General features: G+C 38.4%; 2 protein-coding genes and 2 pseudogenes across 3 annotated transcripts in view; 2 read left to right on the top strand and 2 right to left on the bottom strand.

Annotated features, from left to right (window-relative positions):
* MAP3K13 (mitogen-activated protein kinase kinase kinase 13) overlaps positions 1–64921 on the bottom strand; it is a 165136-nt gene extending 100215 nt beyond the window's left edge. The window contains exons 1-2 of one of the 2 annotated variants that reach the window (XM_032631229.1): positions 64612–64921; positions 62535–62661 (exon numbers count right to left, since the gene is read on the bottom strand). The gene's annotated coding sequence lies outside the window, so the exon portion shown is untranslated. Of the gene's footprint in view, positions 1–62534; positions 62662–64461; positions 64542–64611 lie in introns of those variants that run through there. The other variant, XM_032631228.1, reaches the window with a different exon arrangement.
* Positions 22361–24303, bottom strand: LOC116753453 (annotated as a pseudogene).
* A 9646-nt stretch (positions 64922–74567) lies between the features above and the next one.
* Positions 74568–124471, top strand: EHHADH (enoyl-CoA hydratase and 3-hydroxyacyl CoA dehydrogenase). The gene is made up of 7 exons (XM_032631088.1): positions 74568–74739; positions 79206–79309; positions 84037–84209; positions 88367–88478; positions 97040–97144; positions 110207–110548; positions 121970–124471. The coding sequence occupies exons 1-7, from the start codon at positions 74666–74668 to the stop codon at positions 123229–123231; spliced, it is 2172 nt and encodes a 723-aa protein (XP_032486979.1). The 5' UTR covers positions 74568–74665; the 3' UTR covers positions 123232–124471.
* Positions 110555–115139, top strand: LOC116753375 (annotated as a pseudogene).
* Positions 124472–144179: the final 19708 nt, after the last annotated feature.

The following is a 144179-nucleotide window of genomic DNA, read 5'->3' as shown; positions in this document are numbered from 1 at the left end:
TCCCAAGAAGATATTCAAAACTCATTATTAGGAAAAAATTTAAGAATAGAAGTTATGGTACAATTATTCTGGCATAAAAATATGAGCTATTCTAGAGTTGGTTTTTTCTTGAGAAAAAAAATGTTTTTTTTTAAAGGAAAATGACTCAGTTAAGCCAGAACCTAAGAGAAGTTAAAGTATTATGATCCAGTGACAATTTTTGTCATAAACACCAAGAAAAAGAAAGAGTATGATGACCTCAGTGCTAATGCATGAATATTCAGATTTCCTTCACAGGCACCAATGTGGTTAGAAACTAGTAAAGAGATCTGGGTTCAAATCCTGACTCTGTTATTTATTAGTTATGTAAGTTCAGGTAAACCTGAGTGTCAGTTTCTCATTATTAGAGGGAGGATGAAATGTACAGTGTGGGTAATATAGTCATTAATAATGTAACATCTTCATATGGTGACAAAGATGGTCAAAAGGTACGAACTTCCAGTTATACGATAAATAGGTACTAAGGATGTAATGTACAACATGATTAATATAATTAACACTGTGGTATGTTACATATGAAAGTTAAGAGAGTAAATCCTAAGAGATCTCATCACAGGGGAAAAATGTTTTTTCTTTTTTTTCTTTTGTATGTATATAAGATGATAGATATTTACTAAACTTATGTGGTAGTCATTTCATAATGTATGTAAGTCAAATCATTATGTTGTACACCTTAAATTCAAACAGTGTTGTATGTCAATTATATCTCAATAAAACTGGAAGAGGAAAAGTAAAGTGGGGATAATAGGCTATGCCTATTACGTGAAAGTTAAGTAAAATAGCACATGTAAAGACTTCAGTACAGGAACTTCCCTGGTGGCGCAGTGGTTAAGAATCTGCCTGCCAATGCAGGAGACATGGGTTCGATCCCTGGTCCGGGAAGATCGCACACGCCGCGAAGCAACTAAGCCCCTGCGCCAAAACTACTGAGCCTGCGCTCTAGAGCCTGCGAGCCACAACTAGTGAAGCCCGCGCACCTAGAGCCTGTGCTCCACAATAAGAGAAGCCACCGTGATGAGAAGCCCGCGCACCGCAATGAAGAGTAGCCCCTGCTCAGCTCACCGCAACTAGAGAAAGCCCACGCACAGCAACGAAGACCCAGCACAGCCAAAAAAAAGAAAAAGACTTAAGCACAGTACCTGCATATAGAAGATACTCAGAAAATGATAGCTGTTTTTGTTTCATTGTTGTTGTTAGAATAAACAAAATAAAGATTCTTTATTATGCTTATGATAAAGCTTGAACAGATCTTTGCAGGAAATTTTAAAAATATGTATTAGTGACACGTCTTCCAAAGAAAAACTCACCCAAATCATTTTCCTTTGGGAAGCTGAGGAATACTTTCTGAGGTTCTGAAGGTGAGTGGGGGAAAACCCTGAAGAAGTTAAGTGAGGTGACCAGAAATTCTCTTTATCAAAAAAAAGCTAAATTTTCCTACATAAAGATGTATTTTCATGAACTAATATAAAAAACAATCTGTCTAATAAGTGAGAATACTAGTCAGAATTCTCCACCTCCGTATCAGAACATTAACCCTAATTTTCCCTGTTTCCAAAGTATACGGTTCCTCAAATAACAATTCTTTTTTTTTTTTTTTTTTCCCTTCACTTAAACTATGATAGATTGTGACTAAGGCTCTGAGTGGGTCTTTCTAATCCGGCGAGTCCCAGGTCACATCCCCTACCTCCTCATTCTTTTTATTTTTTTAATTTTTAAAATTTATTTTTATTTTTTATTCAGACAACAATTTCAATATGCACATTTCAATATTCAAAGGCCTCGGCAGACTATTACTTGAACTTTGTTGTTGTTGTTGCCGTCCAGCTCCCAGGAAATGTGTATACGAGAAAGTGATTTTTAAGAACCATCTAAGGAAAAACATTCTCATAAATATTACTAAAATCTGTCCTTGCATCAAAGGAGATAGAGAGATAATCAGAAAGCTACATGCCACCTAAATATCATTAGCTTAGTACTACTTAGCAGAATAACTATCATTGAGCTACACTTCTAAGTTATGGTTTTCCTTTTATTATAAGGGACAGCCATATTGCTTTTATGTTGTCCATTATCTTGCAATGATGTCTCACATGTAATAATTCACACGAGGAGTTCGTTTTAGAACTCAATACCAGGGACTTCCCTGGTGGTGCTGGGGTTAAGAATCCGCCTGCCAATGCAGAGGACATGGGTTTGAGCCCTGGTCCGGGAAGATCCCACATGCCGCGGAGCAACTAAGCCCGTGTGCCACAACTACTGAGCCTGCGCTCTAGAGCCTGCAAGCCACAACTACTGAGCCTGCGTGCCACAACTACTGAAGCCCACACGCCTAGAGCCCGTGCTCTGCAACAAGAGAAGCCACCACAATGAGAAGCCTACACACCACAACAACAAAGACCCAACGCAGCCAAAAAAAAAAATAATAAATTTATTTTAAAATAAAGATTATCATACTAAGTGAAGTAAGCCAGACAAAGACAAATATATGATATCGCTTATATGTAGAATCTAAAAAAAAACATATAAATGAACTTATACGTAAAACAGAAACAGACCTCACAGACAGAAAACAAACTTATGGTTAGCAAAGGGAAAAGGGTGGGGGGGGGACCTGAAACTAACACAACATTGTAAATCAACTATACTTCAATAAAAATAAATTTAAAAAAAAGTCAGTGACTTTTATCAATTTGTACTATATATCAACTATTATGCTAAGGGTCCCATATAAATACCTCAATTAATACAATGATTTGAGTAGGTATTTTGATCCCCGTTTTAAGATTTGGAATGTGAGACACAGAAAAGCTAAATAATTTGAAATCACAAAGCCAGTTTAAAAAAAAGAGGGGCAGCAGTTTCCAGAACCTATGCTCTCATTATACTAGTCTGTTTGTAAGAGAAAAATAACTTGACTGGGAGTCTCAAACAAAAAGCATCCAAACAACTGGATATGTTTTCAGAGGAATATGTATAATCAACCATTTTAAAAGTTATGCTACAGTAATTATTGAAGAAGTCCATTTTAAGGGTATGATCCACAGGCCTGTGAATAATCCATGGCCTGGCAGCCTGATCTGTGATAGTAATAATAGGCAAACGAAAAGTAAGCTGTTAGAATTTATTTCATGAAATGAATTGTTCAGGACCACCCAGGCAGACTATATGCACAGAGGCCTAGGAAACGAGGCACCTGAAATATTTATTTATTTATTTATTTATTTATTTATTTTTTCCGGTACGCGGGCCTCTCACTCCTGTGGCCTCTCCCGTTGCGGAGCACAGGCTCCAGACGCGCAGGCTCAGCGGCCATGGCTCACGGGCCTAGCCGCTCCGCGGCATGTGGGATCTTCCCGGACCGGTGCACGTGTCCCCTGCATCGGCCGGCGGACTCTCAACCACTGCGCTACCCAGGAAGCCCCGAAATATTTATTTTTGATGGACTCAGATATTTGACATATTTGTTTTAAAGAATCAAAGTTGTTGTTGTTGGGAAAATAAGAATTTAACAGATCTCATATATACATATATATATGTATATGACACAAATAAACCTACCTACAAAACAGAACAGACTCACAGACATAGAGAACAGACCTATGGCTGCCAAGGGGGAGGGGATGGGAGAGAGATGGATTGGGAGGTTGGGGTCAGCAGATGCAAACTATTATATACAGGATGGATAAACAACGAGGTCCTACTGGATAGCACAGGGAACGATATTCAACATCCTGTGATAAGTCATAATGGAAAAGAATATGAAAAAGAATATATATAATATAACATATATATACCCAAATCACTTTGCTGTACAGCAGAAATTAATGCAACTTTGTAAATCAACTATACTTCAATAAAAAATTAATTTAGTAGGCCATGACTATCATTTTAAAAATTAGATGAAATAGAACAGAAAATAGTATATCCCATGTGGTGAAGTTAAGTATATTGTTTCAAGAAACTTGTTATACATGTGTAATGGGACACTATAAAAGCTATGCTTCCCACTGTGAGTTGTGGTACAAAAACTTTAAAAATCACTATTCAATGATATATACATATAATACGTATCTGTTTCTTGTTATTTTTTTATGTCCCATATTATACACCATGCCTTTTGTGCTAAAATATCTTCTTTATATAGTTGTGCTCTTTCAGAGGTTTGGATATCTAATTTCCAAAATAATCATTGGGAACGAATCTGGTCCTAGACATTCTTTGTAAAAAATTTTGTCCTTCACTTTACAATTTACAGAGTACTTTAAAATAGGGTATATGTTAGTCTCATTTTATATGTGAGAAAATTAAGGTTCAAGAAGATGGGCTCATCTAATCCAGCTCTATCTAAACTCTGTAACCTACTGACATACTTTTAAATTCTATCCATTACCTCTTGTCCCTCCCTTATTAAAGATCTGTCTATGATCATTCAATGACTAAAATTTAAAATGAGTTTAAAAAGTGAAAATGCAAAGATGAAAAGGCCAGTTTGTAGTATCAAGGAGCTTTGCTAAGATGAATAACAACACAAAATGGTGAAAGTGCTAAGTTAGGCAGGAATGCTTTACTTGAGGTTGGAGAACAATACCAGAAGGAAGTTAACTAACATTTGGGGGTGGGAATATTCTTCCATGCATGGGACTTTTCTACATACTGCAAAATGTTTAGCAACCCACCCCCCCTCCCCCATGACTAGGCTAAGCCCTAGTCTTAGCCATAGCTAAAAAAATCACCCAAGTTATTTGTCTCTGTAGGCACTAGGGGATTGGGCTTCACCCAGTTTGAGGCCTACAGGTTAGGCTACAGAGTGGTGTTCTCTGCTGCCCTCTGTTGACATAGAAAGGTAAGATCAAGCCCTTAGCTGAAAAAAATGTGTCCTGTCCCTCGGAGAAAAATGTCCCAAGAACAGCCTGGCGTTGAGGCTCAGTGAGAGCTCTGGGAATGTGGGGTGAGGCTGAGTAAAGGCTGGGAGCCACTCTTCTTGGTCCAGACTATAGCCAGTATTTGCTATTTTCTTGTCTTTGGCAAGTTGGCATGTTTGTAAAGGGAATAAAGGCTTGTCTTATACAAACACACCTTGTCCTTATGCTGCAGTTTGCCCAGGACTTGAACCAAGCCTTCTTCTCTTTCTGATAGAATGATCATTTTGAGCTGGGTGGTTACAGTCAGTTATAAAAGTAGGTAAACTTGAAGGGGGAAGATTTGAGGAAACTGGATATGAGCAAATAGGACAATTCTTCCAAGGTAGTTCTTATCAAATGTAAAAGTGGTAAGGCACACACCAGCACTTTTCATTCCCTTATTGGATTACAGGGTACAAATTCACAGAGAAAAAACTGGAAGTCAGAGTGGAGAAGATGTTAACACAGAGTCAGTAAAGTGTGGCCTGCTTTTAAAATGAGCTTTATATGGCTACTCATAAACAGGCTCACTCTGTGTAGACCCACACTCAGCACTGCAGTCAGCTCTTTATTATTCACACTAATGAAGGGAACAGAGAAGACAGAACCCAAAAATCTTTCAGAGAAAGATCTGTTTTAAAGTTTCTCATAAATAGAGGAGGACCTTCAAGATGGTGGAGGAGTAAGACATGGAGATCACCTTCCTCCCCACAAATACATCAAAAATACATCTACATGTGGAACAGCTCCTACAGAACGCCTACTGAATGCTGGCAGAAGACCTCAGACTTCCCAAAAGGCAAGAAACTCCCCACGTACCTGGGTAGGGCAAAAGAAAAAAGAAAAATCAGAGACAAAAGAATAGGGACGGGGCCTGTACCTCTAGGAGGGAGCTTGTGAAGGGGGAAACATTTCTACACACTAGGAAGCCCCTTCACTGGTGGGGATGGGGTGGGGGGAGGCTTCGGAGCCACGGAGGAGAGCCCAGCAACAGAGGTGCAGAGGGCAAAGCAGAGAGATTCCCACACAGAGGATTGGTGCTGACCAGCACTCACCAGCCCGAGAAGCTTGTCTGCTCACCCACCAGGACAGGTGGGGGCTGGGAGCTGAGGCTCGGGCTTCGCAGGTCAGATCCCAGGGAGAGGACCGGGGTTGGCTGCATGAACACAGCCTGAAGGGGGCTAGTGTGCCACAGCTAGCCGGGAAGGAGTCTGGGAAAAAATCTGGAGCTGCCGAAAAGGCAAGAGACCATTGTTTCGGGGTGCGCGAGGAGAGGGGATTCAGAGAACCACCTAAACGAGCTCCAGAGATGGGCGGGAGCGCGGCTATCAGCGCAGACAACAGAGACGGGCGTGAAACGCTAAGGCTGCTGCTGCAGCCGCCAAGAAAACTGTGTGCAAGCACAGGTCACTATCCAGACCTCCCCTCCTGGGAGACTGTGCAGCCCACCACTGCCAGGGTCCTGTGATCCAGGGACAACTTCCCGGGGAGAACACGTGGCGCACCTAAGGCCGTTGCAACGTCACGCTGGCCTCTATAGCCACAGGCTCGCCCCGCATTCCATACCCTGCCCTCCCCACGGCCTGAGTGAGCCAGAGCCCCCTAATCAGCTGCTACTTTAACCCCGTCCTGTCTGAGCGAAGAACAGATGCCCTCAGGCAACCTACACGCAGTGGCGGGGCCAACTCCAAAGCTGAACCCCAGGAACAAAGAAGAGAAAGGGAGATTTCTGCCAGCAGCCTCAGGAGCAGCGGATTAAATCTCCACAATCAACTTGATGTTCCATCCATCTCTGGAAGACCTGAACAGACAATGAATCATCCCAAAACTAATGTGGTGGACTTTGGGAGCAACTGTAGACTTGGGGTTTGCCTTCTGCATCTAATTTGTTTCTAGTTTTATGTTTATCTTAGTTAAGTATTTAGAACTTATTATCACTGGTAGATTTGTTTATTGATTTGGTTGCTTTCTTCCTTTTATATGTATATATTTTTCCTTTTTCTCTTTTTGTGAGTGTGTATCTTTATGCTTCTTTCTGTGATTTTGTCTGTATATGTTTGCTTTTACCATTTGTCCTAGGGTTCTGTCTGTTTTTTTTTTTTACTATAGTTTTTAGCTCTTGTTATCACTGGATTGTTTTATTGGTTTGGTTGCTGTCTTCTTTTTTTAAAATTACTTTAAAATTTTTTTATTTTAACAATTTTTTATCTTTTTTATTTTAATAACTTTATTTATTTTATTTTATTTATTTATTTCTTTTTTTTCCTTTCTCCCTTTTCTTCTGAGTTGTGTGGCTGACAGGGTCTTGGTACTCTGGCCGGGTGTCAGGCCTGAGCCTCTGAGGTGGGAGAGACGAGTCCAGGACTTTGGTGCACAGGAGACTTCCCAGCCCCTCATAATATCAATCGGCGAGAGCTCTCCCAGAGATCTCTGTCTCAATGCTAAGACCCAGCTCCACTCAATGACCAGTAAGCTCCAGTGCTGGACACCCCATGCCAAACAACTAGCAAGACAAGAACACAACCCCACCCATTAGCAGACAGGCTGCCTAAAATCATAATAAGTTCACAGATGTCCCACAACACACCACCAGACACGGTCCTGCCCACCAAAGACAAGATCCAGCTCCTCCACCAGAACACAGGCACCAGTCCCCTCCACCAGGAATCCTACACAACCCACTGAACCAACTTTATCCACAGGGGGCAGACACCAAAAACAACGGGAAATACAAACCTGCAGCCTTTGAAAAGGAGACCCAAACACAGTAAGTTAAGCAAAATGAGAAGACAGAGAAACACAGCAGATGAAGGAGCAAGGTAAAAAACCACCAGACCAAACAAATGAAGAAGAAATAGGCAGTCTACCTGAAAAAGAATTCAGAGTAATGAAAGTAAAGATGATCCAAAATCTTGGAAACAGAATGGGGAAAATACAAGAAACATTTAACAAGGATCTAGAAGAACTAAAGAGCAAACAAACAATGATGAACAACACAATAAATGAAATTTAAAATTCTCTAGAAGGAATCAATAGCAGAATAACAGAGGCAGAAGAATGGATAAGTGACCTGGAAGATAAAATAGTGGAAATAACTACCACAGAGCAGAATAAAGAAAAAAGAATGAAGAGAATTGAGGACAGTCTCAGAGAACTCTGGGACAACATTAAACACACCAACATTTGAATTATAGGGGTCCCAGAAAAAGCAGAGAAAAAGAAAGGGACTGAGAAAATATATGAAGAGATTATAGTTGAAAACTTCCCTATTATGGGAAAGGACATAATCAAGTCCAGGAAGTGCAGAAAGTCCCATACAGCATAAATCCAAGGAGAAACACGTCAAGACACAAATTAAACCAATTATCAAAAATTAAATACAAAGAAAACATATTAAAAGCAGCAAGGGAAAAGCAACAAATAACATACAAGTGAATCCCCATAAGGTTAACAGCTGATCTTTCAGCAGAAACTCTGAAAGCCAGAAGGTAGGGGCAGGACATATTTAAAGTGATGAAAGGGAAGAAATCTACAACCAAGATTACTCTACCCAGCAAGGGTATCATTTAGATTCGATGGAGAAAGTAAAACCTTTACAGACAAGCAAAAGTTAAGAGAATTCAGCACCACAAAACCAGCTTTACAACAAATGCTAAAGGAACTTCTCTAGGCAGGAAACACAAGGAAGGAGAAGACCTATAATAACAAACCCAAAACAATTAAGAAAATAGTAAGAGGAACATACATATTGGTAATTACCTTAAATGTAAATGGATTAAATGCTCCAACCAAAAGACATAGACTGGCTGAATGGATTCAAAAACAAGGCCCATATATATGCTGTCTACAAGAGACCCACTTCAGACCTAGGGACACATACAGACTGAAAATGAGGGGATGGAAAAAGATATTCCATGCAAATGGAAATCAAAAGGAAGCTGCAGTAGCAATTCTCATATCAGACAAAGTAGACTTGAAATAAAGACTATTACAGGAGACAAAGAATTACACTACATAATGATCAAGGGATCAATCCAAGAAGAAGATATAACAATTGTAAATATTTATGCACCCAACATAGGAGCACCTCAATACATCAGGCAAATGCTAACAGCCATAAAAGGGGAAATGAACAGTAACACAATAATAGTAGGGGACTTTAACACCCCACTTTCACCAATGGACAGATCACCCAAAATGAAAATAAATAAGAAAACACAAGCTTTAAACGATACATTAAACAAGATGGACTTAATTGATATTTATAGGACATTCCATCCAAAAACAACAGAATACACTTTCTTATCAAGTGCGCATGGAACATTCTCCAGGATAGATCACATCTTGGGTCACAAATCAAGCTTTCATAAATTTAAGAAAATTAAAATCATATCAACTATCTTTTCTGACCACAATGCTATAAGACTAGATATCAATTACAGGACAAAAAAAAAAAACTGTAAAAAATACAAACACATGGAGGCTAAACAATACACTACTAAATAACTAAGAGATCACTGAAGAAATCAAAGAGGAAATCAGAAAATACCTAGAGACAAATGACAATGGAGACACGACAACCCAAAACCTATGGGATGCAGCAAAAGCAGTTCTAAGAGGGAAGTTTATAGCAATACAATCCTACCTCAAGAAACAAGAAAAATCTCAAATAAACAACCTAACCTTACACGTAAATCAATTAGAGAAAGAAGAACAAAGAAACCTCCAAAGTTAGCAGAAGGAAAGAAATCATAAAGATCAGATTAGAAATAAATGAAAAAGAAATGAAGGAAATGATAGCAAAGATCAATAAAACTAAAAGCTGCTTCTTTGAGAAGACAAACAAAATTGATAAACCATTAGCCAGACTCATAAGGAAAAAAGGGAGAAGATTCAAATCAACAGAATTAGAAATGAAAAAGGAGAAGTAACCACTGACACTGCAGAAATATAAAGGATCATGAGAGATTACTACAAGCAACTCTATGCCAATAAAATGGACAACCTGGAAGAAATGGACAAATTCTTAGAAAAGTACAACCTTCTGAGACTGAACCAGGAAGAAATATAAAATAGAAACAGACCAATCACATGTACTGAAACTGAAACACTGATTAAGAATCTTCCAACAAACAAGTCCAAAACCAGATGGCTTCACAGGCGAATTCTATCAAACATTTAGAGAAGAGCTAACACCTATCCTTCTCAAACTCTTCAAAAATATAGCAGAGGGAGGAACACTCCCAAACTCATTCTACAAGGCCACTATCACCCTGATATCAAAACCAGACAAAGATGTCGCAAAGAAAGAAAACTACAGGCCAATATCACTGATGAACATAGATGCAAAAATCCTCAACAAAATACTAGCAAACAGAATCCAACAGCACATTAAAAGTATCATACACCAGGATCAACTGGGGTTTATCCCAGGAATGCAAGGATTCTTCAGTATATGCAAATCAATCAATGTGATATACCATATTAACAAATTGAAGGAGAAAAACCATATGATCATCTCAATAGATGCAGAAAAAGCTTCTGACAAAATTCAACACCTATTTATGATAAAAACTCTCCAGAAAGCAGGCATAGAGGGAACTTACCTCAACATAATAAAGGCCATATATGAGAAACCCACAGCAAGCATCATTCTCAATGGTGAAAAACTGAAACAATTTCCACTAAGATCAGGAAAAAGACAAGGTTGCCCACTCTCACCACTCTTATTCAACATAGTTTTGGAAGTTTTAGCCACAGAAATCAGAGAAGAAAAAGAAATAAAAGGAATCCAAATTGGAAAAGAAGTAAAACTCACTGTTTGCAGATGACATGATACTATACATAGAGAATCCTAAAGATGCTACCAGAAAACTACTAGAGCTAATCAATGAATTTGGTAAAGTAGCAGGATACAAAATTAATGCACAGAAATCTCTTGCATTCCTGTACACTAATGATGAAAACTCTGAAAGAGAAATTAAGGAAACATTCCCATTTACCATTGCAAAAAAAGAATAAAATACCTAGGAATAAACCTACCTAAGGGGACAAAAGACCTGTATGCAGAAAACTATTACACTGATGAAAGAAAATAAAGACGATACAAACAGATGGAGAGATATACCATGTTCTTGGATTGGAAGAATCAACATTGTGAAAATGATTATACTACCTAAAGCAATCTACAGATTCGATTCAATCCCTATCAAACTGCCAATGCCATTTTTCACAGAACTAGAACAAAAAATTTCACAATTTGTATGGAAATACAAAAGACCTGAATAGCCAAAGCAATCTTGAGAAAGAAAAACAGAGCTGGAGAATCAGGCTCCCTGACTTCAGACTATCCTACAAAGCTATAGTAATCAAGATACTACTGGCACAAAAATAGAAATATAGATAAATGGAACAGGCTAGAAAGACCAGAGATAAACCCATGCACATATGGTCACCTTATCTTTGATAAAGGAGGCAAGAATATACAATGGAGAAATGACAGCCTCTTTAATAAGTGGTGCTGGGAAAACTGGACAGCTACCTGTAAAAGAATGAAATTAGGATATTCCCTAATACCATACACTCCCTGTCTTGCTGGAGTTTCTCCCTTGCTAGCTGAGAGGAAGGAAAATGGCCATGTTGGGGAACCCCACATGGCAAAGAAGTACGGGTGGTTTCTATAAGCTGAGGGACACCTCTACCCAATAGATAATAATGACCAAAAAAATCAAAAACCAAACAAACAAAAAAACCCAACCCCAAAACAAAAAGCTGAAGCTCTCGGTCCTACAACCACAGGGAACTGAATGCTGTCAGTAACTACACAAGCTCCCCAGTCAAGTTTCCAGATGAGAATCCAACCCTGGCCAACACCTTGATTGAAGACTTGTAAGACCCTAAGCAGAAGGCCCAACTAGGCCATGTTCAGAGTCCTGACCCACAGAAACTGAGATAATAAATGTGTGTTGTTTTAAGCCACTAAGATAATATTGTGATGCATCAATAGAAAACTAATACACCCACAGAATTCAACACCATCATGACTAGAGACAACTTGGTTAATATAGAAAGCAACTAAGACTCTTGAGGTACACCCAATAAAGATTATAATGGCATACTTGAATACTCCTTTTTATATAAATAATAGTAACATAATAGAGCAAACTCAAATAAGCATGGTTTACAAGCCTAACACTTTGTTAGTGATAGTCACATTCAGCAGCAATAATCATACAGTGCTATGTTAGTAAGGAGAATTATGAAAAGTATAAAAGATACTGCCCCCCCCTCCAATATCCTTTGTTTCCTAAGTCTTATCTGTGTCATCTGGGAGTTTCTTTATATAAAGGTCTTATTTCCCAGTGTTTCTAAAATAGCAAAGCCAGAGGAATAGATAAGGCACGCAGAGCAGCTTGTAGGCAGCATGGAAAACTGCAGAAGGGGAGGATGAGTGAATTGGTTATGTATTGAAGCATAACAAATTGCCCAAAACCTAGCAACAAACCTTTATTATTTCACATAGTTTCTGAAGGTCAGGAATCTGGGAGCAGCTTAGGTGGGTGGTTCCAGCTCAGGGTCTCTCAGGAAGTTTCAGTCAAGCTGTTGACCGGGATGCAGTCATCTGAAAGCTTGCCTGGGGCTTGAGGAACTAAAGTTGACCCCTGGACAGCACAGGTTTGAACTGTGCGGGTCCACTTACATGTGGCTTTTAAAAAATTACATGTGGCTTTTCAAAATATTACAGTAATACATGATCTGCGGCTGGTTGAGTATCTGGATGTGGAACTGTAGATATGGAAGACCCATGACTAAAGAGGGCCACCTGTAAGTTATATGTGGATTTTTAACTGAGCAGAGGGTTGGTCCCCCAAACCTTCCCACATTGTTCAAGGGTCAATTGTACTTCCAAGACTGTTCACTCACATAGCTGTTTGCAGGGGCCCTCAATTCCTTGATAACAGGAATTTCTGAGTGTCCTCATGACAAGGCAGCTGGCTTCCCCCAAAGAAAGTTAATCAAGAGCAAGGAAAAAGCTGCAGAGCTTTTTATGCCCTAGTTCAGGGATTAGCAAACTTTTTTAAAATAGATCTTTATTGGAGTATAATTGCTTCAGAATACTGTGTTAGTTTCTGTTGCACAACAAAGCAAATCCGCCATATGCATACATATGTCCCCATATCCCCTCCCTCTTGAGCCTCCCTCCCATCCTCCCTATCCCACCCTTCTAGGTCATCGCAAAGCACTGAGCCGATCTCCCTGTGCTATGCTGCTGATTCCCACCAGCCAACTATTTTACATTCGGTAGTGTATATATGTCGATGCTACTCTCACTTCGCCCCAGCTTTGCCCTCCCACCCCATGCCCTCAAGTCCATTTTCTATGGCTACCTCTTTATTCCTGCCCTGCAACTAGTTCATCAGTACCTTGTTTTTTTTTAGATTCCATATATATGCATTAGCATACGGTATTTGTTTTTCTCTTTCTGACCTACTTCACTCTGTATGACAGACTCTAGGTCCATCCACCTCACCACAAATAACTCAGTTTCGTCTCTTTTTATGGCTGAGTAATGTTCTATTGTATATATGTGCCACATCTTCTTTATCCACTCATCTGTCAGTAGACACTTAGGTTTCTTCCATGTCCTGGCTATTGTAAATAGTGCTTCAATGAACATTGTGGTACATAACTCTTTTTGAATTATGGTTTTCTCAGGGCATATGCCCAGTGGGATTGCTGGGTCATATGGTAGTTCTATTTTTAGTTTTTTAAGGAACCTCCATACTGTTTTCCATAGTGGTTTATCAATTTACCAACAGTGCAGGACATTTCCCTTTTCACCACACCCTTTCCAGCATTTATTGTTTCTAGATTTTTTGATAATGGCCATTCTGACCAGCGTGAGGTGATAACTCATTGTCATAAACTTTCTTGAAGGGCTAAATAATAAATAGTTTAGGCTTGCATGCCATAGAGTATTGTAACTACTTACCTCAGTTGTTTCAGTGCAAAGTCAGCTACGTACAATATGTAAACAAATGGGGACGATACGTTCCAATACAACTTGGTTTATAAAAATAGGCGGCCAGCCCATATAGTAAAGTTCGCTAACCCCTGACCTGGTCTCAAAGCTGCATGCCCTCATTTTCCCTTTATTCATTCATTAGAAGCAAGTCATTAGGGTCCAGCTCACACTCCAGGGGAGAGGAATTAGGCTCTTTCTCTTGAAGGGAGGAATAAAAGAATTTCTGGACATATTTTAAAACCATCACAATGGGCTTAACACATAGTAAGCAGAATACGGGTTAAATATTGCATTCGTTTCTTAGGCCTGCTGTTACAAATTATACAAACTGGGTGGCTTAAAGCAACAGAAATTTATTTCCTCACAGTTCTTGAGACTAGAAGTCTAAAATCAAGGTATCAGTGGGGCCATGCTACCTCTGAAGGCTCTAGGGAGAATCTTTCCTTTTCCTAACTTCTGGTGGCTCCCAGCAATCCTTGGTGTTCCTTGGCTTGTAGTTGTTTCACTCCAATCTCTACCTCTGTCTTCAAATGGCCCCTTCTCTCTCTGTGTGTCCTCTCCTCTTCTTATAAGGGTACCACTCATTGAATTTAGGGCCCACCCAACCCAGAACGACCTCGTATTAACTTAAATAATCATAACTACAAAGAGTCTATTTCCAAATAAGGTCACATTCTGAGGTTCTAGGTGAATATGGATTCTAGGGGAACACTATTCAACACCCCCCCAACACACAATAGTGTCCCCTACCAAGTTCTCTGTCCTCACTTCCTGCCACTGCTAGCTCTAGGCTCTAGTCAGAGTGAATGGCTCGTTCTCCTAACCTACTAGGCTCTACGATCTTGCTGTTGCTCCCCCTAGAGTGCCCTGTCACCTCTTCCTTGCTTCTACTTAACCTCTAAGATTATCCCTTCAGAATCCCTTGATGATACCCCTGGATCTGTTGGACGTGTTTCCACAGCACCCTTTGCATATTTCTAACACATCTGTATTGTAATGACTAGTATATAAGTTTGTATTCTACACTAAACCCTAAGCTGCTTGAAATCAGTAACTGTCATTTTCATTCCTGTGTCTTCAGCAACTAGCAGAGTACTTCGATAAACAGAAAGTATTCAAGAAACATTTGTTGATTGAACAGTTACAGGATTTTCTTCTTGTAAATTCTTAAATGCAGGATAAAATCTCTTTGGGCTAGGACAATTGTAACACAGTCCTTCCTGAACATAGGAGGCTAGATTTGTTATTTCAATAATTACTTTTATTAAAAAGTCTCTCTAGGCCCGAGCCATGGCAATAAAGGACTGTGGGTGCACAGCTGGCCCGCATCTGGAACACATAAGTGCAGGCAAGTTGATGAGTACTGTTCTGAATCCCTTCTACCACTCTCCACCAACCAGGCAATGGGAACTGCAAAGCAGTGTTGAATATTCTAATTTTATATATTATGAATCAAAGTAGAAATATTCTTTCTCTAACTTTTTTCTTTCTTGATACTTGAAGTCTCATTACTTTAAGCAATAAAGTTTGGTTGCCTTATAGCAAGAACAGTTTTTAAATTGAAATTTTTATTGAGATAATTGTAGATTCACATACAGTTAGAAGAAATAATACAGAGCAATCCCTTGTAAACTTTGTCCAGTTTTCCCCAACGTTAACGTTATGTAAAATTATAGTATGATATCACAAACAGGATAGTGATATTGACATAATCCACTGATCTTACTCAGATTTCCCCCATTTTATTTGTATTCATTTGTGTGTGTTTGTGTGAGTGTGTATTACATTCTATACAATTTTATCATCTGTGTAAGTTTATATGTCCACCACTACAGTTAAAATACTGAACAGTTTCAACACTGCAAGTATCCCTTATGTTACCCTAAAGCATGTTCTATTACATCCCATCTTTTATGTTCCTATTGTCATATTTTATATACACAGATTTTACATTCTATAAGAAATGATATCATGTTAATATGTAGAATGTGATCATTTAAGGATACACAGTAAAATGGCTACAGCAAGTACTAAAAAATATTAAAAAGATACAGCTAAGCAGTCATTAGATGAATTGAAATAGAATACTACAAAACATTTGATTAAACTAAAGTCAATTGATCAATCAAAGGAAGAAATAAGGAACAAAAATCCCCAGATGGGATAAACAGAAAACAAAAAACAAAGTACACCTAAGTACAAACATATCAATAACTACATTAAATGTAGACGGACTAGAAGGTAAAGACTGAGACTGGATTAAAAAAAGCAAGATCTGATTATATGCTATTTCTAAGAAACACAACTCATATATAAAAAAGACAGACAATTTGAAAATAAAAGGAGGAAGGAATGATATACCATTCAAATACTAAGCATAAAAAAGCTGGTGTGACTGTTTTACCAGACAAAACAGACTTTAAAACAAAGAGCATTAGCAGAGATAGAGAGGGAGATTTAATAATAATAAAAGGGCCACTTAATCAAGAAGACAAAATAATCCTAAATATGGACATAATCAACAACAGAGCTTCAAAGTATGGGATGACAGAACTACAGAAATAGATAAGTCCACAATCATAGCGATTTTAACACCCCTTTCTCAATAATGGGTAGTGATGGAAGTAGACAAAAGAAATCCATAAGCAGATAGACTTAAACAATACTATCAACCATCTTGCTCTAATTGACACTCATGGAACATTGCACTTAGCAGCCACAGAATACATAAGTGCAAAGATAGTTGCACCAATATAGACCTTATTCTGGGCCTTAAAATGTTTCTCAATAAATTTCCAGGGACTTCCCTGGTGGTCCAGCGGTTGAGACTCTGTGTTCCCAATGCAGGGGGCCCAGGTTCAACCCCTGGTCAGGGAACTAGATCCCACATGCCGCAGTTAAGAGCCTGCATGTTGCAACTAAAGATCCCACATGCTGCAACTAAAGATCCCACGTGCTGCAACTAAAGATCCCACGTGCCACAACAAAGATCCTGCACGTGGCAACAAAGATCCCGAGTGTTGCAACTAAGACCCGGAGCAGCCAAATAAATAAATTAATTAATTAAAAAAAAATTTCCAGACTGAAATCTTAAAGAGTATGTTCACTGACCATATACAAATTAAATTAGACATCAGTAAGATAAGTATTTTTATATATTGATAAGATACCTTTTTAAAAAATCCCTGTTCGCCTCACACCTGTCAGAATCGTCAAAAAGACCACAAATAACAAATGTTGGCGAGGATACACAGAAAAGGGAACACTTGTACACTGTTAGTGGGATTGTAAATTGGTGCAGCCATTATGGAAAACAGTATGGAGGTTCCTCAAAAAACTAAAAATAGAACTGCCACACGATCCAGCAATTCTACTCCTGTGTATGTATATGAAAAAAATAAAAACTAATTTGAAAAGATACATGCACCCCAATGTTCATAGCAGCATTATTAGCCAAGATATGGAAGCAACCTAAGTGTCCTTCAACAGATGAACGGATAAAGATGTGGTATATATACACAATGGAATATTACTCAGTCATAAAAAAGAATGAAATTCTGCCATTTGCAAAACCATAGATGGACCTAGAGAGCATGATGCTTAGTGAAATAAGTTACAGAAAGACAAATACTCTATGTTATCACTTATATATGGAATCTAAAAAATAAAACAAACAAATGTATACAGCAAAACAGAAACAGACTTACAGATATAGAGAACAAACTAGTGGTTGCCAGCGAGGAGAGGAAGTGGGGGCAAGAAAGGGTATAGGATTAAGAGATATAAACTACTATGTACAAAATAGACAAGGAACAAGGATATACTGTACAGCAGAAGAAAGTATATCCATTATTTTGTAATAACTTTAAATGGAGTATAATCTATAAAAATATTGAATGACTATGTTGTACACCTGAAACTAATATAATATTGTAAATCAACTCTACTGCAACAAAAAAAATCCCTGTAATATCTGGATACTAAAAATACACATCTAATAACCCATGGATGAAAAAACAAATCACAAGGAAAATTAGAAAAGATTTCAAACTAAATGAAAATGAAACAAACCCAACATGCCACAATGTGCAAGATACAAAGAAAACAGTGCTTACAGGAAATTTTATAGCTTTAAATGTGTGTTTTACAGAAGAAGAAGGATTTTGAAGTAATAATCTTGATCTTGTTTCCACCAAAAAAGCTAGAAAAAACAGAGCATATTGCTATATTTAAAATAGACAACCAACAAGGACCTACTGTACAACACAGGGAATGCTGCTCAATATTTGCTAATAATCTAAATGGGAAAAGAATTTGAAAAAGAATAGATACATGTATATGTATAACTGAATCACTTTGCTGTACACCTGAAACTAACAAAACATTGTTAATCAACTATGCTCCAACATAAAATAAAAAGAAAAAAAATAGAGCAGACTAAACCTAAAGTAAGAATTACAAAAAGTAGAACTAAACCTAAAGAAAGAAGAGAAAATAATAAAGATAAGAATAGAGACCAATGAAATAAAAAACAACAAAAGAGAAAATTAATAAAGCCTACAGCTAATTAAAAAAATATTAGTAAAACTGTTAATACCCAAGTGAGACTGATGATGGAAAACGGAAAGGAAAAAACAAATTGTGCTAAGTGACAGAAGCCAATCTGAAAGGTTACATACATATGATTCCAACCATTCTGGAAAAAGGCAAAACTATGGAGACAGTAAAAGAAATCCAGGAATTTGGAAGAGGGAAAGAGGGAGGGATGAAGAGATGGAGCACAGTGAAAATATTCTGCATGATACTGTAATGGTAAATACCTGTCATTATACATTTTTCAAAACCCATAGAATCTGCAACACAAAGATGAAAGCTAATGTAAACTATGGACTTTAGTGAATAATAATGTATCGATTTTGACTCATCAATTGTAACAAATGTACCACACTACATGCAAGATATTAATAATAGGGAAGACTTGGGGTGGGAGTAGAGGTGAAAAAGTTTATGGGAAACTCTTTGTACTTTCTGCTCATTTTTCTATAAACCTAAAACTGCTCAAAAAATTCTATTAAGGGGGCTTCCCTGGTGGCACAGTGGTTAAGAATCCGCCTGCCAATGCAGGGGACACGGGTTTGAGCCCTGGTCCGGGAAGATCCCACATGCCGCGGAGCAACTAAGCCCGCGAGCCACAACTACTGAGCCGACGTGCCACAACTACTGAAGCCCACATGCCTAGAGCCTATGCTCTGCAATGAGAAGCCACTGCAATGAGAAGCTCGCACACCGCAACGAAGAGTAGACCCCCCTCGCCATAACTAGAGAAAGCTTGTGTGCAGCAACAAAGACCCAACACAGCCAACACAGCCAAAATAAACAAAATAAATAAATTTTTAAAAATTCTATTAATAAACCATCAACCAAACAAAAAGACAACCTAGTGAATAGAAGAAAATATTTGCAAATGATATGACTGATAAGGGATTAATATCCAACATATATAAACAGCTCATGCAACTCAACATCAAAAAAACAAACAACCAGATTAAAAATGGGCAGAAGAACTGAATAGACATTTTTCCAAAGAGGAAATGCATATGGCAAGCAGGTACATGAAAAGATGCTCAACATTGCTAATCATCAGGGAAATGCAAATCAAAACCACAATAAGATGTCACCTCACACCTGTCAGAATGGCTATCATCGGAAAGAACACAAATAACAAATGTTGGTGAGGATGTGGAGAAAAGGGAACCCTCATACACTGTTGGTGGGACTGTAAATTGGTGCAGCCACTGTGGAAAACAGTATGGAGGTTTCTCAAAAGACTAAAAATAGAACTACCATATGACTCAGCAATTCCACTCCTGGGTATGTATCTAAAAAAAGAAAACACACTAATTCAAAAAGATACAATACATCCCAATGTTCACAGCAGCATAATTTATAATTGCCAAGATATGGAAACAACCTAAGTGTCCATAAATAGATGAATAGATAAAGAAGACATGGTACATATATACAATGAAATACTACATCAAAAAAATAATGAAATTTTGCCATTTGCAGCAACATGGATGGACTTGGAGGGCATTATGCTAAGTGAAATAAGTCAAACAGAGAAAGACAAACACTCTAGGATATCACTTATACGTGGAATCTAAAAAATACAACAAACTAGTGAATATAACAAAAAAGAAGCGGACACAGATATAGAGAACAAACCAGCGGTTACCAGTGGGGAGGGAGGGAGGAGCCGTATAGGGGTGGGCGAGTGGGAGGTACAAATTATTGGAATCTAAAAAATACAACAAACTAGTGAATATAACTAAAAATAAGCAGACTCACAGATATAGAGAACAAACTAGTGGTTACCAGTGGGGAGAGGGAAGGGGGGCGGGGCAATATAGGGGTAGGGGATTAAGAGGTACAAACTAATAGGCATAATTTTAGCCACAAGGATATATTATATAACACAATACAATACATTGTATGTATAATGTACATACTGTACATTTACAAAATGTAAATTTCAATTACATATTTTCTTTTTGAGGAACTTAATGCAATATAGTTTTTCTTAGCAGTGCTGTGGAGGCTTTTCATATGGTATTAAATTTAATCTCCAGTTTATAATATTTCTCAACATTATACTATTTATAAAAAATATTTCGTATATTTTATGTGAAAAAATCAATTTCTTTTAATGATATTGCAGTATGATTTCAATTTTATATATTTTTCTTATGTATACTAATAAACTTAATATTTGTTGCTAAAGATATTTTTGGGGAAAATTAATATATAGAGAAAGAAATAAGTGAAATTTTATTTAATTGGGCATAGGTTATATGTTCCAAGAATTTGATTTAAATTAAGTATAGCTGGCTCTCTATATCCATGGGTTCCATATCCATGGATTCGACCAATTGCAGATAGAAAATATTTGAAAAAAGAATTCCAAAAAGCAAAATTTGAATTTATAGTGTAACAGCAACTATTTACATAGCATTTACATTGTATTTAAAACTATTTGCATAGCACTTACATTATGTCAGGTATTATAAGTAATCTAGAGATGATTTAAAGTATACAGGAGGATGTGCTTTGGTTATATGCAAATACTAGGTCATTTTATATAAGGAACTTGAACATCTGTGGATTTTGGTATTTGAGGGGTTCTGGGATCAATCCCATAGGGATACTATGGGACGACTGTATTTCTTTTGATTTTATGATTTGCTTGACCTTTCTACATTTGGTCACGAAATCAGTCTTCCGTTATTGTTTTCCCACTTACTGTGTTAGCAAGTTGGGACATAAAATATCTTAAGAATTCCCACAATTTATTCCTGAGAAACTGTACATTACAAACTTTGCGTCCGGTACTTTTAAGCTGTATAACCTCGGGCAAGTTACTTAGCATTATCTGTATAATGCAGAAAATGACAGTGGTGGTGGTGATGGTGATAATTATGACCATACCTACCGAGATGGTTACTGTAAAGGTTAAATGAGATAAGACATGGCAGCCCAAAGCACAATGCCTGCTCACAAATGTTTGCTAATATTTTAATAAATCTAGTCACTAAATCCAATTGATTCCATCTAAATATCATTCAAGTTTTTGCCCCACTCTTTTTTTTTGCGATACGCGGGCCTCTCACTGCTGCGGCCTCCCCCGCTGCGGAGCACAGGCTCCGGACGCGCAGGCCCAGCGGCCATGGCCCACGGGCCCAGCCGCTCCACGGCACGCGGGATCCTCCCAGACCGGGGCACGAACCCGCGTCCCCTGCATCGGCAGGCGGACCCCCAGCCACTGCGCCACCAGGGAAGCCCTTGCCCCACTCTCGATTCGCACATCTTTCCCTTAGGTTCCTTTCATTTCTCATGTGGCCTGTAACAAGAGCTTCCAAATATACCTCCCTGCTTCTAATCTCCTTCCCCTTCAATTCCTACAGGAGCAATCTTTCTAAAATACATTCTGATTATTTCACTCCCTTAATGAAAATCTTTCCATGGCTCCCCATCGCATAAAGCAATGCTTCTCAAACTTCATTCATTCCCATACCTCTTCCCAAGTGTTGCAAATGTTTCCTCTGCCTGGACTGCCTTCCTCATCTTTCTTCCTAAAGAATTCATTCCGTATAATTTACCTTATTTCATCTGTAATAAGGATGTCACTTAACGTGAACTGCAAATTTTATTCCAGACCTTTATTTTGTACCTTAAAAAAATCTTTGAGTGGCATATAATTTACATACATGAAATATATAGATCGCAAGTGTTGTTTAATGAATGTCAACAGTTCTACACATTCATGTAACCACCACCCCAAGAAAGATCTAGAACACTTCTAGACCTCTAGAAAGTTCCCTAATGCTCCTTTCCAGTCAAGCAAAATATCTTCTTCCACTGCCCCAGCCAAAAAAAAAAAAATTTTTTTTTTAGAAAGAGAAGCAGTGCTACTTTATTAAAATACTGGTTTATTTCACATGTATATATTTGTCTCCCCACCATTTCCATTTGTCTGACCATCACTACTACTATGTCCTATCATAACATTCCATACATACTTAAAACCAAGCAAAAGGTGGAGTTTCGTTTCTAAAAACTGAACAGGCATTTTGGACAACACATTCTTGGCAATGGAACCTGGACAACATTTATCAGACGTGGCGGGGAAAGTTCTCACTCTGCATTATAAAAAGGACAGCCAGATGTCAACTGCTACAGAAATGAAATAAGATGGAAAATTTTAACAAACTGTTTAAATTATTTTCTTAGAGAGACCTCCTCCACTGCCAGAGATCTTGAATAGCCTCCTGGTCAGTCATCTGGAAACAATTCTTCACATTATTGATGAACTTGGCTTCCACTTTGGGAAGGGGACCACCTTTTCCTATAGTTGCTTGCATTTTTGCTTTAATGTCTTCTACAGAGCTAGGTCCTTTTGGTGTTTTAGGAGTTTTTGTCCTGTTTTTTTGAAGAATTCTTGACGTTTTGATCTTGGTATTGATGGTTTTGAGTCTTTTCCATTCTGGTTTAATTTCTGTGCATTTTTGGCTGGAGTCTCTCATACAGATTTCTTTACTGGAACTTTTTCTTCAGCTTCCTCATCATCAAGTCATCGTTGTCATCATCATCATCTTCATCTTCATCAGCAGCAAGTTTTATTTTTTTCTGGGGAAACTTGCTACCACTTCCAGGGTCAGAACGCTTTCCAGACATACTTAGGAGTGTTACATCCTCCTCCTCTTCATCTTCTGACTCTGCATCTTCCTCCACAGCTACTAAGTGCTGTCCACTAACATGCACTGGACCTGAACCACACTTCAACCGTAAGACCACAGGTGGTCTTATTTCAAAGCCCCCAAGGGAAACCGTTGGCTGTACAGACATTTTTGAAGTTGCCAGTGTTACTCTGATTGGACTGCTTTCATAATTCATCGCCTCTGCTTCCACAGTGTGCAATTCATCTTTGCGCCAGCCCCTCAACTGACCGTTCTTGAAGATAACTGGTGCTCATTTTCATCATTATCCACCTTACAGCGATAATCTTTGTCAGCCTTTGGTTCACAACTGAAAAGATAGTGCTGGGGCCTCAGGGGGCTCATGTCCATCTCCATCGAATCTTCCATGGGTTGGTGGCATGCACTCAGGTGGGAGAGAAAGTGGACAGATAAATAACTACTGTTCCGGAGAACAGCCACACAGGATGGCATGACACCACAGTAATGCCAAAAATGTTATGACAAAAAAGATTTTAAAGGTCACAGAACAATCATAATTTTTTCCATTGATATTAAAAGTTCTTTGCATGATTTCAGCTTGCATGATCATTTTTACGGTCCCACATTACTGCGCATAGAGAGGGTTGTTTGTGTTTTTTAACTTTTCATATTATTTCCTTTTTGGCATTTTCGCTATATCTGTTTATGTGTATATGTGCATGTGCATGTGTGTGTGAATGGTTGCTCTAAAGTAGAAATGAGCAACTACAGCACATGGACCAAATCCAGCTCATGGCCTTTTTTAAAGAATAAATAATACTTTATTAGAACGCAGTGCTGCGAGACCACAAAGCCCAAAATATTATTATCTGACCCTTTACAGAAAAGGTTTCCCAACCCTTGCTCTAAAGTGATGGTTCTTACATTTTAGCATGTATCAGAATCACAGAAAGACTGTTGAGCCATACCCCCAGAGCTGCTGACTCAGGTCCGCAGTGGAGCCAGAGACTTTCATCTCTAACAAGCTCCCAGGTGATGCCGATGCTGCTGGGCTGACTACGTCCTAAGAACCACTGTTTTAGAGATTATATTATATAACTTTATTACAACCTCCCTCATACTATTTTGTACTACTTCAATCCCAACTCTTGTGCTTGTTATCATATATTTTATTTCTTTATATGCTCTTAACTCTATTTTACATTGTTATTATTTTTGCTTTAAATAGGCCATTGTTTTTTCTGTAAATAACACACAGTGAAATTGACTTCCTATGGTGTACAGTTCTACAAATTTTAACTTATGTATGGATTCTTGTAATTGCCATCACAATAAGTCCCTCTGTTAAAGGATTTAGTAGAAACAAGGAGCATGAATAAATGAGGAATTTTACCACAGAGATGGAAAGTATAAAAAAAGAATCAGAAGGAAATTCTAGAAATAAAAAATAAATATAAAAATTTAAGAATTCATTAGATGGGCATAACGGTCTTGCTACTGAGTGAAGGTAACTTCTCTACTGGAATGTAAGGTTCTCATGTTTTCTGCTCTTCTGCTTTATTCAGTGAACCAGCACTGTTAATATCCACTTATATGTTGGTCATTTCCAATATGTATTTATTGCTGCTAACGTGTATCTCATATGATTTCTGAAGAGTATTGTCTGAAAACTTTATTCTTGAAACTTTCAACTGGAAAAAGTTCTGGCAAAATTATTTTTCTTTCACAGTTTCTCAAAGCAGCCATAGAAACCACTTTGTTTTTCATGTTTGTTCCTATGGAACTTATTGTCTAATCATTTTCCAGGTAAGAGATTACAAGGCAGCCTTTTTCAGGTTTTCAATTAGTAACTTTTTATGGTCTTTCTTGGTGAGGTTTGTTTCCTGGTTTATGATCCCCTAGATACTTTAGGGAACTTTAGTGAGGAAAGCTTGTAGTTTCCAAGACACTCAGCAGCCACTGCGCCCCCACCTCCATCATCTTATTAAATTATGAAAGCTGTTAAGGAGAATGGAAAGACAGCCTAGAGGTGGGGTTCAATAACTTTTAAAACTTCCATTCTGATTATAATAAAGTATCAGGCTGCTATAAAGACATCAAGTTTCTTTCAGCTCCCAGGTCCAGGTTAATAAGCAGTAGAGTTACGTAAACATCTTTCCATTTGACACCTCACAATCCCTAGATGCCTTCTGAGGTATGTCTCACCCTTTTGTTTATACTATTATAATACAAACTAAAAATTGGTTTTCAATTTCTAATGTAAAATTCTTTTGTCATCTATGTTGTAATCCTGCCTCTAAGCATTTGCCTAAGTAATCTCTCTTGCCTGTTTTTTGATGAGGTGTGTCATAAAGTACTGTAAAGGGTGTGTTTACTTTGTGTTGCATTTATTGAGAAGTAGAAAAAAGGCCGTTCTATACTTTCCAGATGTTCCATCGTTTCTTTGATGTCTGCAGAACAACCTGTGTAAATTGTTTCTACTAAGTTTGTATTGCAAATGTATTTTGAAATGAATTTTACCAGGATCCATCATACCATTTTGCTATGAAAACAATGGTATACATCTCACAACATGGCATTCAAAGTTTATTCCTTAAATTCTAGACTAATGCTCGAAGTAGTATATTTTATTATCTTGTTATGATTGTACTTGTTGTCCAGGGAGGAAGGCAGAGTGAGATATTTTCACCTCACTTTCCACATGAGGAAGTCATTGGAAGACATTCAGATGTCACAGATAACATTTCCCTATCTGGCTATTAGCTTTCCACATTCAGGAGAAACTAATATCTGTTACAGTAATCAATTTTTAAAATACAATCCAAAAACATTATAGGGACACTTCCTTAAACTCTCTTTTCTTTATATATTTCTACTGGCATTACAATACTATTTTGACTTCTTCCTCAGATCTCTTTCTCTGAATACAGCCTTCAGCCAAATTCTGGTTTAAGTAAAGTTTGGCTTTGATTTCCTTCTACTTTCTATTTTGGTCCTTCTACTTCTTATGTGACAATCCATATTCCATAAAAATCAGTTCATGGGCAGAAACAGCAGGAAGAGGAATCTGATTAGGACAGTGAACTGTGAGTCAGAGAGTGGGAATTCCACAGGGGGCAAAAAAAAAGGCTTTCAAGCAATTAGGAACTGGGATTACTAAAGAAGTTGAGTGATTTGAGAGAAGCAAGGGGTTAATAACTTGGAGTTTGTTTGCCAGGCAATAAGTGAGCAGGGCAGAGCAGGCCAAACAAGTATATGGAAACAGCAGCAGGCAGAATGCAGAAATGCTTTGTATCTTCAGTCACTCTTTATTCCTCTTATTATGGCAAATTTCAATCTAATGTGACACAATCCCAGAATCCTACCGGTAGTAATAACTGCAACAGTTGGCTGGCTGACCAGTCATTATGGGGTGAGGAGTTATTACAGCTCTTTTGGCAGAAGGGTTTTCTTTACTCTGTTGAAATGGATGCAATTACAGTAATTCACACCAAAGAGGGAGAAAATGATCATTAACTTATTACAACCCTCAAAAATAGTATGTTTTGAGGAGAGGACTGAAGCAACACTTCTCCAAGTAAATTCTATGCCACACTCACTCCTGTATTTTAGTTCAGTGCTCCAGATGAAAAAGGCTTCTGTGGTCAAACATGCTGAGAAATGCTGCATGATCCTCTTACGAAAAACATTAATAAAGGTCCCGAGAAGTCTTGCAGTAAGAACGTAAGTTCATTTAATTGTATTTAATTTACTTTTATGGTTAGTGCTTTCAGTGCCTGCTCAAGAAATCTTTGCATACTCCAAGATTGCAAAGATATTTTTCTTTGTTTTTCCTAGCTCTTGGTTCTGAGTTTTATATTTAGATCTATGATCCATGCCTATTTAATTTTTGTGTCTGGAGTGAGAAAGACATGGAGGTTCTTTTTTTCCCCCATAAGAAAATCCATTTGATCCAGCAACATGTTTAAAAAGACTATCCTTTTCCCATTGAATTTACTTGCCACCTTGATCAAAAATCAATTGACCTTATATGTGTGACCGATTTCTGGACTCAATATTGTGTCCCATTGATATTATTTATCTATGCTTAGGGCAATACTTGATTAACTGTAGCTTTAAAGTCTTGAAATCATATATTATAAATCTTCCACCTTGTTGTTTCTTTTCAAGATTGTTTTAGCTCTTCTATATTCATTGCGTTTCCAAATAAATTTTAGAATCAGCTTGAAAATTTTTTCAAAAATGCCTGCTAGAATTCTGATAGAGCTTGTATTGGATCTATACATTAATTTAGGGAGAATTGGCATCTCAACAGTTTTGAGTTCTATAATCCATGATCATGGTATGGTTGACCCTTGAACAATACAGGTTTGAACTGCATGGGTCCACTTAGACTTTTTTCAATAGTACACTGTACGGTACTACATGATCTGAGGTTGGTTGAATCTGCAAATTTGGAATCCAGAGGGAGGAACTGTGTATATGGAGGGCAGACTATAAATTACTGCAAATTTTCAACTGCACGAGGGTCATCAGCACCACTAATGCCCGCATTGTTCAAGGGTCAACTGTATATATACTGTACTTTTAATTTTGATCTTTAATTTTTCCCAGCAATGTTTTGTAGTTCTCAGTAGAGAGGTCTTGTGCCTTTTTCAAAGATTTATTTCTATGTATTTGGTATTTTAATGGTGATATTTTTATTTAGTTTCTAATTGTTTTAGCTATTCTAATTATTTCAAATAAATTTTTTATATTGACTATAACCTATGGCCTGGATAAATTTATTAATTAGTTCAAATAGCTTTTTATAGCTCCTCCAGGGTTTTCTATGTATACAATCTTTCCGTGTGTGAATCACGCCAGTTTTGCCTCCTTCCTGAAACTTGGCCTTTTATCCCCTTTTCTTGCCTTAACACAGTAGCCCTATACTAAGCACATAATATACATCATCTCATTTAATCTTCATAACAACTCAGTGATATTCCTATTTTACAGATAAGAAAACTAAGGCTCAGAAATTTTCAGCAACTTGGCCAATCAATATTGCACATCTATTAACAGATCTAGAATTCAAACCTAGGCAGTCTTACTCCAAACCCATACTTATGACTACTAGCTTCTAAATTTGGAAGACTCAGAGGCACAAAAGCAAAAAAATTTTCCAATTAATAATAGAAAAAAATCCCATTAAGGGCAAAGATACAAACTGTTCATAGAAAAAAAAAAAAGGCAAGTTTCTTTTAAATATGAGAAGATGTCAACCCCACACAAAATGAGAGAAATGCAAATTAAAACTATGCTAAAATGGTGCAGTATGAAAACAGCATAGTGGTTTCTCAAAAAATGAAAATAGAATTACCATATGATTCAGCAATCCCACTTCTAGGTTTATCAAAAAAAACTGAAAGCAGAACCTCAAGGAGTTATCCGCATACTCATGTTCATAGCAGCATTATTCACAGTAGCCAAGAGGTAGAAGCAAACCAAATATCTATAGATGGATAAATGGATAAACAAAATGTGATATCTACAACACAACGGAATATTATTCATCCTTAAAAAGGAAATCCTGTCATATGCTACAACATGGATGAACCTTGAGGACTTTATCCTAAGGGAAACAAGCCTCACAAAAAAGACAAAAAACTGTATGATTTCACTTATATGAGGTATCTATATTAGTCAAATTCATAGAAACAGAAAGTAGAATGGTGGTTGCTAGGAAATGGGGGAGGGGGAAATGGAGAATTGTCATGTAATAGGTAAAGAGTTTCAATTTTACAAGATGAAAAAGTTCTGGAGATCTGTTTCATAACAATGTTAATAATGCTTAACACTACTGAATTGTACACTTAAAAAGTGGTTGCGGACTTCCCTGGTGGCACAGTGGTTAAGAATCCGCCTGCCAATGTAGGGGACACGGGTTCGAGCCCTGGTCCGGGAAGATCCCACATGCCACGACGCAACTAATCCTGTGCGCCACAACTACTGAGCCTGTGCTCTAGAGCCTGAGAGCCACAACTACTGAGCCGCATGCCACAACTACTGAAGCCCACGCGCCTAGAGCCCGTGCTCTACAACAAGAGAAGCCACCACAATGAGAAGCCTGCTCGCCACAACTAGAGAAAGCCTGAGTGCAGCAACGAAGACCCAATGCAGCCGAAAATAAATAAATAAATTTTAAAAAATGGTTGCAATGATAAATTTTACATTATTTTTTATATCACAATTTAAAATTTAAAACTATTTTTAAAACCTTAACACAAATTTTATTATAAATTCTTAAAAAAACTATTCTGAAACCATTTTTTAAGCTATCAGATGGGCAAAAATCCAAGTCTGATAGCACTCTCTTATATGTTCATTGCTGGGGGAGTACAAATTGGTACAATCCCTATGGAGCGCAATTAGGCAATAACTATGACACCTTTTGATCCAGCAATTCTACTCTGGTGAATTTAATCATTCAGATATACTGTATGAATATATGAGATGATATAGGCACAAGACTGTGAACTTCAGCATTGTTTGCAAAAGAAAGATACTGGAAATAACTAAAATGCCCATTACTGGATGACTGGTCAAATAAGTTATATCTGTACAATGGAATACTATGCAGCTATTTTAAAATGAGAATGCTCACTATGTACTGATATGGAAATAGGTTCAAGATATGTGAAAAAATTAAGAATATATATAATAGTATGTATAAAAAAGGAGGGAAGTAGGAATCTGTTTATACTTTTATATTTCCTTGACATATAAAGAAACTCTAGATACATGAAAAGGATAATAATAAAATAGAGTAATATTGATAATAATAATAAATAATTAAATAAAATAATAATGATTTGGGGGCCCTGAACAGGAACCGAATAGGTAGGGGACTGGGGTGGAAAGACTTTTCAAAATATACTTTTTTATATGTTTTGGTCTTGGAACCATGTGACTTATATCACCTATTCAAAAAGTTCAATTAAAATTCCTATGCTTAGAAATAAATTTAATGGCACCAACTGACATTAAATGATTCATAAAACAAATGTTTACCAAGTATCTACTATATGTCAAGTAGGCATTATTTTTCAATACAGCACTGAACAAGATAGAGTTCTTGCCCTCATAGAACTTACATTCTAGTGGGAAAGACTATATATATTTTACTGAATAAAATAAATTATGCCAGGTAGCTATTTAAGAAAACGTCAATCAGGGTAAAGGAAAAAGGAGCGATGTAGTGAAAGTGAGGTGGTGGTACTTCTGAAGAGGAGGCATTTGAGTAGAGATCGGAATGAAGGGAAAGAAGAAACAATGTAAGGGAAAGCTTTCCAGGCAGCAAAAGCCTTGAGGCAGTTTGATGTGTTGCAGAAACAGCAAAAACATTTATACAGCTGGAGCAAACTGTGTGAGGAGAACAAGGCAGGCAATGATGTTAAACAGACGGTCAGAAGGCAGATCATATGGGCTTTGTGGGACATGTGCAAGGGTTTGGGTGTTAGAGACAACTATTGGAGGTTTTAAAAAAAATCTAGAAGGGTCTTCATTAAGATTTGGCCAGGGCACACCTGTATGGCCTTTCAGGTTGTTAAACGACTGAAATATTTCAAATATGGTCAGAAAATAACTGCTTCCCTGGTAATAGTGTCACCTGCCATGCTGGCTCCTCTCCCAGGATATCGAACCCTCTCCCCCGCCATGAACCGATAACTAAGTAACCTGGCCCAGCAGTAGCTATTAATAGAGCTGGGGAAGTTAATCAGCTCAGGAACCTAGAATCATTGTAGTTCAGCAATCTAAAGGATGAGCCAAGGTTTCACTTTATTATAGCCCTAGAGCCTGCTTAGGACAGTGTGTCTTGGTCTTCCATCCCACCAAGGGTCAGTTGGGCCCCAATTCCATCATCTGGGCTCCCGCTCAGTCCAGCAGGAATAAGAGGCAGGCTAGAGAAATAGACCCAATGTCCCTAAGGTCTGAGATGAAGCTAGAGGAAAGGGAAGACTGTACTTCCATATAAACAATCTGTCTCCTCAGTACTTTCTGAATGATTTGAAAGGCTACTGGCCCACAGCCAGCCTTTATCATTTTTATATAATACATTAACCGCATCAAACTTTTTCTATGTTCAAAGTCATACACTTGTCGAGTACCAGGATTTTCTTTTTCAAATACATCGTGACAAAAGGGAAATAGAAAATATCAACCTCGCCAGCACCAAATGCAATCTTAACACTCATAGCTACACTCAATAAAGTCAATGTTTGTATAACAACGTGTAGTTCCTGGAATCCTAATATCAACACAGAACTATAGCAGCTGAACTACAGCAATTTAAATTTCATATATGAAATTTATTTTACACACTATAGTATGGGGAATTTAGTCCGGAAAATTAGTACACATGTCAAAATCTTAAAAACAGATTTCTCCAAAGTTGCATGAAATTTCTAAGGCTGCTTGCCATTTCCATCCATTTCACGAAGTTCCTCCTCTTATTCTGCTGCTCTTAAATCTAGGATCCCAACAACTGGTTATGTTAGTTCTACTTAGTTCTCATTCATTCGATTTCTTTGAACATCAAAACCTCCAGTTTAACTACCTGAGAGACTACTAAATATTTGCTAACATAATCTTGTAACATGAGCCTAAACTAAAGGGAAAGCAACTGGAAAGAACATCAGGGAGAAAATTTAAGCACTACTCAGAAATAATAAGTCTCAGGGCACCAGGTATATATACAAGCACTTTTATTTTCTGACCATAAGCACCTTAACTCAACCAAAGACAAGACATTAAAAGTCATCTCATGCAAGCAGGAGGACCTGTGTTAGCAGAACACTTGCTGAAAAAGCTTTAGGGCTTTCCTTTTCATTAAAAAAAATCAAACTACTTGTGAAACGCTGAAACTTTCTTGTAAGTAGGTCTAGTACACAAGATTTAGTACCTTAATTTAATCTTAGATAGAAATTGTTCCTACCATGCTTTCATATTCAAATATCAAAATATTAAAAAAAAAAAAAACTTACACCACAGCAACCTGAAGTCTGCAGAGACAGCATGAAACTACCAGCAGCCGCCTACTTCCTCATAGACTAAACTTTGTTCCCTTCCTGGCTGGTTCTGGATCAGGTTCACACTGATACACATTTACCATGGCGCCTTGGAAGCTACCACCCAATGCAGTGGGAGGGTTTGTTAATTTAAATCCTGCATGATAACCACCTATCAGCAACTTCTCAAAGGGGGAGTTGGACATGTTTAAAGAGACAAATGTAAGAAAGATTATAGAGAAAGCCTGAAAAATCTCATAATCTCTAATGGCTGGGTTTTGGTTTCAGAGGGGATTTCCTTCCTAGAAAAAATCAAACAAACAAACCAATACAGTAGTCCTCCGAGATTCAAAAATCTTGCTTTCTTCCTTCGATAAAAGTTTTCCCTCCTCCTCAGAGTGCATACATTGTGCAATCATGGCAGAAAGAGGCCAGAAAGTTGCGTCTCAACTACTGTATAGTCCATCACCTCCATTCACCTCAACTCTTTCACTAGTTAGGGAAACAATGCAAAGTTCCTGTTAAACTTAGTGCTTTCTAACATTGAAACTACTTGCTGATCTAATGTAAAGTGAAAACTTGGATCCCAAATTCTGTTCTTCACAAGATAAAATGTTATGCTGCTTCATCCCCTTCTACATCCCTAAGCTTCTTTCCCTCTGAGCTACTATATTTCTATAATTTGTAGCATTAGCCTTTGAAGCAGAAACCATTTATTATGTACTTACTAATCACTTTATAAACATTATCGCATTCTCTCCTAAGCAATACATTTTGGGATCATCTTCAATTTGTCTTAGTCTGATTCTCTGTATCCAATTTAGCCCCTTCACTATCCTGGTGATCCTCTGCAATAAGCACTGCAGTAGGCAGAATAATGACCTCCTCCACAGATGTCCACACACTAACCATCAGACCTGCGACTATGTTACCTTCCACAGCAAAGGGGACTCTGTAGATGCAATTAAGAACTTTGTGATGGGGAGATTATCGAGATGGCGTCTAATCTTTCCCAGCTGTGGTAAGAGAGGGGCAATGTGAGGACCTGACTTGCTCTTACTGGCTTTGAAGATGGAGGAAGGGGGCCACTAGATGCTGAAAAAGGGAAGGAAACACATTCTCTTCTAGAGCCTCCAGAAAGGGACACGGCCCTGATAACACCTTGGTTTTAGCTTAGTGAGACCCACATTGGATTTTTGACCTACAGAACTGTAAAATAATAAATTTGTGTTGTTTTAAGCCACTAAGTTCGTGATAATTTTTTTATAGCAGTGATAGAAATATAATATAGGTACTTTAATTTCAAAATGTCTCTTTGAAAACATAACACCCAGAACTGATAGAACACTCCAAATGAAGTCTGATAAAGAAAAAAAATAATTGTGGAACCATCAAGATACTATAATTTTATAAATGCAACTCAAGACTGTTTTAGATTTTTAATGCATTATGCTCTTAAGTTAGTGGACTCAAGTTTTTGTCACACAAACTACATCAAATCAGGTGCCTCATTCACTTTTTTCAGCTAATATTGGAGATTAAATGCAGAGCTGTATATTCAGTCCTTTTAAATTTCATCTTATTGGTTTTAGCCCATCTTTCCAATATTAAGATAATTTTGAATCATGCCTCTGTACTATGTCACTGGAAATATTTTTTAAGCCTAACTGCATTGATTTAATTTCCATGTATTCACCAAGTTATTAGTAAATAAACACTGAGCAGTCAAGATCAAGAACAGAGTTCTGACACAGAGAACAGAGTCCTGCTATTAGAGATCTTCAGTTTGACATTGGTCCACGAGTCAATACTCTTTGGGTACACAAGTTTGATCAGCTACAAAAACACTCTCATGTAGCTTATACTGTTTTTTAACTTCTCAAATGTATCAGGAGAATAAAATGCCTTAATAAGTAAAGATATGTCTACAGCATGCCAATCCACTAGAACTCTACTGGAAATGGAGATGTGGTTACTGTGATGTGGGCAGTTGTTATGTTTTGTTTGTCAGTGCTGTCTCTTAGTGATTATCATTTTCTTTTTTAAGAGTTTATAAACTATCAGTTAATTATTCTTTCTAGAAGTCTACTTGAAATTAAACAAAATTTTTCCCAGTTGTAGGAAGTGACAAAAATCTCTGTCTCAAAGTGGAGATATAGTGGAGGGAGGAAATGGGGGAACACTATGAAAGAAGGCATGGTGGAAGGAACGAGTGCTGTGTGCCCTTGGGAGAGTATAAAAAACAGACTGATCAGAGCAGCAGTAGTTGTTGGAAAGTAGTGTGAAACTAGGGTTTTTGTGGGGTTTTTTTGCGGTACACGGGCCTCTCACTGTTGTGGCCTCTCCTGTTGCGGAGCACAGGCTCCGGATGCGCAGGCTCAGCGGCCATGGCTCACGGACCCAGCTGCTCCGCGGCATGTGGCATCTTCCCGAACTGGGGCACGAACCCACATCCCCTGCATCGGCAGGCAGACTCTCAACCACTGCGCCACCAGGGAAACCCGAAACTAGGGTTTTAACATACAACGTAAAGTCTTGAAAAGGGAACTAGGATTTTAACTTAATATATCAGGAAATAGGTGAAATTGAAAGATTTTAAGGAAAGAAAATAAAATGAGTACATTAATAACCAAATTGAAAAATGGGCAAAGTTATATGGACAGTTCACAGAAGAAGAAATATAAACGGCTCTTAAATATATGAAAAGACTCTCCACCTTACTCATTATAAGAGAAATGTAAATTAAAAGTACAATGACAACATTTTAACCTATTAAATTGGCAAAGTTCAAAGTCACATGAGACACAATGTTGGTGAAGTTACAGGGAAATAATGGAGGATAAATTGGTAGAACCTCTGAAAAGCAAATTGGCAATCAAATTATGACTATATATCCCCTTTGACCCAGCAACAACTAAAAACATACATATAAAAAATGATTTATGTCCGACTATTCACTGTAGCTTTGTTTGCAAAAGTTAAAAATGTCAATGAGCAGGGAACTGGTAAATTACAGTGCAGATATCCAATGGAATACTGGAATAAGAAAACAAGGCAAGTTTGTGTTACTGATAAAGAATGATCAAGCTGTATTAAGTTTAAAAATGTAAAGTACAGAGAACTATATTTAGAATGCAACTATTTGTGTATGTGTGTTTGAGAGAGAGTGTATACACAGAAAATCTCTCTGGAAGAATAACCAAGAATCCAGAAACAGTGGGTTCTCTCTAGGGACGGGACTGGATAGCTGTGATTCAGAGGTGGAAGGAGACTTATGCATCTTTTTGTCCTTTTTGAATTTCTACCCAAGCTGGTATTAGCTCTTTAAAAATAGAAATATGCTAAATGGCAATATGGCATCCTGGAATAGAAAAAGCAGAGTAGCGAAAAATCTGGCAAAAACCAAATAAAGTCTGGATTTTAGTTAACAGTCATGTACCACTGTTAATTTCTTAATTTTGACAAATGAGCCATGGTTATGTAAGATGTTAATATCTGGAGAAACTAGGTGAAGGTACTATTTTTGCAACTTTTCTGTAAATGCAAAATTATTCCCAAAATAAAAAGTTTATTAAAACAAGAAATAAACATTTAAAAAGTTACTAGGGCAGCTATGGTGGAAATGGCTTTGAGAGAGGAGAGATTAGAACCAAAAAGAGGCCAGATGAGAAACTGTGGGAGTAATCCTGGCATGAGTGGATGAAGGCCTGCATTAGGGTAAAAGTCATGAAAATACAATGACAAGAACTAACACAGATATAAGATACATTTCAAAAGAAAAAAAATCAACCAAATATTTGCAGTAGTGGAGAGAGAGAAGAATAGTGATACCAGATGAAAGATGAAAATTAAAAAAGGAAGCTGGGGCTTCCCTGGTGGCACAGTGGTTGAGAGTCCGCCTGCCGATGCAGGGGACACGGGTTCGTGCCCCGGTCCGGGAAGATTCCATAAGCTGCGGAGCGGCTGGGCCCGTGAGCCATGGCCGCTGAGCCTGCGTGTCTGGAGCCTGTGCTCCGCAACAGGAGAGGCCACAACAGTGAGAGGTCCGCGTACTGCAAAAAAAAAAAAAAAGAAGCTAGTTTGAAGGGGAATGAAATTCATTTAATTCATTCCTTCAGCAAATATTTGTTGATACCTACTATGCCAGGCACTGTGCAAGGCACTGGGGATGTGAGAGTGACCCTAAAATGTTCTAGTTCAATTGTCTAAAAGGCCTCTGGATATTAGAGGATGAGAATTCTGGGAGAGGATAGAACTGGGATAGGTGAGAAAGGTGATACAGAGTGAGGAAGGAGAGGCCAAAACTGAGCCATGGAACAGAAACACAATTAGGGGGAAGAGCATAGTAGCAAAAAAGACAGAGAAGGAATGGGCAGAGGGTTTTGAAAAGAAGCACGGTAGGGTAATTTCCTGGAAACCAAGATAAAAGATCAAAGAAGAAGGGTTCCATCAAATGCACTGTCCAAGAAATGAGGATATACAAAAGACCACGAGACAGTGGATTAAAAAGAGAGAGAGAGATAACTGATGGCAAAATAAGTCACTCAAAAGACCTTTTTCACTTTCAGTGAAGTCTAAATGGAACCCAGATCACAGAAGTCAAAGTTTTACAAGAAAGCACTTCTGAGTCAAAGGCCTTTGGGAAATGGGATTCCATTTATTATCATGCTTCTCAAATTGGGTATTTGAAGCCACAGCACATATTGTTATGTAGCATCAATTTTATTTGGAGGAAAATACACTGAATGAGAGAGAACACACAAAATTTGCATGAGTTTCTAAGACAAATCCTAAAATTTCAAGCATGGGGGTCATCTTCTTACTTCTAGGGCTACAAATTCACTCTCCACTTCCATAAAGGGGTACTTGGGTAGAAATTTGAGAAGCACTGATATAATGGCCAGCTATGCTGAAATGTGGGCTTGCTATTAAAACTCAAGATAACTATAATTTAAAAATAACGATCGGGCTTCCCTGGTGGCGCAGTGGTTGAGAGTTCGCCTGCCGATGCAGGAGACACGGGTTCATGCCCCGGTCTGGGAAGATCCCACATGCCGCGGAGTGGCTGGGCCCGTGAGCCATGGCCGCTGGGCCTGCGCGTCCGGAGCCTGTGCTCCGCAACGGGAGAGGCCACAACAGTGAGAGGTCCGCGTACCGCAAAAGAAAAAAAAAAAACAAACCAACGATGAATTATGGCCTCGCATGGCAAATTACAATAAACATTTCACATTCAAAGAAAAAAAATAATGAACAAAATCTTGGATTTATCATATTTGCCACTATTTGCTATTTCTATTCATGTAACCATATATTATTTACCCTTTATGTCTATAGCTAGAGCTTGGCTACAAACCGAGAGGGAAGTCACAGTGTCAACTATACTCAGATGCTTTATCAATGCTATTTGAGAATGATGAATGTATACTAAATACCAACCAATACTATATACATACATATGTGTGTGTGTATATATATATACACACATATACACATATATAAAATTTATATATACACATGTAAATATGTATGTATGTGTGCATAATACACATGCATACATATGCATTATACACATGCATAAATATGTGTATACATGCATACACGTACATACACATACTGTAAACATAGATGTTAATGCAAGAATTGGTGACTGTGCTTCAAATTCTAATTTATAACAAAACAAATGAAATCCTGGCTTATGTGTAGTGCATGGTATATTGGTAAAATGGAAGTGTAGTTTTCATATGCAATTCCCTGCCAAGTAACCTGAAACACCACTTTGGCATTAGTTCCTCACAAACCAGGCTAAATACATATTTGAAAGATTTGGTCTGATATTTTCCATCTAATTTTAAACAGCATTGGTCTACAAGCCACAAGGCAATACTCACACCAAGTAAAGATTTCTTTTAAATCTTTTGTGTGAGAAAGTCATTAGATCAGTAACAGTGTAGGTAATATACAGGAGCTTCTTGAAAATGTCATGGGAAAACTATGTAGGGTTAGTAATTTAAAAAAAAATCAACTATCTAGTCTAATGTCATCTGAATGGAGAAATTAATATCAGCATCATTTATTACCCTAATGTAATTCTAATACTTAGAGATTTTTTTACTGTTTGAAAGAAAACCGATTTCAAGAATAGTTAAACCGCATCTTTTGTAAATGTTTAGGTTTCTAAACTAAAAGTTACTTACATAGCAAATAGCTTTCATTAACTCCATCCTGTATACCTTCTCTGAAAGTACCTCTTAAGGCTAAGAAACAAAAAGCTAATGTAACACTAAATCTGAAAGACAAAATTACAGCTTTCACACATATTTCATTCAGGCTGGGCTGTTAGCTTTCACAGTCAGTTACAACTACGGAGGCACGTTGTCACTTCTTAACATCATCTACTGCCTATAACTCTCTGTTGTCACATTTTAAAGAAATGTTGACATTATCATGTTTTGAGAAAGCAAATCTGAATTGATATCTTAGGGAACAATATATCATTTTATTTTCCTTCTTGACCTTCATTATCATGAGAGTGGTAGAATTCTCAGTGATTCCCTTTCTGTCCTAAATATTAAAGGAATGAGAATTGATACAAGCACTTTGGATGTCAGTTAAATGGAATTATTAGTACCGCCATGCAATTTGGTATTACCTAGAAAAGATGAAGAAGCACGTTCCTACAACCAGCAATTTAACTCCCAGGCACACACCATAGCCCAGCTTCCTAACTGCTGTTCCATGGTACCCTAGAGTGCAACAAATGGGTCATAGGTGTGCCCAGATATGGATCCCCCAGGCCAGAGACACAGTTTCATTCCTTTACTGGAGAGTTTTGTACAAATATGATCTACAATTTTCTATGTGTGCTATGGCATGAAAAATGTTGGGAAACACTGAGAAGTTCTTGCCTGTGTGTGGCAGATACATATTCAGGAATATATGTATACATAGGAGCAATGTTCGTAATAACTAAAAATTGGACTATCTCAGATATTCATTAATCAATTCATCTGCTAATAAATTCTGGAATACTCATACAATGCAATATTATACAGCAGTGAAAACTAATGAACAATAGCTATATGCATTGACATGGATAGATCTAAGACTATAACGTTGAGCAAAAAAAAGTAAGTCCCAGAAAAATACATACAATATAATTCTATTTTTATAAAACTCAAAAACAAGTAAAACCAATAAACTGTTTAGGGATATTCAGATATGTGAAAAAAACATTGAAAAGGGGAAGAAAATTATTAACACAAAAATTCAGGGGAGTTCCCTGGTGGTCCAGCAATTAGGACTCTGCACTTCCATTGCAGGGGGGCACAGGTTCCATCCCTGGTTAGGGAACTAAGATCCCTCAAGCTGTGCAGCGTGGCAAAAAAAAAAAAAAAAAAATCAGAACTTTGGATACCTCTGAGGGAGGATGCAAAGTTTGGGATCAGAGAGAAGCACACAGGTGATATTAGAGGTAATGGCCATATTGCTTTCTTAAAACTGGGCTGTAGGGACACATATGCTCTCTATATAGTTATTCCATAAGTCTTACAGATATTTTGTAAATGTTTTATATCTACTCAATGTTTAATAAACATCTTTTATAAAAGCCCTACTGTGTCCAGAGGTAGACAGCAAATATATCTGTGATCTCTGCCACAGTATGAGGTACATGGAATAGGAGGGACAGAAAGCACCAAATACACAGAATGCTGCAGGTCAGACACTGAACCTTTCACAGAGGTCCTACAAACTCATACACAGTTGCAACAAGGAAAGATTTGTAAGCTACACAATAACTAAAATTAAGATTAAATTCAATATGCTATCATTTTATGAGGCACCACATATGCAAATGTTAACAGTAAACACAGATTTAAAGAATCAGGAATGAATAAACTGCCAGCCTATGGATGAATAACTCTTCTTTCTATTTTCTAAACAGTCAACATTTCATTGTGTATTTAGACCACACAAAAGACATTTACAGACTGACAATACTTTAATTCATCATGTATATCCAGCCATGTTTGCTGAGTCAAATGTCTGTCTGTTTGTCAATGTCATTTAAGGGCAGGTTTATAAAGCCTCAAGAGCAAGAACTAGATCTGTTTCATCTGATATAGCTACCAAGGAAAACACAATGAAAATGGTTTAAGAATTCCTGCCTCTATTCTGTCATCTTGTGTTTAAGGGCTAGGCATTGGGAAGCTATTTTTCTAAGCACTGGCTAGTTTGCCAATCCAGAAGAGCTATAATAGACCACAACAATAGAGACTTAACTTCCAAATTAATTCAATTTATTATTTTTGATTTGGAATATAAAGGAAACCCAGTATGAGCTCTCCCTTTAATATTAAAAAAAAAGAGTCACTTAAAAGCAGATAGGTTAATGTTTACACAAAGGCAATTTTTTTCCGTTTGCTTTTTTTTTTTTTTTTCTCTTTAAATTTGAATAGGTGAGTGACCTTGCTGGAATTCCCCTGTCAGTTCTGGAGTATCTATCTGGAAATTTCAAACAGAAACTATGTTCACATGACACATTATAATGGTATGCCAAGTGGTATCTGTTTCTGCACCTTGAACTCAGATATTACATCACCGATGAATCAATAAACTTCACACAAAATGAAAAGTTTTTTTCCCTTGGGCAATTTAAGAAAAGATCAAATTTAATTGTACCTGACAGTGTATATTTGTATGGTCAATTGTACACAGAAAAACTTCACATATTTACCCAATCCAAGAAATTCACCCTGATACAGCTGCAAGCTATCAAAGGCCAATTTTTAAGTATGTCAAACACTGAATATATCATGCTGAAGTGAGAATCTGAGTCCATATTTAATTCCCATTACATTAGCATAACTACCTAAAAGTCTACATAATAATAAAGCATTTATTGTTTCTGCTTTATTTCAGATTTTCTAAAATACCTATTTTCACCAAGAGGAAGTTATTTCAGATTTACTGTGAAAAGGCCTATGGCAAACCTGTCCTTTCCAGTGTGAGGCAGTCCTGAAACTAACCCTAAACCACTGAAAATCAATACAGAGTCATAAGCAACAGTGGGAACGATTTAGAATAGACACAAAATATTTCCCTAATCTAGGCCACACCCCTAGTTTCACCCTTGGCACTTCTCTCCCTCATTTTCAGAAGGTGAAAGTACGATAAGTACGCTCTGGAATTTTAGCCCAGTCATCTATCTTGCTCTCAAATGCTGTTTACAGGACAGAAAAAAAAAAAATTAAACGTTTCATTATCTCAGTTTCGACAGAATATATTAGTGTTTCAGAAGTTGAGATGAATTGGTACACAAGAGTGAATGGGGAAAGAGCAGCAGGGAAAGTTCAGCAGAGGGAGCACTGCACTTTAACATTTTTCCTAGAATATCTCTGCACTGTTTTATAAGAGTGGCTGGAATCATTTCAATATTATATAAAGAATGTAAAATATTCTTTAAAGAAAAATTTTAAACCATTAGCATGACATCCCACAATGTTTCCTGTCTCTACTGCCTGCAATTTAGGAAGGCACAGTAAATGGGATAATAATTCCATGTACAACTGCAACCTGAGTTTTCAAATAAAGCTGGAATAAAAGTGTAATGGAGGCAGGGAGGAAGGAAAAATTAGGTATCAAATTGCATTTCCCAACCACTTCTCGCTTCTGTCTCCACCTCCCAACCTTCATCTAGTTAGTAAAAAGAAAAAAAAAAACTTTTGATGATATTATTTGGAAATATTAAGATACTTAGCATAACCAATTCACAATTATTTCCTAAACTTTACTTCCCAAAATGCTTTCTTTAAAACCTATGCAATATAGAGAGATATCTTAAAAGGATATTGGCATCTTGGGGGAGGGGGAAGAGTTCAAGAACATCTATTATGCTTCTTTATATATTTTGGCTGAAATACATTCATAACCCCAAAGCCCCTATAAAGTTATTTTCATTTTGGAAAATAAAAGCCACTTGACGTAAAGATTTTTATGTGATGTCATCAAACAGTAAACTCTTGTTGAAAATTTTTTATTGTAGTTGATTTACAATGTTGTGTTAGATTCAGGTGTACAGCAAAGTGGATAAGTTATACATATATCCACGCTTTTTTAGATACTTTTCCCATATAGGTCATTACAGAGTATTGAGTAGAGCTCCCAAACAGTAAACTCTTAAAAGCAAAAACAAGAGGTCTTTTGGCTTCTAAGATACAATTTCATTTTTACACGTACGGGAAAAAAATCCCTTGCCTTTTTTCTTCATGGCTTTCTCTTACTGACTTCTTATATCCTATTGACTCCCACATTGATATCTTCTGCTCAGACCTCTCTATTTCTCTTTCCTTCTCTATGGTTAGCTTTGAAATTTCTTAACCAAAAATACAAGAATAGCTAATAAGTATTAAGCCAGACATTGTTCCAAACACTTAATTAATTAAATCTTCACAATAATCCTGTGAGATACTACTTCCAGTTTAAAAATATACTGTTATCCCCACTTTATAAAATAGGACCTGGAAACAGAGGTGGTTAATATTCCAATTGCAATAAAGTGCAGTAGCAAAATTTGTTTCTTATAATTAAATAATTTGCTTCTGCTTTTGTTTTCTTTGTTTTTTTTTTGATTTCTTCAGGAGGTATTTCCTAAGGAGTGATACTTGGAGGAAAGGGATGTGTGATTTTGCTATTTTCATTGTGTATCTCCATATCTTTTCCCAGGATTTTTCTAATGTAGTGATTCTCTACTTATGATCTCTGGACCAGCAGCATCAGCATCACATGGGAACTTGTTAGAAATGTAAATTCTCAGGCTCCACCCAGACCTACTGAATTAGAAGCTCTAGGTAAGGGCCTAGCAATCTGTGTTTTTGTTAAAACGCGCATGCACGCACACACACACAAACACACACAAAATCTGCTTTTTGTTAAATTATTCTTGCAGGATGATTCTGATGCATGTTAAAGTTTGAGAACCATTGTTCTAATGTGTAATATATTGATCAGTTATGAAAAAGATCCCATTTGGCCACATATTTCATATACTGAGGTATAACTGTATTTTTACTAATTGTATTATATCTCTTGGAAAGGTGCACTCATTTGCATTCATTCGACAAACATTTACTAGGCACCTACTACGTGCTTAAGAATGAGTGCTTGGGGCTTCCCTGGTGGCGCAGTGGTTGAGAGGCGCAGCCTATCATCACAGATAAGTGGTTTAAAAAAAAAAATGTTTCTAATACTACATTATGAATATAACAGTAATATTCTATGTCATAAAAATTTTATAATGATTCATTCATTAGTGTATAGGTTGGGCTACCATGAAGCAATCGTATTGATTACATTAGGCTTCCATAAAGCAGTCATAGTGCTGCTTCTTCATTATCAATACATGAATTGTTATATCTGTATAAATATGAATTTCTTTTTCACATTATCTTTTCATTTTTGATGTCCAGGGTTAGTAATATAGATAACATCTACCATGTTTTGTATCATATAAGACAATATTGATGTAGGTACTGACAGATGATTCATCTGTAAATGTACGGTATTGATAAATACAGTACAGTACTGTACCTATATTTTCTCTTCCTCATGATTTCCTTAATAACATTTTCTTTTCTCTAGCTTACTTTACTGTAAGAATACAGCATATAATACATATAATATACAAAATATGTGTTAACTGACTGCTTATGTTATAGGTAAGGCATCCTGTTAACAATAGGCTATTAGTAGTTAAGTTTTGGGGGAGTCAAAAGTTATACGTGGATTTTTGATTGTGTGGGGTTTGGTGTTCCGAGCCCCCATGTTATTCAAGGGTCAGCTGCACTATTTTTCATTTTTATGAAAATACGTAAGATCCTTTTGAAACTTATTTTATTCAACATTGTTTTTTGAGATTGATCCATGTTGACACAAGCAGGTCTATAATGCACTGATGAATTTTATTACAATGAATGAACAGTCAGCAAAGTTCATTCATCCATTTTCCTCTTAATAGAACTTTAGAGAAAAGCTATTTACTTTTTTTTTCTTTTGAAATAGTGATGCGGGCTTCCCTGGTGGTGCAGTGGTTGAGAGTCCGCCTGCCGATGCAGGGGACACGGGTTCGTGCCCCGGTCGGGGAGGATCCCACATGCCGCGGAGTGGCTGGGCCCGTGAGCCATGGCCGCTGAGCCTGCGCGTCCGGAGCCTGTGCTCCGCAACGGGAGAGGCCACAACAGTGAGAGGCCCATGTACCGCAAAAAAAAAAAAAAAAAAAGTGATGCAATTAATATTTTAATAGATTATTTCAGCAATATGAAGAAAATGTGTCTAGATCTCTCCCTTCCCCTATTCTTCCCTCCTTTCTCTTTCTCTCAATTTCAACCAAAAAGCACACAAATTATTTCAAAACACCTGAATGAGAAGGAAAGGAGAGTCCAAACAATAACTAAAGAGAACCTTGATGGGCTTGAAGACCTCCCTGGGCTGCCAAGAAAATGAGCAAAGATGACTCTGGGGCTCACAGCAGACACATGGGATTGCAAGACTAACATTCTCAAAGGAGGGAGGAAACAAAGAGTACTACTATTTGGAGTAGAAATATCCCTAGTCCATTCTAAAATAGGAGAAAATCCTAAGGTACTAGCCAGATCAAAGTTCCACTCGTTTGAGCTCTTTAGAGACACAAAACAGGTTGATGCAAAACACCTTCTGATAACTCCCAGGAAGTTGTCTTGTTCCACTGAGAACAGGGGAGAGCACAGACACTAGTTCTAGCACCAGAAAACCAGCAATACTACAGACCAACACCAGAGGGAGGAAAAGATTACAAACTCCGGAAAAAGAAACTAATTGGGAAGATACATACATACAAGCTCAGAGAAGATGCCTCTTCATACAATGTTTGAGAGGCTCCCAGAATCTTTAGTAGAGCTGATTGGTGAAGGTCTTCCCCTTATGAAGCCGGTCTAAAGAACTGGGAGAGGTAGCGGTTTTTTTCAAATGTGCAAATCCCAGCAAAAAATAACAAGGGATATGAAGAAATGGGGAAACATAGCTCAGTCAAAGAAACAAAATAAATCTCCAGAAACTGACTCTAAGGAAATGGAGGTTCATGAATTACCTGACAAAGAATGAAGACAGTCATCTTAAAGATGCTTAATGTGCTGTGTTCAAGAGAACACAGACAACTAAAGAAAATCAGGAAAATGATGCACGAACAAAATGAGACTATCAACAAAGATAAAGTGTAAAAAAGAAACAAACAACTTCTGGTGAAGAATACAAATGGGAAAATTCATAAATATGTGGAAATTAAACAACACACCACAAACAACCAATGCATTAAAGAAGAAAACACATGGGAAATTAGAAAATATCTTGAGACAAATGAAAATGAAAACACAACATATCAAAACTTATGGGATGCAGCGAAGGCAGTACTAAGAGGGGAGTTTGTAGTGGTAAATGCCTACATTAAAAAAAGAAGAGAGATCTCAAATCAACAAGCTAATTTTATATCTCAAAGAACTAGAAAAAGAAGAACAAACTAAACTCAATTAGCAGAAGAAAGGAAATAACAAATATTAGTGCAGCATTAAAAAAATAGAGACTAGAAAAAAAATCAATGAACCTAATAGCTGGTTTTTTGTAAAGATCAACAACATTGACAACTCTTACTTAGACTAAGAAAAAAAAGACTCAAATAACAAAAATATGACATGAAAGAACAGACATTACAACTGAAACCACAAAAACAAAAAGAATCCAAAGAGTCTGCTATGAACAATTATACATCAACATATTGGATAATCTAGAAGAAATAGATATTTTTCTAGAAATATACAACATACCAAGACTGAAGCATGAAGAAACAGAAAATCTGAACAGACCTACAACTAGTAAGGAGATTGAATCACAAATCATAAACCCCCTGACAGAGAAAAGCCCAGAACCAGATGGCTTCCCTGGAGAATTTTACCAAACATTTAAAGAAGAATTAACACCAATCCTTCTCAAACTCTTCCAAAAAACTGAAGAGGAGGGAACACTTCCAAACTCATTTTATGAGGCCAGCATTACCTTGATACTACTGATTAAATGAGATGAAGATACTACAAGAAAACTACAGACCAATATCCCTGATGAATACTGGGGTAAAAATCCTCAACATAATACCAGCAAACCAAATTCAACAACACATTAAAAGGATTATACACCATGACCAAGTGGGATTTATTCCTGGAATGCAAAGACGGTTAAACATATAAAAATCAATTGATGTAATACACCTCATTAACAGAATTAAGAACAAAATCCACGTGATCATTTCAATTGATGCAGAAAAAGCATTTGACAAAATTAAAACCTTTTCATGATAAAAAAAAAAGTCCAAAAAATTAGAAGGAAATCATCTCAACATAGTAACGGCCATATATAAAAAGTCTACAGCTCCACAGACATAGAAAACAAACTTATGGTTACCAAAGGGGAAGTGGTGGTGGGGGGGGATAAATTAGGAGTTTGGGATTAACATATACATACTACTATATCTAAAATAAGACCTACTGTGTAGCACAGGGAACTATACTCAATATTTTTTAATAACCTATTAGGGAAAAGAATCTGAAAAAGAACATACATATATATATATATATATTTGAATCATTTTGCTGTACACCTGAAAACAACACAACATTGTAAATCAACTATACTTCAATTAAAAAAAAAAAGGCCACAGCTAACACATAGTCAGTGGTGAAAACTGAAAGCTTTCCCTTTACGATCAGAAACAAGGCAAGGATGCCCACTCTTGCCATTTCTGTTCAACATAGTGCTGGAAGTCCTCATCAGAGCAGTTAGGTAAGAAAAAGAAATAAAATGTATCTAAATTGGAAAGGAAGAAGTAAAATTATCCCTGTTCACAGAAAACATGATCTTATATGTAGAAAACACTACAGACTCCACAAAAAACCCCCGACTAGAACTAATAAATGAACCCAGTGAAGTTGCAGAATACAAAATCAACACATAAAAATCACTAACAATGAACAATCTAAAAAGGAAATTAAACAATCTGATTTACAGTAGCATCTAAAAGAATAAAACACTTAGGAACAAATTTAATGAGGCAAAAGACTTATACACTGAAAACTGCAAAACATTGCTGAAAGAAATTAAAGAAGACACAAGTAAGTGGAAAGACATCCTGTGTTCAGGGAGTGGAAGATTTAATATTGTTAAGGTGTCCATACTGCCCACAACAATCTACAAATTAATATAACACCTATCAAAATTCCAGTGGCATTTTTTTTGCAGAAATAGAAAAAAAATCCTAAAATTCATATGGAATCTCAAAGGACCCTGAATAATCAAAATAATCTTGGAAAAGAAAATCAAAGTTGAAGGCCTCACACTTCCTGACTTCAAAACACATTACAAAGCTACATTATTCAAAATAGTATGGTACTGGCATAATGACAGACATAGAGACCAATGGAACAAAATAGAAAACTGAGAAATAAACACTCACTATGATCAAATTATCTTCAACAAGGGAGCCAAGGCTAAACAGTGGTTAAAGATAGCCTCTTCAACCAACAGTATAGGGAAAACTGGATATCCATATGCAAAAGAATGCAGCTGGACCCTTAACCTTATACCATATATAAATATTAACTCAAAATGGATTAAATACCTAAACATAAGACCTAAAACTATAAAACTTATAGAAAAAAAACAAAAGAAAACGTCATGACATTTGATTTGGCAATGATTTTCTGGATATGACACCAAAAGCACAGGCAACAGAAGCAAACAGACAAAATGAGACTACATCAAACTTAAAAACTTCTGCGTAGCAAAGGAAACAATCAACAGAGTGAAAAGGCAACCTACAGAATGGGAGAAAATATTTGCAAACCACATATCTGATAAGGGGTTAATATCCAGAATATATAAAGAATTCCTACAACAAAATAATCCAATTAAAAAATGGGCAAAGGGTTTGAATAGACATTTCTCCAAAGAAGATATACAAGTGGCCAATAAGCATATGAAAAGATACTCAAATTTACTATCAGTGAAATGCAAATCAGAACGAAATATTACCTCACATCGGTTAGGATGGACACTATCCCCCTTGCCAAAAAAAAAAATCCCAAAAGCCAAAACCCCAAAACCCCCCAAAGAGAAAATATCAGGTGTTAGTATGTGGAGAAACTGGAACCCATGTGCGTTATTAGTGGGAGTGATGTAAAATAGTACCACCACTCTGGAAAACAGTATGGAAGTGCCTCATAAAATTAAATATAGAACTACCACATGATCCAGCAATCCCACTTCTGGGTGTATAGCCAGAAGAATAGAAAACAGGATCTTGAAGGGATATTTGCACTTCCATGTTCATTGCAATATTATTCACATTAGCCAAGAGGGGGAAGGAAGCTAAATGTTCATCAATAGATAAATGGGTATGGAAAATGTGGTATATACATACAATGGAATATTATTCAGCCTTTTAAAAAGAAGGAAATACTGTCATATGCTACAACGTGCATAAATCTGGAGGACACTGTACTAGTGAAATAAGCCAGTTCACCAAAAAATAAATACAGGATGATTCCACTTATATGAGGTATCTAGAGTAGTAAAACTCTTAGAAGCATAAAGTAGAATGGAGTTGCCAGGGGTTGGGGGAAGAAGAAAAGAGGAGTTGTTCAATGGGTACAGGGTTTCAGTTTTGCAAGATGAAAAAGTTCTGGAGATGTGCTGCACAGTGTGCATATAGGTAACACTACTGTACACTTTAAACGGTTAAGATGTTGTGTGGGGGGCAACAGAGACACAGATACACATAAGGAAGACAACCATGTGAAGATGGAGGCGGAGATTAGAGCTATGCTGTCACAAAGCAAGCAACACCAAGAACTGTCAGCAAATACCAGAAGTTAAGAGAAAGGCATGGAAATAAACTATACTTCAATATAAAATAAAATTTAAAAAATAATAAAAATATCCAGTATCGATTTTTAAAAAAGAGAGAGAGAAAGGGATGGAGCAGATTCTTCCCTAGATTCTTCAGAGAGAGCATGGCCCTTCCAACTCCTCGATTTTGGACTTCTAGCATCCAGAACTGTGATAGAATTGCTGGTGTTTTAACTCATTCTAGTTAGTGGCACTTATTGTTTTGGTAGTCTAAGGAAATTAATACAAGGGACCCATAGAAAAGAGCTTGAAGTGAGTGCAGACTCCCCTGTGTCTGGGGTTTCCAGTTATTCTGAACTGTTATTCTAGCCCCATATTCAGACTTCAAGAATTCATTAAAATTTTAGCTGTTCTCTTCTTATCCCCGTTTATGGTGGTTGCTGTTTCCTCCCATGCTCTGCCAAAGGCAAAACGGTTCCTGTGTTCCATCTCTTCTCAGAAGGGCTTGTCTTTGGAATTTCAGTTCACCTGATTGCCTTGTGAACTCAACTCTCTCATGGGCTCAAGAAAAGTTATGACTTTGTGGATTATCAGGCTTTTTCTTACATTAGAGTGGGAGAAATGTTCTCTTGCAGCTTTCTACATCTTAAACAGAAGCAAAACTCTCCTCCTATAGTTAATATGAACTTTTTTAGATTTAAGAGATTTTAAATTTTTGTATACACTACAAATGGTTTTTTATCTAAAATCATGTCCAGAAAGCACTTTGCTTTTTTTGCTCTGTTTATTAATACTTTTAATTTTTGGCATAAATTATGTGTACTAAGAAAATGTTATCACTTTGATATTCAATGCCTGTTAAACTATATCTAAACAACTTGATTTCACAAATCTTTATCTTGGTATTTGTTTCCATTTTTGTCTTCATTCTATATATGAATGTGCAATACATATACTAGTGCTTTCTCCTCTGAATTGGATCCATGCTAATTCCTGATTCATGGTTTAGGTTTTCGTTTTTCAAAATAGTCCTTTTAATACTGATGTATCTAATTTTGGTTTTCAATCTTGCTACTTATATTTTGATCTGTCTGTACTAATACCACATGGTTACAAGGGCAGTTGTATTATATAGCACATAAAACTTTGGAAGTCAGTCTTTTCTTCTCGCGCTTTCTTCAGTGATTTTTTTTTTTTTTTTTTTTTTGCCTCTCACTGCTGTGGCCTCTCGCGTTGCGGAGCACAGGCTCCGGACGCGCAGGCTCAGCGGCCATGGCTCACAGGCCCAGCCGCTCCACGGCATATGGGATCTTCCCGGACCGGGGCACGAACCCGTGTCCCCTGCATCAGCAGGCGGACTCCCAATCACTGCGCCACCAGGGAAGCCCCTTCAGTGATTTTTTAATTTATATGTGCTCTCTAATTTTCTCCAATTAAACTAGCTACCATTTTAAATACATCTATTTTTACATACTATGTCAAGTTCAGAAAAAGATACTACCACTCTATTGACTATATTTACCTTACCCATTCAAAAGTAACTTTTTTTTTTTTTTTTTTTTTTTTTTGCGGTATGCGGGCCTCTCACTGTTGTGGCCTCTCCCATTGCTGAGCACAGGCTCCGGACGCGCAGGCTCAGCGGCCATGGCTCACGGGCCCAGCCGCTCCACGGCATGTGGGGTCTTCCCAGACCAGGGCACGAACCCGTGTCCCCTGCATCGGCAGGCGGACTCTCAACCACTGCGCCACCAGCGAAGCCCCGAAAGCATTATTTCTTAATTGCACATTGACAGCATACCTGAAAATATGAAGTGTTTGATAAATAGTAATCAAATGAGTATAAATATATACTGACATTTTGAGACAGTCTCAGCTTAAATGGGATTTTTCCCATTATGTCAAAACTACTTTGATTTCTGTATAAATAAAACCTTTAATTATTTTATATTCAGCCACATTAAGACAAATAAACAATATTATATTCAACTAATTAAGCCACTTAAGCAATTCCATATATGACTCATTCATTCATTCATTCAACAAATATTTATTTAGTACGTTCTATGAGCCAGGCCCTGTTCTAGGCACTAGGGTTACAGCAGAGAACAAAAAAGACAAAGCAAATCACTCTGCTCTCATGCAGCTTACATTCTAGAGCTGGAAGAAAGAAATAGACAAGATAAATAAGGAAAATACATGGAATGTTATATAGTGAGAAGGAGAAAAAGAAAGCAAGAAAAGGGATTAAGAAGGATGTGTGTGGTGGCCAGGAGGGAGAGTTGGGAGTTAGGTAGTGAAGCTAGTGAAGATCTCACTGAGGAAGTGACCTCTGAGTCAAATCCTGAAGGAGGTGAGGGAAAGTACCACATGGTTTCTGCAAGATCATTCCAAGCACAGGGAACAGTACCAGCAAAATCCCTAAAACAGAGAGAAGGCTGAAGCAGGTTACCTGGTGAAGAGTAGTAGCAGATCAGGTCAAAGAAGTAAAGGGTTTTTATTAGTAAGATAGGAAGCTACTGGAGTTTTGAGCAGAGTGACTTGACTTTACTTCTGTTTAACAGGATCACTTTGGCTGCTGTGTTATTAGGTTGAAAGGGGCAAGGGTAGAAGAAAAAAGATAATAAGTTAGGAGGTAGTGGTAGAGGTGACTGGACTCTGCCTGTATGCTTAGGGTAGAGTCAACAGGACTTTCTAAAGGATCAGATGGTAGGTGTGAGAGAAACAGAGGAGTCAAGGATAACTCCAAGGCTGAGAAACAGGAATGATCTAATTGTCTGTTACCGAGATAAAAAAACTAAAAAGAAGTTTGATGGGAAGGAAGATTAGGTGTTCCATTTTGAACATGTTAAGTTTGAGATGAATGTTAGACATACAAATGGAAATGTTAAGTTGGCAGATGTATATATAAGTCTGGAGTTCAGAGGAGAGGTCCAAGCTAGAGATTAAAAATTTTTTAGTAATTACAGTATTAAAATTGTGAGAGTAGATAAGAGAAATGGGTCTAGGTAGAAAAGAGATAAGGTCCTAGGATTGAGCTTTAGGGCACTCCACTGTTTAGAGGTCAAGAAAATGAGAAGAAACCAACAAAGGAGACTAGAAGGAATAGTCAGAGAAGTAGGAGGAAAGCCTGAAGGGTGTGATATACTGGAGGCCGAGTAAAGAGAATGTGTCCAGGAAAAGATAAGTGATTATCTAGGTCAAGGCTGTACAATTATTTAATGACCACACATCCAACTTAGTACATATGTACAAATTTCTGAATTATCTTAATATTCTAACCTCTATATTCATTAATGATATTGGATAAAAATCTCATTGACAATCAGGATTTATTTACTAAACAGTACATAAAATATTACAATAGAATATATTAGCATACATGTGTATATGTATGAAGATATATTTTAAATTTATTTTTCAATCTAGAACAGCATTTCCTGAAACCCTATTCCAAGGGTTATTAAGATTTTATGAGCCAAAAAGAGTTCTGGCCACACATAGGTTTGGAAAATGCTTATTTGCATTATAAATTTCCAAAAAAAATGTGACATTTTCCAAACTTATATCATTATAGAACCCTTTTGGTTTACGAAGTCTCTTTTAGCTGTATCAGCTATTCTGAGTAACACAGTTTTGAGAAATAACAAGTTAAAAGCCTGAACAATTTTTTTCGTCCTCACTGTAGCAAAATTTGTGTCAGCAAAGTTGTTGGGGGATATTTTCTTGCTGCCACTTCAGCACTTTTAATGAAAACAAGAGCTCTCTGCTTCTATAACACTTATGCTAGAAGATATGATGACCTTTGCTTTATTTTTACACTGATAGTTCTGTCTGTTCTCAGGTTTTCTACTGTTACTCATCAAATGCCAAAATGAAGAGTTGCTTGATTTCTTTAAAAATAAAGTTCCATCAAATAAATAAAATGTGCAAAGCAAAATCAGTACATTTTAAATTAGAATAATGTATACTTATACACGGTTAGAAAAATGTATACTTATAGATTAAACATAACCCAATATGATCGATTAACCAGCAACATGTTATACATAAAGCTTTTGGTAAAATTACTTTCCCTTTATGCGAATTTTTTTTTTCCTTTATGCGAATTGTCCACCTTAATGGTTCTGTGGTGTTATTAGTTTCCCCATATTCTGACTTTGAAATATGTGGAACATAAATGATTTTTTTAAAATCCATGTTTTCATCATTTCCCTAAAAGTCTAATGTTCATTTAGTTCCCATCCTTCAACCTGAAAAATGGGGCAGGGCAGAAGATGTGACTTCCAAAAGTACTGTTTATCTCCAGGTCAAAGATAGAAAGGAGAAAGGTACAAGCAAGAAAAAGTCAAATAGAAGCACATTTTGCCAGTGCAACACCACTTAGCTAAATATTCTCTCCTTTTGCCTCAAAATGCCAGCTTTGTTTAATGAAGCACGGCGAAGTTTACTGGAAGGTCTGCAGTCCACCCCCACTCACATCCCCCACTTTATCTCTGGCCTGCACTATCTCCACAGTTCTCAGTTTTGTTTTGTTTTCATTCATTTCATTTATTTGTTTTAAATGACAAAAAAAGACAAAACAGAATTCAGGAGGTATACTTCTCACGAACACAAACACATGTCTTGGGACTTCCCTGGCGGTCAAGGTGGTTAAGACTTCGCCTTCCAATGCAGGGGGTGCCAGTTAGATCCTTGGTCTGGGAGCTAAGATCCCACATGCCTCGCAGCCAAAACACAAGAACATGAAACAGAAGCAATATTGTAACAAGTGCAATAAAGACTAAAAAAATGGTCCACATCAAAAAAAAAAAATCTTAAAAAAAAAAAGACATGTCTTACTGCATAATGTCCCATTTAACTTCATACGTACACAAGGTAGCTCTAATTTTGGTTACTATTGGGTTGGCCAAAAAGCTCATCTTACGGAAAAACCCAAACGAACTTTTTGGCCAACCCAATATATTGGTGAAAGATTTCTTGAAGTCTAATTCACCTACTTAACTCCCAATCCTCCACCCCAATTCAGTGCTTGACTGTATAAAAACTTCTTTTTTTCCCTAGTTTTATGGAGATATAATTGACATATAACCTTACATTAGTTTAAGGTTTACAACACAATAATTTGATATATGCGTATATCACAAAAAGAAAAACCTAACTCTAAGCCTCCAATTATCTATCTTGAAAGGAAGCCACAACCACTGGAATCTCATACTACCTCATGAGTAGGAGAAATTAGAGTAATTGATGTCCTCGTTGGTATCTTTGACAGCAAACTTTCAAAAATATCAGATTACTAACTTTGAATCAACCTTGGAAATGTCCTAAACACAACAGAAGCAGAGGCTGACAGCTATGACTGTCATCTCTCAGACACAGCAGAAGCTTTATTATGGATAGACTGTCTACATTTTATACCAGTAGGAAATTTCCTAATACAGAAAGCAAGTTTTTTCTATAAGAGTAATCTCACAAGTTCTTATAGTTAAACCAAATAGGTTTTCTGGGTCCCTACAAAAGACTCAAATGTCTGTGACCTGTGCCACAGGACAAAGTTCACGATTCAAGTCCAATTATCATTTCTGAGCAAGCTAACTCTTTAACTAGTCAAACTTACAATCTGCCTTTAGTCACTATGGAGGCCCTTCTATACATTAACTTTACCCAGTTTAATGCTACTATTACATTCACTTTGTTTTCTTCTCTTTATATGTCTTCATCCCTTTGCACTATACGCATTTTTAGAAGCTACTTCAAATATTTAGAACAAAGCAAGCTATAAATAAATTTAATTAACTCATCTTTTAAAGTCACTTAAAAATATTAGGTCCCCATAATTCGGTTTATAGGACTCATTGTCCCAAATGTGCACCTCTGTGAATACAAGTTAAATTCATTCACCTAATAAATATGTTCTAAGCACTTACATGTGTCAGGCACTGTGCTAGGTGCTGGGAAAAACACTGGTGAATAGGATGTCAGTCAGAGATAAGTACCATGGAGAAAAGTAAAGCAGAGAAGGGGAATAGGGATGCCATGGCGGGGGTGGGGTGAGGTTACAGTTTTAAATAAGATGTCAGAGAGAGACTTACTGAGAAGGTGATATATCATGACCTGAAGGATCTGAAGATGAGGGATTAAACCACATAGATATCTGCCACATAGATATCTAACACAAGAGCATTCCAGGCAGAGAAGCAAAGTTTCTGAAGCAGAAGAAAGCTTTCTTTCTGAGGATCAGCTAGAAGGCCAGGGTGGTTGGGACTGTTAGGAGATGACAGAGAACTAAAACAATATTTACGTTTACCACGTGGGATGCATTGTGAAATTTTCTGTTCTATGTACTTTCGTTTAAAAAAAAAATGCTGGTTACAACTTAGTCAAGCACTAAAGAATTAGTTCTTCCCCAATGAATTGTAATGTGCAACCCTTGGAAGAAGAAGCCATTACCTATTGTTCATGGATACTGTAAAAGTCACCTATTCCTAACTAATGCTATCACCAAAACAGTGTTTAGGGAAGCAGTTGAATAAGTTAATGCCAGTGGCTTATTTAATCTTAAATCATTAAAGATAATTTAGGTACTCAGACTAAGATAAATTGGCATTTTCTCTTCTAGCGACCATCAAACTCCCAGTTATGCTAACTATATTCTCTGGAACCTATCTCCACTGAGTCCTCAAACAATGCTAAACTAAGCAGGAGTTTTTTGTTTTTACTAGTCCAGAAATATAAAAGTAAAATTAAAAAAATGTAAAGGGAAAACATTTAATACCATCTTTCTACTAGTATGAGGTTAAACCAACCTTAAATGCTATAACAGTCTGGGTGTGAGAGTAGATGGTATTAGAATATTAAATAAAATACCCTTAGGGCCTACAGGTTTTCTCTGTGCTATGAACTAAAGAATAGTTCATTAATTAGACCAAAGTCAAACTGATATTAACCGTTCATTCCTTTGTCACAAGTAGCTGTATGAAGTGAAAAGAAACATTGAGTCTCCTTAGAATCCAAATGCATGGAAAGGGATTAATACTGAAATGATACTCCTAGATCAGCGACTGCAACTCAAAGGGAAAAATGCGTTTTATTTAATGACCAAGTACACAAATACAGACACATACATTTATATATATGTATACCTATGTGTGTATATATATATGACTAAAACAATATTTACTCTTACCATTTGGGATGAATTGTAAAATTTTCTGTTCTATGTACTTCCATTAAAAAAAAAAATGCTGGTCGCAACTTAGTAAACAAATTTTGCAAACCAGGTGTATGTTATAACATATAACTGCTCTATAGCATTATCAATGCTAGCTTATAATTTTAGGGAAATTTATAGTCTTCCTCCCTCTTAGAATTAGCCCACTGGAGTATTCTATGTACTCAAAGAAAACAAAAATTAACATAGCCTTGCTACCATGTATCCAGCCTGGACAGGTACATGCTTTCATTCTACTTAAATCACCTACCTTCCTAGGCCCAAGAGCTGAGAGAATAAGAACCATTAACTTTTAGGTTGAGGGTTCTTTTCCCTAAACCATGTAGCCTCTGAGAGCATAATCTGACCTTAAATATTTTTACCACTTCATCCTCATTTTCTTAGTGTTGACTGAAGTTTTTATAAGATACAACAAAAGACCTGATTCTAAACTTATCATGCCAAGTTTACCCTTCTCTACCAATGAAAACTTATGGCCACAGGACATACATTCTTTTGGAAAGCACTGATTTCTTGGCTGTAGTCTAAAGGGACATAAGCAATATGAAAGACCCTAAAGGCCAAGGAAATTGAAATCAGAGAAAAGGATATAAAATGGAATGTATTAATGGATTTTAGTCCCTTTAAGCTTTTATTTTTGTGAGAGGGTTCAAAGGAGAGCTTAATACAGATGAGACTTGAGGCTTTTGAAGAGGATCTAAGTCTTGATGAAGTTATTCAAACTCAAATCTTGAATGCATAATCATGGTAGGCCAGAGGGTCTTCAAAAAGTTGTACTGGATGCTTTAAAACAAAACACAAAAAAATTCTACTAGCAAGTCTAATAAAAGTTTTTAAGGGTTTTGAAAAGCTATAACTCTTTGATCAGTAATTAATCAGATCACTAGATACGATGCTGAAAGAACAAAAGAAAACAAAAAGAAATAAGAAAAGGAAAGAAAAATTTTAAAAAGACATAGTGTACAGAATGGCTAAATATGTTCATTGGTTTATCACTTTGATTAACATTCTTCACTTCAAATTGCAACTGAATTTAAAGTTCTTACAGAACCACCATGGGCTGTAGTCAGATAAAATGATCTAATGATAATTTCCGGAATCTCTTTCACTGCTATTCATGATATTTTATTGTCTTAAAGGGCTTTTGATTTTTGAAAGCATGGCCAAATTATTTGTTGGATGAGACAGCATAAAATGAAGTTGATTTTGTGGGGTAGAGAAAGAAGCTAAATTAGGAATATCATGGTTTGAAAATATTTAAACAGGGAGAAAAATTAACAAAGCCTTAGAATGGAAAAATTCAGACCACTTTGCAAGCTCAAATGAAAAATATACAGTAAATCTCACTGACTATTTATGCTCATTCTAACTTGTTTCTTTTACTTTACCTGCTCCCATAAACCTGCTTTTTTCCAAGAAAAAATTAAGCTTTTAAAAATAAATAATAATAATAGCAATTTATATTTACTGAGTCTATATTTTGTGCCAGGCACTACTCTAAGCACTTTAGGTAGATTAATTCATTCATCCTCAAAACAAGCCCATGAATTAGATATTACTATTATCCCCAATTTACACATGAAGAAACCAAGGCACAGAGAAGTTAAACAATTTCAGGTAGTTTACCTCGCTAGTAAAGAGTGGAGTCAGGATTCAAACTCAGGCCCTCCAGCTCCACAGCACCAAACTACACCCACTAGTCTACGAAACTGCTTTCATTACACAAAATTTTCCAGAACTAGGGCTTTCTTTAAATCAGCATTGTGCTATGTCACAATCGTTCACTGCATATTCTGATTAGAAAGTGTAGTGATTAATTTAAGTTTCCCAACAGTAGTAATGTAGAACCAGTTTCAGATGTCACTACTCAGGAGTGACATCCTATAGGAATATCAAAGCAGTTTAAAAATAAAGCATGCCACTTAAATATTAATAGTGGTAGAGGATTATAGGTGACTTTACTCCTTTTGGGGGGATATACACATATATTTTTTTCTATATCCTATTTTTTGTAAAGTGGACATAGATTACTTATACAATTTTTTAAAAAGGTTTTTTAAGCATGTCATCACCATTATTTGCATTAATATATACAATAAACTTATTAGATAAGTTTGTTTTTGCTCTATTTGAAGAGAAAAAAAATTCAAGGTAGAGTAGGCTTTATGGTAATAATGAAATAATAATAGCTATTATTTAATTAACACCTAATATAGGCAAATCTTTTACATACTCTTCAGTAAATTCCTATTTTATAGATAAAGAGATTGAGGCTTAGGATGAATAATAAACTTAATTAATAGAACAGCTAGGAGATATTGGAGCCCAGATTCAAATCTGTGTTTACTGTTCTAGAGTCCTTGCTCTTTCCACTGTACAATGCATGCACCCTCTCCAAATGCCAAAATAATGTCTTTCGTTATAAAACACACGGAAGAAATCTTTCTAAAATTTAGGTATTCTTAAATAGAAAATACTGAACATAAATTATTTAAGTTCAGTCAGGGTTATCATTTTGAATATCCATGACCACAGAGGTGTTCTCGTCTAATCAAAAGAGCTCCAGGTGCTACAATTTTAAAATTAGTTGGTCGGCTTTCTGACTTCCTTCTTGTCCATACTTGTCAATGTGCCTGCCTCTAATAGGAGCACTTAGCCCACTCAGATTTGTTGCTTCTAGTACACTGTGGAGTTAGATACCAGTTAATTAAGCATGTTAGAACTGTGTCTAAATGTAAATAAACCGAGTAAGGACCTGAGAAAGGCATATAGATTCTGTGTCTTATAATTTGAGAGCTCAGGTAGTTTTATTTCCTGGTTATGAGTAACCTGAAGCTGGTGGGTGAATGACCGGTAGATAAGTTACCTCTCAGTATTTAAATACAGGGATAACAGAATGTATACACATACTATAATAAACCACTTTATTGCACTATAATTTTTTTTTCAGATTTAAAAGATACCTTAATAATAATCTGGTACAATCTCCCATACAATGAGAAATACCCTCTACAACATTTCCAATGCTCAAACTCTGCTTAAGTGACACTAATGACTTGGAGTTCACTGCCTCTTGACACAATCTGCTCCACTGTTGACTAGTTCTATCTATAACTTCTCTCATTTAGAACTAATTTTGGCCTCAAATACCAGAGAACAAGTATACTTCCTATGGAGTTTCTCCAACTCTTCCAAAGTCTTCTATTTTCTGAACAAAGTAGTCTCAGTGCCCTCAACCTAGAACATCGCAGTTGTCCTTTTATATAATTACAAAATTGATTAAAAACAATTCTCTTGTTCTTCAAGGTTTCTCTAATAATTAATATACAAAAACTGATTGTTTTGTAGGTAATGGGTCTAGTTAATCCATCTTGGTCATACACAATTGGAATGCTAAGAAAAACTTAGGGACCTAGCTCAATTCCAAATGAACAGCAATAACCTTTTCAGTTCTTCCTTCTTTTCCCCCCACCCAAAACAATGTCACAAAACAGAATCTTAAAAAATACCCTTAACCATATCTTGCATGTTACTAGATTTTAACTTTCTCATTCTCAGGCTTTTGTCTACCTTCACATCACTTGGACCCTGTGAATGATCTTAAAACTTCCAAAATTTTTCAAGCTATTCTAACTATTATGAATTACCCCATAACAGGCCTAGCTCTGAGGCCTTAAACTTCTGATTTTTTTTTCTCTTGCATTAGCTGGATATCTTCCTCTGCAGAATTTGTAGTTTTCACATAAAATGTATGTGAAAAAAAATATATGTATTAAAAATATGTGAAATAATATATATACACATTTTAATATATACTGTATTATACATCTTTGTACATACACAAACACACAGGTATCTTCCCAATTCTATGTTCTCTACATATAACTTACATTCATCTATAAGTCACCTTTACCATATTCATCTTGACTTAGGAAAACACAGTCTACCCTTGGATTCAATTCATTGTTATCCATTCTCTTAGCAAGGATAAGAAGTCCCACTCTAGGCATCCTGCCCCCTGGTTTCCTCCTGGTGGCCAGTAGTGATTAGTCCCACAGATCTCAAGAAGCAAAACATCACTTAATAGAAATGATTATATGCAAAACAGTCTGCCAAAGTGTGGTATAAAACACCTGGCATACCATAACCTGTTCTATTCCATTAATCATGACTCAGCCCCTAGATTAGTGACCTTCATTTTGCTTTTAACAAGATACACATCACGTATTTTATATGATAGTAGTATCATATAGGTATGTATCTTACATAGCCTATTCTCAAGCAAGTTTCAAATAAAATCCCTCCACTAACAAAATGTAGATTATTATATCTTTAAATTTCTTGTATAACTCATTTTACTGACCTACTACTGTTATTCCAAATTTCCCCCATAACAGAGAGAACAAGCCATTCTTTGAAATGTCTTAGGCCAGTTCCAGACATCAACAACAAAGTGAAATAGTAACGATAAGATGTGTTTAAAGAGTAGAATCACTGAAGAGTAATTCAAATCAAATAAAGTCCATCCCATTCGGTAAAAAGGAGAGGTTCAGAAGAACCATGCCAATGCAACACAAACATAGCTTGCAAACAAAGGTAACAACATCCATATCACCTGGGAAGGTCAGCCACACAGTATGAATTGTGTATGAGCACTGAATTCAGCAACACTAAGCACCTAATTTATTCACAAATTCTTACTATGAATAAAAATCTAATGTCAAGGTTAAAAACCTATTAAAATATCACCAAACCTTTCATGCAGCTCTGAAATAAACTTAACTCACTTGTGCAACCCCACTCCCTCTGAACAGTGCAAATAATCATAAGGACAAAAGTCATAAGGAATAATAGTGGGCTCCCATAATTAGCCTAAAGCCTTGCTGTTTGTTTCTCAGTATTATAAAAATAAAAACATGTCCATAGTAAAAAAAAAATCAATCCATCAGAAGGAGAATACAGAAAAAATATGAGTCTTCTTCCTACTCTAGATTTCTAGTTTCATTCCCTGGGGGTACCTATGTCAGTAGTTCCTTATATATATAGATTTGAAGAAATTTTACAAGTATATACAGAAATATATGCTTTTAAAAACACAAATGAAAACATACTATACATACCATTCTGCATTGTTTTTCTCAGTTAACAATGTATCTTAGAGATTTTTCCATATCTCCACCTACAGATCTACTTCATTCTAACAGCAGCAAATACTACATTATATGAAGGCATTTATTTAACCAGATATCTGTTGAGGGATGCTTAGGTTATTTCTAGTTTTTTTTTTTTTTTAAATAATATGGTGATGAATATCTTTAAATACAAATTTTTGTGTGCAAGTGCAAATATATCTGAAAGATGAATTCCTAGAAGCACAGTCTATTTTTAGAAGTGAACAAATTCTAAACAAGAAGCCAGTTGATCTATAGAGGAGACCAGGAAAAACTATAAGTTTAATAATTAGTGATTAAAAGGTGCCTAATATTATTGCCAAGTTAGAAGTTAAAAGTTTTGAAAATTAAAAACTCCTCAACTAGGAAAGATAAAATAGAAGAAAGAGAGAACTTTTACCCCTGGGACAGAAAGATAAAAGGCCTGGAGAATGAATCATCTAAGATATTTTTTAAAAGAACAAAGAAGAAAAAAATAAAAAAAGAAAATAGCATAAATAAGGTAGGATTTAAAAAAAAAAAGACATTTAGGGGCCTCTTTTCTTGCTTTAACCTAAGGCATAAAATAAAATTGGCTAGATTTGGGACAAATACTATTACAGAGCCAAACCTGGATGTGAGATGACCTAACGACTGCTTGAGGTCCCATACCTACAGGGTTGATATACTCCACCAGGCTCTAAAATGTTGAAAGGAGATCTCCCCCCCACCTCCCAAAGAAAACAGAGCAATAATCTTCCAGGAATAACATATCTTGTCAATCTCTTTAATTTCTGATCAATTTTACAGAGAAATAGTAACAATCGCCTCATATATACTGAACAAAGCTCAAACCTCTTTGGAAGGTCCAGATTAAAACATAATTTAAAGAGGTTCAGCCTATATTTTCAATCACAATCCCACAATTTTCTAGACCAATCCAGGGCTATTTCTCCCTAACATAAAACAGTTAAAAACTTACCTTTCCCAAAGTGCTAGGATTTGAATGCCAAAATACAATCTGATTCATGTTTTTGTCCATTAATGGTCCGTGGGTTTCTTTAAATGAAGTCCATGTTAGTGTCCACAGATCTCAGAGTTCTGCAAAACTGAAAACCTCAAGAATGTCAATGCACATACCCAAGTTACCACTTGGATACCAATTTACGATGAATATCATTTATAATAATTATTATGAATATAGGCATTTAGATGTGCAAAATCAGTGGACATGACATTGAACAGCACATTGAGGTAGCAAAATTAGACTTTATGACATTAATATTAATACAAATCTAGAGGTACCAAATTTTTATGTATCCTAAAAGTGGCACCATAGTAAGAGCACACAAAGGTGGGGATGATTTGGATACCAACAGTTTCCAGAAATTGGGAAACAAGGTTTAAAGGCAGGCAAACTTTTAAAAATTAGATGTCTTCAATAAGGTATTCACATGCCTACTTTTAGTTTTTTCCAACCTATTTTTAAGAACAGCTTAGATTGTTAAATCTAAAAATGCTTACTAGTTTCTTCTTTGTAAAGCAAACAAACAAAAAGCCTTAAATTCAGGTTTTCCTACTCCGTTATATCCAATCTAATAATAACATTCTAGAACCACTTAGGAGCTACTACCTCATTTGATAGCATGAAACCCATACGCATAATCACCTCCCTAGATCTAGATCAGTCACTGCATCTAGATAGTGATTCATGCCCAGATCTTACTACAAGCCTGATGTGTCACATGCACTTTTTGACAACCATTTGTCAACCAAAAAGAATCTGGTTACAATACTTGTTCTTTAGGTCTATGCCTACTATTGAGGCTACTATTCCATTCAAGACACCTAAAAGAAATACTTTACAAAGGAAACAATTTAACCTTCAGGGATTCATTCTTTTGGAAGCCTCCTACAACTGTTTGGAAGGAGTTAACCTTTTGTGTACCCACCAGGTGAAACCTCTGACTGGATTTTTATAGATTACTATTTTCATCTTTGTTATGAAATACTTCTCACAGCTCAAATGTAAAAATACCTCAATTTAAGGAAGAAAACATTACGAAAAACAAAGCAAGTTCATATTACTGAAAAGAAAGCACTTAGAACACTAATTAGAAGCTCAGTGCTACAACTGCAGCTTATCATTTGATGGCCAACTCCTGTCTGGTATCATTCACCTGGAAGTTATTCCCAGAAAAGTAAAGGAACCTGAAAAAAGCCAAATTGATCGCCTTTCCTCTCTACCCACCCCAGAGAAAAATATTAAGACACATTTCTAAATTTCAATAACTACAAAACAATAACAACAATATCCCGAATCTCTACTGCACTGACATCCTCAAAACCACTGATTAGCAAACTAAGCTGGCATCACTTCTACATTCACAAGTAGGAGCACTGAAGTTCAGAAGTTCCCCCAGCTGATCCAGAATTGCGTTCGTGCGTTCATTAATTCATTCATTTGACAGCATCTAAAGATGCCTAATAGTGGCAAAGCACTGCCCTGGATTAAGAGATGAAAAGACGATGTCGCTGTCCCCTACTAGCAGAACAGGACGGGGGACGGAGTAGGAGGGAAATGAACTCTAGGTCAGCTCATCTCAGTGCCCAGGTTCCATCTCTTCACCCCCGAGCGTTAACACTCATGAGCCTGTGACCCCCAGCCATGACCGATTCCTAGAAGACTCAGCCTGTATTTCCTCAACGACCTCGGCCCTCACGACCCCGTTCCCAAAGTTCCTCGTATCCCTGTCTCTCCAGGGAGTCCCACGCCAGGAAGCCTTTCCTCCAGACCCCACCTCATGCGAGATCCACGTTTCCCCGCCCGAGCTTGGAGCTTCTAACAATCTGAGCCCCCAACCCCAACTTTCACCCTTGCCCCGGTCCAGGTTCGGCCCGCAGGTTACCTGCCTGGGATCCGTGGTTCCAGGATGACCACGGACGCCCCGCCCCGCCCATCGCGACGCCCTCCACAACCAGGTACCGCCTCCAGGGCGTAACTTCCGGGTGTCGCGTCCGGCCCGAACTCCTCCCGGCCCCGCAGTCGCGCTAAGCACCTGACGCCGCTAGTTGACGCCACTTCCGGCCAGTTCCTCGGTTCCCTTGGGTTCCAGGCGCTCTCCCATCCTTGTTTACGCGGTTTTTTCTGCTTGCTTTCCTAAACTCCGGCTATGTAGCCCAGCCTGGAGAAGAGCATTTTTTTTGTTTTTCAAACTTCTTTGCCAACTTCTGCAGCCTTCCCTTAGACGATCACTTCCTTCTGCTCCTTCTGTACTTTGAACTCATCACTGTTCTCTGGACTCGTCAGGCCGCTCGGAGAATCACAAGGTTTTCTAAATGTTGCTCAAGTGATGCTGCCTCTCACTTGTAACGGTATTACCTAGGCAAGTTACTTAACCTCTCGGTGTCCGTTTCCTCAAGCGTGAAACAGACAATATTAGTACCTAGAATATAAGGTTGGTGTGTGTATTACTTGAGATAATACATGGAAAGCGCTGGCATAGTGAAAGCATTCAATGAGTGTTTATTACAAACGCTCTCTGGTTTCCTGTTGGAACATGCAGATGGTAAAGGAGCTTGGAACCGATTTTCCTCTTATCCTCAGCTTTTAATTAAGTGATTAATTAATGATGCTTGGTACTTCTGAACTGTGAGCTCCTCCAGACAAAGATGGAATTTTGTATAAGAATCCGTTTTGACGCTCCTTGAAATCACCTGCTTGGTTATTGTGCTAGGTACTGAGGGAAAGATGAGTAAAACCCAAGCCCTGGCCTCAAAAATGTGGAGATGCATAGTAAGTTATTATGGGAGGAAGAGAGTCAACCCAGGAAAAAACAGATGGGACCAGCTGAGCTGAGGATTTATCTTTAGAACAAAAAAAAAATTCACAGAATGTTAGAACTGAAAAGAACTTTAGAGGTAATTATTTAGTCAACCTTTTGATGTTACAAGTAAGGAAAATTGGATCCAGAGAAACAACTGACCAAAAGTCACAATTAATGGCAGGGCTAGGACCAGAAGTAGAGTCTAAAAATACTCACTACCTTCCTCCATTTCCAAAATATGCCTCAAGGTGTTAATAAGGTAAAAGCAGATTCACTTGCAAAACCTTCACTCTCAAGTGAAAAGGACTAGGAAAATCCCACTCCAAGAGAGACAAGAGCAGTGGAACCCAGCAGTTGCCACAGGATTCTGATGATCGTGTGAATGTTCTGGTCTTGCCACTGCTGGGTTCATTTCAAACACCGTAGCCCCTTCTCCCCTGGCAAACTTCTTATATTTACCCAGAAATGAGGGGTTAAGTATCAATTCCTATGAGCTCTACCTTCAGTTTTAACTGGCTGGACAGGCATAAGTAACGGATTCAAGCAGTTCCTGAGGGTAAACATAAATACTGTGAATACACTGCCAATAACATGGCACAACTTTATTTAGACTTCTCTTTTGGACACGATTTCTCTTAAATATTCAAACTCTGTTTTAGGACTATGACAAAGTTAACATAGGTATTATTATTGAAATGTTGGTTATGAGTCTGTGTTCCAAATGACCAGGTAATCCCATAGACCCATAGAATAATATAGTTGGAATAGATGAAATTTAAGGTTTCTTCCAACTCTATCATTAAAAAAGGTAAATGATACTTTTTTTTTTTTTTTTGCGGTACGCGGGCCTCTCACTGTTGTGGCCTCTCCTGTTGCGGAGCACAGGCTCCGGACGCACAGGCCCAGTGGCCATGGCTCACGGGCCTAGCCGCTCTGCGGCATGTGGGATCTCCCCGGACCGGGGCACGAATCTGTGTCCCCTGCATCAGCAGACGGTCTCTCAACTACTGTGCCACCAGGGAAGCCCTCAATGATACTTTTAATGAATCTGTGGTCCATTGGAATTAAATAATTTACTGAAAGTCACAAAATTAGACAATGACAGTCAGTTCTAAAGTCTAAGCCTCCTAATTTTATTCATTTACTCATTCGTTCAGGAGACACCAGGCCAGGCATTAGGGATACAAAGATGAATAAAATAACCCCCTGCCTTTGAGGAGCTTTCTATATGGTGAGGGAGACAGACCTTTTAATGAAAAAATAATTCCATGTTCATGTTATCATAGGTCCATCTAGTGCCTTCATTCAACCAATGTTCTTTTCCCCCTTTGCTACCAACATACCATAACTTGATAAAAATCAGTATAAAATGTTTTAATCAAATTTTAAATCATTTGAACCATATATATATATATATATTTCTTTTTTCTTTTTTTTTGGCCATGCCATGCGGCTTGTGGGATCTCAGTTCCCCAAGATTGAACCCAGGCCACAGCAGTGTAAGTGCCGAATCTTAACCGCTAGACTGCCAGGGAACTCCCAAACCACATTTTTAAGAGTCAGACAATCACAGTTTACGCAGGTCTTAGAGTCAGTTTGTTTGGGTTCTACGCCTAGCTCTGCTATTAACTAGCCATGTTACCTTAAACAAATCACTTCCCCTCTTAGCCTCAATTTCCTCTTCAAGGTCCTACCTCCAGTAAACCCTGTGTTAGTCAGTCTAGTAGAAAAAAAGACACATGCTATCTCCCACTGTGACCACTAGATGGCTTATTTGCTTTGCTTTGCTTTGCCTCTCTCCCCACTCCTCTCTTCTCTCACTCTTCCTTTTTCCCTTTCTTTCTTTCTTGTTAGTTTCTCTAACCAAAGACATTATTATACCACCTATCTGAATAACCACCTATACTGGTAAAGATTGATTATCCCAAGACTCTGGGAGAGGACAGTTCTAAAATGTTTGTTGAATGAATGAAAGAAAGAGTGGAGGGGACTTCTCTGGTGGTGCAGTAGTTAAGAATCTGCCTGCCAATGCAGGGGACACGGGTTCGATCCTTCATCCAGGAAGATCCCACTTGCCACAAAGCAACTAAGCCTGTGCGCCACAGCTACTGAGCCTGCACTTTAGAGCCCGCGAGCCACAACTACTGAGCCTACATGCCACAACTACTGAAGCCCACGTGCCTAGAACCCATGCTCCACGACAAGAGAAGCCACCACAATGAGAAGTCCGTGCACCACATCAAAGAGTAGACCCCGCTCACTACAACTAGAGAAAATCAGCGCACAGCAATGAAGTCCCAACGCAGCCAAAAATAAATAATAAAAAAATAAAAATTGAAAATATTGAAAAAAACCCAACTAGCCTAATAATTTTTTTTTTATAAATTTACTTATTTATTTATTTTTGGCTATGTTGGGTCTTTGTTGTGGTGCGCGGGCTTCTCATTGTCGTGGCTTCTCCCATTGGGAAGCACGGCCTCCAGACGCACAGGCCTCAGTAGTTGTGGCTTGCAGGCTCTAGAGCGCAGGCTCAGTAGCTGTGGCGCATGGGCCTAGCTACTCCGTGGCATGTGGGATCTTCCCAGACCAGGGATCGAACCTGTGCCCCCTGCATTGGCAGGCAGATTCTTAACCACTCTGCCACCAGGGAAGCCCTAGCCTAATAATTTTTAAAATGGACAAGTATTGCTAAGGATTTGGAGAAATTGGAAACCTCAGACATTGCTGTGTGTATTGTATGCTAAATGGTGCCGAACAGTTTGGCAGTTTCTCAAAAAGTTAAACATAGAATTACCATACGACCAAGCAATCCTACTTCTAGGTGTATACCCCAGAGAATTAAACACACAGTTTACATAAAAACATGTACATGAAATGTTCATAGCAGCATTATTCATAGTAGCCAAAACAGTAGAAATAACCCAAATATCTACCAGCTGATGAATGGATAAACAAAATGTGGATATTCAGCCATAAAAAGGAACGAAGTATTGATATATGCTACAACATGGATGGATCTTAAAAACAAAACATTATGCTAACTGAAGGAAACCAGACACAAAAGGCCACATATTGTGTGGGTCCATTTATATGAAATGTCCAGAATATGTAAGCCCATAGAGACAGATTAGTGTCTTTATTAGAGTAGATCTGTGTTTGCTGGGGATAAGGAGAAAGGGGAATGGTAAGTGGCTACTTAATGGATACAGGGTTTCTTTTTGTGGTCTTAAAATGTTCTGGAATTTGAGAGTGATGATGATGTACAATTTTGTGAATATACTAAAAATCGTTGTATCATACACTTTCAAAGGGTGAGTTGTGTAGTATGTGAGTTCTATCTCAATAAAAAGTTAATTATCCTTTAAAGAAAAGAGTACATCACTTGAAATTTAAAAGGAAAAAGAGTTTTTATGGATCAGAAAAAAGAACAAACATGAGTTAAGGGAACATGAATATCACCTGATTGATGACGGGTGCAGAATACAGAGAATCATTGCCATTGACAAACACGAAGAGTCTCCAGAACAACCCACGTAGTGAGAAACTAGAGATTGCTTCTCTTACGAGAAATGGTGGTACCTGAGGAAGAGCCTAAGAAGTGCAGGCTGGGACAGACTTGTTAGCATATTTAAATATTTGATGAAAGACTGTTCTAATTAAAGGAAGACAGTGTATAGCAAAAGTAGAATCATGGAGTAATTACTTTTGAGAACAAAAGTAGAATCAGGGAGTGGAAGGTCCTAAGGAATAGTGCAAAATTTTAGCAAGCAAAAATGTCTACCATGCAGAGTACTGAGCTCCCCATCATTGAGAGCATTCAAGAGAGGTGGGTAATCTTGTGCTAGGAATGTTGTTGAGGCATTCCTATATTTGAGAGAATATTAGACTAAATAAGCTAGAGCATCTCTCAAATTTATATATATGTAGCCTTTTTCTAAATGGTGCCAGTTTGTCAGAAAAATCTGAAAAGGATTCTTATTAGCAGATGAAATGGTCTCTTCGGTAAAATGATATGGTGGGAAATCCGGAGAAAGATCTGAGAAAACATAAAGGTGAACTACAGCCTAATTGCACTTTCAACATGAAATGAAACTGGATGCCAGAGAATGCCAGGAGTGTCATAAAAGGTGCTCTCCTGTTGAGAAGGGACATTTTTCGTACATGATTTTCAGTTCAGAAGTTGACAGATGGCATTTAATGAAAAACTATTTGCAAACCTAAAGTGATAAGCAAAGCCCACTGGAAAGCTGAGAGGCTGAAACATGGGGAGATAGCAGTGAATGAATTCTCAGTTCGATTTTTGGCTGCATTCAACTCAAATTTTGTTGCAGCACATGGGCGTGATCTTTAAATATGCTCAGTAGTACATTGTTGATCTCTGACATTTCAGCTGGTGAAAATGATTAACACGTGACGGAGTCATTTTTGCCCTAGCTGGGTCTCCTTTAGAAATCCTGATGGCTTATCTTATTAAGATACTGAATATGTGTGTGCGTGTGTGTGTGGGGGTGTATCTCCAAGGCTCAGAACTTGAGCAAGCCACTTGAATTTATAAAAATTATCATTACTGATGGTATTGTATAGTGAAGAAATTATTTTTATCCAATCTCTCATTTCAGACACTAATATGAGCGGCTTTTGCCCTCAAGTGTCAGCCAACTTCACTGTGGAAGTGTGTACTCACTGCCCTTTTCTTCACTATATTAGTTACAATAGGTTTAAAGTCTTTAACAAACAGACCCAAATTTCTTTCTTTAGCCAGTAACAGTCCATGTTGTTTCCAGTCAGTGGGCCAGCTCTCCTTTACAGAATCATTTGAGAAGTCTGGCTTCTGCGGCTTTATCCTCCCCGGGAGGCTTGTGTCCATTTGTATCCCACAGTGAGAGGGGAAAGGACATTAAAGAGAACATGTGAGAGATTTTATCACTCCAGCTGGAAAGCAATATTTTACATTCGTTCCAGAAAAACCTGATTGGTTTACCAAAGCAGTCTGCTCTGATGGCTTCATGTCACTATCAAATGAAGTGTTGCAACACACCTTGATTCCAGAGCTAAAAGATCACCAATGCAGGGAAAGCCAAGTTTAGGTAGCTAGCTCTGTTTTACCATGAGTATATATTTACACGTTCTAGGACATAAAAGTTTTATATTTACATTCTTATATTTTTCTTTTAAGCTGTAATGAACTACTATTTTAATTGAAGTATAGTTGATTTACAATATTGTGTTAGTTTCAGGTGTACAGCTAAGTAATTCACTATATTATACATATATATACATTTTTTCTTCAGATTCTTTTCCATTATAGGTTATTACAAGATATTGAATATACTTCTTTGTAAACCTTATTTCTATTATGGTTTATTACCGGATATTGAATATAGTTCCCTGTGCTATACAATAGGACCTTGTTGTTTACCCACTTTTTTATATAACAGTTTGCATCTGCTAGTCCCAAACTCCCAATCCAACCCTCCCCCGCCCCCCCTTGGCAACCACAAGTCTGTTCTCTGCCTGTGAGTTCTGTTTCTGTTTCATAGATAAGTTCATTTGTGTCATATTTTAGATTCCATATGTAAGTGATATCATAAGGTATTTGTCTTCATATTTCTGACTGACTTCATTTAGTATAATAATCTCTAGGTCCATGCATGTAGCCACAAATGGCATTATTTCATTCTTTTTTATGGCTGAGTAATATTCCACTATATATGTGTACCACATCTTTTTTATCCATTCATCTGTCAGTGGACATTTAGGTTGTTTCCATGTCTTGGCTATTGTAAATAGTGCTGCTATGAACATAGGGGTATATCTATATTTTCGAATTATAGTTTTGTCTGGATATATGCCCAGGACTGGGATTGTTGGATCATATGGCATCTCTATTTTTAGTTTTTTTTTAGGCACCTCCATACTGTTCTCCATAGTGGCTGCACCAACTTGCATTCCCACCAACAGTGTAGGAGCGTTCCCTTTTCTCCACACCCTCTCCAGTATTTGTTATTTGTAGACTTTTAAATGATGGCCATTGAATATATTTCTTTTTCTTTTTTTCTTGTTTTTGGCTGCATTGGGTCTTCATTGCTGCACGTGGGCTTTCTCTAGTTGCGTTGAGCGGGGACTACTCTTTGTTGCGGTGCATGGGTTTCTCACTGCGGTGGCTTCTCTTGTTGCGGAGCATGGGCTCTAGGCACTTGGGCTTCAGTAGTTGTGGCACGTGGGCTCAGTAGTTGTGGCTCACAGGCTGTAGAGCACAGGCTCAGTAGTTGTGGCACACAGGCTTAATTGCTCTGCAGCATGTGGGATCTTCCCAGACCAGGGATCAAACCCGTGTCCCCTGCACTGGCAGGCGGATTCTTAACCACTGTGTCACCAGGGAAGTCCTGATCAACTGATCTATTTGTGAATTGCAACACCATGACAGCAATGAAAATGACATATTTAAGAAGCAAAAGCAGTAACATGCAAATGATGTGGAAGTGCGTTAGTCAAGAGGAATGGCATCCTGCTAAGTAGCACTTGTTGGAACTAATGAGAAGACAATTTAAGAATGTAATAGTTCATCACAACGATCAAGAGACTGTCAAGGGGTCAAGTGGTCTGTAAACAACATCATGGTGGCACCTGCTATATTAGCTTGCTACACTGCCATAGATTGGGCCCATAAGGAGTCCAAATAGATTTAGACAGTTTATTATTTACATAGACAGCAAAAGAAAGATCAGCATGGTATCTGCTACCTGCAGCCCTAATCCCACAGTATGACACCAAACAGGAGAGGCTGGATGACAGATTACAGGAACTGTGGGGACCGCTGTTGTTGAGCAGGGCAGGGTCAGCAATTGCATGAAACTGAGAATGAGTGCCCTCTTCAATTTTGCCCACCCTAATCCCTGCCTTGCTGAGGAGCCAACTCTAAACTACTGCCAAGCAAGGCAGGGAGGAGCTGAGTCCTGCCCAGATTAACGATAAAGAGACCAGATATTTCTCATTCTCGAGGTCAAGGAGACCTTCCTGACTACCCATGCGTAGAAAGACTCCTTGGGGGCCAAAAAGGGAGGGGGCACCACCGCATAATACGTGGCGTCAACCTTCCCATAGGCTTCTGCGCTAGAATCCATCTTGGCTAAGAGGTGCGCACGCACACGGGGAGGACACTGAGTTATACCAAATACGGACTCTGAGTCAGGCAAAGCAAGATGATTGGCCAGAGGAAACCCAGAAGAAAGGCCCCATATAAGTGATTTAAACTACCACAAAGGCGCGACTCTCTCTCTGAGCCCACCCATGTGTGTCTATTCACATGTACTTTTTTGCTCCTAATAAACCTTTTACTTGTTTCACTAAAAAAAAATAGAATAAAATAATAATAAACTGCCAAGCAGTTTTATAGACTTACACAGAAATTTGCAGCTGTACCTAAGGGGAGGGAGGTGCAAGGCAGAAAGTTCTGTGTTCAAATAAAACTAGGGAGATAGATGAGAAATGACCTGTGGCTGACTCCAAGATGTAGATGAGAAAAATGCCTCAAAACGGCTCCACACCATGCTGATCTCCACTTCCTCCAGGAGCAATTTCAGAACTGTTAAGCCTTGCCTACATGGCCTTTGTGGAGGTACTCAAAAGTTGTTAGGATGGACGGCAGAATTGTTCCCATAGAGGCCGACATCTGAAAAGACAATACTGAATCTATTGCTTCCTACAGTAAGGGAAAACTGTGCTGGTCATACATAGTCTCTCCAAGCAGAGCAGACTATTGATCTTACATATAGTTTTTGGGCAAGGTTGAATTCAGGGATTGGTGAATTTTAGAGGCAGTAGAGATTGATGCCACTTGTAAGAGGCTGGTTGATGTTGAATGTTGGCACTCAGAAGCGTGTGCCCTGGGCTGTTTGTGATTGGCTGGCTATCAAAAGTGAGAGGCTGGGACTTCCCTGGTGGTTCAGTGGTTAAGAATCCACCTGCCAATTCAGGGGACACGGGTTCGATCCCTGGTCTGGGAAGATGCCACATGCCGCAGAGCAACTAAGCCCGTGCACTCTACTACTGAACCTGCGCTCTAGAGCCCGCAAACCACAACAACTGAGCCCATGTGCCACAACTACTGAAGCCCACGTGCCTAGAGCCCGTGCTCTGCAACAAGAGAAGCCACCACAGTGAGAAGCCCGTGCACCGCAACAAAGAGTAGCCCCCGCTCGACGCAACTAGAGAAAGCCCACGCACAGCAACAAAGACCCAACGCAGCCAAAAAAAAAAAAAAAAAAAAATGAGGGGCTGTCCTTGATAGGTTGTCCTTGACGGATTAGATGGGTTCTGACTGCTACTTGTTTTCAGGGCTTCAAGGCAATGGGTACTTTCCTAGGAGTAGGAACCTGGTTTTATTTTCAACAGGTAAAAGAAAATCTATGAAAATAATCCTTAATCTTTGCTAAAATTGGTGAAACATTAGTGAATAAAACCGCTCCATTGTTTTTTTCTCTGAAACTTCCAGACTGCCTTCTAGCCCCCTGATGGACTGTGGAGACCACCTGAGGCCAACTGCATCTTTAAAAACTTTGTCCCAGCCTGAATGAGGCTTTATTTATCTTTAGTCTCCTGCCTACAGCCTAGCACATAATAGGTGCTCAATTGGTGGTTGAAGTATTGGAAATCACAATCTTTAGGAATGGCAGAAGAAGAAAGAAATGGAAGGATTGGGCAGACAGGAAAGTTGAAGGTTTCACTAGGTCGCTGTATGACGGTTCTGTAAATATTTGATATTAGTACCATACCCATTTAGGTGAAATGAATGATTTGTGTATTTTATGTGTTCCAGGTGTGTGTCATATCACATAATTGTGAGGATCCCAGATATCCGTCCCTGTTAAGAAGGATCGTGTAGATGAAAACTGTGATGAGGACACAGCTCCATCAACTTAGGGAACCTAGAACTTGTCCAGAGTAGCCAGCTCCTCTGGGCCAGCGGTTTGCAAATCTCGACTTGCTGGCAATTCCACTCATTTTCCATCGTCCTCCCTGATCTACTTTGTGCTGGGAGCAGGACAAGAGCCAACAAAGAGGAGGAGACAAGGATCTGCAGAGCGCGGGGCTGTGGTCCGGGGAAGGAGGAGGTCTGGGATGGATGATGGGCATCGGTGCCCTGGAGCGGCCCGGGGGGCGGGAGGCGATGCCGAGCTCACATTGGCCCAGCGGGTGCCCCTCCTCGCGGGGCCGGCCTAGCGCCCAGTGAAAGTGATATCGCCCTGGGGTCATGAGCTGAGGCGACCTCGGCGACTGAGGAAACATGGCTGAGTTTACGCGGCTGCAGAACTGCCTGGCGCTGATCCGCCTACGAAACCCGCCTGTCAACGCGCTCAGGTAACGGGCTCGGCCGCCTTCAGCCCGGGGACAGCGAGCAGGGTCTTAGCCGCCTGCCTGCAGTGGAGGCTTTGACTCTCCCCTGCTGGTTTAAACGGAGAGAGACACTGACACGGATTAAACCTGGGCATATGCCAGGGCCTTTTACATTGGTTAGCTCAGTTCCTGTTTGCAGAGAACTATCTCACTGGTAAGGAAACCGAGGCTGAGAGGCAGACAGATGGCTACGAAGCGGGGAGCTGGGATGGATCGGGTCTGTCCGTGCTCCCTTCGCGCTGGACTCTTCTGCTTGCTTGCAACTTTGACTTCTCAGCCGTACTTTCTATTCCAAAGGTCTTAGTGCAATGCTGGCTGGACCTTGATCCTTCACTTCCCAACCTCGAGTCCAGGCCACCCTTATAATGTGTGACTAAAAGTTTTAGGAATCCAACAATAAAGTGGCTTCACACTGTTAAAAATATAGATCCCCTTTAATGCCAACACAGTGAGTAAAAGAGGATTGTGTCCTGGCCCAGATGTGCAAAGGTATATCTCTTGGTCTGTTCTAAACCTTAAGGTCTTAGTGCTTCCGTGGAAGATCCATGTTGGGTTAAGCCCATATCAGAATAAGCCTATTAAATGGCATTTTCTGAAAAACTACTGTGGAGTACCTTCCTTGTTAAACTTGTAAAAGCATTACTTTTTAAAAGTGAGATTAACGCTGCTCTTTTGAAAGTTAATGACGTTATATAGGTTTGGTTCTCTTATATCTCTGAAAAAAGTATAGTGATACATCAGCCTAGGAAAGAGTCACCTATCCACAGGGAGTAGGATTAGAAGAAATGATAATTTACAGAGAACATAAAGCATAAAGAGAAAGACTTTTGGTCAAAATCCTTATCACATGACGTTGGAGCAAAAAGAGACTGTAATGAGAAGACATACTAATTTTAACTGAATTTTTATCCTACTATCATCAGATTTGATTTTATTTGATTTTATCATTAACACTAATACAATTATTTTAATATAAAATTTTGCATTTAAGAATATAAAAAATCAGAAATAAAATCATTCAAGGATGATAATGTCCACTTGCCACTCTCAGAAGAAAGCAAAATATTTATTATTTTGGCTTTGATGAAGAAAAACATGAGTAATATGATTACATATCAGTTTTGAACTTGACTGTATTCCTATTAGAATTACTAAATATTAGGACTCTGCCTTTACCTCTGCTCATAATGGGAAACTGTGCCCATCTAGAACTTGGGGAAAAAGGTTCCACAGTCTACTACCTATAACTAGGAATATTTTACCATAACTACTTAAAATGTTTCTGTTATTTAACCTGCCCCCTAGCCCCCCTTGCAGGAGAAATGTTAGTATCTACCTCATTAAGTTGTTGTGAGGTTTAAATGTGTTAGAGATTATAAACTGGCACTTAGCAGATGTTAGCTATCATTATTACTATTAGTCAGAAGGCCTGTTACAAGCCCCTACCAGCAGGCCCCACTGCTCAGGATTCATTGCAGCTACATCAAGATTTTCTCCACTTGGGAATAAATGCTTTCTTGCCCTTTCCCGTCTACCTTCTTCTGAACTTATATTTAGATAGAGGTGTGTGTGCCAGCACATTCATCAAGTTTAACAGGTTCCCAATTTTTTTTTTTTTTGCTTTACACTTTTCTTCTTCCCTTCCTTCCTTTCTCCCTTCCTATTTCTAATTTTATGTGGGAAATTATTTCTTCCTAGCTAAGTGAGAGATTCTTATTTGAATATTTTTGGGCCCAAACAAATAGTTCAAATCTTTCCTTGCTTCCTTTAGCCAGCCAGGTTTCCTTCTATTCAGGTGAATGCCAACCCTCTTTACAAGTGTAGGACATGTCTGATTACTAGGCCCATCTCCCAGAACAATGGCTTTCACACTTTTTAAAATTATAATCCACACAGGAATCCATGTTTTACATAGCAACCTAAGACACACACACATACAAATACATAACTGAAAACAAAGTTTCATGAAACTTATTTGTTTTGTTTGATATATTATATTTTCTTTTCTATTTCTTTGTTTGAAGAATGCTGGTCACAAGCCACGGCTTGATTCGCTGACCCCCTGGCTTTAAAAAATTGTCACAAGAAAGGCTTCCTATAGTGACAGAAGCTAAAGATTTTTGGTCATCACTCATGAAATGTTACCTTTAGACTCCATTTCTCCATGCCTGACAATATTAAGGGGAGAAAATAATTTCTTAACCCCTGTGACCTTGACATTGCTACGAAGTTGTTGTCCTTTTCGCTCAACTAGAATCTAGTAAAGCTATATCTACTACAGCCATTTTCATTTTTTCCTGTGTTTGATATTTGCAAAATTAGCAAGAACATAAGAAATAAAAGAGTAGGGGTTGGTTGAAATGGGAAAAGCCAGCCTTGTCTCCTCAGTGGCGCAGATTGGGCTCATTTTCCAGCCATCATTTACCCAGAAGGAAATATGTGCCTTTTGGACTTCTCAGTAGTATGGATGGTTCAGAATCAGTTTTCCATTAGCAGATTTGGTTTCTAATTAACTAGTTGAAGGCAAGAGGTTTTGTTTGATTTCAGCTGGGTTAAATGGTGGAAAAAAGGTAAAAGGGAATTGCCATAAACAAGGGCAAGTATCTCCTTTATTCCCTGGGGTTTTAACTCAGTTGCTGGTCTGAACAATCTGGCTTAATGGACATTTGTTGTTGTTTGTTTTAAGATTTTTTTTCACTCTGTATAAAATGTTCCCCCAATACTTAGACCTCTAAGGCAAAACTGATTGGACTCTGGTTCTATCGCTTTTCCTTTAAGCAATTCCTCACCACTCTTCCCAGTTCTCCTCCTTTATCATCCCTTGGCACTTGTTGATCCTCTGCTTCATGGCAAATTCTCCTCTCTTGGTCTCTGTGACTTTGGGCTCCCTTGGTACTGAATCACTCTGCTGAGCCTCTCCCACCTCTTAGATCATCTAGATCTACCCTCAGCTCTCTCTTCTTTTTCTTTGGCAGACTCATTCAATCTTGGCTTTAACTATCTCCTCTGTGGATGACTCCCTCATCTACTGAAATTTGGCAAAGTCTACTACATGCCCTTTCTTTCCCAGACCTTGCCTTTACCGCCTAAATTAGTTAGGATTAGGCTTGGCTGCTAGTGACAGAAAACTCAAAATCATGATGGATTAAATAAGAAAAAGTTGATGTCTCTCACAGCAGCGTCCTGGAATGACTGGTATGGCTGCTCCACAATCATCAGTGATCCCAATTCTGTCTATCTTTTGCTCCGCCATCCTCAATAAACAGCTTCCACCTCTTGATCCATAATGGCTGCTCCAAATCTAGTCATCATATCTGCATTCCTGCCAGAAGTAGGGAGGAAAGAAAAAGCAAAAAGCATACCCAATCCTTTGAGGACTATTCCCAAAAGTTGCATGTACCAAATCCGTTTCCATCCCATTGGCCAGAAATTAATGCCTCGGGCTGACCTTACTGCTGGGAAATGTAGTCTTTATTTTGGGCAGCCATGTATCCAGCTAAAAACCAGATGTTTAATACTTCGAAGAATGTCGGGATGGAGGGATATTTGGGGGTAACTTGCAGCCCCTGCCACATCACTTAGACTGTTATTTTTAGACAATTTCAGTTTCTTATATTATGCCAATATGACAAATTGAAAAAACTTTCTTGGGACTTCCCTGGTGACGCAGTGGTTAAGAATCCACCTGCCAATGCAGGGGACACGGGTTCAATCCCTGGTCTGGGAAGATCCCACGTGCTGCGGAGCAATTAAGCTCGTGCGCCACAACTACTGAGCCTGCACTCTAGAGCCTGTGAGCCACAACCACTGAGCCCAGGCGCCACAACTACTGGAGCCCAAGTGCCTAGAGCCTGTGCTCCACAAGAGAAGCCACTGCAATGAGAACCCCGTGCACCACAACAAAGAGTAACCCCCGCTCACCACAACTAGAGAAAGCCCACGCTCAGCAACAAAGATCCAACACAGCCAAAAATAAATAAATAAATAATTTATTTTTAAAAACAAGACTTTCTTTCCTCTCAGGAGTTCCACGTCACTTTCTCTGTACCTTTATTACAGCACTTATCTTAGTGTGATATTGTGTTGTGTACATTTTGTTCTCCCTAGGATGTTGTAAACCCTCACTGTACATAGGATATGTATATAATGTTTTCAAATTGATAGTGCTGATTCTCAGTGGTCAGAGTTACAGCAAAATGTAGGAAAACACTTTTTTTCCCTAAAGTTTATGTGTTTAATCAACTCAGTGCTTAATTTACAGTAGATACATATATTATTTGTTAAATTAGTGGAAGTTTAATGATAAGTATCTAGGATTTTCATACATCATGTATATGTTTAATTTTTCATTGTTAGGAAAGGAAAAAAAAATCTGAGATGGTAGAAATTTGATTCTGACTCATGCTTCATGTAATTTTTTTCCCTTTTAGTGAGACTGTTCTCCGTGGAATAAAAGAGGGTCTGCAGAAAGCTCTAACAGACCATACAGTAAAAGCCATTGTGATTTGTGGAGCAGATGGCATCTTCTCTGCAGGTAACCAGTGTCTAACCCTCTCCCACTCTCTCTGAAATCCTGCCACAGACTGAGATCAATGCTGCATTATCTGTCCCTGTGGGTAATACTATAGTGTGGGTAATGAATATGGGAGTTGAACGGGAATGAGAAACATTGTGGAGAAAGAGACAAGAGTCATAGGAGAGAACCCAAAGAAGATGCTGACCTTACTCTCTTTTATATTGGATTGGGCCTTTGGAGGACATTTAGTTCCAGGCTTGATGGCTATTATAGCTGCTAGTATACATCTGCTGGTACATATCTGCTCTGCATGTGTCACCATCCTATGTGAGCTTGGGCAAGTCCCTTAAATCTCCTGAACCTCAATTTCTCTATTTATAAAATAGATACCATAATATTTATATATTAACAGGTTTTTGTGAGAGTAAATGAGATAACACATCTGAAAGCCCTAGAGCAGTGCTTGCATGCAGAACATGTTCGATAAGTGTTATTTTTTATTTTACAGAGTCCTGCAATGGACTTCATTTTTCTTCTGATAGTCACCCATCTCAGTGACCATGCACTATTTATTGGGTTATCCTGTGAAGATGCAAAATAGTGACAAAATACGGCAAAAGCATCTGAAATGGTGATTTATTCACTGGTATTTGTGGCACCTTTTCTTCTTTTCCCAAATTATACCCTTTGACAAAAGTCCCAAGGATATGAAGGCCCATGTATTTTTACTGTAGCCAGAGGAATTTTTTTCATTTTTCTTCTTCTTCTTCTTCTTTTTTTTTTTTTTTGCCAGAGGAATTTAATGTATGTCAGTGGTAACCTGAGAAGAAATAGATGTTGAAATCATAACAATGAATAAATATAAACACATTAATCATTATAATAATTACCATTTAGCTTACTTGCTATGTGCCAGTACCGTGTAGCTTATTTACTTATTAACAATGAAAATAGTAATATTTTTACATACTTTATATTTTAATCCTCAGTAAATCCTACAGTTTCCATTTACAGATGAGAAGGCTAAGCCTAAGAGAAGTTAAATAATGGGCCAAACATTAACCAGCTATTAAATACCTTACTCAACTGTTTGAAAACTTAAGGTTGGGAGCTCAAGATGGTGACTTTGAGGCATGGAGTGAGGGATCAGAATTATGAAAAATCAGAACCAATATTTCTTTGTAAAAAAGGAGGTAGGAGAGAACGTAGTTAGAGTTCAGAGGCAGCAAAAATAATTGTTCTGGAAAAGCATTAGGGATTGTCAGATTTGACTTAATGGACTTAGATAGAACAATGTGCCCAACAATCAGAAAATATGTATTCTTCTCCAATCCGCAACATTTACAAAAGTTGATCAGCTACTGGACTGTGAAAGCTTATCTCAATAAATTTCATTTAGAATGTCTCTGACAACAGTGCAATCAAGTTAAAAATCAATAACAAAAATATAACTAGAGATTCTCATGTGTTTGGAAAATAAATTCATTTTTTAATAACCTTTGAGTCAAAGCAGAAATCATAATGTAATTTAGAAAATATTTTTAACTGAATGATAATAAAAACAATATATAAAACTTGAGGGATACAGTTAAAGCAAGGCTTAGCAGGAAATGTATGGCCTTAAAGGTATATATCAGAAAAGAAAAAACACTGAAACATATTGTGGTATTTATATTAAGGAACTGACAAAACAAACAGTAAAATAGATCCAAATGAAGTAGAAGGAAGGAAATGATAGAGGGGAAATTACTAAAATAGAATACGAATGTGAATCAAGAGAACAATAATATCAAAAGTTCTTTGAAATACTAATAAAATTGATAAAGCTTCAGAGAGGCTTATCAAGAAAAAAAAGAGACAATACAAACAATACATATAAAGAATGACAAAAGGGATATCACTGAAGATGCTGTAGCCATTAAAAATGATAATATGAACAAGTAGAAAAACAGAGCTTACAAAATTGATTCAAGAAGAAAACAGAAAACCATTAAAGAAATTGAGTCAGTAATCAAAAATCTCACAAAGTAAATTCAAGTCCCAGATGACTTCATTGGTAACCTCTAACTGAAAAGTCAAGGAACATATCATTCTAATTTTACACAAACATTTCAGAGAATAAAAATAAGAGGGAACACTTTCTATATTAGTTTCCTGGGGCTGCCATAACAAGTGAGCACAAACTGGGTGCTTAAAACAATAGAAGTTTATTCTCTCAGAGTTCCAGAGGCTATAAGTTCAAAATCAAGATATCTGCAAGGCCATTCTTTCTCCAAAGCCTCTAGGGAAGAAGCCTTCCTTGCCTCTTCTAGCTTCTGTGGTTGCTGGCAATCCTTGGCATTCCTTGGCTTGTTGCTGCATTATTCCTATCTCTGCCTCTGTCTTCCTGTGGCTTTATCCTCTGTGTCCAAATTTCCCTGATCTTATATAGACCCACACTGATCCAGTATGACCTCTTCTTTACCTGATTATATCTGCAAAGACCCTATTTCCAAATAAGATCACATTCACAGGTTCTGGGTGGACGCCATTCTATCCAGTACACTTCCCAACTCATTTTGTGAGGCTAGTATAACCTTGATAACAAAACCTGTCAAGACAGTATGAAAAAGCAAAATTAAAGGCCAATTTTATTTGTAAACCTAGATATAAAACTCTGAAACAGTATATAATAAAACTGAATCTAACGATATATGAAAAGCATGATATATCACTTTCATCCCAGAAATACCAGATTCATTAAACATGAGAAATCAATGTATTTCATCCTATTAAAAGATTAAAGGAGGAAAATCATGTGATTATTTCAAGAGTTTCAGAAAAAAACACTTGGTAACGTTTAGCATGCATTAAAGATTAAAATTCTTAGTAAACTAAATATAGAAAGAAAATGTCTTCATCAGGCAAAATGTATCTATCTTTAAAAACCTGCAGCAAACATCAAACAAAATGGTAAATTGAATGCTTTCCTTTTCAGAAAGAAATAAGACAAGGCTGACTGCTATCACCATTTGTATTTGACATTATATTCTAGGCCCTGGCCAGCCTAGAAAAAGAAATAAAAGGTATAAGGATTGGGAAGGAAGAAACAGAACCATCATTATTCAGAAGAAATGAGTGTTTGTAAAAAATAAATCTATCAGAAAATTATTAGAATTAATAATAGAATTTAGGAATTTTGCTGGATGTAAAATCAGTATACAAAAATTAATTGCATTTCTATGTGCCAGAGATAAACAGTTAAAAAGTGAAATCACTGTACTCTTGTCTGTGCCTTGGTTTCTATAAAATTGGGATGATCATACTAACCTTTTGCTGCAAGTAGAAGAATGTAGTATAACATTTAAGAATGTGAGCTGTAGAGTCAAACTGCCTGAGCTCAAATCCTTATTCAACCTGTTACAGAATCGTATGTCTGAACTAGTCACCTAACATCTCAAAGCCTTAAACTTAAACCTGTAAAATGGAAATTGTTAATAGACTATTTAACTTAGGTGTTAAGAAAATTAAATGAGACAATATATGAAACTACTTAGCCCAGTGCCTTATGTATAGTATTTATCCAACAAATGTTAATTGCTTCTGTTACTTGAAAAATTAGTTTAACCTAAAGTTACAAGAATAATAGACATGACATTCAGACTGAAGTTCACCTTGTTTCTCTAGAACCAAAAGGAATCTAAAAAAATAAAAATAAATAATAACAGTAGAGTGTGAAATATGATGGATTGGTGAGAAAAAAAGCATAATCCCTGAATGGATGCTAGATGAGGAGCAGGTAGGAAAAAAAAAAAAAAAAAGAAAGGCTGAACATGAAATAATTAATTTAACTTTTTAACTTGTACCAAGCTTAATATTTTCAAAGAACATATAATGCTATAGGGGAAAAGCTCACTACTATGTATAATGTTATGTGAAAAAAGGAAAATATAAAAAATGACTTTACAGAGTGTTCTCAATATTGTTAAAAATATATATTATAGTAAACATTCATTTAATTGTCACATCAGTCATTTAAGATAGGTATTGAAACAAAGTGGTTAAATAACTTACTCAAGGTCGCAAAGCAATTTACATACATGCGTTGGGAAAAAACTAAAAATTCACCAAAATATTACATTGTTATCTCTGTGTGGTGATATTTGGAGTAATATTTTTGTCCTTTATAATTTTGTGTATTTTTCAAAATTTCTATAATGCATATTATTTTTATAATTAGGAAAAGCAGTACATGTTGTTACTTTTATTGATCACAAAAAAGTCTATCACAGAAATGTAATTCTAAGCTGATTGATTAACATATAACTCACAAATATGTCTTCATTTTACCCTGAGGTTTTATATTGTAATGACTGATGCCCTTAACAAAGATATGGGTCTAAATTGCTGTGAATAGAGTTGGTGAGCAGTATCATGCAAAAAATGGGAATGGCTGACTCAATCTTAGAATCTTTGCTTCCCTTTTCTGAGCTTTCAAATTTTTCTAAAAGTAGAGTTACTACTATCATATGGAAAGACAGATTTTAGATTACAGGACTTCTGATAAAGATTTGAGGATTTTCTCTCGTATCTTTCTACATTTTCCAGGCTACTTGTTCCTTTACTGTGTCTGCAACCAAAGGATAAAGAGTTTCATGGGTCCAAAGAGGTCTGAGATTCCTTAAGTGTAATCTGGTAACTTATTGTTCTATAGCAAAGCCCAAGTCTTCTTCAACTCTCTTTTTTCCTTGTCTTTGTGTTCTTAGGTGCTGATATCCGTGGCTTCAGTGCTGATAAGACCTTTGACTTGACATTGGGAAGTGTAGTAGATGAAGTACAGAGAAACAAGAAGCCTGTGGTGGCAGCTATCCAAAGGGTGGCTTTAGGAGGGGGACTGGAGCTGGCCCTGGGCTGTCACTATAGGATTGCCCATGCAGAGGTAACAGAGGGGATCCATATGGGATTTGATGTAGGGAGCTTTTCTTTAGAGCAAGCTCTAAATGTAGTCATAAGCATCAGAGGTGATCATTTTGAATGGTTAGCTTACTGGTTCACAACTCTTAGGTTTTTCTAGCACTGGTGTTCTGCTGTTACATACAAGTACAGTGTTACTCTTTGTTTAAATGTTGAAATATGTCCATTCTAGTTGATAAAGAGTTACTACCCTGAGCCTGTGACTGTCCCATCACTTCCCCTAACCCTAGCCTTTGGACCTTCCCATGACCCACTAGCTAAAGGGGAACTCCTGTACAGGACACCCAGGACCTTGCTCTAGTACTATGGCCCACATCAGATTTCACTGAGCCATGCTCATGCAGTATGAGGTATTAATATTTTGACTATCACCCCTGAGTGTACATACTTATTTAAATTTTTGTTTCCTATCTCAAACATTTCAGTTTTGTGGTCTCATAATTTTTAGTACCTAAGAAGACAAGTTCCTATTGGAAACTGTGCACAACTAGTAAATCCATGTATTTCTGGAAATAGATTTAATTTGGGTTATTAGACATGTAGATTGAGCTTTGTGATACCAGTCTTATAATAGTAATATTTTTATAAGTAATACATTTTTCTAATAATAAAGATAATATTCATCATTGTAATAGACTATAAAATACAGGAAAGTACAAAGATGTAAAACTGAAGTCACCATAAACTCACAGTTCAGAAATAACCACTATTGACATTTTATTTTTTTTCTTCCTTGTCTTTTTCCTGTGTAATTTTTTTTCTTTGCAATCAGTTTTTAAAAAAAAAATACATTTGGAATTTTATTGTATTTCACTTGTACTCTATTTTTATACTAATACTGTATCTAAATTATTATTAAATATTCTTTATCCATTCTACCAATCTCTACCATTTACATTTAACATAATTACTGATAAGGAAGGACTTTTGCCAGTTTGCTATTTGTTTTCTACGTCTTATATTTTTTCATTCCTCAGTTCCTCCATTAATGCTTTTGCTTGTATTAAATGGATAAGTTCTAGTACCCTTTTAATTCTCTTATTGTTTCTTTCACTGTATATTTTTGAGTTATTTTCTTAGTGGTGGTTGCCCTGGGGATTAACATCTTAATTTCTGATAAGCTAGTTCAGATCAATACCAACTTAATTTCAATAGTATGTAAAAAATTTGCTCCCATATAGTTCTGTTACACACCACCTTTATGCTGTTATTGTCACAAATTATATCATTATACATTGCATGCCCATCAACATAAATATATAATTATTGCTTAATGTAGTGGTCTTTTAAATCAGGTAAGGGAAAAGAGGAATTGCAAACAAAAAATTACATTAATACTGTCTTTTATATTTACCTGTGTAGTTACCCTTTAACAGTGTTCTTTATTCCTTCATGTGGATTTGAGTTACTGTCTAGTGTCTTTTCATTTCATCCTGAAGGATTTCTTGTAGGGCAGATCTGCTAGCAACAAATTCAATTTTTATTTATCTGAAAATGTCTTAATTTGCCTTCATTTTTTAAAATAAATTTTTATTTATTTTTTAATTTTGGGCTGTGTTGGGTCTTCGTTGCTGCATGTGGGCTTTCTCTAGTTGCAGTGAGCAGGGGCTACTCTTCACTGTGGTGCGCAGGCTTCTCATTGCGGTGGCTTCTCTTGTTGTGGAGCACAGGCTCTAGGCACTTGGGCTCCAGTAGTTGTGGAGCATGGGCTCAGTAGTTGTGGCTCACGGGCTGTAGAGTGTAGGCTCAGTAGTTGTGGTACACGGGCTTAATTGCTCCACGGCATGTGGGAATCTTCCTGGACCAGGGCTCGAACCTGTGTCCCCTGCATTGGCAGGCAGATTCTTAACAACTGCGCCACCAGGGAAGTCCCAATTTGCCTTCATTTTTAAAGACTAGTTTTGCTGGGTGTAGAATTCTTGGTTGACAGTACTTTTCTTTCAGTACTTTGAACGTGTCACCCCACTGGCACTGGTCTCCCTGGTTTCTTTTTTTTTTTTTAATTAATTATTTAATTTATTTTTGGCTGTGTTGGGTCTTTGTTGCTGCGTGTGGGCTTCATTTAGTTGCGGTGAATGGGGTCTACTCTTCCTTGCGGTGCGCAGGCTTCTTATTGTGGTGGCTTCTCTCGTTGCAGAGCACGGGCTCTAGGTGCATTGGGTTCAGTAGCTGTGGCATGTGGGCTCAGTAGTCGTGGCTAGCGGGCTCTAGAGTGTAGACTCAGTAGTTATGGCATATGGGCTTTGTTGCCCCGTGGCATGTGGGATCTTCCCAGACCAGGCTTCAAACCCAAGTCCCCTGCATTGACAGGTGGATTCTTAACCACTGTGCCACAAGGGAAGCCCTCTCCATGGTTTCTGATGAGAAATTTGCTGTCAATCTTATTGGAAATATTCCTTAAAAATATCATTTTAAATGGTTGCATAATTTTTCATCTTATAGATTTATCATAATTTATTTAACCATTTCCCTATGTTGTTTTAATTTTTTATAAAACTTACAAATAAAGACACATATCCTAAGTGTTCCTTTTTCTGTGTTCCTAATACCATGACTTTCTGCACACTGAGTGCAGATCTAAGTTATAAGCAATAGTAAGTCAGGGGATAGGGATGACCACTGGCGGGAAAAATGGTGATCAACTGCTAGGAAAGTCTCATGTGAGAGAGGCTCAAACATTCCAGGTATTTTGGAGCTGTTGGCATCACAATTTGGGCAAATGGCAGTCTGTATTTAAGTACCCTCCTCCTCCCATCCTTATACCTGGAAAATGCCTAACAGAGCTTTGGCCACTTTTAAGGCCAAGAGAGACATGTGATTAAGGTCTCAATCTCACCCTCTCATCTGGACTGAGGTTGCTGCCTGACTTTCTTCCTTTCTTCCTCCCTTCCTTTCTTCCTCGCTTCCTTTCTTCCTCCCTTTCTTTCTTTCTCTTTTTATAATAGCTTCATTGAGATATAATTCATATACCATATAATTCACTCATTTAAAGTGTACAGTCCAGCGGTATATTAGTGTATTCACAGAGTTATGCAATCATTACCACAGTTGATTTTAGGATATTTCATCACCCTCAAAAGAAACTTCACACCTTTTAGGAGTAAACCATCATTTCCCTCTCCCCCAGTCCTAGCAATTACTAATCTACTTTCTGTCTATATGGATTTGCCTATTCTAGACACTTCATGTAAATGAAAACATACAATATGTTGTCTTTTGTGTCTGTTTTTTTCCACTTAGGATTGTTTTCAAGGTTCACCTGTGTTGTAACATGTCATTAGTATTTTATTCCTTTCCATGGCTGAATATTTCTTTTTATGGATATACCCCATTTTCTTTATTCATTCATTACTTGATGGACATTTGGATTGTTTCTTCTTTCTTGGATTTATGAACAATGATGCTATGAAAATTTTTGCACAAGTGTTTTTTGTGGGCATGTTTTCATTTCTTTTGGGTATATATAGAGGAGTGGAATTGCTGGGTCATATGATAACTCTATGGTTAACCTTTGAGAAACTGCCAAACTGTTTTCCAAAGTGACTGCATCATTTTACGTTCTCACCAGCAATGTAGGAGGGTTTTGTATGCTCTACATACTCTCTAAAACTTGTTATTGTATGTCTTTTTTATTATAGCCATCATAGTGGGCATGAAGTGGTACCTTGTAGTTTTGATTTGCATTTCCCTGATGGCTAATGATATTGAGCATCTTTTCATGTGCTTATTGGCCATTTGTATATTTTTGGAGTAATGTCTATTCAGATGCTTTGCCCATTTGAATTGGATCATTTGTCTTTTTATTATTGAGTTATAAAAGTTCTTTATATATTCCACATATATTATTAGCAACTATTTTTTCCCATTCTGTGAATAATAGAGTCAGAGAAGAATTGTGTAAGAAGCTGGGGATGTGTTTCAACGTGAAGACTTAGGGATGGCACAGCTCTATTTATGCTATTAATTAAAGGAGAGGGTGTGCACTAATTTTCTCTGTAGAAACTCTCACTGAATTCTATGCAGCAATGTTTTTGAGGATGTGAGAAACCCAGGGGAATGCTTGCCTTGACTCTGAATATATCATCTCATTCTAATGACCTTTATGCCTTCAATCTTCGATAGGCTCAAGTTGGCTTCCCAGAGGTCACACTAGGACTCCTTCCTGGTGCAAGAGGAACCCAGCTTCTCCCCAGACTTATTGGAGTTCCTGCTGCACTTGACTTAATTACCTCAGGTCAGTACTAACCCTGCCAATGTCTGTCTAGTTCAATGTGAGGAACTGGACTAGGATTTAGAAACATTCTGGCTTGACCATTCCCTACCCATGTAATTTTAAGAGGATACTTTAACTTCTTTGATGTCAATTTTCTCATCTTTAAATGTAAAGAATGCCTTTTCTGAGAGCTTCTCAAAAGTTACCATGAAGAGCAAATGTGAGTGCTTTCTAAATGAAAGTATATACAAAGCCCTAATCACATTTAAGTGTCTACTCATAGACACTGGTTTCACATAGGGTGCATTATATTCAGATCTAATTTAGAAATTATAATATAAACAAGAATTAAAACCAGAATTTCCAAGGAAAGATTTCAAATTTTAGTTTGGAAATGACTGCATTTTTCATTTCCCAGGTGATAAGGTGTTAGCTTCAAATAGAAGTTTTCTCTTTCAATAGGGAATGTGAACAATGCAACACTAGAAATCATCTAGAGACCCTGAATTTACCAAATATGATAAGACATAGAAAGATATTGCCAGTCAAAGTGAGGTTGGATGAAAGAACATACATAACTATTTACTCCAAACAGGTGAAACTAATGAGGCCTTGGGGCAGACACTTTACCTCTCTGTGCCTTAGTTTCCTCATAAATGTTTATGACAATAGCACCTACCATATGGTGGTGTGGTGAAGATTAGACACCTTAATGCATACAATGTGCTTAGAACAGTCCTAGACATGGTAAAAAGTGTTAGCTATATGTTATTATTCCCATATCTGACTTTAGTGAAAGAGGAGGATTGAGTAAAAATAAGATGAAGATCTTAGTAATAGACTATATCCCAAAGAATGGGCAATAAAAAGAGCACAATCTTTAGAATCAAAGACCTGAGCTTGAATCCCAGCTGTACCACATATAAACAATATGCCTTGTACAAATTAATTTTTACTCACTCATACAGCAGCTGTTTAATTTTTTCTCATGTGCTGGGCCCTGTTGTAGGCAGTGGGACTATAGAGGTAAATCAAACCTACAAAAACTCCTGCCCTTATGGATATTATATACAGAAAACAACAACAATAACAATAATTATCAATTCAAAAATGCACAGTGTTTTCCACATCTTTGAAATCAGGACGCCTCTTACATTCATTGTGAGTTGTGGTTTGATTGGCAGTGTTTTTCTTCCCTTGTTTCTGTGGGTCAGGAATTTGGGAACAGCTTAGTTGGGTTCTAGCTCAAGGTTTCTCATGAAGTTGCAGTCAAGATACTGACTGGGGCCACAGTCATCTGAAAACTTGACTGGGGCTGGAGGATCTACTTCCAAGATCTACTTCCAAGATGACACACTCACATGGATGGCTGCTGCTGACTGTTGGCAGGAGGCTTCATTTCCTCTCCACATGGACCTCTCTCTAGAGCTACCTGCATATCCTCACAGCATGGAAGCTGGCTTCCTCTAGAGTGAGTGATCCAAGAGAGAGCAAGGCAAAGGCTGCAATGTCTTTTATGACCTAGCTTTGGAGTCATGTGCCATCTTTTCTGAGCTATTCTATTGATTATACAAGTCTTCCCTATCCAACTTGGGAGGGGAACTTGAATACCTAGAGGTCAAACACATGGCAGGTCACTTTGTAGACCAGCTACCACACTGTATACTCTTCTTAAACTCCATGCCTACCTATTATGTAAGTAGTATACATGGTATGTTAGATGGAGATCAGTGCTAAGGAGAAAACATAAAGCAGAAAGGGGAAATGTAAAATGATAGGGCTGGGGGTTGGGTAATATTTTAGGTAGGATAGTTGGGAAAGGCTTTCCTACAAAATGAACGTGAGTGAATACCTGAAGGATGGAGGAAGCTTGTTATGCCAATATCTGGAGGAAGATATTCCACACAGAGAAAATAGCCAATACCAAGCCCTGAGGTAGGGGCATACTTGGAAATTTCAAAGAACAGCAAGAAGGTCAATGAAGCTAGAGTAAGATGAGTAAGGGGAAGAGTAGTAGGGGGTGAAGTCACATCAGGTAGGGACTTGAAGATTATAGAGAGAACTTTGGCTTTTCTTCTGAATGAGGTAGAAAGGCGTTAGAGTGTTTTGAGCAGAAAACTAACAAACATGCTGTCACTTATGTTTTTTAAAAGATCACCCTGGCTACTGAAAATATATTAATTGGAGGTAAGGCCAGAAATAGGAAGACTGATTAGAAGCCTGCTTTAATAATCCAAGGGCGCCATGACGGGAGGTTAGACCTGAGTGGTAACAATGTAAATGGAGAGACATGGTCAAATTCTGGATATATTTTGAGCCAACAGGATTTTGTGACAGACCAAATGTGAGAGGTGAGGGAAAGGGGAGAGAAAATGATGATTCTAATGGCCTCAACAGCTGGAAGGATGGCGCCATTACTGAGAAAAGGGGAATTCTGCTGGTAGAGCAGGTTGTAGGGAGGAATCACAAGGGCTTAGTTTTGGACATGTTAAGGTTTGACATCCAACTTGAGGTGTCAGATAGACAGTTGGATAGACTGGCCTGAAATTTAGAAGGGAGATTGTCTGAACTTCTCTCAGTCTTCATTTTCTCATCAGTAAAACAACCACGTAGTTGTGTAAGGAATAATGAAATTACATGACTTGCTTCTGGTATAGTACCTGTTACAGAGGAGACATTTTATAAATGGTAACTGTGGTAGGCATAATAATGCCTCTCTCCAAGATGTCCACGTCCTAATACCTAGAACCTGTGAATATATTACCTTACATTCGAAAGGGACCTTGCAGGTGTGATTAAATTAAGGATCTCAAGATGGGAGATTATTCTAGATTGTCTAGGTAGGCACAATTTATCACAAGCATCCTTAGAAGAGGAAGGCAGGAGGGAGAGAAGATGATACACAGCTGGCTTTGAAGATGGAGGAAGAGAAGAAGAAATGTAGGCAGCCTCTAGAGGCTAGAAAAGCCCAGGAACAGATTCTCTCTCAGAGCCTCCAGAAGGAGCACAATTCTGCTGACCTATTTTAGATTTCTGACTCCTAAACTAAGATAATAAATATGTGTTGTTTTCAGATGCAATGTTTGTGGTAATCTGTATAGGAAACTAATACAGTAGCCATTAATAATGATGATATTAAGACTCTTGCTTCTGGAAAACATTTTTTTTCCTAAGAAGGGATGCTAAAAAACTGTTACTGAAAGTTGAAGATTCCCTACTGATGTTAATGAAGAAAAATACCAGCTCTATAGGCACTGCCCCCATAGGAAATTAATAAGTAAATAAATTTAGATTAAATTAATAAATAGCTAACCTTTTCTGCTCTTCTGAAAACCATAAGAGAGATAATTCTGGAAAGTGGAACAATTACAACAACCACTGCTTCTCCACAATTCCCTTAAAATGCCACCTGAAAACAACTGAATCTTTAGCAGTAACCGCAAAACACACACTTGGGCACAATGCAGTTCATTCCCTGATGTTCTCTGTCCAATCAAATGATGAAAACCACAGTGCCCTGATGTTCCTTCTGCTGTTATTTTCTAGGTCCCGTCTTTCTTTTTCACTGAACAGCATAGAAAGCCTCTTCTCTATTCTCATAGAGCTTTGTCTCAGCCCCATAGTTACTTTATGATCTTTCCCAGGACAGGGATGCCCTCAGACTCTAGTCTTTGATGAGGTACCTCTTGCCACCCAGGGTACTGGGGAAGAAGCTGCGAATGGCATCTTTATCCTGCCAGTCTTTCAGATTTAGTTAGGTCCATGTGGGTTTTCTCTATACTCGAACAAGATGTTAAGGGTGAGTTTTAATACCCAGGGCTCCCAGTCAGCAATAATAAATATCAGCAAATATTATTTCATGACTAAGACAAACAAAACAGACCAAAAAAAAAAAACAACCTATGAAAATATTCTGTGTCATTAGAAAAATGAAACATAAATGTGAGTCTGTTGAAACAGATTAAAGGCAACAAAAAATCTTAGAAAACTCACAATATTCTAAATTAGAAAAGAAAATATTTTATTTATTAAATAAGAACACGCTGTTTAAAATCAAAACATTAGCCAAAATAACTTTGAAGCAATAAAAAAAAAGATGCAATAGAACAGACTACTGAATCAGCAACATAGAGGATAGAGACACGTTTATAGAATTCAGAAGAATTTCTAAAAAAAATACAGAAAATGTAAATGAAGGCAGCAGACATGAGAGGTCTATAATAGAGGCCTCTGCTATGAATAATAAAAGCTCCCAGAGCACAAAGCGACAAGGGGAGAAGCAATAACCATAGGAAAAATAGAAGAATCTCTTCAGATACATAAAGGAATCAGAGATTGTACTTTAGTAAGCACCTCATTTTCCTGGAAAAACTGATGAGATGTCAATGCCTTGTATTTTGATAAAGATTTTAAATTTCCACGAAATAGACTCCTGCAAGCTTCCAAAGGATAAAAACAAAACACAACAAAAGGTTACTCTTGAAACAGCTAAAATCACTTCAGCCACAAATAAATTCTCAACGTATGGAACATTTGTATACTAAGATGCTATACAGTCTTAAATGTGGTCTAAATCAGGAGTTCTTAAAGTGCAGCCCAGGAACTCCTAGGTGTACCTAAGACTATTGTGTATGGGGGGGCAGGGGGTGGGGGTGGGGTCCATGGAGTCAGAACCATTTTCATAATAATAAGATATTGCTTGCCTTTTCCACTCTCATTCGCTTACATATATACAGTGGAATTTTCCAGAGGTTATTGTATGCCATGTGGTATCAAAACAGATTGAATGCAGAAGCAGAAATGAGAATCCAACTGTCTTCTATTAAGCCAGACATTAAAGAAATTTGCAAAAATATAAAACAACACTCCTCACTAAATTTTTAAAATTTTGAAAATAGAGTTATTTTGCATAAAAAATTATTTATGTTAATATGTAATAGGTTTATCATGGTTATTTTAAAGTGATTTAATAAAGATACATTTTTAAAGTTCTCAGTTATAATTTCTAATGTAGTAAATATTAATAGAAATAACCCATATAAAAAAAAGCTCTTTGGCATATTCCATAATTTTTAAGAGTGCAAAGGGGTCCCAAGACTAAAAAATTTGAGAACTGCTAATCAATACACTTTTTAAAAAAATAAATTTATTTAATTAATTTTGTTTATTTTTGGCTACATTGGGTCTTCGTTGCTGTGTGTGGGATTTTCTCTAGTTGCAGCGAGCGGGAGCTACCCTTAGTTGTGGTGTGCGGGTTTCTCATTGTGGTGGCTTCTGTTGTTGCAGAGCACAGGCTCTAGACACGCATGCTCAGTAGTTGTGGCTCACGGGCTCAGTAGTAGTGGCTCTCGGGCTCTAGAGCACAGGCTCAACAGTTGTGGTGCAGGGGCTTAGTTCCTCTATGGCATGTGGGATCTTCCCGGACCAGGGCTCGAACCCTTGTCCCCTGAATTGGCAGGCGGATTCTTATCCACTGCACCACGAGGGAAGCCCCAATACACTTATGTTTTGACACAGAAACCACAATACAAAACAGTGCATACATGGTCCAAATTAGAAAATAATGAGTCTATATTATTACTAATATATAATTACTAGTGTAAAATTTATACAGTTACTAATATATAATTAGACTAAAGCCTAAAATGGCTTTTTCCCCCTTTAAATGGGGAGATGTTATAAATTCTTTAGAGCATGAAAAGGGAGTTAAAAACTAAATTTCTTGTCTTCAATAAATTAGATTAGAAATTGCTTTAATTTACAGTGGTATGATAAGTACACTTTTAAGAATGTGAACTATTTTAAGTACCTAATGCAGAATTCATAAGAGGATGCTTACAATCAACCCAACATACTACAGAAATTCAAAGCACATGAGAGGGTTAATTCTGCAAAAGACAAAATAGAAAGGAAGCAAAGCAGCATAAAATATAGGGGGAGGGCTTCCCTGGTGGCGCAGTGGTTTAGAGTCCGCCTGCTGATGCAGGGACGCGGGTTCGTGCCCCGGTGCGGGAGGATCCCACATGCCACGGATAGGCTGGGCCCGTGAGCCATGGCCGCTGAGCCTGCACATCCGGAGCCTGTGCTCCGCAATGGGAGAGGCCATAACAGTGAGAGGCCCGCGTACCGCAAAAAAAAAACCCCCAAAACCCCCAAAAAAACCAAAAAAAAAACAAAACAAAAAATATATATATTATAGGGGGAAATCATAATAGTGTGAAATGAGTCTGTAAATTCTAAGGTTTATAGAAATTAAAGCATGTGGGGGAATATTGAGGAATTGTGTGTTCCTGCTTTCAGTATTAAGCCTGAAAGGCAAGAATATCTTGGAGGAAATCAGGAAGGAATCTGGCTTCTTTGACAAAAAGAAATAAAGTGAACTAAGATTCACCTTTTTCAAAGCACTGCTGCTTATAGAAATATCACTATTATTAACATGATGAAGAAAAGAGGTAAAAATAGTAAGAATATGATAGATTTTGATTTGCATAGAGAAGGTCACATTGAATTAGAAGAAAGCTAACATTGGAATCATACACCTATCTTTTTATTTTATTTTATTTTTTAACATCTTTGTTGAACACCTATCTTTTTAAGTAGTCTGTACAATTTTAAGGGGACTTTAAAATGGCATCTGGAAAGGATTCCATGTAGAAATTTTTTTCTAAAGCTTGGAAAAGAAGCCACAAAGAAAATTGGAAAGAATTGAGATTACCTGGCTTGGAGAAGTCTCAACTTCAGTTGCCCCAGTCTCTTTATAGTAGATCTAGGGAGGGCTTTTATTAGATTGGACAGTGGTTATTATCTACACTCACAAGAAAGAACAAGAAAGCACAAGAAAGAACAAGTTTAAATCTCAGCATGAGGATTTGGGTTGGATATACAGAGCTGTGTCTTCAGGTCCTTGAAACAGAATAAAAGTACCTGAAATCTCATTGACTCCGTAAGAACAGTAGTGGTCCTTCCAACTTTTGTGAAATCCAGGTCAGAAGAAAACATTACAGCTAACGGAATTTTCAGTTCATCCTGTGGACATCTCATGTTTCCCCTGCTCAGTTGCCCCAAAGATCCTTTTAGTACCCAGGTTTTCATATTCCATTCCGTGTCCCTTTGGGCCCCTTAACCTAGAGAGTCTGATTTACTCACCCCTCACTCAAGTGATTTTGTACAGAGGAGACTTCACCCTTGAAGCCACTTGCCCACCCTCCACTGCCCTCCTCACCCCAGGCGGAGATCTGGAAGACTGTTTTCAAAGGCATTTCCAGAAAACTGCCCAAATATTGCTGTTACAGAGTGACCCCTGCCCAAAATCATTGAATTGTCAATCTGATCAAGAAAAGCCATTGGTAGCTCTCCGAAGCACTAAAACTGGGAATGGAGGGTTTGTCTCAGAGATGGCAACCACCAACACTCTGTAAGAGCAGCAAAGACCATGGAGTTGTTGCCACCAAGACTGACTTGGTGATTGCTCTTCAGAAGCCCAGATGGTGCTGGTAAACAAGCAAGCAATGTGTCGCTGTCTCTCTCCTGCTCCTGTGGTGAGGGAAGCTTATATCCCTTAACCTCCTGCTTCAGAGTGTGCAGATCAAATTACGTATCTATGCCTGCTGGAGAACGTGGGAGTAATGCAAACCCTCATCAAACTTCTGTAACCTCCTAGAGCTTCCAGTCTATACCAGAGGCTGCCAGTGTCACTAGTGGATGGTAGATGCTCCTGGCATCACCGCCACCAGACACTAGATGTCACCACCTGTGCACTGAGATTTACGCTGTTGCTGTTCCTTAATGTTACTCACTCCAGCTAAAAACCCTCAGTTGAGCACTCAGTTTGCCAAGCTTGGGATCATGGGACACACCGTAGTGCCAGGTCTGAAGGAACAATTGTCTGATCATCTCTGTTTCTTTTTTAGCTTCCTTTTTAGCTCCAAAGCTCACACATTAGCAATTCCACAAACTAAGGGAGGGTCGAGATGCTGGGTAGCCAAAAAATGGCAGAGGTCCACCCCACTTTTCCTGTGAAATTTTGATTATAACTTATGTGATATCAACTTAATAATTCTTCTCCCCTGTCTATCCAACTATATTTGTGTTTGAGCTCAGTTCGTAATCAATGGCAGCCCATGGTGTATGCTAGTATAAGAACAGATAGTTTTGCTATTGCTGTGCTGCTACTACCTCTGTTATTTTTTTATCTCTATTATTATCAAACAATAAATCCACATTATTATTATAGATTTATAGTTCATAAAGTGCTTCTAATAGAGATTTATAGAAGGAAAATGTATTATTTTCACTTAATACTCAGAATTACTGAGGTAAGCATAATTTTTGCCATTCACCAACGAAGAAATTGTGGTCCTAGTACAGTTCACACAAATAGTGCCAGGTAGAGCTGGAACTTGAATCCAAATTTTCTGATTACCTCTGCAGTAATCTTTCCACTGTAACAGTCAGCGTGGTGCTTGTTTATTTAGTAACAGATGTTTATACCCAGGACAAGTGAATTTTCCTACTAGAGAGAGTGATGTTTTTGGTTTAATCTCACATTGTTCTTTGATTTGTTTTATTTTTTTTTCTTTTAGGAATACACATTTCGGCAAATGAAGCTCTTAAGCTGGGTATTCTAGATAAAATTGTGAACTCAGATCCGGTTGAAGAAGCAATCAAATTTGCCCAGAGAGTTTCAGGTAAAGAAGATAATAATAAAACTAGCACAAATTGGAAACAAGTTAAACATCCATCTTAATAAGGAACTCCTTAAATATTTTATGGCACATCCAAATAGAATATGATACAGTTTTTTTTAATTGGAGTATAATTACTTTACAATGTTGTGTTCGTTTCTGCTGTTCAATGAAGTGAATCAGCTATATGTATACCTATATCTCCTCCTTCTTGAACCTCGCTCCCTGCCCCCCACCACCCCACCCATCTAGGTCGTCACAGAGCACCTAGCTGAGCTTCCTGTGCTTTATAGCATGTTCCCACTAGCTATCTATTTTATGCATGGTAGTGTATATATCAACCCTAATCTCCCAATACGTCCCACCCTCTCCTTCCCTCTCTGTGTCCACATGTCCATTCTCTACATCTACGTCTCTATTCCTTCCCTGCAAATAGGTTCATCTGTACCGTTTTTCTAGATTCCACATACATGCGTTAGTATACAATATTTGTTTTTCTCTTACTTCACTCTGTATGACAAGACTCCACATCTCTACAAATGACCCAGTTTCGTTCCTTTTTATGGCTGAGAAATATTCCATTGTGTACGTGTACAACATCTTCTTTATCCATTCATCTGTCGTTGGACATTTAGGTTGTTTCCATGTCCTGGCTATTGTAAATAGTGCTGCAATGAACATTTGGTAACATGTGTCCTTTTTGAATTATGGTTTTCTCAGGGTATATGTCCAGGAGTGGGATTGCTGGGTCATATGGTAGTTCTATTTTTAGTTGTTTAAGGAACCTCCATACTGGAGGTTGATACAGTGTCTGTATCAATTTACATTCCCACCAACAGTGCAAAAGGGTTCCCTTTTCTCCACACCTTCTCCAGCATTTATTGTTTGTAGATTTTTTGATGATGACCATTCTGACTGGTGTGAGGTGATACCTCATTGTAGTTTTGATTTGCATTTCTCTAATAATCAGTGATGTTGAGCATCTTTTCATGTGCCTCTTGGCCATCTGCATGTCTTCTTTTTTTTTTTTTGTGGTACACGGGCCCCCCACTGCTGTGGCCTCTCCCGTTGCGGAGCACAGGCTCCGGACACACAGGCTCAGCGGCCATGGCTCACAGGCCCAGCCGCTCCGTGGCATGTGGGATCTTCCCAGACCGGGGCACGAACCCGCGTCCCCTGCATCGGCAGGCGGACTCTCAACCACTGCGCCACCAGGGAAGCCCTGCATGTCTTCTTTAGTGAAATGTCTATTTAGGTCTTCTGTGCAGTTTTTAATCGGGTCGTTTTTTTGATATTGAGCTCCATGACCTATTTGTATATTTTGGAGATTAGTCTTTTGTCCGTTGCTTCATTTGCAAATACAGTTTTAAAATGAATGAGAAACTCTATGTATTGACATGGTATGAATGCCACGATGTATTGTATGGTTAAATGAAAAACGCATCATTGTGTACAGTGGTTCAACATTTGTGTAAGAAGAAAGGGGGGATGGGATTGAATGTTTATATAGGGAGAGTGTATATATGTAACTGTCTCTGTATAGGATACTTCTGTAACTATTCACAAGAGAGGATTGATGGTTGCCTCTGGGAATGGGGCTGACCAGCCAGCAGAAGCAGTTAAAAGTAGATGTCCCTTTTTATTCTTCTGTACCTTTTGAATTTTTATTGAATGAGTGTATCTTCTATTAAGAAACATAACTAAAATTTAAGAAAAACCAAGCAAACAAACATTTCAGCCATTAGAAGACAGGCTCTATAATTTACCACAATGAAGCCATGGTTCTGTCTCAGTGAGCTACGTTTTCTCTCTCTCACTGAGTTCTCACTTTATGGACTCATGACATTCCTTTAAGAGTTCTTTGGAGTGGCATTCCTAGATTTCTTTTTTTAAAAAAATGTTTCTTTTTGATTTATGGAGGTTGGCAGCAAGATGGAGAGGGTTAAAGTGCATCAGAAAAAATAATTGGGAGGAATATTGGGCTATAGGCAGAGTGTTCATCTTCCTCGGTTGGTGGTAGGTAATGGCTAGGTGTCATTCAAAGGCTTCTTTTGAAAAAGTCCTTCTTTTGTCCACCCTGGCAGGGACCAAACACTTCCCTGAAATAATCTTTCTTTTTGTGGCTCTAACCAGTTACTGTTTCATTTCAATAGCAAAAGCTTGAACTGGAAAGGCCAGGAGCTGTAAGGAGAAAATACTGGTGACTGTAAAGAGAGTTAGCAAGGCTTTGCCCAAAGGGGAATGAGTTTCCTGCTGTCTTTCTCTGCTTTCCAGATAATCTTCACCACAGTTTCATCACTGGTTTCATTGTGCCTCCTGGAAGCACTTATTGTTTTGTTGGAAGTCATTTGGCCTACAGCAAAGGCTATTTGCATTTGTAGGTCCCTAAATGGTTTTTGGTTTGGGGCTTAAGAGAGACCCATGTCTATCATTTACACCTGTAGTTTTAGTTTGTAAAGGCCCTGATTTTGACAGAAGTTCTTTTCTTTGACTGATTTCCAGAGATATTAGATTTGAGAGTTAAGTTACTACAAGAGATAGATGAGCATCATGGTCTGGTACACTTATAAAATGATCTATTTTAATTACTAAAATTTATTTAGTTTTAAAAATTAATTTTACATTAAAATTTTAAACACTAAATTGTTATTTTTTTAAATTTATAAAAAGGTCTACTCAATCTAAGTAATATTACAGTTTGTCCACTTGGTGGCATCCAAATATTGAGGAGGAATCATTTGCTTTAAAATTTGGTAATTTACCTGTTAACGATAGGAGAATGGTTCTGGGCTTTGGACAATTATGTATAACTATTTTAAGTGATAATCATGAAAACTTTGTAGAAATGTAAAATTGTGATATAAAAATGTCTAAATACAAACTTACATATAGTCTATACTTACAGCTACATAGAGTATTATGAATACAGACAAAAATTTTGTTGTTGTTTTTTAAACATCTTTATTGGAGTATAATTGCTTTACAATGGTGTGTTAGTTTCTGCTTTATAACAAAGTGAATCAGTTATACGTATACATATGTCCCCATATCTCTTCCCTCTTGTGTCTCCCTCCCAGCCACCCTCCCTATCCCACCCCTCTAGGTGGTCACAAAGCACTGAGCTGATCTCCCTGTGCTATGCGGCTGCTTCCCACTAGCTATCTATTTTACGTTTGGTAGTGTATATATGTCCATGCCACTCTCTCACTTTGTCCCAGCTTACCCTTCCCCCTCCCCGTGTCCTCAAGTCCATTCTCTAGTAGGTCTGTGACAGACAAAAATTTAAAGAAAATACACAAAAATGAAAATAAGTTGTTTTCCCCTCAGAATTTCTTAAATGATTTTTGCTTTTGTTTTGATTTTTCCAGCTTGAGGTATAATTTACACACAATAAAATTCACCCATTTTAAATGAAGAGGTCGATGAATTTCTGTAATCATTTACAGTTGTATAAGCACTGCCACAATCAAGATATAGTTCTATCACCCTAAATAGTATCGTCATACCTCTTTCAGTAGATTCTCTCCCCTGCCCTTGGCCGCAGACAACCACTGGCCTGTTTTCTGTTGCTATAGTTTTGTTTTCTAGAATTTCATATAGCATGTAGTCTTTTGTGTCTGGCTTCTCTCACTTAGCATGTTTTTGAGGTTCATGATGTTCTTTCATGCATTAATTTTTTATTCTTTTTTTGTTACTGAATAATAATCCATAGTATGGATATACCACAATATGTTTATTCATTTATCAGTTGATGAACATTTAGGTTGTTTTCACTATGGGTGTATACAAGTCTTTGCAGACATTATATTTCCCTTTCTCCTGAGTAAATACCTAAGAGTAGTATTGCTGGATCATATAGTAAGTATACGCTTAATTCTTAAATGCTTTTTAAACTTGGTGATTAATATAAAACCATTCATGATTTGAAAGACACTAATTTTTTCCAAGCAAATTAGCAAAGATAGAAAAAATAATATGCTCAGATTGAATTTGAATAAGCACTTATTAAACAGCTTGTAGTATATCCTGCCTGTCTAGACGGCAATTGGGCAATCATGTATTGAAGCTTATTCTTATGTTTTGACTTATTATTTCTATTCTCAGGCGTTTATCACAGAGAAATAATCACAGAAGTACACAAAGATTTGTATACAGTGATACTCACTGAAGCTTTATTTATCATTATAAAATGTTGGATACAACTCAAATATCTAATTCTAAGGGATTAATTGCATAAAAGATGATAGATCTCAGTGAAGCAACCCCATTCAGCCATTAAAACTTCCATTTTTAAAGGAAATTGAAGAGCTTGGGAAAATGCTTACATGTAATATTAAGTAGAAAAAACAACAAGATAGGAAGTTGCACGAATGTGTGTGTGTTCATATGCATATTTACATACAGAAAAAAAAAAACAAGGAGATATAACAGATTTTTAACAGTGGTTGTATTTGGATGGTAGGTAGAGAAGACCTTTGTTTTTTTTAATGTTTATTTTTTCCTATTATCTGAGTCATTAAATTTATCCAAAGGAAAAAGAGATGCCTGGCCAGTGTGGAAGGGGTACAGTCTAGTAGAGAAATAGGTTTAGGATTGGATGTCAGGAGGCCTGGATTATAATTTTAACCTATAGCTATATGGACCCTAACAAATCAGCTTTGGGGACTTTATTTTCTTCATCAATGAAAGGAAATGTTTCAACAAAATAAGCTGATTTCAAACTGTGTTCTGAGACCCTATGGGCTCCAGTATTTTTTGTCTTGCTACAACCTGGGCAGCTCTACTGTGTCTCTTTTGAGGTTCAGGGTTTAGAATCCCAAGGAAAACTCTGGAACTTTTACTTTAAAAAAAAAAATGAGTTCCACTGTTTAGAATCCTATGATTTCTTGGTGCTGCCCTGTAATAGATAAACGCTAGAGATACAAGGTAGAGAAATCAGGCGGATCAATGAAGGACTAGCTCAGAGAATCTTATCTACATTTACACTTATTATCTTACAAAATGTGTAGCTTAGCTAGGCTTACATATTTTGCATTTCATTTTCATTTGAGGTCTTGTGCTTTTCCTTTCTTTTTTTCCTTTGTTTGCTTTTAAATATAGCTGTTAGACTGTGGTTATTTGGCAGAAAAAATTGATGGATTGATTTGAAGGACAGGCTTCACAAAAATCTATTATAAAAATGTATATTTATGTTTTATAATAGATATTTTTTACAAATATATTATATAAATAGTACAGATATTTATTATAAATATATGATATAAATAGTACTGGTGTTTATTATAAATATGAATGTATAAATATAAAATATTTTTTATTAAAATATATTGATGTAGGGCTTCCCTGGTGGCACAGTGGTTGAGAGTCCACCTGCCGATGCAGGGGACACGGGTTCGTGCCCCGGTCCGGGAAGATCCCACATGCCGCGGAGCGGCTAGGCCCGTGAGCCATGGCCGCTGAGCCTGTGCGTCCGGAGCCTGTGCTCTGCAATGGGAGAGCCCACAACAGTAAGAGGTCCGTGTACCGCAAAAAAAAAAAAAAAAAAATATATATATATATATATATAGATGTTAAATATATGTGCATTTACAAATCTATAGCTAGTGAAGCTAGTGCAATTGTCTTGATCTAGAGGAACAGTTCTCCAACGTTACTGTGCATCAGAATCACTTGGAGGGTCTGTTAAAACACAGATTATAGGACCCCACTCATTACTTTCTGAATTAGTACATCTGGGATGGGGCCCAATTTGCATTTCTAACAAGTTCCTAGGCGATGTTGATGCTCTATTCTGGGGACCACACTTTGAGAACAACTGATGTACAGAGAACAAGAGTGAGAATGGAGATAACTTTTCCTAGCTTTGACTTTTTACATGCAAACACTACTTGCTGTCTTAAAGATATTAGTAAATCAGTTCTGCATGTTTAAAAAACATACATGTATGGTTGCACACCTTGTGATTATACTAAAAACTCCTGAATTAACAAACTTTAAAATGGTGACTTTTACTGATGTGATTTATATCTCAGTTTTAAAAGTACCTGTAAAATTTTTGAATTCTCTTTTTCCATTTGTAAAAATATTCCATTAATTCAGCCTATTCTCACTCCGCATCACTACCCCCACCCCCACTGCTGAAATGTTGACTTAAAAAAATAACAAAAGGAAAATATTAAGAGCACTTATTTAGTTTCCACATCCAATAAAGAAGTTGAGAAGGAAGGAAATTTCCAATGGTCAATGTTGCGATCAGCAGTTTTGGAGCCAGTTATGGGTGGGAGGGAATTGTAGGAGGTTAACATATATATCTAAAAATGTGATTTGGGAAGTAGCTGCAAATTTCTCTATAAACTTAACACGCATCCTGGAGAGTTGACTGTGGAAGTTAATTGGCTTCATGTATCTTAATGCTTTTGTTACATGAAGCCTCTTAGACTACTGCAGTGCAATGGATTTAGCAGAGCAATTCAAAATCACTTGGCCAAACCAGATTGCTTTGGCTAAACTGGGGAGGGGAGGGTCCTGTAAAATGCTATTTATTTGCATTTGGCCAGCAGCCTGCTTGTTCCCAAACTGAGTAAGAACTCCTTGTTCCCACGTGCATGATTCTGGCATGAAGCTGAAAATGTGTACTGTTAGTCAAAGATGGGCACAGGGGACATCCAAGTGGGAGCCTCAACTCAGGAACCCAGTGCTCTGTTTTTGTCCCTGTAATGAACTCTGGTCCTGTTACTATGACTGCACTGGGCTGTGTTAGCCATTTTTAGCGATTCTTATTCTGCCCAAAGACCTTGATCTGTTTAGATTTTATGGCTTAAAAAATAATCTTAGTGGTTACATCTGTCTTTCTCTTCATTTTATCTTTTGCGCTTTGTAATTTATTTTTACTGTCTGAGAACATTTATATAAACATGTTTCACAAAAGCAGAGTGACACTGCCGTACCTAGGAAGCCTGAGCACACGTCTAAACTGGGCTTCTTTTTTATATACCCCACTTCTTTAGGGACCCCCCCCCACCAAGCCTGGAAAAATGCAGTTGTTCTGTTTGTCCTTTGCAGCCCTTCTATGAGAGAGACAGCTTATTGTTTATGAGAGTTAGAGAAAAGAGAGTCCATTATGTCTTAGGAAACCATTTCTGTAAACTGCACATTATGTCTCTCTTTTTCCTAGGCAGAGAAAATCTCTTCCTGTTAGTTTACTAGAAAGGAAAGAGGAAAATAATCACCTCCTTTTCTTCCTTTGGGCATGTGAGTCCTTTATTTTTTTAATTAAAACTTCTGCCTTAGAAAACTTCAAAGAATTAAGAAAAAAATGTGAATGGGTCAGGGAAAGAATTCAATTATAAGCATATTTGAATCATTAATTAGTTCTTCACTTTCCCATGTTCCTGGCAGCTAATGCTGGTGCTGACCTGCTCACACTTGCCTCTCTTATTATGTAGTTACAGCTGAGTGACTTTAAAACTACCAAGGCTCTAAAACTACCAGCTATATAAGAAATACACTTTGAAAGCACCATACCTGTAGACCCAAAGTGGAAATTCTGAATATATTTTGTAGTAATAAAATGAAGTTTTGAGATAATAGCATCCTTCAGTTACAGCCACAGAACAAAAGGAATAGGAAATTGACAGGAAAAAACCTTCTAATGGTTGTGCCCTGATCCAGCACTCTCCAGTGGATGTGCTTAGTTTGGCCCTAGGCTGGTCGGAACAAGTGCTCTGGGGAGCTCCCAAAATGTGCATCTGTAGTCTCAGAGGTTCTGAGTATCCCCAGAATACTAGGAATATGCCAATTGGCTAAAATTACTGCACACTATTCAGTTTTTTTCTTCTTCCTTTTTTTTTTTTTAAAGATTTTTTTGATATGGACCATTTTTTTAAAAAGTCTTTATTGAATTTGTTACAACATTGCTTCTGTCTTATGTTTTGGTTTTTTGGCCTCAAGGCACGTGGGATCTTTGCTCCCCAACCAGGGATCGAACCCGCACCCCCTGCATTGGAAGGCGAAGTCTTAACCCCTGGACCACTTTCTTCCTTTTTTTCTTTCTCATCTCTTTTCAATCTCTGGCCCAGGTTAGAGTTGCCAGGAGCTACAGCTGTCCTTGATACAGTGGCTGACATATGCTCTGCTCTTGGACCTCCCAGAGGCTATACCTCAAAATCAGCTATTGAATTTTTTAAAAATACTCATGCCCAGGCCCCACCCTTAAAGATTCTTAACTGAGTTCACAGTGGGGCATGGGCATCCAAACTTTTTAAACTCCTCAAATAACCCTGATGTGTGCTATGATGTTGAGAATCAGCCCCTGTCATGGTGGGGCTGTTGGTAGTGTCACAAGGACAGAGATCCAGCTCTAAGATATCCCAAACCCAACTATGCTCTGTCCCAGGAAAGAATGCAACAGCCACCTGTTGTCAGATGCCACAACACTGACAGCTCTGCCTCCTTTCCTCTTCCAGTTGTCTTCTACCCACTGTCCTCTCCCCACTGTCTGTTCTTGTCTCTCTTTTGAGCCACCAGGGAATTAAATCAGCTGTAGGCCCTGGAAAGGTCTTCATCCTTCTGCACTGAGCTTGCCTTCCCATAAAGGATTGGGTAACTCATTGGTTAACTGAGCAAGTAGTTGGTAGCCTGTTGGGTAGAGTTCATGTTTTTCCAACAATAACAAGGACCACATGCTGCTACTCATCATCTTGCCTCCTTTCCTGAATCTTATTCTTATATCATATGGGAAAGCATTAATTTAAAAATCCATTCTTTTGGGCTTCCCTGGTGGCACAGTGGTTGAGAGTCCGCCTGCCGATGCAGAGGACACGGGTTCGTGCCCCGGTCTGGGAAGATCCCACATGCCGCGGAGCGGCTGGGCCTGTGAGCCATGGCCCCTGAGCCTGCGCGTCCGGAGCCTGTGCTCCGCAACGGGAGAGGCCACAACAGTGAGAGGCCAGCGTACCACAAAAGAAAAAAAAAAAAATCCATTCTTTTCAATTCTACATAGTAATCAAGCATTAAGGAAATGTTCTTGCCAACTAGGTTAAAAAAAAAAAAGGTTGAGATTATACAATGCCTCACAGATACAGTTCTTCCTTGTGCACATGATTATATCCAAACCTTACTCTCCCTTGGACACATAGTAACATACCAATGCCAGACTGGCTCACATTCATCTGTCTTTTTATAGTGAAACTGCTTTGTAAGCTCTGATAGGTTTCTGGTCTAATTAACTAAGGTGTACATTTTTGATATATTGCTTTATTTTTTAAGAGATAGCAGCACTTTTTAGGAAACGGTTTCTGGAATACTATTTTAGAAAACTATTTTAGGAAAAATAAATTTGTTACACATTTATACTTTTATGTAAGCTTTAAAATAATTCTTTTGAGTTATTTAAAAAAATAGGGCCACAAGGATTCTGATTAGAAATTCATATATAATATATGGAAAATATTTATTTTATGCTATTAAATATTTATATTCAGGGACATGGGGTCATTCTTTATTAAGGTATTATTTTATGTTCTTCAATAAAATGTTATATAGGCCTTTGTAAGGGTCTTGTACCTTAACAAATTCATTGCTAGATTTTTTTTTTTTTTCATTGCTAGATATTTTTTAACAGCCTTGATGAGGCATAATTTGCCTTTGAGTTAGAGTTGCGCAACCATCCCCATAAATCAGTTTTAGGACTTCTCCACTATCCCCAAAAGTTCCCTCTGCCCTTTTGCAGCTTACCCCCACTCCCACCCCCAGCCCTAGGCAACAGCTGATCTTTCTGTCTCTATAGATTTGCCTCTTCTGGACATTTAAAATAAATTACATCACATCAATATGTAATCTTTTGCATCTGGCTTCTTTCAGCTTGCATAATGTTTTTAAGGTTCATTTGTGTTGTAGCATGTATCATTAGTTTGATCCTTTTTTTTTTTTTTCCTGGCTGTGTTGGGTCTTCATTGAGGTGAGTGCAGGCTGCTCCTCATTGTGGTGCGTGGGCTTCTCATTACGGTGGCTTCTCTTGTTGCAGAGCATGGGCTCTAGGCACCCGGGCTTCAGTAGCTGTGGCATGCAGGATCTAGAGCACAGGCTCAGTAGTTACAGCACATGGGCTTAGTTGCTCCGCAGCATGTGGTATCTTCCTGGATGAGGACTCGAACCTGTGTCCCCTGCATCAGCAGGTGGATTCTTAACCACTGTGCCACCAGGGAAGTCCCTTTTAAATTAATTAATTAATTAATTAATTTAGTTAGTTAGTTAGTTTTGGTTGCATTGGGTCTTCATTGCTGCGCGCAGTCTTTTGCTAGTTGCAGTGAGCGGGGACTACTCTTTGTTGCGGTGCTCGGGCTTCCCACTGCAGTGGTTTCTCTTGTCACAGAGCACGGGCTCTAGGCATGCGGGCTTCAGAAGTTGTGGCACGCAGGCTCCAGTAGTTGTGGCATGTGGGCTCAGTAGTTGTGGCTCTCAGGCTCTAAAGCGCAGGGTCATTAGTTGTGGTGCACGGGCTTAGTTGCTCTGCGGCATGTGGGATCTTCCTGGACCAGGGCTGGAACCTGTGTCCCCTGCATTGGCAGGTGGATTCTTAACCACTGCGCCACCAGAGAAGTCCAGTTTGATCCTTTTTATTGCTGAATAGTATTTCATTGTATGGCTATACCACATTTTCTTTATCCGTTCATCAGTTGGATATTCACATTGTTTTTGGTCTTGAGCTACTATGAATAATGCTGCAGTGAGTATTCACATACAAGTTTTATATGCTTTCATTTCTCTTGGGTAGATTCCTAGGAGTGAAATTGCTGGGTCAAACAGTAAGTTTATCTTTTTAAGAAACTGCCAAACTGTTTTTCAAAGTGAATGTACTGTTTTACATTCTCACAAGCAACGCACGAGGGTTCCAGGTACTCCACATCACCGCCAACATTCTGTGTCATGTCTTTTTGATGATAGTCCTTCTAGTGGGTCTGTGTTGGTTATCTATAGTTGCATAACAAATTATCCCAAAATTTATTTGCTTAAAATCAAACAATTACTATCTTACAGTTTCTGTGGTATCTTCGTGTGGTTAGCTAGGCCCTCTGGTTTAGGGTTTCACAAAAGACTACATTCAAGGTATTGCAGGGGGGACTGTATCTACCTGGAGACTTGACTGGGGAGCGATCTGCTTCCAAGCTCACTCAAGTGGCTGTTAGTGGAATTCAGTTCCTCTTGGTCTGTTGAACTGAAGGCCTTGGTTCCTCACTGGCTGTTGGCTGAAAGCCTCCTTCAGTTCTTTGCCTCATGGGCTTCACTGGAGGGCAGCTCACCCATGGTAGCTTGTTTCCCTCAGAGCGAGCAAGTGAGAGAGCAAGAGTCTTTTTGTCATTTAATCTCAGAAACGACATCCCATTACTTAGAGGCTGCCTACCACATTCATTGTGGTTTTAATCTGCATTTCCGTAATGACTAATGATGCTGAACGTTTTTTCACTGCTTGTTAGCTGTTTGTATATGCTCTTTGGTGAAATATCCACTCAAGTTTTTACCCATTTTAAAATTGAGTTGTTTGCCTTCTTATTATTGAGTCATAAGAGGTCTTTATATACTCTGGATACAAATACTTAATTAGATATTCTGTATGCAAATTGTATTCATTTTCTACTGCTTGATAACAAATTACCACAAGCTCAGCAGTTTTAACAACACAATCGTATTACTTCATGATCTATAGGTCAGAAGTCTGGTAGGGGTCTCACTGGACTAAACCCAGGTGTCAGCAGCTGCACTCCTTTCTGAAGGCTCTAAGGGGGAATCTGTTTACTGCTCACTCGGGTTGTTGGCAGAATTCAGTACTTGTGTTGTAGGACCAGGGTCTCCATGTTTTTGCTGGTTGTAAACTGATGGCCATTCCTAGCTTCTAGAGGTCACTGCATTCCTTGGCTCCTGGCCCCCTTCCACCATGTTCAAAGCCAGATTGTCATCCCATCCATGGAGCCAGTCTTTCCTGTGTTGCATCTCTCTGACTCTTCCTGTCTCACTCCAGCTGGGAAAGGCTCTCCTCTTTTAAGCATTCATGTAATTAGATTGGGCCCACCTGGATAATAATGTGAAATCTTCACATTTCAAGGTCTTTAACCTTAATCACATCTGTAGAGTCTCTTTGCCATGTAAGGTAATATATTCATAGGTTCTGGGGATTAGGAAGTAGACATTTGGGGAGGGTGTTATTTTGCCTACCACACAAATATTTTCTCCCAGTCTATGGTTTATCATTTCATTTCATTTCATTTCATTTGCTTAATGGTGTTCTCTGAAGTACAAAAGTCTTTAATTTTGATGAAGTCCAACTTATTGATTTTTTTCTTTCATGGATTGTGCTAAGAATACTTTGCCTAACCAAAGGTCATAAAGATTTTTCTTTTTTTTTTTTTTTAGAAAATTTTATAGTTTTAGCTCTTCAATTTAGATTTATGATCCATTTTGAATTAATTTTTATATATGGTGCTAGGTAAGGATCTAAGTTTGTTTGTTTCATGTGGATATCCAGTTGTCCGCAGCATCTCCTTTCTCTCATTAAATTGTTTTGGCACCTGTGTTGAAAATCAATTGGCAGTGATTATAAGGATTTATTTTTGAACTCTCAATTCTCTCCATTGATTTGTATCTCTTCCTTGTGCCGATATTACACTGTCTCCTTTTCTAGGTATTTTAAAGTTTTTGTTACTGTTAAGCATGGAGTTAAAATTATTTTGAACCTAAAATATCATTAACTCAGAACGATTTTCCTTAAGCTCACTGGCAGATTGATATAATTAATCTATCATAATATTATCTTGGCCTTGAAGTAAAAAGAAAGTGTAACTTTTATGCCTCAATTAGGTAACTGGAAATTGCTTTGAATCTATTAAATTCTATCTAATGGGACTAAGTTGCAAAGATGTCAGAGATTTTGGTATTAGTGTTACATTAAATATCTTGATGAATAGTATTTAATTTCATATTTTGAATTTGAACAAGTTATTACTATTGCTATATACACATATTCCCCTGGTATATGTAACATTTCCAAATTTTCTTTCTTATTTCTTTCAGATCAATCTCTAGAATCCCGTAGAATCTACAACAAGCCGATCCAGAGCTTGTCCAACATGGACACCATTTTCAGTGAAGCCCTTCGGAAGATGCGGAAGCAGCACCCTGGGTGCCTTTCTCAGGAGACTTCCATCCGTGCAGTCCAGGCCGCTGTCCAGTATCCCTATGAGGTGGGCATCAAGAAGGAAGAGGAGCTGTATGTGTACCTTCAGAGATCAGGGCAGGCTAGAGCCCTGCAATATTGTTTCTTGGCGGAGAGGACCACAAATAAGTGGTCCACTCCCTCTGGAGCATCCTGGAAAACAGCACTGGCACGGCCCATCTCTTCTGTCGGCATTCTAGGTAAGAACAAGGGTAATGTCACTCCCCAAATCTGCACACGTAAAGTATTACCATTTGCTTAGGGCCACCAGGTGCCAGGCTGTTTGCCAAACATATCACTTGTTTTAGCTAACTTAATTTTCACTCCAGCCCATGAACTATCTTTACTTTATATGTGAGGCCTAGAAACTAACCTTCTCAACAGTGAGCTAATGAAACCCAAGTTGTCTAATGTAGGTCTGTCTGATTCCAGACTCTGGGCATTTTTTAACTCATTTCTACCTCTTCCATGTCTCTCATTCCTGGATTTCCCAACAATGATTATTAATATGTTGCACATTTCAAAGTGTGTGCTGTCACTCCTATAGCTAGGGATTTGGAATGAAGGCTATATCTTTCTGGTCCTTGCATCCATTCGCTTCTCCTGGTTCAAAACCACTATCCTCAAATTCATCTGAACTCTGAAATAGTGGCTTCCCTACTTTTTCCCCTAGAAAATTTCTCAAACAAAATGTCTTCTTTCCTCAGAAGCTAGCTCTCTGATTGCCTTCTTCAGGCCACTTTCCTAAACTTCACTTTCTCTTAGTCTTGGCCCAAGAATGGTCTTGGGTAGATTCCAAACCTCCTGAAATAGTAAGTGAAATGTTATATGTATTAGCTTGTATACAGTCTTCTGGGGGAGGAGGTCCAAAGTTTACTAAAAGCATCAACTTTCTTAACCCTCACCCAGCTCTCTAACACCAACCCAGCTTGGAGGGGAAGAGCCCTCTCTACATCTTCTTAGTCTGTTATGGTTTCAGTCAAGTTTGGGAATAAAATAGTGTGTCTTTAACGCAAACACATTGTGCTCCTCTAGCACTGACCCTCTTCACTTGTGACTTTTTAAGGAGATGGATAAATAGTGTGACAAAGAACTATGAGTATCCCTTTTTTATACTCTTTCAGCAACACCAATATTTGTTCCCACTTATGTACTTACCTCTTTCTTCTTCCTTGTATTCCTTCAAGCCAAGAATAATTAATGCAAAATAATAGTAAAAGTTTTAAGTTTATCAGTATTCTGTTTGTCAACCATCATTTGAGAATTTCCCTATTTCCTTATTGTGAGCTTTTTAAAAATACTTCAGGTTTGTGTCTAGCATGGAATATTTAAAAGTTTAAGGTTTTTTTTTTTAAGTATACCCCACATTGTTCTGAAAAATATTTGAAAAAGCATTTAGACTGTGTAGAAGACAACGTGGATAAAAATAAAGTGAGAGAGTTCGTCATTTCCCCCTTCTTCATGTTTATCCACATCCCGCTCTGCACTTCCTCTTTGTGACACAGCCTCCCGCCGCACCCTGTGTCCTCTGGAACACGCCCACAGCCTCATCTGGTTTACTAATGGCTCCCCCTCTGTCTCCTGCCTGAAACCTGGCTTACCCTGGGCACCTGCTTCTCCTGCAGCCCTGTCAAGAGAATGCTGTTGCTTCTCCCACACTCCATGGACCTCACTGTCACTTCCCAGTTCCCCTCTCAGACCATTACCCCTTTCAGGACACTCTCCTCTGTGGTCCTGCCATCCAGTCGTATCACTTTATCCCTCCTCATTACTGTCAGTGCTCCCCTGCTTTGCCCTCATTTTAGTACCTGGCTCACAGTTATCCTCTGTGGCCCAAATCCTGCTGCCATCTGGTTGTCTTCATCCTCTGTGTGAATAATTCAGCCCTGAATAACCCAGCTCTGTTGCTTCTGGGTTCCTTCACTGCCTCAGATCCAGCAACGCTCACCTCACTTCACTTCTGTGACCCATACTTATGGCTTCACCGTAGGTCTTGTCTTTACCCTGAACATTTCTCCACCTCTGAAATGTGAAATCTCACTTTTTCACCACAACATTGTATTTTCCCACATCCCTTTCTCGGTTATTCTAACTAGTACATGTGTTACTTGATCAGCTCCTCCTATCTTTACTTTCTTCTCTATTCAGTTTTCATTTCCAGTCATCACTTCAACTACTCTCTTACCAATGTCCTCAAATGCCACGACTCATCCTTTCATTATGCCCCCTGGCAAAACCCCAGGTGAGCCCAACTTTGCACTTCCGTGAGCCTATGTTCTCAGATCAGGTCGACGCAAACTGCAAGTTCTCATTCTCCCACCTCATCTGGACTCTCAGGGCTGTCAGAAGGGGAGAAGACTGCAGTTGACCAAACACTGCAGAACCAGTAGTCAAAGCATCCCTTATCCTGTATTTACTTCTCTGAGTAGAAGAGGTTCTTGACTAGATTTAATTCCATGGCAGTTAAAGGCAGTGATTTGGTACAGGAGCAGGACGCCTGGTCCCTGTCTGTGTGTGTTTAATGAGGAAAAATTAAGAAACTAAATTCAATGTAAATGCAGTATATACCTATGAAAACATAATTATCAACAGTGAAAAGTTTGGTCTTTCAGCCCTTTGTTCTTGAGAACTTTGAGACCACAAGGTTGTGAAAAGAGAAGTTAGTAGCTAAGAACTTTTTGAAAGAAATAGATATTGTTTTCATGTATATTTTGTTTCAGTGATTAAATGAAAAGTATCAGTTTATAGAACTGAAGAAGATCTAAAGTTATAGCTAAGACACTTCTAAAAAGCATTAGTCTGGCCCACTTTGTAGTTTGGATTATGAGTTGTTTGGAGCCCAGCGGTCCGTCAGCAGACCTGCTCTGAGAGGTGAGCGCCGAGGAGCTCTGCTCCATCTTCACCAGGTGGGCTTCCTTCCCCCGCTGTGTTCAGTTCTGAGATATCACCTGCATGACATTATACTTTACAAAGCACTTTCACATAAACTTCTCATTAGTCCTTATTGTCCCTGTGAGTTTATAATCTCTACATGGTAGGAATTTTCAGCTTGGGACTGAAAGCTAGGAGGCCAGGGTTTTGAACCCCCAAATCTACCTCCTATTTACCCAGGCCAAAGTTTAGGATACAAGCTGCTACAACAGTGAGAGCTATCCAGCCCTCTTGTTACTGAGTGAAATGCAGATGCTTAGTAAATTTGGAAACCTAAATGTTTTAAATAATTTAATGTATATATTATATTAAATAATTTAATACAATTTAAAAATTAAATATATTCCAGAGAAACTAAATCAGTGACTTCTTATTATTGATAACATTCTTTATTCAAAACCAATTGCCACAGGGGATTAAGAGGCACAAATTACTATGTATAAAATAAATAAGCTACAAAGATATATTGTACAGCACAGGTAATATAGCCAATATTTTATAATAACTTTAAATCCAGTATAATCTATAAAAATTTTGAATCACTGTGTTGTACACCTAAAACTAAAGAATATTGTAAATCAACTAAACTTCAATTGAAAAAAAAAAAAACAATCCCAAAGCTAGTCATTGTGAAGTGTAGAAGAGTTATATATACATGTCTTTCACAAAACATCCACAGTGGGTTGCTTAGGTAACAGGTAAACTGCTGCTGTAACAAATAACAATCTCAGTGGCTTAGCACAATAAAGATCATTTTCCTCCTCACTCCACAGTAATTCTAGAACCAGGTTCTTTCCAAGTAGCGGCTCTGCCATCCTCCTGGATAATAAGGGTCAGCAAATTTTTTCTGTAAAGTTCCAGATAGTAAATGTTTTAGACTTTTGGGCCCATATGGTCTCTGTTGCAACTACTCAACTCTGCTATTGAGGACAAAAACAGCCATAGAGCAATTTCGTGGACGACGGGTGTGCGAGAGCATCTGCGGGTGCCAGGCGGGAGGGGACCGGGAAGACCCAGCTGAGGGTGTGTGGATTTGAGCCTTCGCGTTTCTAACCCGAGATCTTGAAATGCATCGTGATTCCTGTCTGTTGGACTGTAAAGTTTATGTAGGTAATCTTGGAAACAAGGCTGAATTGGAACAAGCTTTTGGCTATTATGGACCACTCCGAAGTGTGTGGTTTGCTAGAAACCCTCCCGGCTTCGCTTTTGTTTTATTTGAAGATCCCGAGATGCAGCCGATGCTGTCCAAGAGCTGGATGAGAGAACACTATGTGGTCGCCGAGTAAGAGTGGACCTGTCGAATGGGGAAAAGAGAAGTTAAAATCGTGGGCCGCCTCGTTCTTGGGGTCGTCGCCCTCGAGATGATTATCGGAGGAGGAGTCCTCCACCTCACCACACATCTCCAAGACGGAGAAGCTTCTCCCGCAGCCGGAGCAGGTCCCTTTCTAGATATAGGAGAAGAGAGAGATCACTGTCCCAGGAGAGAAATCACAAGCCGCCCTGATCTTTCTCTGGGTCTCCTAGCCGATCCAGGTCAAATGAAAGGAAATAGAAGACCAGTTTGCAAGAGGAGTGGTGCACAGGAAATAACTTCATTTGACAGGAGTATGTACAGAAAATTCAAGTTTTGTTTGAGACTTCGTAAGTTTGGTGCATTTTTTAAATGTTTTAGCTGTTCACATTTGTTTGTCTCTTGGAACAGTGACACATAAAGATGTAATTCTCTATGGTTTGAAATGGATTATATGAGGCATGTAATATCAAGAATTGTTACTTTACAATGTTCCCTTATGCAAAATTGAATTTGCTTTGAATTTTTAGTCTTGCATAGACTGATAATAAACCTCTAACTCCTGTCCAGCTAAAGTGTGATGTTTAATATTATGGAAACAAAACTGGCAAAAATTGAAAAGACTTTCTGTAGCTGGGATATGCAGCTGTAGTTAAGCAAGCAGTCTTTAAAAGCTGCTGTGAACACAAATCAGCAGGTAAAAATAAAAGCTGCACCCTTAAACTAGATTAGAGGTTTAAAAATTCCACTAGTCTTCACCCCGGACAAGAGGTTGTCTGGTGGGTTTAGAATCTAAGAAGTTTCAAGAAAGTTAGTTTACCTTTGCTTTAGGTCATAAGTTCCTTCTGTGATTGCTGTATATGAATACATAGCTCTTTATAATATTATTTGGAAATTTGAGACTATTCAATATACCCATGTCCTGCCAGTTTAAGGGTACATTGTAGAGCTGAACTTTGAGTTACTGTGCAAGATTTTTTTTTCATGCTGTCATTTGTAATATGTTTTGTGAGAATCCTTGGGATTAAAGTTTTGGTTACAAATTGTTGTTTAACCTGAAAGCCTGTTTTTCCTCGCAAAACTAAAATCTGAGCTTGGTACCAATCAAGTCCAGGTATAACATTCCTATTGGAAGACATACTTACATTTTCTTGTAAAGTGCTTTTGAAAATAAAATATTAACATAATTGTGTAATAGTTGAACCCACTATTAGCATAGTTCTGGTCCCATAGAAGGCAGTTTGTTACACAAATCTTATTTTGTAAGAAACACAATTTGAGGCTTTTGAAGTGAAGGGAATTTTTGGTTGTCTACTTAAGTGATGATACATTTTTAGGAGTAGAAGCCAGTTCAAAGTCCATGATATTCAGTGACCAGCATTTTAAAGTATAGCCACCTGATACATTATAATCCAAAGTTGCTGGTAAAACAAACAAACAAACAAAAGAAACTTTAGCACAAAGTAGAACTTTAAACATTCCACAAAGCTTTAAAAATTGCTTCCATTTTATATAATTTGAGGTGTTGCATGGAAATTCTAAATTGATCCATCATGATGTGAAATTCACTATCTGGTTTAAATGTAACAATGCAGAATTGAATATGGAGGCATGCATAACCTTCTTCTTAGAAATCTAGAGGAGTTGTAATTTCAAATTTTTGTGCAATTAGATTAAATCATAATGCAACAGTCTTTTGGCTTAGTTTCCTTAAATGTACTATTTAAAGATAGTTTGGGATTATGCTGTACTGACTTTCTTTAATATAAAAGATGTCATTGTATTAATCTATAAGAATGTTTTATAAGATACAGATCCTAAACAAATTATTTCCAGTGGTCCTTCTTCACCTTTCACGCACATATCAAGGGAGGAGAGTCCTGGGTGTCACAGGGAGAGAACTGGTGTCAGTGGAGTTCAGTATGAGCCTTGTTACAGAAGACACTTTAAAGATGGCCTATTGATTTACTGGGAGCTCGGGCTTTGGGCCTTTTTTCTTTTGGCATTTCATAGCTTACAACCTTTGTTAGGATCAAGCAAGGCAAGATAGCTAAGAATTCATGGAAGTAATATGGTACATCAATATTACACTGCTCTTATAAATCTACATGGGCATGTTTGGCAGTATACAACTTGCAGAGTCTTGAATTGGAAGGGTTTCTGTAAAAAGGATAGTGGATTATAGCTATAATGTGGCTAATACAGACCTGATATAAAATTAACCTCCAGGATTTAACCTTAGGGTCCAAATTTGCAATCACTTTAACCAGAAAACCTAGCACAATTTTATGGCTTGTTAAAAATATGGAAGATAGAAGTCGTTAAAACCTTACATTCTACATTTAAATTGTGGCTATTAAAAAGTTTAGTTACTTTGATTTCTGAAATTAACAAGTCCCGTTGGCCAGTTTTGTCTTGCATTCTCAGTTGAGTATGATACTGAAAGCAGTCACAGAGACTTTGACTTGTGGTGTAATGATTACAGGTGTTCACTAGAGGTCACTATTAATAATACTTGGTGATAATTTAAGGAACATATGTAAGGATTATAGTTGGTTTTTATGCTTTCAAGAATAGTTAATATTCTATGGTTCTCGGTTCATTGTGGGTTACTTCTGACCTCCATGTCTTAAGCAGAAAGGTAAATACAAAGATAAACTAGCCAGAGAAATTTTAATTTTATGAGATGTAGATACATTTTACCTACTGTTTCTATGCTTTTTTACTGTTCCTTGAAAGGTCATGTGATCAGTAGATGGCATCACCACCTTTTTAGATTCACCCATGTCTGAATGGCAAGTCCTGGTCGCTTTTTACTGTAGAGTTATGGTTTATATTCTTACAGTGTTTCTTTTTCAGGAATGGTGTTTTCCAGGCCTACTGACTCATTTTTCCATCCCTGATTATATAAGAACCACTGGTTTACTACTTTGTATTAGTGTGCTTTTATTTTCAGAATCCCCAACATGATTTAGTTGTCGGACCTGGTTGGTGGTAATATCTTCTGGTTGTATATTTCTGTACTAGACTGTTGCCTTCTGGTTTTCCGGGTTTTTTTTGAGAATGTGAAAGATTTTTATAATTAAAGTAGCTGAAGAAAAGAAACAGCCATAGACAATACAAAAACAAATCAGTGTGATTGATTCCAGTAAAACTTTATTTATGGACACTAAAATTTGAATTTGATATAATTTTCCTGTGTCACAAAATATTCTTATTCTTTCATTTTCAGCTATTTAAAATGTTAAAATATTCTTAGCTCACCAGCAGTACAAAAGCAGGCAGTGGGCTGGATGCAACCTGCAGGCCAACATCTGCTCTAGGGTCTCCTCCAAAGCCTCAGAGTTGTCCTCTGCATCCTCTATACCCAGGTGGTAATGAAGGATTTTGTGGGTGATTTTAGGGGCCAGTCGTGATCCCACACCACCCTCTTCCCCATTCCCTTGACCAGAATTAGTTACAGGCCGTACCAGGATACCAGAGGTTTAGAAAGTACAGGCTTCTATGTGCCCAGGAAGAAAATGAAATGGTGTGGGAAAGAAATAGCAACATCTTTGCCATCGAATAATTTTTCTACATTTTCCATCCTTCTTGCCTTTTAAAAAAATATTTCTCACTTTTCTTTTCCCTTCCCCAGCTGGGTGGTTCAACTTCTCCAATTTCACTGTTTTAGTTTGATCTTTCTTTAAATATTTCTTCAAATATCTTTATCTTGAAGTTTTTCTTGACTCATCCAACCAAAAATAATCTCTTTCCTTTGAATCACCAAAGAAATTTGAACTTCTCTCATCACTTACTTTACCTTTAAGGGTGGATATTTATGAACCTTTTTCTTTCCCATCACTAGATTATAAGTTCCTTGAGGGTTGGTACTACTCATATTTTTAATAACAGTTTTATTGAGGTGAAACATATGTCATAAAGTTCACCCATTTAAAGAGTACAATTCAACATCAAATGCTGCAACTGCTGAAAAAAAGTATGGCAATCCCTCCAAAAATTAAAACTAGAATTACCATATGATTCAGCAATTCCACTTCTGGGTATATCAAAAAGAATTGAAGGCAGGGACTCAAACGGGTATTTGTATAATCATGTCCATAGCAGAATTATTCACAATAGTGGACTAATGGTGGAAGCAACCCAAATGTCCATTAACAGATGAATGAATAAACAAAATGTGGTACATATATATATTCAAAGGGCTATTATTCAGTCTTAAAAGGTGGGAAATTCTGATACACGCTACAACATGAATAAACCTGGAGGCTATTCTACTAAGAGAAATGAGCTAGTCACAAAAGGACAAATAATATTTGATTCCACTTATATGAGGCACCTAGAGTAGTCTTTGTTGAAAAAGACTAGAGTAGTCAAAATTATAAAGATAGAAAGTAGAATGATGGTTGCCAGGGGCTGGGGAGAGGGCAAAATGGGGAGTTATTGTTTAATAAGTACAATTTCAGGTTTGTTTGTTTTTTGTTTTTGCGGTACGCGGGCCTCTCACTGCTGTGGCCTCTCCCGTTGCGGAGCACAGGCTCCGGATGCGCAGGCTCAGCGGCCACGGCTCACGGGCCCAGCTGCTCCGCGGCATGTGGGATCTTCCTGGACCGGGGTACGAACCCGTGTCCCCCGCATTGGTGGGCGGACTCTCAACCACTGCGCCACCAGGGAAGTCCAGAGTTTCAGTTTTGCAAGATGAAAAGTGTTCTGGAGATGGATGGTGGTGCTGGTTGCACAACTCTGTGAATGTACTTAATGCCCCTGAACTGTACCCTTAGAAATGGTTATGATGTTAAGTTTCATGTTAAATGTATTTTACCGCAATTAAAACATTTTTAAAAGACATAGTAACAATTGTCACCAAAAAGAGAGTACACTTAAGTGGTTTTTAGATATTCATAAAGTTGTGTAGCCATTGCCACAAAAAATTTTAGAACATTTCCATCACTTTAAAAAGAAACCCTGTACCCATTTGCAGTTATTCCTCATTGCCCATCCTCCCAGCTCCTGGCAACTACTAATCTACTTTCTGTCTCTATGGATGTTCCTATTCTGGACATGTCATATAAATGGAATCATATAACAAGTAAACTTTTGCATCCAACTTCTTTAACTTAGCATAATGTTTTTTAAGGCTCATCCATGTTATAGGATGTACCATTTAGTTTTACGGCTGAGTAATATTCCACTGGAGAGACATACCACCTTTTGTTTATCCATGTTGATAGACATTTGGCTTGTTTCTTCTTTTTGGCTATTTTGAATAATGCTGCTATGAACATCTATGTACAAGTTTTGTGTGGATGTATGTCTTCATTTCTCTTGGGTTATGTATATACCTACCTACCTACCTACCTACCTAGGAATGGAATTGCTGGATCGTAGGTAACTCCACGTTTAACATTTTGAGGAACTTCCAGCTTGTTTTCTACTGCAACAGCACCATTTTACAATTTGCCAGCAGTGAATCAGGGTATCAATTTCTCCACATCCTCACCAGAACTTGTTATCGTCTGTCTTTTTAAATTATAGCTATCCTAGTGGGTATGAAGTGGTAGCTCATTGTGGTTTTGATCCTCATTTCCATAGTGACTAATGATGTTAGGCATCTCTTCATATGCTTATTGGCCATTTGTATATCTTCTTTGGAGAAATGTTTAATTGATCCTTTGCCTAATTTTGTTCTATTTTAAAAAAATTTTTATTGGAGTATAGTTGATTTACAATGTTGTGTTAGTTTCAGGTGTACAGCAAAGTGAGTCTTATACATATACATATATCCACTCTTTTTTAGATTCTTTTCCCATATAGACCATTATAGAGTATTGAGTAGAGCTCCCTGTGCTATACAGTAGGTCCTTATTAGTTATCTCTTTTATATATAGTAGTGTGTTTATATCAATCCTAATCTTTCAATTTATCCCTCCCCCTACTTACCCCCTGGTAACCATAAGTTTGTTTTCTATCTGTAACTCTATTTCTGTTTTGTAGATGAGTTCATTTGTACCCTTTTTTAAGATTCCACATGTGAGCGATATCATATGATATTTGTCTTTCTCTGTCTGACTTACTTCACTCAGTATGAGAATATCTAGGTCCATTTATGTTGCTGCAGATTCCTTTGCCTAATTTTAAATTGAGCTGTCTTTTTATTGTCGAGTTTGAGTTCTTTATATATTCTGATACAAGTACCTTATCAGATATATGATTTGCAAATATTTTCTCCTATTCTATGGGGTTTTTTTCACTTTCTTTATTGTGTCCTTCAAAGCACAAAAGTTTTTAATTTTGATAATGTCCAATTTATCTATCTTTTTCTTTTATTGCTTATGTTCTTGGTGTCATTTCTAAGAAACTATTGCCTAATCCAAGGTCATGAAGATTTACTCATAAGAGTTTTACAGTTTTAGCTCTTACTTTGGTCTTTGATCCACTTTGAGTGATCCACTTTGATCTACTTTTGTATATGGTGTGAGGTAGAAGTTCAACAAAATTCTTTTGCATATGGATATCAGTTGTCCCAGCACCTTTGTTGAAAAAGACTATTCTTTCCCCATTGGATTATATTGGCACCCTTGTCAAAAATTGATTTTCCATCAATGTATGAGTTTATTTCAGGACTCTCAATTCTATCTCATTGATCTATATGTCTATCCTTATTCCAGTATCACACTGTCTTGAATAGTGTAGATTTGTCAAAAGTTTTGAAATTGGAAAGAGTTTGTTCTTTTTGTTTTTTCTATATTGTTTTGGTTATTCTGGATTTCTTGTATTTCTATATGACTTGTAGGATCAGCTTGTTAATTTCTGCAAAAAAAAAAGTTGGATTTTTCATAGTGATTGCACTGGATCTGCAGATTGACTTGGGTAATATTGCCATCTTAACAATATTAAGTCTTCTGATCCACGAACATGGGATGTCTTTCCATTTATTTAGGTTTTATTTAATTTCTCTCAACAATGTTCTTTTGTTATTAGTGTTACAATTAGTTATTAGTTATTAGTCTTACAATTCTTCCTTAAATTTATTCTGAAGTATTCTTTTTAATGCTATTATGAGTGGAATTGTTTTCTTAATTTCATATTCAGATTATTCATTGCTAGGATATATAAATAAAATTGATTTGTGTATATTGATCTTGTATCCTGCAACCTTGCTGAACTTGTTTATTATTTCTAATAGCATGTGTGTGTTTGTGTGTGAATCCTACTTACTGTTCTACCTTCTGAATCACTTAATACAGTGCCTAGCCTTAACCAGTATTCAATCTATTTGTAGTCCTTGAGTTTGTACCTTTGAATGCCACGTTTCCACAGAAGCCTTCCATTTACTGAGTAATTTCTCAGTTCCCAATACCATTGAATCATTCTTTTTCTCCTTCACTCTTATCTGCAGGCTTGGGAACAATGGGCCGAGGCATTGCCATATCTTTTGCAATGGCCAAAATCCCTGTGATTGCTGTAGAATCAGACAAGAAGCAGCTAGAGACTGCAAACAAGATAATAACCTCCATCTTAGAAAAGGAAGTGTCCAAAATGCAGCAGAGTGGCCACCCTTGGTCAGGACCAAAACCCAGGTTAACTACATCTATAAAAGAGCTTAGTGGTGTAGATTTAGTCATTGAAGCAGTATTTGAGGAAAGGAACCTGAAGAAACAGGTCTTTGCTGAACTGTCAGCCGTGTGCAAGCCAGAAGCATTTCTGTGCACCAACACTTCAGCCCTGGACATTGATGAGATTGCTTCTTCCAGTGATCGTCCTCACTTGGTCATTGGCACCCACTTCTTCTCACCAGCTCACGTCATGAAGTTGTTAGAGGTTATTCCCAGCCGATACTCTTCCCCCACTACCATTGCCACTATTATGAATTTATCAAAAAAGATTAACAAAATTGGAGTAGTGGTAGGAAATTGTTTTGGATTTGTTGGGAATCGAATGTTGAAGCCTTATTATAATCAGACATATTTCTTATTGGAAGAAGGCAGTAAACCAGAGGAGATAGATCAGGTGCTGGAAGAGTTTGGTTTCAAAATGGGACCTTTTAGAGTGTCTGATCTTGCTGGGTTGGATGTAGGTTGGAAATCCCGAAAAGAGCAAGGTCTTACTGGGCCTACATTGCCTCCAGGAACTCCCTCCCGAAAGCGAGGCAGCTGGAGATATTGCCCAATTCCTGATATGCTCTGTGAATCAGGACGATTTGGCCAGAAGACAGGTGAGGGTTGGTACCTTTATGATAAGCCATTGGGTAGGATTCACAAACCTAATCCCTGGCTTTCCAAATTTCTGACACAGTACAGAGAAACCTATCACATTGAACCACGTATCATTAGCCGGGATGAGATCCTCGAGCGCTGCTTATATTCACTCATCAGTGAAGCATTCCGCATCTTGGAAGAAGGGATGGCGGCTACCCCAGAGCACATTGATGTGGTCTATTTACACGGGTATGGATGGCCAAGGCACAGGGGTGGGCCCATGTTCTATGCTTCCACAGTTGGGTTGCCCACAGTGGTAGAGAAGTTGCAGAAATATCACCGGCAGAATCCTGATATTCCCCAACTGGAGCCTTGTGACTATCTGAAAAAACTGGCTTCCCAGGGAAACCCTCCTCTGAAAGAGTGGCAAAGCTTGGCAGGACCCCCCAGCAGTAAATTGTGATTCAGTCTTTCAGGTTTTGCCTCACATGCTGGCATCAGGTAATGCTCATTGAATTTCAGTGAAACTAAATCCAAAGATCCAAAGTAAGATTGCTCTGAAATGCAAAGCAAAGGAAGTAATTGGCCAGCTAAAACTCTTCTTTGGGTCTTCTGTCGGATGAAGATTCTAATGGGTCAGATCTTTAGGAATGTGCTTCCTATGCCTGGGAATCTGTCCCTATCAGATAAATTATTTCAATCTCAGTGAATAAACTTATGTTAACACCATAATCACTAAGGAAAGAGCCTCAGGAATAAGTTGAGGTCCCCAAGTTCTTTGATCATTGGAGAAATATGTCATTAATTATTCACTGATACATGTATAAATTCATTTTGAGTCCTTTCAACCTCACACACGTAGCACTGATAGGAAACCTTATGGACCCTTCATTCAACAGACACTCATCATGCACCCCTGAGCATCTTGCACAGCTCTTGACAGACCTAGAGTCCAGAGGGGCATTAATCCAGCAAGGAAGGCTATGATACATATCACTTCAGTCTCAGAGGTGGAGTGAAGATGGTTGGCAGGGTAGAGTCAGCAGTGAGGGTCTCTATGAGTGAGCTTGGAAAGCTGCCAAGGGAGAGGCAGAGGCAGTAGTCAGAGGCAGAGTATCAATGGCAGAACAGTGCTGAAGTTTAGGCAAAACACAATTGAGAGTTGGTGAGGAAACCACATACTTCAGACCAGAATAGGGAGGTCAGGGTAGCTTGGCAAGTCATGCTCAGTATAACACTTCTGTCCAAGGCCCATGTGCACAGTTGTCCTTGCTGCTTGCAAGAGGCTCAGTAACATTTTATGATAATTTCCTCAAGACCACCGGATGTCCACAACCTGGTCTTTATTTACTCTTCTAGTCAGACAGAAGTAATGGAAAGTAGTTAAGTTGTTGACTTAGTGTAAGAAGAGATCTCAAGGATCTAACCTCCTCTAATTCTGTGATAAAGTCATGATGCATTTCCTGGTCATGATATGCCTTTGTGATGTTGGGTATGAAATCTTAGCAAGTCTAAAATTATTGTAAAATAAATTTTGTTTAATTTTGTTATAAGAACTCTTTTTACTTTTTGCCTTGTATGGTTAAATGTTGAGGGGCTAGTCAACACAAAAACTTGTACACAAATGTTTATAGCAGAATTATTCATAATAGCCCCACATTGGAAACAACCTAAATGTCCATCAACTGATGAATGGGTAAATAAAATGTAGAATAGCCATACAATAGGATATTATTTAGTCATAAAAAGAAATGAAGTGCTAATACATGCTACAACACGATGAACCTTGAAAATATTATGCTAAGTGAAAAAATAGGCGAATCTATTGAGATAGAAAGCAGATTACAGCTTGCCTAAGGCTGGAATGATTGGGGGTGCGGAATAGGGAGTGGTTGTTAATGGGTACAAGATTTCTTTCTGGGTTGATGAAAATGTTCTGCAATTATTGTGGTGATGGTTGCATAACTCTGTAAATCTGCTAAAAACCATTGACTTGTATACCTTAAATGTGTGAACTGTATGGTATGTGAATTATATCTTAATACAGTTAATAAATAAGTAAACAAACAAACAAATGGGCTTAGGTTATTGTCCTTCAGGATGATGTAAATGAACTGGATTTTTTACAATATTTTCACCAGTGAACCCAAACAAAATTACCAAAAGTTCTGATAGAGAAATCTTGAAGGAATATAGCATAAGTTTTCCATTGTACAAAACAAACCAAAAAAACTTCTAGAGTGTGCTTTGAGTTGTAGCTCAATTTAGAATAATTTTTGAGATGTGTATTGCTGGATTTTATATAAATTGGTCCTTGAAATTAAAGACATCAATAGAAAAAAATTCCTGAAAATAGTAACTCTGTCTCCAAAGTGTCTTAGTTTCAAATTAATGTAAACTTATTTCAAATTCATACACACATCAACTTTTTCTTCTTTAGACCTTGAGTAGATTTCAATTTTGAGTTCTCTTTTTTTTTTTTAGTTCTTAAAACTTATTTTCATCCTACATTCTCCTTTAGATTGGGGTTTTGAAACTAGAGTGTCTATGAATAGATTTTGAGTCAATAATCCCTGAAATTTTATGCTAACATTTGTGTATATGTATCTGAGTGCATTGCTTAGAAAAGGTGCCATATCTTACATTGTATTCTCTGACATGTCTATGACCCAATAAATGTTAAGGACCAATACTTTATATATTGATATAAAATGGGAAGAAGAAGCATGAGTTCAATTATCCTTATTTTGTGTCAAAGGAGGCAAGACTGATTAAAACTGTTGGGTCCCATAAACAACAGTGGCTAATATGAAGAAATCTTTCCAGGATATCCCATCCCATTATTGAAAATGCACTTGCTTAAAGACTTATTTTATTGTTGTTGTTGTCAATAATTTTAAAACTATATTTTTTTAAAAAAACACATTCTAAATGACATGTTAAAAATATGTTCTAATGGTAATTGACTCTGACAAGAGCTACATATTAGAGGCACCCTTGAAGCTTTGCCATAATACTCCAGCTTTAAAGATGAGGCTAATTACGTTCCTTAAATCAGGAAAGCCACCGTGCAGCTGCGGTTGCTATCTACTTATTCATTTCCAGCAGGAACAGGTGTGCTCGCAAGAAAGAAAGTGAGGGATCCTAAACTCCCCTGATTAATGATGTGACAGAAATGTGCATGCAACTCATATTCCACAGCACTGTAGAAACCTGAAATTTCTGGGGTCTTACACTTGTCTTTAAAACAGACACCTAGAAATTCAGAAATGTTGCAGATTCACTAGATTAGCTGAACCCTCTTGGTAGCCACTGATGAAATTAATATAAATCAAGTTCTCTGGACTATGTTTAAAAACAGCTTTCTCCAAGAACAGAACAGTCTTTGACTCTTCTTGGGACTGTCAATGCCACACGGTTATTTTGCCAGTTTACCTGTATTTCGATATTAACAGACAAGTTACACTGCTTCCCTGCAGGACAGCAACCTTACACAACTCTGAGGGACACCATTTATACCCTGCTCCAAGGGGCTGCCGTTCACACAGAAATAATGTGAACAGTACCCTGTAGAGTTGTGCAACACCCAGTATGGTTTCCAGGGCACACCGTGTAGAGGTTTCAAGCCCCCAAACCGTTTCTTCTCTTTATTGCTGTAAGTATCTCTCTAAACAAAGTTGACAAAAGTAGAGGGAAAGTCTCCATTTAGATTGGTGTCTCCAGTGGACCAAATTTTTAGAAAAGATTACATTTGACCCTTGAACAGCTCAGGTTTGAAAAATTCCATTTTTTCAATGGTAAATACTTTTGTACTACACCATTCACAGTTGATTGAATCTGCTGATACGGGGGAACCATAGATACTGAGGAACCATGTATATGGAGGGACCACTATAAATTATAGGTGGATTTTTAGACTGGGAGAAGGGTCAATGCCCCTAACCCCAGCCTTGTTCAAGGGTCAACTGTACGTCTTGTCTGTTCTTCTTAGTATTTTTTTTTCTAGCACCCTGAGAAAGAGGAACATGAGAGAGATGAACAGGGCTTTTAATTCTTGTCAAAAGAATTCCAGGGTATTTTAATTGTAATATTTATTTGTTCTCTTTCACCAAACCTAAAATAGCCTAGCTGAGTGATGCCTGAAAGCATCTGATAAAATGACAGGCACAGAGCTGATGCAATCGACCTTGTGTCCATCTTTCCACCTTCTCTAAGAGAGCACAGAAGCAGTTGCTAATTCTGGACATCCCTTAGGATGGGGTACAGCAAAACCTTCTCCAACCAAATCATAAGTGCACTTGGATTCCTGAAGACCGCCAAGGCCTAAAGAATCGCTGATTTGTAAGTTTTGGCAGAGACTGTTGGCTGTCTCCCAAAGTTTCTCTTCTCTAGCAATAAACTTCTCAATTTTTAGCTGAGTATTTGGTTGTTCAGAATAAATAGTATTATTGTCAGCTTCTCTTGCATCCAGTTGTGAACATGTGACTGAGATCCAGACAATAGGATGTAAGTGGCAGTGTCACATGGCAGACTTTGGGAAACTACCTTAAGGATCAGATGATATGCATCCTTTTCCTGTTTCTTTTTTTTCTCCTTCCTCCATCTTGCTGCCTGGAACACAGATGTGAAGGCTGGAGGTCAACCCACTATACTGGACCACAAGGACAAAATTCCCTAGGGATAGCAGAAAGGAAGGCGGCAAAGAGCTTGGTCCCCCAAGACCTCATGGAGCAGAGTTGCTACTCTGCCTTCCAACAGTCATTTGTGTGAGAGAGAAATCAACTCCCATTATGGGTAAGACCCTGTTATTGTGGTTCTTTAATTCCTCACAGCTGACCCTAAGTAATGCAGGTGGGGTCCAAGAATGAGTGGGTTTTGTTTTGTTTTGTTTTTGTTTTTCTCGGTGCCGTAGGTCATTCTGACACACAGGCAGCTTTGAGAATCTAATCATTAAACAGGATTTCTTGTTTTAAGAAAAACAATTTTTTGCCAGTGTGATGTGTTTTTCAACTTGATGTTGAATTGCTAGTAAACTTGTATGTTATGTTTCACATATAATTGTTGTAGGCAATTCATGGAGACACCACCAAGAACCTGAACATAATTTAAAAACTAGACCACAAGGAGAAAGGGATAGCATTACATCAGCTTAGTAGGAAACAGTCTCACAGGCCTACTTAAACCTCAAATTGACTCCTACCTGATTAGAGATAAAAACACTAACAAAGTATGTGCTATCAGAAGGAAAGATGGAAAGAGGAGTAATTCAAGAAGCAATATCTCTCAGCACTGACCGAAAGGGAGGTGCTGGATCTGGGGTGCACAAACCTGCTCACTAGATCAGAGATCTCTAAAATGGGGTGTCCCTACCGAAGATGGTGTGAAAGATGATCCATAGAGGTGCAGACAGAAAATATTTAGAACTACTCTTGCTACTTATTTTTGTCTAAAAAATAAGAGATTAGGGCTCCCCTGGTGGCGCAGTGGTTGGGAGTCTGCCTGCCAATGCAGGGGACATGGGTTCGTGCCCTGGTCTTGGAGGGTCCCGCGTGCCATGGAGCAGCTGGACCCGTGGGCCGTGGCCGCTGGGCCTGTGCGTCTGGAGCCTGTGCTCCGTGTCAGGAGAGGCCACAGCGGTGAGAGGCCCGCGTACCACAAAAAAAAAAAAAGAGATTAATCTTTATTAATATTTCATGTAGATAAGAACACTGCTGTCCTCACCAGGTTGTGTCTCAGATAGCCACATGTCAGGAATGGAGTGTCTTGAGGGAAGAGGGCGAGTTCCAAAATGTAGAGAGGTTGACAGTGGCATCCTCCCTCTTACATTTGCTTTTAGCATATTGAGAAATATTGCAAATTATGTATGCTGGGCTAAGTGGATATTTAGACTAAATTATTTAATTTAACTAAATTAACACTCACAAAAGATTCCTTCAAAGAAAGCACCCTTAAAAATAATCTTTGAAAGAAAGAACAATTGAAGATAACACAAATAATGCAAGCAAAGGAGTCAGATCAGGTAAGAAGTTGGCCAAAAAATTGAAATTATCAAGAAGATTGTTAGAAATATTGACTTACAACCTACCATTCATGATGAAGTCTGCCTGTCCTAAGTGTGTATTGTGTCTTATCTTAGTGAATAGCAGTATGAAACCATCACCTATGCAAAATGTTTTAATACATTGTTTAGTTCATCACTATCTCACTCTTTATAAACTTCTATGTTATTGTGTTTAAAATGTCATATATGTCAATATAATAGTAAAAGTATATAATTTATAAACATCCTATTATTATGTATTAGAGACGTATACTCAAAATTTATGTGATGTGCTACCCAGATCCTCTTTTAGGAATGAAAATTTTATTCTCCGAGTTGGTAGGAGTGTTACCAGAAAATGGCCTTCTTTCGGGATTGCCTTGCTCAAAGTCACAACTTTTTTCAAAAATAGCTTGTTGTGGGGGATGAATTGAGAGACTGGGATTGACATATATACACTATTGATACTATGTATAAAATAGATAACTAATGAGAACCTACTGTATAGCACAGGGAACTTTACTCAGTGCTCTGCGGTGACCTAAGTGGGAAGGAAATCCAAAAAAGAGGGGAATATATGTATCCATATAGCTGATTCACTTTCCTGTGCAGTAGAAACTCACACAACATTGTAAAGCAACTATACTCCAATAAAAATTAACTTTAAAAAATAGCTGGTATTCAATGATTGCTCAACTCAGGAGTGTAAGCACCTGATCTTCTTGCCCCAACTCTGAAGGGCTGACGTAGCTCGCGAGCTCCCAAGGACATTGGGCTGGGGCCTTCGTTGGTATCCAATTGCAGCTGAACTTCTCTCTCTGCTCCTTCCTGCTTCCTCCCTTCTCCTTCACAGGTGTTAATCCCAAGAGCCCTCCCTAAACAATCTGCACAGTCATCTCCGTCTCAGAGTGGGCTTCCCAGGGAAACTGCAACACTGCAGGTACACGACCAAAGATGTTTGGAAACCATTGATCCATATGCTGTCAACTCTTTTGTATATGTGTAATAGACCTCTTCTGATTTTACATGTTATCAGTTTTTATAAACAGCTGTGTGTGCTAGAAAAGAATGTGCATTCTCTGTTTGATGAATCTAGGATGCTATTCTAAGGTCGAGCTTGCTAATTATGTTGGTCAAGTTTTCTCTGTAGCCCTGCTCATGTTTTATCTATAGTCCTGCCTCCTCCTGTGATTGGGGTCAAATACCCAGCCAGTGGGTGGACTCCTTTCCTTGACACAAAAAGCCAGGAGTGACTGAATGGGCACATATAGATTTAAAATGATCTTACTGTGTTTCTGGCAGAAGCATTTCCCTTCTAGGAACCATGTCTTCTAGATCTCAGGGTGTTAATTTCTGGTACAGGAAACAAAACTCTCCAAGTGGGTCACTGGCCGTGATGATAAATGGGGCCACTTCTACTTTCAGTCTTTGGTTCCTATAACCTTGTATTTTACCTGTTAGGGACATAGCACCATATAACAGTTATTGATTCAGGATGTGAACTGCATCCTGGAGGATGGTACCCCATCCTCACAGGATATAATCTCCAAGCTGTTCATTATTCTATTAGGAAGGTTAGTAGCTTCTGGGTGGTTTAGTATCTGATCGGAACAGGGAATCCATGGTCATATGCCTACCTCTGTACCACCTTTGTTTGAAAGCATGTCCTTTGGTCTGATGCAATATTATGTGAGTTCTTACTTTACTGGCTCAGATCCTCTTGAAGTCCTTGGAAAATGAAGCCCTGCAGTCAGGAAAGGAAAACCCTGGAATATGTGTCAATTCCAGTCAAGATGAATCACTGACCTGCTGACTAAAGAGTATTGATGTAGTTGGCTTACCACCAAGTGGTTGGTTGGTCTCGCCATGACAACTTGCATCTGGGGCAAGTTGTACATTCAGCAATTAGATCAGCCCTGATGAGTGGATGTCCATTCTGTTGGGCTCATGCATAGCTTCATCCCTACAAAAAAGCCTTCTCTGTTGTGGGTAATGATAGTGGCCGGTTGATGTCCGCTAGCCTGGTCACTCTGTCTACTTGGTTGTTTAATTCATTTTCTGTGGTAGATGTTTTCTGGATGGAATTAACATGTCATACACAGCTCTTCACACTTTGTGCCCACTCCCATCAGTGCATCCCTCAATTCCCCAGTTTTTGCTGTCTCCTATCTTCCAATGTTTCTCCTTTTGGTCCCTGACCAACCACCCAAGCCATTGCCACTGCCCACTCAAGCCACCTCTCTGAGTCTTTTTATTCCTTCGTCCACCACCTGCCATGGCAGTTCAGTATATCTACTTCACTACATGTGTGCCACCACTTTCTCCAAGCCTCCAAGAGCCAACCTAGCACTGTGTTAGTAATGTGTGTCCTAGAGCCTGCCTGGGCATTAAATCCTGTATCATGGAAAAGGTTTCCACATCAGTAAACTCTCTACCAAAGTTCATGTTCTGCCCCTCTTGATCCAGTGCCCTCAGGATCCACTCCCAAACATAGTCTCCCAGCTTCTGCCAACACCTCTTGGCTGGATCCTATACCTCCTTGAGGATATAAATCCTTTCTTCCCTTAGTCTTAACACTCCCCTAAATGGGTTATTTTGTGACTTAACTCTAGTTATTGTTCTGATGCCCAAGAGGGGAGTTATTTCACAAGCTGAGTGTGTGTCTTGCATAACAGAAGCCCCCGAATTGTCTTTGAGCAAGGGTGAAACACAAGTCTTTAGGAAGGAGGGGCCGGCCTCCTCTGCAGGCACAAAGCATTCAGGGGAACTCAGAATTTGATATTTTCAAATTCACTGACCCAGATGTCCCCATTGCCAGTTGCAGTGTCCCATTTCTTCTCAATCAAGGCCTTAACTTTGGCAAAGCAGAATTGCCATGAGAATTCACCCTTCTCTGAAACTCCATTTCCCTCATAATTAAATCCTGGGCCTGACCTCTGCTTTTTCTATCCTGTGACTACAGGAGATACATCTGTCTTATATGCTTCCAGGGAAGCCCTCTGAAAATCACTGTTTGTCTTAGATTGGTAGTTAATCACCTTCACACCTTTTATTGTATTTCTCCAGGACAGGAATAGTCCCCAGCAACAGCCCTCTGAATCCATTACAACTTTCTGTAACCTCTTAAAGGCCTGAAAAATGCCCTCATTACCTTCTATGGATATCCCATCCCAACCTCTCCACTGATGAAAGTTTTAACTTTTGTGCTGTTACAGCATGCTAGGCGCTTTCAATACTCCACTTACCACCAGATGACATTTTCATTGCCAGTTGGCTGGTTTATAATCCAGCTCCAAAATCTCATTTCAGATTTTGCTTCCTAGGACCACTTCTGTTAGCAATTGGCATAGAGCAAGTTTCCCAGGAAAGAGATTCTGAAATAGAGATTTCCATGCAGAAAGTCTACTGGTGAGTGCTTCTGGGTATAACACCTGTAAGGGAGTGGAGAAAGCAAGAAGGAGCAAAAGGAGGAGTTGAACTGTGAGGCAGATGTAGCAGAAGCTTCAGCAGATCTTTGGGGAGCTCTGAGGCTCAGACAGCCCTTCAGAGATGTCCTGAATTGAGGCAGGGGTGTTGCGCCTTTGTACTTTCACCTTTTTGGGTGTGGGTTGCCCCCAGGGAGGGAGGCATGGCCTTGGACAAGGCATCTACCTTCAGCCAAGGAGAATATCCTTGGGGGAACTCAGGTCCTTGGCTTCTCCCAGCAGCTGAGGGAATAAGTGTCTTGGTACTGAAAGGGGGAACCTGGACCGTGCACCACAGCCTCCAGTACACAGCTTCTGCCTTGTTGACCTTCCATATCACTCTCCTCACACCTTGTCCCTGCTTTGGTCATTCACTACAAGAAGCCCCAAACTTCCAGCCACCCCTCATCACCTGGACTCTCATCCCTATACAGCTCTGTATATCTCCTAATCTGATGCCTTGTCTTCCTCAGCTTTCTAAATTCTTCCCTTGAGTCCTCTAGAATTCATGGTTTCCATCAGCAAAATATCCTCTATTCTTAAATGTTCTCTGAACATTCCTTTGTCTTTGTGGCCTAAATTCTTAAAGTCTTAAAGGGAATCTCCAATGAGTGGCTTCACCAGCCAGCTTCTGAATAATCGAGAAATAAAATAAAAAGTAATTGTGGGGGCCAAATACCACCTTTCTTATTGGTAGGGGCCAGATTGGAAGATGTGGGTTTAGTATATTAACCCTGTGGACTTGATAACTTTGCACCTGAGAAATAGACCACCCCACAGAGTCAGCAGCACTGGTCCACACTTTTTTTTTTTTTTCTGAAGCCCTCATTTATGTCATTTTAAATAATTCTTTGTTGTATGTAAATCGTCTCAGCCCCTTTTCGGAAACATGTGAGGTATAATTAGAAGAAAAAGAGAGGTAGGACTCTCAAAAACAGATAAATGAAAACAGGATGTAACGTGTTATGCGCCAAATGAATAATGTAGAATATTACTACTGGAATTCTGTGAAGGAAATGGTCACTAAACAATTAAAGCCCACTAACCTCAAGGAGGCTCTACTATTATTATACAAAACACTTCCCCAGGCCATTCGTTGCCCCACTCTTCTACATGACTATTTCATACCCCCTCTTTCCCTGAATTCCATCGCCTCCTTCTCTGTCCCCCTTCTCTGCTGATGCCCTTGCTTCCTTTACAGAAAAAAATAGAAGCAATCAGAAGAGACCTGCCACAAGTACCCACCAACACATCTATCCACTCCCCTGCATCTGAGCTCATATATCCTGCTGTCCCTCCTATTTCTGTGAACCAACTATCTGTATGCCTTTCAACCCCCAACTCTCCCACTATGCTCTTATACCATCCCCTTTCACCTACTCAAATGCACCACCCCAGCGAGCCTCTCCTCTTCCTTCTGCTTCATCGACTCCCCTCTTTGTATGGCTTCTTTCCAACCAGCATGTAAACACTGGGTAATGTCTTCCATCTTAAAAAAATTCCTGTTTAGAAAAAATTTCTGGGCTTCCCTGGTGGCGCAGTGGTTGAGAGTCCGCCTGCCAATGCAGGGGACACAGGTTCGAGCCCTGGTCCGGGAAGATCCCACATGCCTCGGAGCAACTAAGCCCATGCACCACAACTACTGAGCCTGCGCTCTAGAGCCCGCGAGCCATGACTACTGAGCCCACATGCCGCAACTACTGAAGCCCCATGCCTAGAGCCCGTGCTCCACGACAAGAGAACCCACCACAATGAGAAGCCCAGACACTGCAAAGAAGAGTATCCCCTGCTCGCCGCAACTAGAGAAAGCCCGAGGGCAGCAACGAAGACACAACGTAGCCAAAAATAAATTAAAAAAAGAAAAAACTTCTCTCTCAAAAAGTCTTGATCCTGTCTCCCCTTCCAGCTACCAGCGCTTTTCACTTCTTTCCTTCATAGCAAACATCTATACTGATTATTCTCACTGTTTCCCATTGCTTCCCTCTCATTCTCTCTTGAACCTATTTCAATCAGACTTGTATCCCCACCATCCCACCAATAATGCCTTTGTCAAGGTCACCAGTGGCTATTTTATTGCTGAATCTGATGGTCAATTCCTGATTCTCATCCTACTTGATTCATCAATCATTCCCTCTTCCTTAAAAAGCTTGCTTCGTCTGATCCAAGGATACCACCTCTGTTGATTTCCTCCGCCTCACTAGCCTCCTTCTTAGTTTCCACTGCTGGTTCTCTTTCTCCCTCACCAATAAATGTTGGAAAGTCCCAGGGCATAGTCTTTAAACCTCTTCTTTTGTCTATGTACACCTACTCTCTTGGTGACCTCATTTAGCTTCAAGGCTTTGAATATCCTCTACACACCGAAAACTCCTAAAGTCACACCTTCAGCCTGCACCTCTCCCCTGTTTGACTGTCTACTTGACATCTACATTTGGATGTTTAACGGAGATCTGAATCTTAACATGTTCGAAATCAAGCTCTTAATATTTGCCAGCCCCGAAAATACAGGCTTCTCCTGCAGCCTACTCCATTCCTTCCTGCCAGTTGTTCAGGACATAAATCTTAGCATCATCCTTGACTCTTTATCTCACTCTCCACATCTAATCCATCAGCAAATCTTGGTGGTTCTACCTGCAAATGAATCCAGAATCCTACTACTTATCACTGCCTCCTCTGCTATAGGCTGGGTCTAAGTTTTCTCTCACTCGAGACAAAAGCATCCTAGTGGGACTCCCTGCTTCCCTCCTTGTTTTACTGTGGCCTTATCCACACAACACCAAGAACAACTCTTCTATTCAAAAGCTCCATGGCTTCCCACATCATTTAGAATAAAAACAAGATTCTTTACAATGCCACGAGGCCCTACATTATGTAGGCCCACTACCTCTCTGACTTCAGCCCCTATTTCTCTGTTTAGATCATTCTGCCCCAGCCAACCTCCTTGGTGTTCTCTGAATATGCCAAGCAATCTCTCACCCCGGGGCCTTTGCAAGTCCTATTCTGTCTACCTGAAACTCATGGCCCTCAGCTATCTGCATAGCTCGCTTTCTCCCTTTTTTACCTTCTGTTTCAATGTTACCTTGTTAGAAGGTCCTTCTGACTATCTCACATACAAGAGCAACCATCCCTTTCCTTGTTACTCCCTATCTCCTTGATCCTGCATTTTCTCCACAGCACAATTACTGTCTGACGTATTATATGTTTGTTTATTTGCTTATTTTCTATGGCCCTTCCCCTGATGTAAGTTTCTTGAAAGTAGACATTTTGGGTGTTTTGTTCGTTGTTCTAATTGGAACCTAGACCAGTGCCTGGTACATAGGTGATGCTCAATATACCAGTTGACCCTTGAACAATGTGGGGGTTAGGGGTGCTGACCCCCTGTGCAGCTGAAATCCATGTAGAACTTTTGTGTCCTCCAAAACTTAGCAACTGATAGACTACTGTTGACAGGAAGCCCTACCTAAACAGAAACCATCAATTAACACATGCTTGGTATGTTATATGTATTACATTCTGTGTTCTTACAGTAAAGTGAGCTAGAGAAAAGAAAATGTTATTAAGAAAATCATAAAAAAAAAAAAGAAGAAAATCATAAGGAGGAGAAAATACATTTACAGGCTGTACTGTATTTATGAATACAGTTAGTTTATGTTGTCTGTTTACAAGATGAATCATCTGTCTGTCAGTACCTACATCAATATTGTCTTATACAATACAGAACATGGTAGCTGTTATCCTTATTACTAACACTAGACGTCAAAAATGAAAAGATAATGTGAAAAAGAAATTTGCATTTATTTACAGGTATAATGATTCATACATCAATAACAAAGCACCAGCAGTATTATTGCTTTATGGTAGCCTAGCCTATATGTTAATGAATGAATCGTTATGAAATTTTTATGGCATAGAGTGTTACAGTCATATTCATAATACAGTATTGGAAACATTGTTGCATTAAGAGAATCCACTTACCTGTGATGGTAGGGTGATACACAGTTTACCCAATTACCAGAGAGAGGCATACTATACAGTAATGTAATTCTTTGAAAGCAAAGTTATATAACAGAAAACTAACACATTATTAAGTTTATATTAAATATCACTCACCTTATGCCTATGTTAGGCTAGACTAGTATCTACATATATTTTATGTATTTCTTATATACCTTTTTCTTAAATTGTTCAATATTTCTAGGTACGTGGTTCGTTTGTGAATTGTTTCAAATTGTAGCAAATCTCCAAAAATTTTTCCAATATGTTTTTTGGACCCGCACAGTTGAAAAGTGTGTTGTTCAAGGGTCAACTGTAATTATTGAAGAAGTAAAAATCTTAATTTACCCCTTGTCTGAGGCTTGCCATTCTGAAATATTATACCTCATGTTCTGCATGCTGGAGATTAGCCCAGGCTATCCTAGGAACACTAAAGGAAAGTTGTAGAACGATTGCTTATCTAATGATTGTCTGTTTAAAACTGTCTAGCACGGTTTAATGTAAGGTGGTATAAAAACTAAATTTCCATTGGTAACCTGACTTATGACTTGTCTACCCACCTGTAACTACAGAATGCATGATCCAATAAAATTTTTCCTAATTTGTGATTTGCATCAAAAAATACTTACAGAGAACTAAAAATAAAATGACATTTTGTACAATTTAAACTTTTATTTAAGACAATAACATTACATAATTATAAAATTCAAAAATATTTGTTATTAGAATGTATGAAAATTTGAAATCTGAACTGTTGCAGAAAATCTAAATTTTGCTCTACTTCTGTATTTTCAGTTATTCAACTGGTCCTCAGTAATATCTCATAATTTAGACTCTATGTCAGAAAATGGAGCAAAATTAATGAATTAAACTTTAAATAAATCATTCCATGAACTGGGTATATTGAGAGTAGGATTTTTGCTACACTCCCCACTAGATGGTGCTGCTAAAAAGTTTTCTTAAAAATTCCAATTTAGACATACAATTTTAACCAAGCAATAGAATATCATTCATATGTTTAACGATAGTTCTGTCATAAGATGTGTTTTTAAAACTTTCAACAAAATGTTCTGTGGGCTCCTAGAGCTTGTGTGTAGATGTGATGTGGGTCCGTTTTATAAATAATAGGCAATCTGAGTAGGTGGAAATTGGAGAGAGAATTTCAGCCATAACAGCATTTGATATTATTAGGTTTCCAGCGATCATCATGTAGTTGACTTCCAATTACCTTTCTCAAACTTAAAAAAATTACATAAGATGTACATAATTTTCTTGTAGATCTTGTTCAGTCTACCAAAATGAGTATTGTAATACCCTTTCAATTAAAAAACCCAGTTGCTTATTCTTATGTGGTTCATGAAAAGCCAGCTTTATTAATTCTTACACATATGAGAAGAGTGTTAAAAATAGTAATTCAACAGTTGGATTTATGGTTCTTTCTGTGAAGAGATTTGGTCTATAAGACAGAAAAATCAGTGTTTTTTCCAGTGTGTAATATAAGCTGTATTCCAATATAGTAGCATGAGCTATTAGTATAATATAGCAATTAGCCCTTTTGACCACTTCCTAAGAGCCCCTAATTTCAATGGGAAAACCTAATGGATATAGGGAGTCAGACTCTACAATCTGCTATAGATTTGAAGCTTTAATGGAAATTTGAGGGTCAAAGTCTTCTTTTATTTTATCCTCTGTGGAAATTGAATCTTGCTGTGAAAAAGCCATTGCATTTTCTTTTCTAGATTAAATTTCAGCCTCTTTACCTTTTACACATTGATTCTATTTTCTATCTTTTAATTACTGTTGTCTTCCCAGGTTTATTGAGATACAATTGGCATATAACAGTGTGTAAGTTTGAGGTGTACGGGATGACTTGATATAAGTACATACTGGGAAATGACTACCATAAGGTTAATTCACACAACTGTCACCTCACCTAGTTACTTTGTGTGTGTGTGTGAGTGTGTGCGGGTTGAGAACAGATAAGAGGTACTCTCTCAGCAAAAGAAAATAGTATTGTTAACTTTAGTTACCATGCTATACATTAGATGCCCAGAATGTATTCAACTCTAAGTTTGTACCCTTTGACCACCTTCACTCATCACCCTCCTTCCCCCCGCAGCCTCCAGTGACCACCAATCTACTGTATCTACGAGTTTGGTTTGTTTAGACTCCACATATAAGTGAGATCATATATATAGTATTTCTGCGCCTGATTTATTTCACTTAGCATAATGCCCTCAATTTTTATCCATGTTGTCGCAAATGGCAGGATTTAATCATTATCGTTACTTTCTCCTAGTGTTACCAGAATTGGGATGAGAAAAGGGAAGGCATCATTTACATAATCATCTACGTTTATTGGCATAAATTATAAGTCTATCTGAGCACGTGAGAGGCAGATGGGAGGGGAAAGGAGAGGAGCCTGGAGTGGGGGTTGGAACTTCAGAAAGGTCTTCTGGGACTTCCCTTTAGGAAGACGGGAATCTGGGATGGCAACATCCAGGGAGACAGGAGAGATAGAGGAGCCGACCTCTGGGCTTGAGGGCATTGAGGCTGCGAGGGGATAAGACTATGCGATTGTCACTGGAAAGAGTGAAAGAGGAAAGGAAAGCAGGCAGCAGGAGCACAACTCAATGCACTTCTTTCTTCTTTTCTCTGCAGCTGATGTTCCCACTCCCTGGCACCTCAGCCTGGAGATGGGGGAAGCGGGAGCTCAGGGCCAGGGCTCAGCAGCTGTTCTGCCGGGCTCCTGGCAAGGGAGCTGCCTCAGCACACAGACCCCTTTCTTCTTCCTTGGAGGGAGTGGGAAGCCGCTGTCAGTGGAGCCTTGTTTCTTGGTCTCTCCATCCCCCAGTTATCAGAGGGTAAACCACTGTGTAGCAGTTTGTCTCCAACTCCTGGACAGGGCTGGGCCAGAGGACAGCACAAGAGAAATAATCCCAGCATATTAGCGCCCTCTTTTAACGCTTGAGGACTTAGGCAATTTGGCGGATCCCAGGGCTGGAGGCCGACTTCAGCTGGAGGAGGCAGTTCGGGAGGGATTTTACTCTGATGCCCAGAGTCATTTGTTTCTTTGCCTCCAAAAGAGTAAAATAAAGCAGTAGTTGTCAAACTTTTAAGATCACACCTCTTTTGTTTAAAAGAGTAAGGAGAGAGCAAGAGAGTGAGGGAGAGAAAGCGCCCTTAGTGTGACTTAATATATGCATGATAATTACCTTTGTCTTTATCATAGAGAAAACTTGCACAGCCCTTACTGTTGCAGGGCACTGTTCTAAATATTCCTCATGTAGGGACTTCCCTGATGGCGCAGTGGTTGGGGGTCCGCCTGCCAATGCAGGGGACACGGGTTTGATCCCTGGTCCGGGAGGATCTCACGCGCTGTGGAGCGGCTGAGCCCGGGGGGCCACAGCTGTTGAGCCTGCGCTCTGGAGCCCATGAGCCACAACTGCTGAGCCCGCGTGCCACAGCTGCTGAGGCCTGTGCGCCTGGAGCCCGTGCTCCGCAGTGGGGGAGGCCGCCGCAGTGAGAAACCTGCACACTGCAGTGAAGACCCAACGCAGCCAAAAATAAAATAAATAAATGAATAAATAAATTTACTAACAAATAAATATTCCTCATGTATTTAGTTCTCACGGCAGCCCTGTGCGGTAGGTGTTACTATCTCTGTTTTACAGATGAGGAAACTGATACACAAAAAGGATTCTTACCCAAGGACACACAGAGGCAAACCTAAGATTTTAACCCAGGCAGTCTTCCCCAGAATCTATGCTCTTTAACTAGTATTCCATGCAATATATACTTATTTATAATCCCACACATGTGCTACTGTGATCATATGTAGTTTATGAAACATAGACATGCATGGACATTTGAAAAGATGAGGGTAAAAATAAATATAAACAGAATTTCTGCTATATTCTCCTTTTACCCCAACAGATTGTTTTATAACCCCTCATTTTAGAGACCACTGTTTGAGAAGTTGGAGTGCTGTGGAAGGAGGCTGACCACTACAGACTCGGGAGCAGAAGCTGTACCACTTCGCCAGTAACGCAGTGGGCTCCCATCCTTCCCAGCACCAGGGGTCGTTTTAACATAAAAACAGTTTCACAAGTGCTCATATAAAAGTTGTACCTTTTGTATCTGTTGATTGAGAAAGGACACAATGATTTAAACTATTAAGTAACACTTGTGCCTTTAAATGACTTTATTTTATTCACTGCAACTCTGTGGACGAAGCATGTTGTCAACCGTATCTCAAACAATGCACAACCTAAAAGTTGAGAATTATGTTTTATTCGGAGGCTTTGCTGAGGAACAGTCAGGAACAGTCCCTCAGATAAATATGAGAGGCTGTCTCCCAGGCTTAAGTCCTCAGCAAGTCTGCTGAATAAAACATAATTCTCAACTTTTAGGTTGTGCATTTTTTTAGTTGACACTACTATCTACATCATGTAGAAAACACTGCACATATATGCCAGTCACATTAATTTTTCAGTCTACATACTATACTTGGTGTAGTGGATTTGCCTGCCTTTTATAATAAACCCAGGCCCTCCAGGAGGCGCCCAGCTTTTGTAGATGTTGAGATCTGCGGGTATAGTGGAAAGAGTCTGGGTTCCAGAACCAGCCAGAACCGGATGGAATTCTAGTGCCACGTGTGTGACCTGGGATGAGTAACAAAACTTTTTGAACCAGAGTTTCCTCACTTGTAAAGTGAAGATAACACATCCTTGCTTGTTTGTTGTAAGGAGAGCTCCATAGGAAAGTCTCTGGTACGTATTGCCACAGTAAGTGGTAGTTATGCTTCTCAGAAGCAGATCTCCTCCGAAGCTGCTGAAGCTTAAATTCAGGGTGTGGTACTTATATCGGCCCTTTCCAAAACTTTGGGAAGCCCCTCGCAATTTTGTAATTTTGTATTCTTTTTCTTAAAGAGGGCCCCTAAAGTTGTACATAAATCAGGCTTACGTTGGATTGTCCCATTAATATCCTGCCACCCTTCGACTCTAAAGGGAGCACCTGAGGATCAAAGTGCTGTAATGCCCAATGAAGCTCCACCCCTCCGATTAGGCGTAAGGCAAACAAGTGACGTGGGTGCGTGGGAATTGCTAAGGCAGTTCCCAGAGAAAGGGCTTCAACAGCTACCCTCTAAGAAGATGTGAAAGTCAGAATGCTGAGTACTCAGCCTCATGGTGATGGGGGTGTGGGGAGTGGGGAGGGGTGTGCGTGGTGGGGATGCCCTGAGAGGCAGCAGAGATGCTTCCTGTCTCCCCTAAGCTCTGGATAGCACCATATCAGCAGGGCTTCACGTCCCCATCTGCCTAGTCAGACAGAGAATTAAGATCATCCCTTAGTTGGGGTCTGAACACTGTCCTACGTTGATGGTTCTCAATCCTGGTTGCACAGGCAAATCGATCTGGGGAGCTTTAAAAAAATCCTGATAATTGGGCCCAGCCCAGAGATTCCCATTCATTCAGCCTTGGGTGGGGCCTGGACCCTGGTCTTTTTACAAGTTCCCCAGGACATCCCAGCATGTAGTCAGGGCTGAGAGCCATATTGAAATTAGTATGAGCAGCTTCAGTGAGACAAACAGTCATGTCAAAATTAGTAGTCTTGGACTTCCCTGGTGGTGCAGTGGTTAAGAATCCGCCTGCCAATGCAGGGGACATGGGTTCGAGCCCTGGTCCGGGAAGATTCCATATGCCGCGGAACAACTAAGCCCGTGCACCACAACTACTGAGCCTGCGCTCTAGAGCCCGTGAGGAGGAGCCCTGTGCCACAACTACTGAAGACCACGCGCCTAGAGCCTGTGCTCCACAACAAGAGACGCCACCACAGAGAAGCCCATGCACCACAACAAAGAGTAGCCCCCTCTCGCTGCAACTAGAGAAAAGCCCGCACGCAGCAACGAAGACCCAGTGCAGCCTAAAAGAAATAAATTTATTTAAAAAAACCCCAAAAACCAATAGTCTTCAGTGGGGTAGACAGCAGCAGATGGTACAGACCTTTCTTAGGACTGCTGTGAGGCAGGCACTGTGCTAGGAACCAAGACGGCTAAGAGTTTTGACTGTCTCTGGGCCACAAAGTATTTGCAACCTACTCAGGGAGAAGCGCACAGGCTGCTACGATGCTTGAAAGAGAGGCTTTCGGTTCAGTGAGGATGTGTCAAGGAAGACTTCCTGGAGGAGTTACCTGAGTCATAAAGGATAAAGTAATTATACAGATGAAGAAGGGAAAAGGGGAGAGTGGTCCAGACAAGGGGAACAGTCCCTGCACAAAGGCTTAGAAATATGAACTACATTTCAAAGGTGTGATGGTTAATTTCATGTATGAACTTGACTGGGCCATCGGGTACCCAGATATTTGATTAAATATTATTTCTGGGTGTGTCTGTGAGGGGCTTTCTCGATGGGATTAACACTGAATTGGTAGACCGAGTAAAACAGATCGCCTTCTCCAATGTGAATGGGCCTCATCCAATCCATTGAAGGCCTGGATAGAATAAAAGACTGAGTGAGAAAGGATCCTCTCTCTCTACCTTGGAACTGGGATATGGGTCTTCCCCTGCCTTCAGGCTTGAACTTGGACTGAAACTATGCCATGGGTTCTTCTGGGTCTGGACTTCTCAGCCTCCATAATCGTGTGAGCTAATTCCTTATTTAAAAATCCCTTTTAAATATTGGTTCTGTTTCTCTGGAGAACCCTAATACAGAATGTATATTGGTTGGGGTGGGAGTATGGGAATGACATGCAATTTGGGATTACTAGAGGGGGAAAAGTGAGAAAATGAGAATTAAACAGGTGGGTGAGAAGGTAAAGAGGACACTGGACCATTGGGCAGGCTGGGGGCGGCTAGCAAGGGCAGCTGGACTGACCAGAGCTGAGCCAGGTGAGCAGCCCCTGTGAAGAGAGGGAAATGGCTCAGTGCCAGCATGACCACATGAAGCTCCTCTGGACCCCAAGCTGAAGAAGGAGGGACCACAGGGCTCTGGACAAACTAGTCAAAGGGGGTGACAGAATAGGGAGGGGGACCACCTTTGCTGGGTTTGAGCTCCTTTGAACTCATGGGAAGGTTGTTGGCTCATCCTGGAAGGGCTTTTTGACAAATACAGAGTGAGTCTTCAGGCCATCCTGAAATTCAGTCCCTCCCCTCTCTGGCTTGGCAATACTCTTTCCAAAGCTACCTCACTCAGGAGCTCAATAATATATTTTGTTTGAAAGTTGTTTTTTTTTTGTTTTTTGTTTTTTTTTTCCGGTACGCGGGCCTCTCACTGTTGCGGCCTTTCCCGTTGTGGAGCACAGGCTCCGGACGCGCAGGCTCAGCGGCCATGGCTCACGGGCCCAGCCGCTCCGCGGCATGTGGGATCTTCCCGGACCGGGGCACGAACCCGTGTTCCCTGCAACGGCAGGCAGACTCTCAACCAGTGCGCCACCAGGGAAGCCCGAAAGTTGTTTTTTAAAAACATTTTTGTACATCCATCTTGTCTCTGATAATGTCCTTCATGCCTCTATGGTCAGAAATTTGTTTCTTCTCCACCACTTTGATAAACATGTTTTCCTGTTTGTATTTCTAGGTCATTTAACCAGTTTGTTTGTTCTAGTATATATTTAATTCTCTCACTCATGATAACACTATTTACTATGTTCTGGCACTATGGTAAGTACTCTACATATATTATCTAAGTTACTCCTCAAAAGTACCTTCAAGCTAGGTATTATGAGTTCCATTTTACCAAGCAAGCAAAGGAGACTTAGGAATTTTAGAAACCCACCAAAGTTGATCTGATTCCACTTTTGTTTTTAATTACTGTATGCATAAGTAAATGCTTTTTTATACTAATATCTAATTATCTCAATGGTATTTATTAGTGATTCCTTCCCTCACTGTCCTAGTTCTGATTTGTCACATATTAAACTCAG

The sequence above is a fragment of the Phocoena sinus genome, chromosome 4 (genome assembly GCF_008692025.1).
Source record: "Phocoena sinus isolate mPhoSin1 chromosome 4, mPhoSin1.pri, whole genome shotgun sequence".
NCBI classification, from domain to species: domain Eukaryota; kingdom Metazoa; phylum Chordata; class Mammalia; order Artiodactyla; family Phocoenidae; genus Phocoena; species Phocoena sinus.
The sequence above is the reverse complement of the archived record's forward strand: the minus strand, read 5'-3'. Positions and strand labels throughout refer to the sequence as shown.

Coding starts and splice junctions, on each gene's coding strand:
- EHHADH (XM_032631088.1), top strand. CDS start 74,666: ATGGCTGAGTTTACGCGGCTGCAGAACTGCCTGGCGCTGATCCGCCTA. Junction 74,740..79,205: donor CCGCCTGTCAACGCGCTCAG/GTAACGGGCTCG, acceptor TTTCCCTTTTAG/TGAGACTGTTCTCCGTGGAA. Junction 84,210..88,366: donor ATAGGATTGCCCATGCAGAG/GTAACAGAGGGG, acceptor AATCTTCGATAG/GCTCAAGTTGGCTTCCCAGA.